Source organism: Diadema antillarum, unplaced genomic scaffold (assembly GCF_040938485.1).
Source record: "Diadema antillarum isolate AM-2024a unplaced genomic scaffold, OU_Dant_1.0 seq00000687_RagTag, whole genome shotgun sequence".
Classification (NCBI taxonomy): Eukaryota; Metazoa; Echinodermata; class Echinoidea; order Diadematoida; family Diadematidae; genus Diadema; species Diadema antillarum.
Genome location: NW_027271592.1, coordinates 62,741 through 201,807, shown reverse-complemented (window position 1 = coordinate 201,807; position 139,067 = coordinate 62,741). Strand labels below are relative to the sequence as shown.

Genomic DNA, 139,067 nt, shown 5'->3' with positions numbered 1-139,067 from the left:
TTCCTCGACATCACCCTCAACTTGAATAACGGCAAGTACTACCCATACCGTAAGCCCAACGACAACCCGATATACATCCATAGGCAATCTAACCATCCGCCATCGATAATCAAGGGCCTTCCAGCTTCTATTGGCAGACGCATTTCAGACATCTCCTGTGACGAGGAGACCTTCAAGAAAGCCACGCCGATGTACGACAACGCCCTGAAAGCCAGTGGGTACACCTCCGAAAGCTTGGCATACACCAAAGATCGACCCAAACCTAAAAAGAGAAACAGAAAGCGCAATATCATCTGGTTCAACCCCCCGTACAGTATGAACGTGAGAACAAACATCGGCCACACATTCCTGATGCTGGTGGATAAGCACTTCCCCAAAACATCGAAGCTTCACCGGATATTCAGCAGAAACACACTAGAAGTAAGTTACAGTTGTATGCCGAATGTCGGCAGCATCATCAAAAATCACAACTCGCAAACCATGAAAGATGTCAAGAAATCTAACAGGAAAACGTGCAACTGCCGGAACAAGGACCTCTGTCCACTCCAAGGGAATTGCCTTGCAACCACTCTCATCTACAACGCGGAGGTCATAACCCCAGACGAAAGAATGACCTACATCGGCGTCACTGAGCCCCCCTTCAAGCTCAGGTACAACAACCACCTCCAATCCTTCCGGCACGAAAGGTACAAGAACAGCACGGAGCTTTCCAAATTCATCTGGAACCTGAACCAGAACAGCACACCGTATACCATCGAATGGTCCATCGCCAGCCATGCCTTCCCGTACACCAGCGAGTCAAAGAGGTGCGACCTATGTCTCACCGAGAAGCTTCTTATCATGAACGCAAGTAAGCAAACGCTACTCAACAAGAGACCAGAACTTGTGTCGAAGTGCCGCCATGAAAATAAATTCTACATCTGTAATTTCAAGTCTTAGATTGAAATCGCCGTGTCCTCCTGTTTACTGAAGGATTCCGCAATAATCCATCTTTCAGTATTCTGCATCTAATTGTGAACTATCTTCATTGCAATTTATTTGTTTAATAACTCTTAACAATTTTGTTTAATAATTCATTGCATATTTGGTTAATTTGATGCATGTATACACCTGGGCTTTCTTTACATCAATGCACATTTCCAGATGCTATTACTCATACGTAATAATGAAAGTGATTCAGTACGCACTGGTCTCTATTGTTACTTTGTTACTTTGTTATTGTGTCACGCGCTATAAAGCGCGTCAAGTCTATCCGATGCATTGAACAATTGTAATTATTATTATTGCGTAATAATGAATGTGATTCAGTATGCGCTGGTAACTACGGTCATAGCGCACAAGCTTATGGTGTCGATGCATTGTCCAACGGTTTAATCATTGCCCGATATACGTAATAATGGATATGATTAAGTGCGCACTGGTCCCTATGGTCCAGGCGCGTATAGTTTGTTTTGTTTTGTTTTTGTTTTGGTATCACGCGCTAAAAATGCGTTAATTCAATCCAAATGCATTTCTGGGATGTATTTAATCATTGCCTGATGATTGCCCCTAAATGAAGGTGGCATGAAACTCCGAGTAGCAATAAAATACGGATGAACCTGATGTCAACCGAGTGAACTTGTTGCAATACTTCTATATATATATATATATATATATATATATATATGTTTATATATATATATATATATATATATATATATATACATATATATACATATATATATATATATACATATATATATATATATTCTGCCTGCAGCTTGTGAACGAATAATATGATCTCATACTCCTACTGGTCGACAAGACTGGTGGAAAACAGGTCACCAGATTATATCGAGGACAGATCTGTTGCGATATTATGATTTCCCTTCAAGGTGCAACCATTGCCCACATTTTACATGATTTTTTTTTTCAGTTGGTCCCTCAATCAATGTCAATTTTTGGTACATTTCAAATTGTTCGATTTGATAATTTAGTATAAAGTTTCGCTATATTATTGTATACCGTTCATCTCACAATCTATCGTCTTCATTTATGTGTAAAGAAGAAAAAGAATGAAGTGTATGTTATGTTTTGTCGAAAGAGGAAAACAAAATTTAAATTAACACCTAAATGGAATTGAACTGAACTGATTTTTAGTGTAATTGATGTACATGTATATAGGGACAGTGACATTTCTGCATTTAGTTTCGCTTTTCGACATGTCTTTTGAGATATTATATATTGGCCTATTGTAAAGAGGTGTAGTGTCATAGCGATACTTTGCAGTGATGGATTTCACTTTTCTGAGCTGATTCCGAGTTATTGCATCGGAAAGTTTCCAGCAGTGTATAAACAACTGATAGGCCCTAAATCATGAGTTTAGAACGACAAAATCAATGAACGAGCCTTTAAGCTGTCCCACCGAACTTATTGATGAGCGAGTTCTGGGAATGTTATTGTAATGTTGTTGTTTTTTCCAAAATGCATATATGTATCGTGTACGAAGATGTAAAAAGATTTTGATTTTTTTTTCCCAATGCTGAAACAGACATCTCTTGGCTTTATCCGTGTACAGGAGATAATTTTTTATGTGTGGTGAGTGTATGTTAGTGCAAATCTACAAGAGAGGCCCACAAGCCACTCCCATGCAAAGTCAACACAAACTGCCACTTTAAGCCCCAGTCACATAATGCTCTGCGTCCGGCGTTACGTCCAAAAAAGTCATTTTTTCCGCGGACCCCCGCGGATCCTTTGCCGTCACCAGAAATTTGTACAAAACATGCGGGCAAAAAATGCGGGCGATACGGACAGATACGACCAGATGCGAATACTTGCGTCCACTTGCGGATATTCTTACGAATTGGCACATAATAGTTCTGAACACTTGCGGAGAGTTGAGGATATTTTCGGATAGTTACGGATAGTTACAGATTGTTACAGATAATAATCATGGACAATTTGGTTTTCTCTTACGATTCCTGCTATTAAGTCAGTGTATTATGACAGCAAGGTTATCACATTTTATTTTATTTATTTATTTATTTTATTTATTCATTCTCCACTCATGGGATGGATTCCCTGGTCAGCTAAAAGCTGGTTTTCACAGGGGTCCAACCAAAATACAAAACATGCCATCAGTACAAACAACAAATCAATCAATCATATACAACTAAAATTACATAACAAGCCAGAATGGCATGAGCTATACAATTTAACTAAGGGGAAAAAACCCCCTACATACTAAGAAATTAGAAACAATATGATATACTCAACATCAAAAATCGGGGAATGGGGGTGGGGATGGGTGAGAAAAATCGTTCTCGTACAATCTCAAATAATCTACTAATTGCGGTGACTCATTATCCTGCAAAAATGGGTATGTCGGGGCTGTGATTTACGTAACGTTTGAATGCTTCAATTGATACAATTGTTGAAGAGGGATAATTAAGCTCATTCCAAAGTTTGGCCCCTCGATAAGATAGGGACCGTTTACCATAATTGGTCTTCGGTTGAATGAGTTTCAATTTGGATGGGCCGGACCTTGTGCTATAAGCAGTCTGTCGAAAACAAAGCATTTGATTTAAATAGGGAGGGTATAATTCATGTAATGAACGGTACATTGTACATGCTAGTTGTTTAGCCCATCTTACATGTAGCCGATCTAATTTCAATGTATCATATAAATTATCAGAAGGATGCATATAATCAACATTCATAACAATACGAAGTGATCTATTTTGCAGTATTTGTAATTGCGAAAGGTAAGATTTGGAGGAATTTGCCCAAACCGGACTACAATAATCATTTCGGACTGTCTTACATTGTATACTGGGGAAAACTGAAATTGTATTACGTACAAGTTGTGAAAAAAAAATCGTAATCCTTTAATTTGCTTTACAATAATAAAAGATTTATGAAATTTTGAACTGAAGTTTGAATTTTTTTGTGCAACTCAAATATGAATAAACGTCATAAATGTAAAGAATATATTGTGACCGTGCATCACAAAACGAACAAAAAGTCGCACACACTGATTTTGTTTGAGGATTGAAAATAGGTGAAATGGGTCAACCGAGCCGATCTTGACCTGGCTACCCTGGGTAAATAAGGCTTTATCATTATTATTATTATTATTATTATTATTATCATTATTATTACTATTACTTTTATTATTATTATTGTTATTGTTATTATTATCATTAGTATTATTATCATTATTATTATCATTATTATCATCATCATTATTATTATTGTTATCTCTAGCTTCACAAGATATCTCTTGGAGATTAATATCACGTCAAGTTCCATCCTGGAACCTTAGACTTTTTGGAGCGTTTGCACTCGATCTGGCACACCAACATCGTCCAAATGCCGTCGCAGCTGCTTTGGCGTTGTTCCGAGTGCTCAACGACTATAGGGATCACCTTCGTTCTCATATTCCACAGGCGGCGAAGCTCTCTGGCAAGGTCTTGGTACTTCTCTATCTTTTCCTTCTCCTTCTCGGCTACTCTGCTGTCTCCCGGTACCGCGACATCGACGATTGTGCACATCTGTCGAGCCCTTTCTACGACGATGATATCCGGACGCCTGTGCTGGATGACATTGTCAGTTTGAACATCGAAATCTCACAGGATTTTAACTTGATCATTTTCAGAAACTTTCTGTGGTTTGTGCATATACCATTTGCTCTCACATGGTATTTCATGTTTTCTGCAAAGCTCCCAGTGAAGGACGTGTGCCAGTTTGTCATGTCGTCTTTTGTACTCCTTTTGCGCCAATTTACTACAGCCACATACGATATGTTGCACTGTCTCGTCTCTTTCTCGGCATATCCTGCATGTGGCATCCACATCTCTCTTCTGTATCTTGGCTTTCAGAGCATTTGTTGACAGTGCTTGCTCTTGGGCAGCGATGATCAGTCCTTCTGTCTCCTTCTTCAGTTCTCCTTTCTTCAGCCATAACCATGTGTCATTACTGCTGATGTTCTCCGTCTCTCTGCAAAACTGCCCGTGCAGCTGCTTTTCTCTCCACTTTGCAGATCTTTCTGTTCGTTTCTGGCTTTTGAAAGTAAGTGGATCAATGGCGTTTACATTATTTCCACTTTCAACCAGAACGGCTCGAAGGAGTTTTTCCTCACTGCTGTTTATGTAATTGTTGAGGCTGATTTGCTCCATTTCAACGCAATCTGACGCACTCACGAGCCCTCGGCCTCCTTCTTTCCTTGGCAGGTACAACCTGTCGACATCAGCACTCATTTGGTGGGTTTTGTAGATCGAGAGCATCTTTCTTGTCTTCCGATCCATACCAGCCAGTTCCGCCTTCGTCCATTCGACCACTCCTCCTGTGTATCTCAAAACTGCTACCGCCCAGGTGTTTAGAGCTGTGATCACGTGTCCGCCATTTAAGTGTGATTTTAGTACACTTTTTACACGTGAGAAGTACTCCTTCGTCACAGACACTTTGATAGCATTGTTCGAGACATCATCAGATTCCAACACTCCGAGGTATTTGTAATTCTCTCCTTCCTCCAAACTCTGTAGTATTCTTCCATCAGGGAGTGGTATTCCTGCACTCTTCACTCGTCTCCCTCTCTTCATAACCAGGGTAGCGCACTTGTTGATGCCGAAGTCCATGCCGATGTCTTTGCTGACCAGACGAACCGTTTGAACTAGCTTGTCGCACTGCTTCTCGTCTTTACAAAAGAGCTTAAGGTCGTCCATGAACAGCAGATGATTGAGGGAGCCATGATTTCCTCCGAGGTCATAACCGGCCGATACATTTCGCAGAACGCTTGTAAGTGGAATGAGTGATATAACGAAGAGGAGAGGTGACAGTGAGTCCCCTTGGAATATTCCTCGTTGTATTCTCACCTGACCAAGATCTTTGCCATTCGATGTGAGGGTTGTGCACCATGCCTTCATAGAATTTGTCAGTAAAGCTCGGATGTTATCTGCAAGTCCGAACATTTGCAAGCATTCATCGATCCACGAATGAGGCACCATATCATAAGCCTTCTTATAATCGATCCATTATTATTATCATTATCATTATTATTATTATTATTATCATTATTATTATTATTAGTATTAGTATTATTATTATTATCATCAATTTCAGTTTAATCTGATAATCCCCTCATTGTTGTTACTCCGGTGGTTTCCATCCTGTTTTTTGTCCCATTCATCGCACAACCAGCACGGCTTGATAAAGATTAAGCGCTTGAATAGACACTGTACTTCAGAGCCTCTTTTCTCAGTTTACACTTTTTCTGAGTGTGTGCATTCTTTCCACTATTTAGATAGGTTAGGAGAGTCCATTTGATTTGAGTAATACATCATTTTAAAGCTTAAAGTCTGCTCTTTCAGAATATGCTCTCAACTAAAATTTCATGTGTGGCGACTTTTTGTGTGTTTTGTGGTGCAGGGTCACATATAACATCACTATACCACAAATAAAATACAATATAGATCGAAAAGTTAAACATTAGAGTGAGAAAATATTACTTGCAGTCATGGAATAGACAAACTGTGGTTACGCTGTCGTTGTTCAGCGATATTCATGACTTACTGGGTTATGTTAAGGAGATATTTATAATAAAGCAATGCTTATCAATTTTACAGAAAAAAAGACATCAAAACTTTCAAACACCCCTCCCACACCCAAATACAATATCAAGTCATCTCTTGAAGTAATGTATTTTCTGTTTGAATTTCTTGTATGCATGTCATTTTGTAATGCGCAGTAAAGTATATTATTATAGTAGCTGCGCAATATAAATGTCCTTTATTATTATTATTATCACCAAAAAAAATGTAATACACATTCGATGGAGCGTAAAGTGCATGGGTAAGACTACAGAGAAATACTAAATTCGTTCTCATTTTATATAGTTGCCCCTGTCCCACACCTTCCCCGGCCAGAAAAGTGAATAAAATGCTATCACCCCATCCCCTACCCAAAATATTGCTTTTTTTCGAAAAATATACATTCGAAGAGTACAAGAAAGAAAGTTCAGCACCAAGAGTCAACCGATGTCATGAGTATACATGGTATATGGGTGCCACTTAAAATGACCAGTATGTGGGAGAAATTTCATAATTTGACCATGTAGTTCTGCCTCTCCACCGCTCCGACTGTGTTGTAGTATTCCTTCAGGTAAAGGCGCTGCAGCTTGGCAACAGGAGTAGTGTGCCTTCCCACGAGTCTCTGTGTTCCCATGCGAGTGGAAAACGGAAAACGTCGAAGGACGTAATTGTCCGCAACATCCGTAGCTGTTCGTAAATATCCGTAAGCGGAGGAAACTGTTGTGATACGTTAACTTGCGGTTAATTTCGGATACTTACGGTGGACGTCAGCGAACGCAAACGGACGGAAGGTAAATTTTTTTGCGGATGGTCGGCGTCCAAGCCACGGGTAGCTACGTTCAGTTACGGATAGTTACGATTGGTTACGGTTACTTGCGTAAGTTTGCGTCCGTGGCGTCCCTCTGCGAAATTTTGAACATTTCAAAATTTCGCAGGTTCGGCGACGTCATTTTGCGTTTCTTTACGGATGAGTTACGGACAGTTACGTCTACATACGTCCCTGCGGATGCCTGCGTCCACGCTGCGTCCCCCTGCGTCCAATCATTCGTATCTATCCGCGGCGGACGTAATCCATCGTAAAGCACTGTGTGACTGGGGCATTACGTGGGCAATTTTCCTACCGATTTGCGTACTATTCGCACGTTGAAGGGTATATGCTTAATCATGTGTAGCTATGAACCATAAATTTGCATATAAGACTTGTGTAGCGCCGTATACGCCGTATTCAGTGATACATTTGATATAAATCATTCTGTCAAAGTTTGTGTTTCCACAAGAGTTTGAAAAAAAAAATTGATATGCTTTGAGTAATGGTACGCAGGCAAGCAAATTCTTTATATGAAACATCCCCGCTTCTCTGGAAGCTACAGCGTACATTTGGGTAATCAGACAGCTTTCGGGTTTAGGCCAACCAGAATGGGATGGACATGTGTATGCGAGAAAACAAAATGTCACAATTTTGTGGACATAAATAATTCTGATGATATTGATAACAGTGTTTTATGATAACTCATCCAGCTACGGACAATTACGGAAATATGGCCAGAGGTTTTAAGTAAATAATGCCATACAGTTGGTATGCAATTGTACTTATACATACATAACAATCTCTTAAAAGATAATACAGTTATTTTAGTGTTAAAAATGGGACATGTTAAGACTTTTCATTCGTTATCACCATGTTTAAATGTCTTTACAATACTTTCCTCCAATCCCTCTAGTTTGCTTATTAGCTGTCCTTAGAGTAGTCATTACTTATGGAACCATTTCGCAAATGGAAAAGAAAGAGAAAGAAATTATGAATGGTTGTGATGTCCTCATACTGCGAAAAAAAAAACCAACAGCTCTTGAGAAAAATTACCGTACAATCAATGTCAGCATAAAGAATAGAGAAACTAACCTTTGAAAACTGCCGTTCCGTGAGTTTTGGCAAGAGCGACGAAAACGCAACTGATGAATCAATATCAACCAGGTAGAAACATGTTGACATCAATATATACGCACCCACAAGGAAGAATATTTTGCCATGTATCCTTTCGGTCATTATTTATACCTTTGTCTGACAGATAGGATCCTTAAAGCAAGAAAGGGAGAAGCTCAAGGAAAGTACATCCAAAGTGATATCGGAGAAGCAAATTGCTGTCAGTATATTGAAAGCCTGCACCAGTCTGGGAATATTGTCACAACGACATCGAACAATCATATACAGACAGCCACATTTATGGTACATGGTGAGTGATCCGCACTGCACCAGCGCCTCTCTCGCGCTCAGAATTTCGTCCACAATGTGCGACAATGCACATTGTATCTAGCAACTATAATTCGACATAATATACCACACAATGAGAGGCTCAGAATAAAATTAATGACTCCGAGGGAACATGAATAGCACTATGTTCTGAGGGAAGCATGAGTCCGGAAGAAAATAATGTTACTCATGTCCGTGCAACATTTCGCAAGAAAATAAGCATGCTTTACCTCATGGGAGATTATAACATCGATCTTTCGTCGCCTATAAGTCAACACATAAGCTCTCTGTTTTCGTTACATCCACATATCAATGAATAAACTAGAATTACCTTCACGTCTGAAACTATGACTGATAGCATTTTTTCAAATGTCACAGATCAAACGGTATATTGTATAGCGACATGTCTGATCACCGTCCTATTTTTACCAGAGAAAAATGTAATTTAACGTACGCGTAAAAATGCCCAATAAGATATAAAATATGCGTAAGAAAGAATCTGATTATGATATTGAATGTTCAAATTTGACTTAACTCAAGAACAATGATTTGATATTTATCAAGCGAATGATGTAAATGAGGCATATGTTCTATTATATTTTTGCTTCATTATGAAAAAAAAAATCCTATAATCCGACAGAAACCCCTAAAAATGATGTAAAAATCTCCGGAGTACCAAGTGAATTATGATTTTTATTGGTATTAGCAATCAACTTTAAGATTTTTTGTGCCATCTAATGAAAATCATGCAAAATATTAAAAAGTATGGAAATGAGTTAACCACATTGATACGTGTATCCCCTAAGACGTATTATTCTTTAAAAAGAAATAGGTTAAAAAAAAGAAAAGGATACTGATTTTCTTTAGCATATTGCTAAAGATCTCATTGGATCCAAAGTTAAAATAATTTTCCGAAATCATTTGGTATAAAGGTAAGGATTTAAGTTACCCTGAGCAAATTTCAAACATTTTCAATTCATATTTTGCTGATATAGGTCATAATTTAGCATAAAAAAATGATGCATTGCGAGGAGATTGTAAAAATTATCTGGATAAACCTTTACAGAAATCATTATATCTACGACTTAATAATCACCAAGAAATTTTGAATACTGTTAATTCTTTAAAACCGAATACATCTACAGGATCTGACGGAATACTAAAGTTTTCGTTTGTTTGTTTGTTTGTTTGTTTGTTTGTTTGTTTTTTGGTTGAGGGAAATACATCAAATAATAACTCTTCATTGGTATTTTTAATCTGTCTAAATACCTCTGGTGTTTGCCTAGATTCTTCAAACATTGCTAGAGTTATACCGATATTCAAAAAAGATCACCCTTCGTTAGCACCAAATTATCGCCCATATCAATTTTGCCTTCTCTATCAAAATTTTAGAAAAGATATCTTACGTAAAACTTTCTGACTTTGTTAAACAATACAACATACTGAATCCTATCCAATTTGGATTTAGAAAGTTTTATTCAACAAACTTTGCCATTATACATTACACGGCAAAGTCATAAATGCGTTATCAAATAAGGAACACTGTGTTAGAGTAGAGTTTTTCAAGACCTTAGCAAGACGTTTGATACGATCGACCAATCCATTTTGATTCATAAACTAGAAAATTATGGAGTGTGTGGCACATCTTTGCCATGGTTCAAAGATTACCTAACAAAATATAGAAAGCAATATTTCTTTTCAATCTATAGACTCACAAACATTTGAAAATGAAATGCGGAATTCCGAAGGGCTCAATGGGCCCTCTTTTGTTTATTTTGTATAGCAACAACATTGTTCGTCTTTTCCACAATTGACTTTGATCTTTTCGCGGATGACACTAATATATTATCTTCACATAAAGATGTCGACGTTGTTATTACAACGATCAATTCCGATTTAGCAAAAGTTCAGTTACCATGATTACGGTTCGAATGTTATAAGTTATCATTAAAGATAACCAAAACTTTTATGTATTTTCAAAATTCTCATGCTTCACCTGTAAATCACAATGCTATGATAAATGGTATCTCTTCTTAGGAAATTTTCAGTCAAATTTCTAGGAGTGACTATAAACGCCAATATGATCATGTTAATGTATCAAATTCAATATCTACAAATATATTATTATTATACAAATTGATGGATCTGATACCCGTAAAGTCTCTTTTTATCTTATACAATGCTTTAATTCTTCCGCATCTGAATTATTGCAACATAGTTTGGGGGAACTGCTGCAAAACCAAGATCGAAGCACTCTCGTTGTTACAACAGAAAGCAATTAGAATATTCAATAATTATGCTCACAGTCCATTTTTTAAAGTCATACCACAAGAAAACACTCGAAGTTACAGACATCCACACATTCCAAACATTCATTTTTATGTTTAATTATGTCACACACTTACTTTTATCTTTATTTGAAACATTCTTCGCTTATAATGGTAATAATTATATACTCTTACCCCACACGACGATCATCTGACTTCCGTCTTTCCAAGATCCTTATTAGAACACAATAATGCACATGGTCCTGACATGTGGGACTCATTACCCGTCACACTTAAATCACGAATAGCCCTTTATTCTTTTAAGGCAACTAAAAAAAAAAAAAAAAAACCCAGATATTGTCTAGATATTGAATTGATAATAATATGTCTGTACGATGACGTAATAATTTTATTTTGAATATTTCATTTGCATTATGGATTCCATGCAATTATTCTTGAATTTCGTTTGATGATTTTTAGTTTTAATGATTTTTGTTAAACCAGATTTGGTAAAAACTTTTTTTTTTATTTAATATATATTTTTTTAAAGTTTTATAATCAAGTATTATTGTGAGGTCCATGCACATCCACGCACAGCACGCTGCACCTTGCTCGATTCCATGCACAATATTTTCCACTCCTTTTTCGTTTAACTTTTTTCACTACCACTTTCTCAGGCCACTGTCATTTCAAGCATACGCTTACGATAAAATGTGGTCTGATGCATTTTCTCTTCCTAAATATTCGTTTTATTTGACGTCAATTAATAATCATCATTAATAAACTAAATTTGCACTGATATTACACTGTATATCTTGTTATCCGTAACGTTGAAAACATCATCTATAATGTCACTTCGTATTGAAATGATAAAAATGTAGAAATAAAACTAACCGAACAAACAAATACTCCACTTGTAGATAGCATTGCTAAAGTAACATGTAGAGTAGACTATTAGAGAACCACAATGTGTGCAATTTTTTATTTTTTTGGGGGTGATATCTTATTACCCTCTCTCTCTGGAAATGTTCACATCAACTATACAGCATTTACAAATATTATTTATAAAACTCATTGTAAGACACACTGATAGTTTGATTAAAATGTAAATTGCAATATCTACATAATTGTTAAGAAAAAAATGAGTACTTTTTCATAACTGGTCAAAGAACATCGTTTCACATACATGATTAATCTCAAAGAAGAGAGAGAGGGGAAAATCGTTCTTCCGCGTCCTCTACCCCCTCCCCTCACCATAAATAGGAACATAACATACACCAACATATCTTCATTTACACACCCTCATTCACTCACGAAAGAGAATGTTCATCGTGTATCGCAGCCTTTCTACATAGTATTATTTTTTCCACCTCACGGTAGATGCACCCAACCACCTCACCATTGTTATGAATACATAGTGGTCTGTTTATAAGGTTGAGATATACTAATAATGTGACATCACTTTGTACACGCTGTTCATAAAACACCGGTGTTCGATATGGCATGCACAAAATACCATGAATGGCGTCACGTTATGCCATACACCTGTATGGTTCCCTATTTTCGCTTTTAACATCATAGTCAGTGATAATGGTCACATGACGCTATGTAGGCCAATCACTAAACATTAATGCGGAATGTATAGGATTATTGTATATTGCCATTATTGTTACGACAAACCAAAACTATCAGTACATTTTCACAAACAGTTAACACACATAAACACACACAAACACACACACGCACACACCTACACACACTTGACGAACGATACTAGTTTACTTGTATTTTCTCTTCTTGTATTTTGCTCTTCTGGCTGTACTATACTCAAGGCCCGTTAGGAAAGCTAAGCGGTACCATATAACTATCAAAGATGATTACCTCACCGAAATATAGTTCCAAAGAAACATGGAACTACCTAAAGTAATGTACATTTTAGCGAATCATTTTAATACCTACATTTCCAAGTATTTCCATACAGTGTTAGATTCAGATTCACTCGGTTACTATGGTTAATTGTCTTTGTACCTGTTACATTACTGTTTAAAAAAAATGTAGAAATTGAATCAAACAATTTTTTTTCACCGTCAATATCTTTAGCAGTTATTAAGACGCTGCAATCATTATATGCGTCAAACTGGACAAATGTAGGAAAAAATCATATCTACAGCATTTGAAATAACTGTTGACTTGGCGTGAATATTTTCCTTATCAAACTGTGTCACTGTCATACTCCACAGATCAACTCGACACACCCTCGGGAAATCCGCAAACATCTCGCTCAAGATTCTGTCCAGTTGGTAAATGTACCACTCGTTGTCGGATAGAATACTTGGAAGTGATTTAAACGACCTCGTGTTGGCGCTTCTGAGAACGAGAAGAAGCCGAGGATTTCTTTCTAAAAGCCTTTTCACAGCAGCCCGCACTTTGCGTAGTCTCTCTCTAAAGAGGTCTAGGGAGATCACGCTAAAATGATGGTGTAAACCTAACACCAACACGTCTGGCACGACTTCTAACTCGTCTAAAACTTCCACCGCATTCCAGTTACTACACTTACTTGGGCCTCCAGAGGTTCCCCGTGTTGGGAGACCGTGAAATTTGAAATACAAATTGAATTTGACGTCCGGCCGCGTTCCATGATAGCGACATCGATGAGAGGAAAGCTCTTGGTGCTTCAAAAAAGCTGCCATATATTTATATATCTGATGTGACGTGGAATCGCCCACTATCAGAATGGTTTTATTCTTAACGCAGTCACTAGCGGTTGTAATATTGAACCTGCGATTTCGGCACTGGTTGGAGAACCAGGAGTTGCGGTAGAAATATCCGGAAGAAACCGACTCGTATTTCTGGATCCCAGCAGGTTCACATGGAGGGAGACTGCTCCAAGGTCGTTGCCATGGAAACCTTCCATGATCCGTATTGAGTGCTGAGGAAGAAAATAAGCAACTGCAATTTGATATGGTAGATCCGACAGCTAGCCTCTGATCTTGATTTTTATAACCTCATTGTAGATAATTGCTCCTTTATTTAAGAGATCACAAAACAAAAATGCCAAGCTTAATTTAATTTAAGTACTAATGTTTCGTTCACAACGCAATTCGAAGAATACAAATAGAATTACAATGCATATTTCTTCACATCTGATTATATACACATCCGTGTAAAAAAAAAGAGAAAAAGAAGTGTTGGCAACAATATGTGAATAAATCTATGGAGGTAGAATATCGTAACCCCGTATGCTTTAATAGTACCACAGGTAAAATGCCAAAGGTGTGAATAGGTAAACCAGAGGTAACAATGTCATTATAGAGTTAACAACTACCAGAGGTAAAAATCACAGAAAATCAAAATATGGTTACATATCACTCGAAGCAAGGAGCTTCAATTGAAGCTCCTTGCTCGAAGTGATGTATTTACTTGTTACTACAATATTAGTACACATTTTCATTACCTCTTTGACACATATGTAGTTGTTAAAGTTTCAAATAGGTTATACTTCCAATCACAATCTGCATAACCATCATGAACAACATTATTGCACCACAACGGCATCCATATGAAGGTCAATATTATCCGCACGTGTCCAAACATAAAAGGGAAACAAGTCCAATTTACGATACCAGAGTCTCATCGCAAAACGTGGTATAAGCGCTATTTCTAACACTTTATAGAAAGTCCATTATCAGGAAATGCACAAATAAACTTGTTCTATACGATAACTCCCTTGTTGCGTAACAAGGAATATTCGGTGATGAGAAAAGTCCCGTATTTTTCTTACTCTTTTCTTTATTTTTCGCAGGTTTAATCACAGGTATCTCAAATGGGATGAAATAATGGACTGAACTTGCTCGGAGATTAAATTCTTCAAAATATTATGGTATACCAGTAATATGTGCGTATTGATTTTATACGGGAGAGAAAATAAGAATTTTCTGTCAACTCAAACTTCAAATGACATAGGGAGCAAGGGCACAAAGATGATTAAATCAACAGAACGTCTTTATTTCATTCATTCAGTTTATTAATTTAAGAATTCATTCCTAAATTCAAGAACCACTATTATCGTATACAATTTTCCTAATTTGAGAAATCAATTCAAAAGCGTACCATTTTTTCAATATTGCTTCTTTTCTCATTCCATTTGAATTTGGATTTGACAAAAAAAAAAGATCTTCATTTTCCTCCATTATTTTTAGCCTTTATTGATATTTGGGCTTCAACTTTATTATACATAGAGATCATAGGTATATTTTGCAACTGACTTCATGTGTTACATTTGTTTTTTGTTCTTATTGTTACGTGGAAGAGCATTTACGCATGAATGAAAACTTGCTAATTTTTGCATTTTCTACTTTTGTGCCTTTGAAGAGCCAAACAAAGTTGTTCCACCAAGCGTGAATTTTCCTTTTTATTGACTTAGTAAGTTTATAGCCAATTAAATCACCTTTCATTTTTTCTTCTTTCTCTCTTAGTTCTTTTTTTTTTTTTTTTTTTTTTGCTGAGTGTACATATTAGATACTAAAGCTTTTGGTGGTCATGTGTTATACAGCTGGTGACATTGCATTATCATTTTATTAACATATCACTGGATGGGGCGATTAACCCTGGTAGAATATTATTATTCGACAAAAAATAGATAAATCTTGAACTCATTTCAACGAACACATAAAGACACCAATCATTTGCTGACTAATGAAATACAGTTTGGGTTTCAAATGAGGCATGTATACTAGCCAGTGTACTTTGTCTGGTAAATTGAAACTGTTTCATATTCTGATCGTTAGGGTATTTATATATGGATTTAATTTGATGCTATAAGTCATTTTCCGCACGCCCACGAACTACATATGCGTTGTTCCTCCTAATTATTGTATATATATATATATATAGTGTTATATAATTTATCTCGTCTATATGAATCTTTTGCAAATGTTTTAACAATGTTTCGATTTTCGTTGAATGGAAATAAATTTGATAGGGTTAAGCATAAGAAGCCTGCTACAGTGCTACTTTTTTTTTTGAAAGGAGAAGTATATATCCATATCATTCATATAAACGTAAATATTTTATTGAATAATTAACTAAAGATCAAAGTTATAATAACTCATGGAAAACTTTATTATCAGTATTACCCAAGAAATGTTCTTCCTCTCAGCCTCCACCCAGTCAGTGTCAAAGCATGACAAACGAATTTAATCACCATTTTGCCAATATTGCAACCAGTTTGATTTCTGAATCAGCTGATACTGTAGTAGAACCTGTAGACAGAATCTGTACAGATGCTGCCACATGCGAGCCATGTGTGCAATAACCATTAACGTTTTCTACTGTAAGTGAAAGTGAAGTTTTAAAGGAAATAGAGCAATTAGAAAATAAGAAGTCAGTCGGATTAGATGGAATATCAGTAAAGATCCTGAAAATGTCAAAGGATGCAATTGTTCGACCAATAACTTTTTTGATTAATAAATCTATAACCCAAGGAAAAGTTCCAAATAAATGGAAGATAGCAAAAATAATTCCTCTACATAAAAAGGGTGATAGATTGATTCCAAATAATTACAGACCAATTTCTATTTTATCGTGTTTATCAAAAATTCTTGAAAAGATTATACAAAAACAATTACTTCAACATTTAAGTAGAAATGATACACTTATAATGGAACAATCCGGATTTCGGCCAAAACATTCAACCTCCAAGGCACTAAAGTAACCGATGAATGGTTGAAGTCTTTGGATAACGGATTACACACTGATGCAGTTTTTGTAGATTTGCAAAAAGCTTTTGATATGATCAACCCTAAATGCCTGCGGCATAAACTTTTCACAATAGGTATTAACGGCCCCACCCTTAAATGGTTTGAAAATTATTTATCTGACCAGAAAAATAGTAACTAGTATAGGAAATTGTACCTCTGAAGAACTGGATATTAAGCTCGGTGTGCCATAGGGATCGATATTGGGTCCATTGTTGTTTATCATATTATTTATCAACGACTTACCTTCCATATTTGATTCATGTAATGTGCATTTATATGCGGATGACACCGTTATTTATTTTTCTCATAAAGACCCACAAACAGTACAAACAATATTGAATAAGGAATTATGTGTATTAGATAGTTGGATGTGTAAGAACAAATTGAAAATTAATTATGACAAAACTGTATGTTAATTGGTAATAGATATATGTTGAAAAGATATAACAGTTTGGATTTGAGCATAAAAGGATATGAAATTAATCAGGTTAAAAGTTTGAAATACCTAGGATTGTACATTGATGACGAACTCAGATGGGACGTTCATGTAAATTATCCGTGTGTGAAAAAGTAGGCCGTATGATTTCTTTTCTTCGTCGTTTGACATATTTCATAAACAGAAATTCTTTGAAATTGATATATCGCGATATTATTCTTCCTTGGATTATGCAAATGCTATTTGGGAGTCCTCTTGTGAAAAACATATGAATCAACTGCAAAAACTGCAAAATAGAGCAGGAAGAATTATTCTGAAGATTAATCCTAAATTACATTTTTCTGTTAGGTCAATACATGATATATTACAGTGGGAAACGTTAAAATCCCGTCAAAAATTTCATGTCGGAGTAATGATATTCAAGATTTGGAATAATTCAACACCTACCTATTTACACGAAAATATATCTTATTCCCCAAAACCCTACCAATTTTGGCACAGTAGCCTCAGCCTTCCAAAACCTCGGACAAACTTTTGCAAACGTCCATTTTTCTACAGGGGAGCCAAACTATATTTCGCCCTGGTCAATGCGCATCGATTTCCCCGACGCAATGCACCCACCCAACCCAACGAGGGCTCTCCCCAAGCCCCAGCCCCTCGCGCCATCATCGCAAAATTTGTCTACATGAAGGACAGAAATAAAGTCCTCGCTGCGTTTGATGAGCGCCAACGCCAGCGCCAGCCACGGTCAGCCAACGCCTCAGCTGCCACTGACCCGCAGGAAACCAGCAGAATAACCGTTCGCACGGATCTCCCACCCGCCCTTAAAGCTACGAGAAGTTCCCTCGCGAAAATCGCGTACAACATGAGGAAGGAAAGAAATGTTTCCACCAAAATATCAGTGGCTGGTACCAGAGTGCTGCTCTACTGGAAGGAAAGAGGCACAGCAGTGTGGAACCAATACAAAGATTAAATCTTCATTCCAATCTTCGGCTAAGTCATCTACTGCGTTCGTTAGTTTTCTGCTTTTTTCCCTCTAAACATCTCCATGTGACCCAAGGATTTATCAGCACAAAACTACAGCGTTTACGGTAAGCGACGAATCCCCTATCGCAAACTCTTAGCGCAACGTATCTGGTTAGTTCACCATTCCACATTATTTTATTTTGAAGAAGTCCACATAAAATGTACGTGCCCTTCTAAACCTCATTTACTACACAACTGAACTTTGATACTGATTTACATTGTTATCACTTTTGCGAGAAGAATGAACTTGATCTGAAAGGTGCTGATGCAACCTGTGACTCTGTATTTAAATGCTGTGTATACCAAACTAGTCGATTTTGTTACGTACGAACACCGTCTACAGTACGTTTTCCAACCAGCTTGATAACCAAATTTAATTTGTAATTCACAACTGGTTTGGACATGAACGGACGTCGTCCATAGTATGCTTCCCAGTAAAATCGTTTCACATTATCAAAGTCCATCTGAAATATGTAATTTTAATTGATTTTGACACGAACGAACGTCGTCCTTAATAGGTCTCGCAGGAAATTCGTATTTCACACCTTAATCATACTCAGTTCGAAATACGTAGCCACACCATTACAATAAGTTTGCAACAATACTTGAGCAGTGTGTTTTATGCTGTAGCCCACTGTTGTCTTATTACCAAGGCAGTCGTTGTAACCGGATAATTGTCATTTATTTTACCCTTATCAAATTATGTTCAACGACTCGCCTAATGCTGTGAAATAATGTAATATTTGTTTTTCTACACAATTTCACGGATTGTGCATTGGTATGTACGTAAATGGCTTGACATGAATCTTGTTGCATTCAACTGCAGGTTATATTAAACCCAATATGAATGATTTTAATACATTACCTCCAACTTTATTGCTGTTGTTGTTGTTGTTTTTTTCTCCAACAGCAACCAAAAAGTAATGACATTGGGTACATTGTACCACTAATATGTAATTCAGAATCTGTATCATAATGATACTTTTTTCCTTGTTTACAATAGAAAAGGGTTGACAAGAGGAAAAAAAGAAAATGTCACCTCTGCTCGTCATTCTGTTCACATGTATAGGAGGGAGGGGTGACCACAAATTGTCTCTATTGGAATCGGTTAAAGAAATGTATAATTCCGTTCTCGTGTTAATGGTATTCCTGCTTCTGTTCTCAGAGGTTGAGACAGTTGCGTTTACCTTGTTTGATATAGTAAGTTTTGGTCTATGCACATTATGTTCAACGTCATTTATTCCTTCTGTTTTTTATAGAAGGTATATCTATGTTGAAATGCCAAACGCAAGCTCCACAAAGATTTTTAATTTCTTTTATATGTGTGCCAAGCGTGCACTTTTAAATGCCTATGATAATAGCACAAAATGTATCGACACAATTCTTATTTGTGACCACATAAACTTGTCCCTTCTTTTTCTGGTATGCAGATACTCCAGTAGCCAGATTCACACCCCCTGTCATTACTCCACACCCAGTGAACACAAGCTGTTAACATGTTTCAAGTGTTTCTTATTTTCTGGTTGTAACCGTACAACCGACATTTTTGCTGTCAATGTCTGTACGTACGTAGCTACTCAAATGTGTCACATTTCTTCAAAGGGGAAAATATTCATTCCAGTGTCTCTCCCTGCTTTTTATACAGTTTTCTTGCTGCTTGTACTGACAAACACAGGTATTTTTCTTTGTAAATCATCCCGTGAAATCCCTACCTCAAGACAAAAATTGTACTCGTACTTCAAGCTTGGTTTACGCATAATGCTTGCTCATGTTTTGTTTACAGACATTCCTTTGCCAGCTACTCAAGCATCTTATATAACTCAGCCAGGTGAATGTCGTCTTCTCTCTAAACAGCAAGCAGCAAACAAGTTCAAAAGCAGAGTTTTGTGTCAACAAGTTTATGTAATACCCACTGTTCTGAAACTTTTTCACAATGGCTGAGTCAAATAGTTTGAATGATATGAATAATGGAATTGTTGTTATGTCTGCTTATGCACAAGACAAAGAGGATGTACCCGTACATGCCACAAATAGCGAAGAGGGTAATAACCCTGATATAATTAGTTTTTTGAACTCACAAGCTCACGAACTGATACTTGATTCTGATGTAAACGACACCAGTCCTCAAATACCACCCACAGAATACCACATTGAAGACGACATAATTTCATTATCTCATTCTAATCCAAACCAATTTTTATTTCGCACTTTAACATAAGGAGTATAAACAAAAACTTTGATCAATTCAATATGTTCGTGAATCAAGTTAAATTTGATAGTCAGGTTATCGGAATCAGTGAAACCTGGTTAAATGAAACATCACCTTCTTCGCTATTTACCATTGATGGCTTCACTCTTTTGACAAAAAACAGGGCAGGTAAAAAAGACGGCGGAGTTGGGCTTTACGTCACTCAGAATTTGAATTATGAACTCTTAGACGAATTCAGTGTAATGTCTGAAGTTATTGAGAGTATTTTCATTGAAATTAGGGTTCCAAATAGAAAAAGTATTGTTGTCGATGAAATATACAGACCTCCAAATACAAGCCCCACTGAATTTATTGAATCTTTATCCGTACTTTTAGCTGATAAATATTTGGAGAATAAAAGTTGTTTTATCATGGGTGACTTCAACTTAAACCTTTTAGACTGTCATACCAACTCCGCATGCCAAGATTTCCTCAATGTGATGTTATCCGAGTCCTTTTAACCTCTTATAAAGAAGCCCACTCGAATTTCAGATGTCACAGCAACTCTAATTGACAACATCTTTGTTAATAGTTCTCTTTCCAATATCACGTTTGGTGTAATAGTGTCTGATGTATCCGATCATTTTCCGATTTTCGCTGTTCTGCCCAATGTTAACATAAGTAATGCCTCTTTTTATTCGCCCAATTCTGGTTTTCGAGAAATGTCAGAAACTAATCTTAATAGACTTAGGGAGAGACTAGGATCCGTTAATTGGTCAATTGTTAATAACCAAAGCGATGCAAATTTAGCTTTTGAACACTTTTCACAAATATTATCATCCGCATTCAATTCCATTATACCCGTTAAGCCATTTACTCGTTCAAACTGTAAAAAGGTTCCAAAGAAACCATGGATTACGAAATCTCCCCTGAGGTCTATTAACCGTAAAAATGCTCTTTTCTACAAATACCGAAGTGATCCTAACAGTCGAACTCGGTCTCGGTATGTGCATTATCGCAACGTTCTAACATCATCCATACGTTTAGCCAAACGAATGTATTTTTCAAAGCAATTTATCAAGCATAAAAATGACATCAAGAGTACGTGGAAGGTGATAAATGAAGCGCTGAACACTAAAAATAACATCGAACCACCTAGGCATATTATTAATAATGATAAGTACATTGAAGATGAAGCTGATGTGGCAGAAGTATTCAATGAATACTTTGTAAGCATAGGACCTAATCTTGCCAGCAGTATTCCGCATTCAAATACTGATTTTTATTACTTTCTAAAAGACCAGAATCAGCAGTCTCTTTTTTTTTTGAACCTGTCATTGAAGAAGAAATCAAAGATATCGTGCAAAACTTGAACACTAAGAAAAGCTCTGGATGTGATGGAATCACCAATTTTCTCCTTAAAAACATCATTAATGAAATAGTTATACCATTAACACACATTTTTAATCTATCGTTATCTACTGGCATAGTTCCACAAAAAATGAAAATAGCTAAAGTAGTACCAATTTTTAAAAAAGGACAAAAAGAATCTGTGACACATTATCGCCCTATATCTTTGTTAACTTCATTTTCAAAACTTCTTGAAAGGTTGGTATATACGCGCACACACAAATTTCTCGAAAAGTGTGAAGTTTTCTGTAACTCCCAGTTTGGTTTTAGGAAAAACCACAGTACGACCCATGCCTTACTCACTTTTATCCATAAAGTTGCTCATGCTATAGATGATGTCTCCCACACTATTGGAGTTTTTCTTGATTTTTCGAAGGCCTTCGACACAATTGACCACGATATTTTGATTTACAAGCTACGACATTATGGTATACGTGGGAAGGCTTTGGACTGGTTTCGAGATTATTTATCAAACAGAAAACAATTTGTGAGTATAAATGGCCGTGATTCTCAGTTAAAGTTAATTTCATGTGGTGTTCCACAGGGCTCCTTACTAGGCCCACTATTGTTCATTTTGTATATTAACGATCTTCCTAGTTCCTCGCCAATTCTTTCCTTTATATGTTTTGCTGACGACTCCAATCTGTTTTTTACACACAGAGATCCTTATACTCTTGTTAACACAGTGAATAAAGAACTTAAATCTGTGCAATCTTGGATATACGCCAACAAATTGTCACTTAATATTGATAAAACTCATTGTATGCTTTTTAGCAATAGTCTTAAAACCCTTCCTTTTCATATTAAGTTTAATGAAACTGAATTAAATCAAGTCAGTAGTATGAAAATTTTAGGGCTTTTTATTGATAGTGATTTATCTTGGAAATCCCACGTTAGTTATTTAAGTAATATTCTTTCTAAAAATACGGGTGTTCTTAATAAACTTAAGAGTGTTTTTCCAAGTCAAATTCTGCTTAATCTTTATTCTACTTTGATTACTCCGTACCTTAATTATGGTATTCTTGTGTGGGGGAATGCAACTAGAAATCTTCTTGATATACTGTTCCGTATTCAAAAACGTGCCATCAGAAATATCAACCATGTCGGATATTTGTCCCACACGAATGATTTATTTTTGAAAAATAAAATACTGAAAATATCAGATCTGTTCAGTTACAACGTCGGCATATTTATGTACAAATTTTCTGCCAACGAGTTACCGGGTGTTTTTACTAGCATGTTCAGAAAAAACTATTTGATTCATAATTATCCTACCCGCCAAAGTGACGCATTTCACCTTCCACGTACTCGAACAATTTTCGCTAAAAAAACGATAATGTATACGGGCCCTAGATACTGGAATGACCTCTCCCCCGAAATAACAAGCTGCTCGTCCTTATATTCCTTTAAACGTAAATTAAAAGAGTTTTTATTGAGTGCATATTTTGCAGACACTGAACAGTCGTAATGTCTTATGTAATACTGTGGTATGTTATTGTCCAATCAAACATTTTGTCAACACGTTGCAGATTCCATTTAGGGTCTTGCCATCGGGCTCTCTGAATTCATCATTAGCAATTCCACATTCTACTTCGTTTTCCTCTCTTCCTCTTTCCCTCTACCCCTCTCTAACCTTCTATGCAGAGCTTGACGGCAGGCACCAAATGGCTTAATAGTTGTACATGTTACTTTTTGTGTCTTACTGATCATATCCTGGTGAAAGTTTTAATGCAACAATAGTTCATAGTATATATACCAAAGTAGGCTGTATAATAATGATGGCTCGGTCACAGTAAGTTCATATTAATGTATAGTTTGTTTGTTTTTCTTCTTTTTCTTTTTCTTCTTCTTTTTTATTACATAAAATTTGGCAACCTTACATCATCATTCTGGTCTTATCTTCTATCCGTTCTCCGTTTCTTTTTCACAAACACTGATTACTCGGGGCTTACAGCCAAACAAGCTAGCTTTCATGTAGGTCCCGTCATACTTCTCTTTGATCAACCCCATTTCGATTTCGATTTTGACCAGTTATCATTACATGTAATTACTGTGTTATCACCATGTATATTGTTTGTTTTCTGCACATTGTTCACAAGGTAAAAGAACTTGTCTGGTTTCTGTTGTCATGTTCATAAATGAGAAGTATGAAAATAAATGAATTGAATTGAATTGAATTGAATTGAATATATAACAGCCTTCCTCATGCTGTCCGTGACTGCAAGTCACTGAAGGATTTTAAACGGTCCCTTTTTGAATTGGTTTAATTTCATCTGTGTAGACTTATCTATATATCTACATATATATATATATATATATATATATATATATATATATATATATTTGTCTGATACACAAGAAATGTATCTACACTTTTCAAGAAAGCGTATTTTGCCTTGACATTTTGTATAATTATTATTGCATTAAGTTTTCATGAGACTATTATAATGTTGTATTTATCATATGTTTATATAGTAATATGTAATCTTCTACTCTTTTTTTTTCTTTTCCATACCTCTTTATAACTGGTCCCCATGGAAGACCAGCGGCACCAGAAAAGTGCAGCTGATTATGGGCTATCCAGCCGTTATCTTTCTATAATCCTACTGTACATTCTATTCTTTTTTTTTTTGTTAATTGTATATCGATGATGTGTCACACTATTCATTTGCTATATGTACAATGTATGTTTCATTCTATGCATGATGCATCATTTTCCCTGTACCGTATATGTTGTCTTTTATATCTGTATGTATGTTTATGACGGAAATAAAACAAACAAACAAACAATCATTTTGTAAACTTTTGAGGAATATTCATAGAAATCAAGTTACGCCTGAATGAAATTGAGTATTTTCTGATTATTTTCAGCAATTATTAATGGGATCATACAGTGTGAAAGTCACAGTAGACACATTTCATTTCTTACACGTTTTCCTCTATTGTGTATGTTATATACATACAGAAACTGGAGTGCATAAAACTCACAGTTTTCCCTATAGACATAGGCACATTGTGTGAGCAATGAGGAATGTAATAAAATCAAATGATAAGCTTCTTCCGTTTATTTAGAGTTTACATCCGGGGTTTGTATTGTTACTATAGTATTAATCACGGTCTCGAGGTGTAGACCTTATCTTTGCCGTGCCGCCCTCTGATCTCTGGTACGCCGTTGGCAGTGGTTGCGGCGGGTTTCGGGAGCAGTGCGACTTTCGGGATACTGCTTGAGTTCTGTGGGGCATTTTAACGACAACAAGCTCTTAAGCTGCGTTTACACCATGTTCCCGGCAACCACGGCAGCCCCGTTTCAGGCCACCGTGAACAAAACGGGATCGACTTGGATTGAAACGAAGTGGTGAGACGGGATAGGCAAACGCGCCAGGCCGTGATTGCCGTGGGTGCCGTGTCTGGTTTTTAGATTGTCAAAAATTTGCAACTGCAGTCCCGGGGCTAACATGACTAATGAGGAATTTTGGATGCGGTGACAAAACGGGGTGGACGCAAAAAAACTGGGCGGCACGTAATAGACCGCCGGGAACATGTGGTAAACACAGCTTATAAAGATGTCACGGTCTGCCGTTGGCTTGATCGTTAGCGGTGTGCTTCTCGCGTCCGGTGGGGCGGTGTGCAAGGGGGGCATCTTGGTGTCTGCGGCGGCCAATGATGGTCTCAATTATCTTGGAGTCTATACGATCCTTGCGAGCGTGTGACTTTCGTAATTCAACATCCAAATATTTATGGTCCTAAATATCATTTTTTAAATACATGTATATTCCTACTTAACATTTTTCTATATGCTATTTTTTTTTAGAGAGAGATTCTTTTTATGAGGTGTATAAAGACGGAATAAAATGAAATAGTGATGAATAGGGTTTGAGGACATGATAGTACAATATGCTTCCCACGTTACTATAACAGTACGTAGGCTTACTTCTACACATTACCATCATCACCCCCTGCACTGCACGGTTGCTGTTCATTCAGTGAGCGGCAATTTTTTTGACGTATAAGTCCCTACATGTTCATAATTATGAAATCTTTGTGTTGTAAATTAACTCGCGGTCATCTTCCGCGTCAAGCTCTGCTTACGAAAATGGTTCAATGCGTTTCCAAATAATTTGTTCCTACCTTCTTCTTTTTTTCGAAATGTTCCCCGTTAATGTGTACCTTCAATATTTGACATTGCTCTATGCCTTAATACATTTTCCAAGTGATTTTCTTTAATCCCAAAGTATGTCAATCCTAAATTGAAATAAGGTTCGTTAATCTTAAAATGAAATAAGATTCGTTGTTCCGAAGATTCGTTAATCCGAAACACACAAGTCCACTATACATAGATGTTCGCTAATCCGAAAAAGAAGTAGGATTCAACAATACGAACATTTGTGGTTTTTCGCCAAAATATTCATTATCTATAAAGTTATTTAGCTCAAAAACGAAATAATGTCTAGAAGGTTTGTTAGTCCAAAAATGGTATAAGGTTCTTATTCCAAAGGTTTGCTACTTCGTAGGTTTGCTTATCCGAAAACGCAGTAGGGTTCGTTATTCCGAAGGTTCGTTAATCCGAAAATGAAAAGAAGATGCGTACTAACGAACCTTCGGAATTGCGAATCTTATTTCGTTTTCGGATTAACGATCTTCGGAATGAATTAAGGAACCCTTTTTTCGGATTAACGAACCTTCAGATTAACGTACCTTTTAATCAACGAACCCTGGGAATAACGAATTGTAATTGTTTGTACGATTTTACGATTGTACTACATAATGAATATGGATACATGTAAACACATAAATTGTCATTCACAGTCATATACCCTATGCTGCCACTTCGTTAAATTTTTTTCTTAATTGTTTCGAAAATCGCATTCAGAAATAAAACTGAACTGAAATGAACTATTCGTTCCGAAACCTAAACCACCACGATGATAAGCTTAATACTTCTTAAAACGAAACAAAAAATTACCTCGAACGGGTGTTGTCTCCACAGACGACTCACCGGAAAGCTGAGAAAAGTTTCTTTCTTTGACGTCAACATAGCAATCCTTACAGATTAAGAAACGTTTATAACTGTGAGAGATAAAGAAAGCGGGTGAAAGCAACGAAGTGAATTGGATCATTTGTATTATTATCATTATCATCAATTCCACTCCTGGTAGTCCACGATCGTTATGTGTACATCTGTCTTAATAAAGACATCTGATATATATATATATATATATGGGTGAAAACGTTGAACGATGTACAATTGGGCAAATCAGGGGTCAAAATTGAAAAACGTCACTCACTGATATAAATATATCTCAGTCAAATGTCATTGATATCAACTTTCTTGGAAACCCGATTATACTGGGATATCTCGAAGGGTGTTGTTTTTATTCAAGATTAGATAGAACTGTGACATATTGGCGAACGTCTCTGACTAAAATAAACATTGTTTTAGTGAAAATTCAAATGAAGGGTAGAAAAACATTCAAATGAATATATTTTCATCTTGTTCATGCTTTTGAAGACTGTGTTAATTTGTTCCTAAAATATTGTTTACCTCCTGTGAAGTTTACAAAAGCTAATACACACGGAAGTTAAAGTAAAAGTGGAGTTTTTGTCATGTAAGCAGAGATTTCTATATTCTTATCTTCACTTTCATCTCATTTGAACAAAACATATAGCAGGGGTCTCATTTGTTTAAATGTTAATACACAAATATTGACTGCTCATGAGGATGATGGTGGAAATTATCATTCCCGAGGTGCTTTTCATACCGACCCTTCTATCACCCCGAGGCGTTAGCCGAGGGGTGATGGAAGGGTCGGTATGAAAAGCACCGAGGGAGTGATAATTTCCTCCACCATCCGAATACAGAGCAGTTAATATTTGTTTTATATACCTCATCCGCGTTTAAGACTTAACCAAGATCTAGGGCTAGACAAATACGAAGTAGTTGTAAATTTGGCCTAAACGTTAGCCCTAAAAATCAGGCCACAGCCTGCGCTTGCTTGCATGGTTTTCGTGCATTTCGTAGACTACCCAGTACGCACGGTACACTCACACGGCCTTCGGCGAGCTCCTGCATAAAATCATGGCAGTAAATTACAGTATACATCCAGTTTCCCGTCGCTCGTGTTTTAATTTGATATTTCCAACATGCTGAGATTTGTCTCTGCTTCGGGATCCTAAGAAATCCTAATTGCAAAGTTAGTCCAGTCAAAATATGAAATGACCCACAACTAATTGCAACAGAAACGATTCCACTTGCATTTGACCCGGAAGAGCTATCAAAATAACATATTAAAAGTTCCCTAAAATTCGAGTGGTGGATCAGTGTCTAATTTGCATAAATTCAAGATGGCCGCCGTACAACCTATTTATGCCTATATCTGGGGATATGTAACCCACAGAAAGTAAATTCCGGTGTCTAATCCTATGTTTTTTAGGTCAAGGAATACAAATATGTTATGTATAGCAACTTTCAAACATCCTTTTATATAGTTTTTGCATATATTTGCATATAATTACATGCAAAATGGTCGCCATATTGCCTGCGCAAGCCCGTATCTTCGTATATCATTAATGTAGTACACTCAGGAATAAGTCGCTATATATCTGGACATAAAACCGCAGAAAATAAATTCTGGTGTCTAAACCTATAGATGTTTTTTAGGTCAGGGAATACAATTATGATATAAGCAGTAACTTTCAAACTTCCCTTTATACATTTTTTTGCATATATTTCCATTCAATTAAATGCAAAATGACCGCCGTAGTGCCACTACAGGCTTATATTTCTATCTGTAAAAGGTACCTAGTGATGGTGTCTGTGGTCTTAATTTTACTACTGAGAATCACTGATGTAGAATACGTTCCACTCAGCAATAGTTACCTATATTTCACTAAAAATTTGCATATATTTATACATAAATCTATTCAAATTACTACCGTGAATATGATTTCAGATATACGAATACAAGCTGCAGAAGGTTGATTGTACTGTAATGTCTCATCCAAGATATCAAGGGAAAATTGTTATACCATTTAAAACCTTGATGATTATCCTACACCTAGTGTGTATATTCTTGCATTTATTAAAAGTATTGTATTACATTGTACTCACATTTTCTTGAGATACAGCCTCAAAACAGAGAACAACTGTAAGTAGCATCGAATAGAACATATCTTTATTAACTGTAGATTCAACTTATCTTCCAAAGTGTGCTCAATAGGTACACAAATATTAAAGTCTAAAATTATGTAGTAGGAATCGTTAAAATATTTCATGATTGCATGATATCTAATGTATTATGTTTTGTAATTTGCCCTCATGTTTACTGCTTATTACTTGTGTCTATGTTGCAATTCTTTATTTCTTCTCTCTTTTTTTTTTGCCAAGGGGGGGGGGGGAGCATGTCATCAAGTTCATGATTATCCATAAGCTACTCTACAAAAGTTTAATGAGTTTGGACATATCTCATATAGCTTTCAAAGTGTGCTTACGGTACACAAAAATTGGTCTTAAATCATTCAGCAGGTTTTTTTTTTTCAAACATCTTTTTTCTTACCTACGATGATTTACATCCATGTTTAGTTGATACTTGTGTCCTTTGTTGCAAAACTTTTGGTAAAGGCATGTTTATCAATGAGCAACATATGACCGTGATAATTTGTATGGAAGTGGATTTTGTCATATTTTTGCACGGTTTCACCCAGTGACTCACTGAAAATGTAAAACATTGTGATTTACAGCCAGATACAAAGAAAAAGAAAAAAAAAGGAAATGCCTTAACATTTCTATTACTAGTACTCTGGATTCATCAGTCGATCAATACAAACAGCATCCTTCTCATTGGCTTCAAGCTCATACAACACATATAAATTCTTATACGTCTTGCTTTCACCATTTTTCATGTTGTATCTGCAGCTTTATTAAAAGAAATGTTTCCTATTGCATTGAGGCTTCGCACTAATAACATTTTCACCAACACACAGTTGTTGTTTTTTAGAAATGCGAGCAGCATGAAGGCTGAATTCAATTTTGCTGGCGAAAAAGCAGTCTTAAGTCAGATAAAAAACAAAATACATAACATCATTTTCTGTTCCTAACCCTTCCAAAAGGTCCCTTCCCTCCAGCTTTTCTTCAAGTTAAACAGTGGAAGGGAAATGACATACAATCATTGGAATTGGGACGATTTTAGGAAGATGTTTAATCAAAAATATGTTCTGATCACTACAGACACAGTGCAGCTATTAAGAACTCCTGAAGAAAGTCTGATGCAACTGCAAGACAGGATGTTAGCAACTGGCAGTGTATAGTTGCAGGGCAAGCAGATTTGACTGCACACAACCCATACCAGTGTCAGATGCGGGCCATTATATATCAGACACTTGTAATGTTGTATTTCTAAAATATGTGAGGAGTGAGATTATGCTGTTCTAATTGGTGACTAGGAATAAGAAGCATTCTCGAAAGACATCGACACAGTTTACAACAAACGTGAGACTTACCACGCTTCAGTATGAAATAGAGCCGAGATCCTGTTTGCTTTAAATCAATCAACTGCAATTTCACACCATCCTAGTCCAGAATTTGTGGTAAACACATAAAACACTGTGAGTGTAAGCTATAGTTTTGTATACTCGTGTTTCTATTTTGAGAGATCACATTACATACCTTAGTATCTGTATTATCACAAGCTAGAAAATGAAAATGATGTACAGGAAACGAAAGTTTTCTTGAAATCAAGTGACTCATCTTAGCCAAAGGTTCAAGACAGCAAAAAAGATTCAAGCTAATATTGCAAATAGCCATCATTTATATTCTACTGTCCGGTCGTCGGTCATGCATACATTTTCAAAAACCATTTCCAGCTAGGTTCTCTTTAAAAAAAACCCATGTAATGACAGATTTTCAACAAACTAGGCAAGTAGCATCCCAAGGATGATAGGCTTTCAAGGTGTTCAAATAGACACCATATTCCGAAAGGTCCCAGAACCCCGAAATTAAGGAATCTATTATAAAAAAAAAACTCCCGTCACACACACACACCCTCACACACACACACACACAAAAGTAGAACCAAGTGTAACAGAGCTAGGTATAATGTACAAAGTTGAATATCTTGGAGATTGCATATAGATTTAAGTTTACTTTCACAGTTTAACTTATTTTCGAAATATTACACATTATATATATATATATATATATATATATATATATATATATATATATATATATTGACAGCAAATCTTGCACATATAGACGTGGCTGGTGTTGGGTAGCACCCCTTTAATCATCGAGTGTGGTCTTGTAGTGTTGTCTGTGTACAGACAACACTACAAGACCACACTCAGCACCAACACAATCCTGAAGAAGGGCTTTTCGCCTGAAAGCTCGATGATTAAAGGGGTGCTACCCAACACCAGCCACGTCTATATATGCAAGACTTGCTGTCAATAGATTTACTGTCCTTGCACCGCCCCGCCATGTTGTGGTTAAGTCCTTTGATGTCAGTATATATATGTATATATATATATATATATATATATATATATATATATATATAATGATACTTGTAATCAATGTGTTGGTACCAGTACAGAAAGATGACGAATCAGGGTGGTAATGCATTTCAGTCCAACAGTGCTATTTAGTCAGACCAAATTTTCGACGCAAACATTCGTCTTTCTTCACAATTGTCATTGTCGATCCTGAGGAAGATGAATGTATCCGTCGAAAATTTGGTCTGAATAAATAGCACTGTTGAACTGAAATGCATTGCCACCATACTTCGTATGCATATATATATATATATATATATATATATATATACATATATCACGGGTACCATCTACCCCAACCCCCCCCCCCTCCACCCCAGGCCACAGGATGCCCAAAGGCACCTTAAATATTACCTATAGGTGCGGATGCCTTGGGGCTGGGACCAGTTATTGGGGGCCACTTTTGATTTTTGATCCTCTTTTTGAAAACATATGGTCAAATTTTCAACAAACTTAGTACTGTAGGTGCATTTATCGCTAGTGTCATGAATATATGAACATCATGCCTCCCTGGGCCATGGAGGTCCCTAAAGGCTTGTAGAAATGGCCCTTCCCAAAGTCTTCCAATTTCCTCTCTCCCAAGTAATAGTCTGTAAGAATGCATGGAAGGTGAACTTGAGATACTCGAGTGAGGGCTGGACCCCTGGGTCTTTTATTCAGAAAGTGAGTGAGTGACATGGTATCCTGATATGACAAGAACATTCTCTAAACAAATGTCCAAACTCACGAAGCTTTTGTAGAGTAGCTTATGGATATAAGCTACTCTTAATTTGAATAGATTTATGTATAAATATATGCAAATTTTTAGTGAAATATAGGTAATTATTCCTGATTGGAACGTTTTCTACAACAGTGACTTTCAGCAGTAAATTAAGACCATAGACACCACCACTGGGTACCTTTTACAGATAGAGATATAAGCCTGTAGAGGAATTATGGCGGCCATTTTGCATTTAGTGAATGCAAATATATTCCAAAAAATGTATAAAGGGAAGCTTGAAAGTTACTGCTAATATCATAATTGTATTCCATGACCTAAAAAACATAGGTTTAGACACCAGAATATATTTTTTGTGGGTTTTATGTCCAGATATATAGCGACTTATTCCTGAGTGTACTACATTAATGGTATACGAAGATACGGGCTTGCACAGGCAATATGGCGGCCATTTTGCATGTAATTATATGCAAATATATGCAAAAACTATATAAAGGGATGCTTGAAAGTTGCTACAGATAACATAATTGTATTCCTTGACCTAAAAAACATAGGTTTAGACACCGGAATTTACTTTCTATTGGTTACGTATCCCGAGATATAGGCATAAACAGGTTGTATGGCGGCCATTTTGAATTTATGCAAATTAGACACTGATCCACCACTCGAATTTTAGGGAACTTTTAATATGTTATTTTGATAGCTCTTCCGGGTCAAATGCAAGTGGAATCGTTTCTGTTGCAATTAGTTGTGGGTTAACCCACTTTTTGTCGTATTTTGACTGGACTAAGTGTACGATCTTTGATCCAGCTCACTTCAAATCACGGAGGAGCGCTCGATCACCATGCCAAGTTGAAACATGCCTGCTGTGCGATGATTTTGCATGCGTTTATACGATGCGTGTAGTGAACGTCTTTGGGTGGAGGGGTTGCGGACACCGCGAGCGAAGTCTAGTGTACTTGTTGTGTGTACAAAAGTCGCGGAGGGTTTACGAATTCTATCACGAGGGTTTTGCCTTTCTATCACGAGGGTTTTGCCTTTCTATCACGAGGGTTTTGCCTTTCTATCACTTACATGAAAACCCTAAGGCAAGATAGACGGGACTACACCTTGTCACGTGATATACTTTTGACCAATCAGTGATACGAATCTCACTTATGAGGTATATAATGTTCACTAGATACTAATAATGAATTTAGTGCATTTCGCTTGGTCAAATCCCCATAAAAGCCCTTTACAGATGCTAAAAGTAAGCCATGTTTTGATCAGAGACGTTCAGGTTTCACTCATAGACGTTCCTCAGACATAGACAATAAAAACGATGTCCTTTGATCCATAATTACGAGGTTTGTGAACAAACAACATTATTCTTTCATTAAACACATGTTTATCTTTTGTGAACAATTCAGAATGATAATTTCAACTTGAATTATTTTTCATAATAACCGATTGTAACTACAAACCTCCAAATTGTAAGAGGAATTTCGATTTCTACACCAAAAATCAACAACAAACCTGTCCTTGTTATATTATTCATATCTTACAACACTTTTGAATGACAGACAAATAAAGATCACATGAAATACTTGCAATTTTGACTACCTTACCTAGATTATTTGTTTATATCAGAGACATCTGCTTTTCCATCAGGGACGTTTCGGCTGTAAGTTATCACTAGAATTAAACACCAAACTCCCTATTTTAAAAGATGCTAGTAACTCAACATTCCACATTCATTGAGAAATCATTTACCGAGGCATATGTCAAGAAATGTTTTTGTTTATGATAACCACTACTTTGTATTTCACCTTCCGGTGTATGCGAAGGTGTGCCCACATGCTATCAATATTGTATATGTTTTCTTTAAAATGTAGTCCAAATCTATAACAAAGGTATACACGAATTTACTAATACTATTTCAATTTGACCACTATACCTCAAATATGATTGTATGTTTTTGTCAGGCCAGTTCGAATTTTTATTAGGGACCGTACCTGGGCCACTGTTATGAAGTCGTCTCAGAAAGCTGTAATTAACCTATACTCATCCTAGAAGCATCAAATTCCGCTGTGCTTTTTTTTTTTGTATACTATGGCAGATATAAATTGTAAACGCCAAACTCAAAAGAATATCAACGGTGTGGTGCAGCAAACGTTTGACCAAAAATGAACTGAAAACCTCTTTCAAGAGGTTGACAATGATAACATTACAATACCACATTTTACCTGTCACATCGGTAGGGGATTATCGATCCTTCTTTCTACTCGAAGGCGATACATAAGTATATAGTGTTGTAGAGGAAACTAAGTAAAGGGACATTCTTAATAGACATTTTCTTGTTTCATCATAGATGTTAGTATTTTTCCTTTTCTCATGTATTTGGCTTACAAACCTCAAAAATAATACCACTAGAACATCTCACCTTACTTCTAAGAGAAAAGGAGTCATTACAGGGGAAATTCAGCCCAAATATGAGCTAGCCGCTGACAAGAAAGAATAAAATCTTAAGGGGTCAAGAAAAAAATAATGAAGTTATGACGTTTTGAAGTTTCGCTAATTTTTCAGGAAACAGTTTTTGAACGGTCATTATGAATATGCTAATGGCAAATTGAGCTTGTCATTCCCTCACAACTTGCCATAATGTTTGCACATAAACTTTTGAAATTTTCAGTTTTTCATTCAAACATAATTATGCCCGAGGCTTTAATCCGGGTATATCTAACTGATTACTATTCTGAAGGTAATCAACCAGGAATAGCATCATGTTTCAGATTTCAAAGACAGAAAAATTGAATTTTCTTTATTTTTTGTACACGATCAATGGAAAATTGTGAGGTTATGACATGGTTAGCTCACTCATTTGCATATTCTTATCAACTGTACGAGAACTTGTTTGCAGAAATTAGCAAAACTTCAAAAAGGCAGTTAATTAAGGGTGCAATTCAGCACAATTAAGGGTGCAAGTATGCACCGCAGGTGTGCTGCTGTTGTTACAAATTAGGTGCAAATTTGAACATTTATCTCTTAGCGTGTAAGCCTCAGATTTTACAGCCTCGAAAGCAAACGTAGTGATGTGCATTAAAAACAGAGTCCGCATTATAACATTGAATTGTATTTCCCCTCCACTTGGTATTCCATGTCCTCAATCAGTGCATGGTACCCACTGCGTCGCTTGCTACCGGAAACAAGGGTTGGGATAGTCATTATTTTATAAACAGATGGCACCTCCAAGATGTCCATCCGGTCTTGACAGTACCACGGCCGTTGTCCGGAACTTGTAGGCTCCATGAACGTGACTGAGTCTAAAGATCCTGAGCAGGACGAAATTCTAATATTCGGAGCATTTAAAATCCTTCCGGTCTTCCCATCTTGCTGTAAGAAAAAAAAAGATAGAGTTAAAATGATATTAAAATGAATCTATCATGCACTGGAAGAACAATGTACGCACAAATGAACGTCTCTGATCAAAATTATAAAATCAACATTGTTTTTAGATTGCGTAAATTACCTAGAACGATGTATGTATACGAGGGCCATATACTGTGGAATAATGAAAGATCTACTCCTTATTGTAGTAGTTGAAAATGTGTAAAACGTTCAATGTAACGTCTCTGACGTAAACATCTTTGCTTATCAGTACTTAATGGGTTTGATTTTTACAAGATATTGGCATTATATTTGGATTGAGGAACCAATGTGCTACAAACGTAGGCACCAATTCGCCATGGTGGGTCATTGATATTGGTTTGAGAGCAGATCCTATTTGTTCAGAGAACGTCTCTGACCTAAACCTATTTTTCTTACATTTTTGCCTCTCTCACAAAAAATACGTAAACTAAAGTGACTACTACATAATAATCATAGACTATTGACCTATAACTAGTCATAAAACATATTTTCTGTCCTGGCAATGTGTTTACACTTGCTCAATTAACAGAAAATATTAAATTTGAAACTCTTTTACATATTTTCAACATCTTTCAGGAAGCTTCATTTATCTTAATATTACAACATGCCCGTGTTAACTTGGTTCTACTTGTTCCTTTTGTACTAACTGAGCCCATCCAGACATAAATTTACTTTAATGTTCTCATAATTTGTATAGTGGATGTCTTTATTTCATGAAACATTAATTTTCAGAGACGTTTTTCATTTTGCTCAGAGACGTGCGGTCTTTGATTTTCGTGCAGATTCTTACATATTTACTGTCTATCCTTTTTTAATTTACCTCTAATCCAAAGATTAAAATACATAATTTCACAAATGATACTGATTGGCAAATCTACGGAATAATAATTGTAATAAATCGGCACAAACACCAGGAAAGTTTTTCTTATTACTCACATTTTCAAGATTTGTGGGCATATCTGTCGTTGAACTGTGCTGACTCGATTCCAGGATGGCTCGTCAGTGCGTAGAATAAGCACGCAAAGAAAGTATCATGCAGTGCGAAAGTGTCAGATGAGGGAATATCCCTTCAGAGAATTTCAATCAGGGACATTCATTTTGATCAGAGACATTCGCCAATTCGGGTTTTCAACCAGAACTCGTTTTTGTGGACAGTATGCTACTAAAGTTGCCAATCATCATAGTCGCCTGGCTCACACTGACATACTGATAACCACTTTTTATCTCAAGCATAATCCACTTTCATTAATGACACCATTAAACAACTGAACATCTCTGATGGTTATTCAGTATAATTTTCTTTAATGAGCCACCACACGATTATTTCACACAGCTCACTCACAAATTTTGATAGGATGGTAGTATGGATAAGACGCTAAATAAATATGGGCTTACATGTTTTCATAGTCATTCTGAATTTTTGGCGTCAAGGAAAAGATAATTCATTCAGAGACGTTCTTTTTCAGACATAAGTGAATACAACGTTTCCTGAGAAGATAAATAATACACACGTTCATGGCAGAAGTACTTGATTAAATAGTTGAAGTGTGTGGGCTTACTCACAAGGAAAAACAAAGCTGTAGAATTGCATTAGAACAAAAATTAAGACGTGTGAATCTGGGATTTTTTCCCAAAATACGCATTTTTGTCAATTTTTTCAGCTTCAAGGCATTATTTTTTAAAGAAAATGCAGTAAGAACACTACAAAGTATATATTTTCTGAAAGGTACAACCATCCCCTACCAAATGATACCTAAAACCATGAAAAGCACCCCAAGGTGACAATTTTACAAGGGTTTGAATATCGAAAAGCCCGAAAATAGCCAATTGTACATCATTCGACGTTTTCACCCATATATATATATGTTCATCTTGGAACTTTCCACGTGTTGGACTTCGAATGTTGTAATTACATACAAGAAACAGTGTAAAGAAGGTCTGACGAAGGTCTGAGGCAGACAGAAAATTTTGTAATAAGAAAACTTCTCGTTGGATCCATGGCGTATTTGAGACTCTTTCTTCTTATACACTGTATGTTGAGATTTCACGTATTGGCTCCACGAAGAAATGACGAACAAACTGATAATGCATTTTTGGCCAATACAAAGTATGAGTTATTCGACTCAAAATTGTTTTGTTTATTTAACATGATTCCTTCTGTTCAGCTGTATTTTTTTTTTCATTTCATTTGAGAAATTACTCCTTGGGGAGTGGGCGGGCATTTTTGGTTTATACATGGTTCTTACTGTTCAGCTGTACATATATATATATGTATATATATATATATATATATATATATTTGAAATGCTATTTGTTTATAATTATTATCAAGTTCTTCAAGATTTCTTCTTCTCTGAAAAAAAATGCAGACAGGAAGGATATAATTCTTTTTTATTTGTGTCCAAGTTAGCTTACTTTGTTGCAGCAGCGCCAATTTATGATGATTATTGTCTTTGTTTTATTGGAATGGAAATAAATAGACAACCACTGGGAGAAAATAAGGATATATATATATATATATATATATATGTCCCAAAAAATACAACGGTACCCTCCGCAACGATAACTTTAAAGATAGTGAATAAATCCAAATACAATTACATGTTATGAAACTATAACTCATTGCCCACATCATACTAAAAGCCCCATTTGATTTGCTTCAGTGGTCAAAGAGAAATTAGGAATTTTGTAGAGCATGTCAGGAATCTCTTCCCTCCAAGTTCTGTCTATTGTGTTTACACATTAATATGCAGTTCCAAGAGCATCCAATCAATTGCTAAACTTGGAAGAATCAGACTCATGACGTGCTTTACAATAATCAAAATTTCTTTGTGACTCCTTAACCAACTTGAGTGGGGTTTTCTGCAAAATAGAGCTAAGATCTTATGTTTTAAGATTCTTAAGTCGCATTTAGACGGTTTAATCATTTAGTGTGTTATCAATGCGAAAATCAGATTGTATTTTCGGGGGGACCTACTGTATATATATATATACGCGTGTGTGTGTGTGTGTGTGTGTGTGTGTGTGTTTTATGTATGTATATGAATGTTATGCTTGCATGTGTGTATAATCCACGTGAGTGCTGTATGAACGAAGACTTTTTCAAGTCACTTGAACTTTGATTTCCTAGGTCAATTAATGTACACCAAACTGTACACGTTATAGAATATGAAACTCTGCCAGCTAGTTTTCCCGACATGTTCCAGAAAAACAAATCGATAATTCTTTATTATACAACCCGTCACTCAAACGAATTCACTCAATCAAATATACTGTGTAAAGGTTTTTTTGCATTTATTTATTAGGCCCTTCATGCTCCCACTGCACGATGCACCTGCCTCTTATTTGTATTAAGTTTTAAAGTAAATATAACTTATAGATGTGCTTTCAGGGTTGTCACGCTTTTAAGTTCTTTTTTTTTGTCAACGACTGCCGTCGCATCCAACAAATTTATATTGCTCATTGTTTTTGTCAAGTCTGTGTCATGTTATATCTCGATGATATATATATTTAAAAAAAACCCCTTATACTTTGATATCTTGAATGTGTTTTCTCTGTAAAAATTTCTGTTTATGAAAAAGTTGCAAAACCAATAGATGAATAAATGAATGAAACGAACATTTTACCTGACGTTAACGAGAATCATCCTCGTTTATTCTTATTTTACATTTACTGGTCCTAAATCTTGGAGTTCCCTTGCAGATAACAGCACTAAATCTGCGCCAAGTAATGCGTCATTTCAATCTAGACTAAACATGCTGAAACTGTTTCTGTGAAGTTCCTTTCATCAGGAACGGTTTATCAGAAGATCACCATCAACTTTCAAAATTTCAGTCATCAAACCTTTGTACATTTTCTTACTGTGATTTATACAATTCGTTCAAATCAATTCTGATGCTATGACAGTGCGCGTATTCCTCTCCCTCCAAAATTTAAGTTTTGTCGAGGTTTTGCCTCTTTCCATCGACAATTTTCTTTACGAGTCCAAAATGATCCGTTTCAAACTCTAACTCCTTACCACCCCCATTCCTTACTCCATTTGGTTTTGTTAGGGTTCTGTTTTTTGTTGTCGATGTCCCATATTTTGTCGTATCCAAATGTACGTTTCTTTGCAGCCAACCTTTTACGGTACCTTCTCATATTTGCCAATTGCTAGCTGTGATTAAAGGAGACCTCCGGATAATTTTCAGCCTTTTACATTTGAACAACTATAAATCAGTTATACCGCGTACAGAATTTCAGAATTGATAGTGATTGGGTTGAGGAATACGAATGTTTTCAAACTTTACAACAAATTACAATGAACAAGGATGATGACATGGCAGCCTCACCATAAGTATGCATGAGTTGGTTATCAAGGAAGCAGAACAAAAGAAGATACCATGCATACATGCTACACATTAGGTGAACTTGTTGAGCAAGTAGTATTGTAATGGCTTTACACTGCTACATTTCTGAAATATGTGCGGCTCCTATGTCATCAACACTGTTCAGTGCAATTTGTTTAAGATTTTTCAGAGTATTGTTTCTCTGCTCAAGGACCACAATAAATTCCACAAATCTATACATGTAGCTGTCAAATTATGTACGACATGATTTGAAATTATAAAAATCGTCTGAAATGCCCCTCTAAGGGAGATGAATGATACTAGCCCTGCTTTAACTTCCCCTCCATTCTTAACATTTTTTTTAGTATACTAGTATATCATGCCCATTTGCATGACAACCTATAGTTTGATTGTGCTGTGGCTATTTTCATATAGGCCTATCTGAAATATGCATGTTGTCGTTGTTTGGGGGAGGGTTATTAGAATCATATGTTTTGGATATTTATTCCTTTTTTTTTGTTGAACATGTATGAAAATTAATGAATGAATTGAACCCCACTTCAAAGCTCTTAGTCAACATTCACTTAACATATCAACTAATCCAGTTATCACAGGCATACAAACGACATAGTCATAATCGGCTTTCTCTCGAGAGTAAAAACAAAAATCTTACTCTTGGAAAAACACTTGTTCCTCCGGGCGCAAGTATGTGAGTTGCAATTTCGAGATGAGCTTGTTATCCGAGTTGTGCCAATACCAGTCCTCACACGTTAGGTTCGGGTGTCTCGGCTTTTCACAGAACCACGGCACCACGGATCCCTTATCCGTGAAATCGCATTCATTGCTCTAAACAATAAGAGAAAAAGAACAGCAACTTCAACAATAATCATGATGATACTGATAGCAGTTTATTGCCAAACTGACAATGAAAATGATAATTGAATAATGACGATAATGACAATGACAAGAATGTCATCAAAAGCGAGGGATTATTAGACAGATTGGTGAAGATATGAGGTATGAGTTTCATCGAACTTTCATTTCAGATGCCTTGTCTGCCTTGGTATAACTAACACAACAATGTCGGAATTTCGGAGCTTGGGTATTATTTGTGCAAAGTTCATCGAATCACTGCTGTCAACCAGGGATAGCCTGGTGGTAGTGTCGCTGCCTAAAAAGCAGTAGATGACAGGTTTGACTCCCGGCGTCTTGTTTTTGTTTTTGTTGTGTTTTTTTTTTTTTAACAAATCTCATTTGTACAGAGGGCAGACAAATTGAAGAAAACTCATACCTCAAGAATATCATTGATTGTAAAAGATATGATGAGGATGAAGATAGATGATAGATACAATGATAATGATGATAAAACAATCATCGTCATCGTATCTTCATCATCATCGTCGTCATCATCATCAAAGAGCTGATAGTTAAGAACCTATAGAGGGAAGACTTGTGTTTATTTTGAAAGAGGGAGTATGGGTATAGTCTCATATTATGTATTAGACTACCTCAATAAAACAACTAGTATTTCGATTGAGCACAATATTATATTACTGGACAATGCTGTTTCAGCGGAATACTGTGTCTGCGAAGAAAAAGAATAATTCAATGAAGACGAGACATGCGCGAGTTGCCTCCTAGGGATGAGAAATTACGATTAAAGAAATGTCATGGTGTGTAATGTTGACGGAGGCCTACATCACTGTTCCGGGCGATATCAATGGTTGATAGGGATCCTTTGATTTGGTACCATTAGACGAATATACATGTAATGTGACATGTACTGTGTAAACATAATGCTTTGAAAATGTTTGATATAACACTCCCGAGTTTGAAGTCCACTTTTCATCAGAGACAAAGGGATATAAAAGCAGAGTGACAGAACATACTGAAACTGTAAATACCTCTTTGGCGGTAACCTCCCCTCCCCCATTAATTTTGTGAATGATTACCTTATTTGCCACGTGGTCAATATCGCAACCGGTGACCTCGAGGACTTCCCCTTTCTTGAATTTAGCCAGATATCGAGCTCGTGAGGGAAATTCAGCCTGCATTCTGTCCATTATGAACGCGGCATGTCCACCTAGAACCAGCATTACGTAGACCTGTACCCTCCCCGGCCAGCGTAGCGTGAAGTCGGCATGGTATGTCCCGTTGCCGAGATCCACGATCTCGCCGTCCGTTCGCGAAGATGCCTTGACTTCATTGGAGACGATCTTGGCGCGAAAGAAGTCGCCTCCTATCTGCCGCGATCGACCCTTTTCATCCCTGGCCGTGATAACGACTCGAATTTTGTCGCCAACCACGAAGGATTTATTCCTCGGTATAATCTCATACGAGGACAAAGTGGCATTTGTTACACGAGCAACGCCTTTGTTGACCTGCAATATGAATAACACATCATAATTATCATATCATCTCACTTGGGTGTTCTTTCCTCGAAAACGCACTATAACATTGACACACACACACAGACAAAAGAAAATCACATGCTCTATTTATTGCTTACAACAGATTGATTTTGTCGGTGCGTCCCTAAGATTGAAATTGTCCTTCTTTGCCAATTTCATGCTTTGATGAATCAATATTAATCTGCTTCTGTCTCAGACTGTTGCTATATACTTTTTCATAATAAGATATGGTATAGTGGGGCAGATATGTGAAAAATTTGCTCACATCCGGCGGAAATTGTGAAATTTTGCACAGAGGGGTATTTTGGGGCGCTGATTTCAAAAATTGCCGGATCCAAGAGATCTGACTACTGGGTCGGCCGCCATTTTGAATTCCAATATGGCCGCCATGACGAAACGACGAAATCCCTATATCTTTGGTTCCACGTGACCTGTACACTGATAATTTGCTACAGAAGGGTATTTCTACATTCTCAATTCAATAATGGATTGATATTAGAAGTCTATCAAACCTCATGGCCGCCATTTTGAAATCCAAGATGGCCGCCAAGACGAAACGTTGAAAAAGCCCTATTTTGAGTTCTAAATGACAAACGGAGCTCAAATTTGGTGCTCCAAGGTATGTGAACATATAAAAGTAAATAAAAGATAAATTTGTCATGCCAGACAAGCTGCATGGCCGCCATTTTGAATTCCAATATGGCCGCCCAGACAAAGTACAGTTGATAATCCCTATCTTGAGTTGTAAATGACGAGGCGTTGGTATTAGGACACAAAAGTGTATTAACATGTTGGATTCAATAATGGATGAATTCAAAATGTTCGGCAAGCTGCATGGCCGCCATCTTGAATATCAATATGGCCGCCCAGACGAAAATGTTGAAGTTCCCTATCTTGAATTCTTAATGGCAAATAGAGGTAAATTTTGTTGCCCAGATTTCTTTAGAACGTGCCGATTTGAATAATTGGTCAATCGAAATGTGTCTGACCACCTGCATGGCCGGCATTTGAATTCCATTATGGCCGCCCAAGCAAACATCGGGACTTAATTAGATCCCGCATGCACGTGGTGCAAAAAAAAAGTGCAGCAAAAAGCCGTAATTCACGTTCACTGACGTCATAATGTAGGCCTACATACTCCAGCAGTGCGCACCCAATGAAATTACAAATGCGCGCTCAATCACTTATTCATTGTAAACAATGTCCAAGTCTTGTGTACCGTATTTGGAATACATTCCTACGGACATCGTGGGAACTCGCCTACGTCATGTAGTTGACTGATATTACCAAATAAAGGTAAATGAGATTTGTTCATTAAACCGTATTATATAAAGAAAATAATACTTAGGTTTAAGGTCGTGACGTTTTCGGTCAGATGCAGCTTGTTCTTATAGGGGTAAAAATGTCCTGGAACATGCAGTCGTTTGTGCCTTGTGCATGTTGCACCATATAAAATACCCCTGTACGTGATGCATCTCTACTGACACATTTGCATTTCTGCATTATTTGTTTGATATCAGAATGAATTGAGAATGATCATGATAAAGACAAACTTTGTCTCTAAAAGGTTGACACAAGGTCAGTTACTGGCAGTTTGCACGCTGTAAAATTTCGAAGTTTTTGATAGAATATGTTAGCTTTATTTGTATTTTGTATTTTTATTTGTTAGCTGCTTCATGAAGTTTGTAAATGTATAACTATGAAATGCTTTGATTTTCTTATCAAAATAGTCTTGCGACATTCATTCCTCTTGACGCTGTTACATATTCTACATGTATGTTCTTGTCCATCTATACTTATATAAACACATGATTTTCAGTACGTCTACTAGACGTAGGGTATATTTGATGTACCAGTAAGCACGTTGAAATATTCCGCAAGACTTGTTATTCTATAAAAGGCACTGAGAAGATAAAGACCGTAACAGAAACAGAATCTAGCATTACTGTTGTCATTCCAATAATTTCTTTATTTCACATTCTTTCTCTTCATTATCAATTACTGGACTCGAAGAAGACATCGTCAACAATGGCAAGTCCTATAGACTGGAACATTTGCGCTCTTCGTCAGGAACGTTCCGAGACTGAACCACTAAGAGATGCAAGTAGAGCGAGCAATCAGTCAAGTAGAGATGTTTATGAGACTCTAGCTCGAAACCTCAAGACATTGAATCATTTAGATGCCTTGCCTGGCGGGATAAACATCTGCAGACTAAATGACGGTTGTGGTATTGCAGAAACCCTAGCTGCGCATGCTGCCAAATTAGTAGAGCAGATAAGCCGAAAAATTGTGCAAAATTTGACTAAAGCATGAAACTTTCACCAGTGTTAGTACATGTTATAAGATTCATTTTAAGATCGGGAGGTAAGTCTGAATTGACCTCTGATGACCCCCAAAGGTCAATGACCTCAAAATTTGATAAACATTGATATTTTGCGTCATTAATTAATGTTAAATATGGTAATGATGTACTAAAGACTCATTTTTCTTACAGTGGAATTGTCTTCATGTTCCATAGAACCCTGACAGGTTTACTTTTGACCTCTGATGACCTGCAGAGGTCAATGACCTCAAAATATCAGAATATTGATATTTTGTCATTGATTAATGATAAACACGGCAATGATGTACTAAAACCTTTTTTTTAAACAGTGGAATTGCCTCAATGTTCCGCAGATCCTGGACAGGTTTTTAGCTTTGACCTCTAATGATCTCCAGAGGTCAATGACCTCAAATTATCAGAATTTTGATATTTGGTGCAATTAGTTGATGATAAACATGATAACGATGTCCTAAACATTCATTTGTGTTACAACTGAATCGTTTTCCTATTCCTCAGATCAAGGGAAATTATTTACACGTCTCTGCCTTTGACCGCTGAGGACTGTGACAGGTCAATGACCTCAAAATATCAAAATATTGATATTTGATGTATATTCAATGGTTAACTGTATACCTGGTGTGCTATTATGCATTATGCTATTAGCATTTATGCTACAAGAAGTGTCTTCTCATCCCACAGAACATTGGCCATCACGGTACCCTATGTATATCCAACTTTGACCTCCAAGGACAATGTGAGGTCAGACTTTTAGAATATCAAAATTTGTGTAGGACTGCAAATATTGATGTTTGGCTTCATTGGTTTAATCCTGAATGTTTAATCATGTACAAATCACGCCTTGACGTTATAATCAAAGTATATGTATGCATATTCCACAAAGCACTGGTTCATAGTAACAGGTCTCAGGAATGTGAGCGGTCAATTACTTCAGAAATGAAGCTTACATGTCTTCATCAGTGATGGCAGTGACCTCAAATATAATATTTATGTTTGGGTTAGTTATGCAGACTAGCTTGCATGAAATTATGCGCAACATTATCCAATTTGCACTGGACAAAATTTGTACGCTTAAACATGGAAGGTGGGGAGAGGAGTACCATATTTTGGGTTGATGCTTAATGGTTTGTGAACAGGCATATGGCAAACTAAGTCCCTTGAACTGGATGAAAGGATGACAGATGCTAACTAGAAAACAACAGGCCCACCTCATCAGGTGTACGTCACAAGCCAAACAACCCAAGTCGTACAGCACATGAGTTACGCAGCCCACGAGTCATACATCCCGTGACCTAAACACTAGATGAACAAGGTCAATGAGCTCGGCATCAAATATAATAGGCCCAAAAGCTGAGCGGTCCGTGAACTCGACACTCGACGAAAACAAGGCCCACGAGATTAACATATGTATTACATCAGAAAGCTTAATCTATTCAGTGTAGGTCTTGTGGACCTCCCCCTCCCCCCCATGTGTCGGACCCTTATGGGCCTGGTTTGCCTATACTATAAGTATAAGTGTCAAGCTCATGGGCAATGCTACCTAGTTTCGAGCTGGCGGGCCTGTGTCGGTCAGTGTCAAGCTCGTGGGCTGCATGGTTCCGATGAATAACTCATGGTCCTGGAGCATATAAGTGACGTCATGGACCATTTGGAAAGCGACATACTGTGAGGCATAACATGCATTCCACATGAAGCAACCCTGTGTCTTGCAACTTGCTATTGTCATCCAATTAAGTTTGGGTCATTACGTCAGGCAATTTTGGGCATTTTTTAATGACCTCTTTAGGTACCCTCAATTCAAAATAGGAGTGGAACTAGTATTTACTCTAATTGTCTTCTTTATGCTCGATACTCCTTAACACTTGGGCCTGGCCAAGAGTTGTGCCCCCATGCCCAAATATTGGTTGTTTCCAATATGCCGCCATCCGGTTTGCATCCAATGTGTGAATCAGGGTACGCTGACAGCGGGTAATATCACCTGCATGATCCGGTTAAGACTCTCTGCCAGCAAGTTAGTGATGATTCAGTGTAACCTGCTGAAATTGGTCTAGATCCATACCCTTGATCTCTTTCAAGACAGGGCAGCATCTGCGTCTTCAGTGAAGCACGCGATCGGCACACCAGGATCTCCTCCACGACTTAACTGGATAGACATCCTGAGGTCAGCCCAGCGTTCTTATAGGTGCACAGCCACTGTATGCGATCAGTCATCAGAGTCTTCCAGTGGCAATATCTAAACAGTTTGGGTGAAGGCAACCTTGTCTCTATGATGAGTGCATTGCACATAGAGTACAGGATGCACGAGATGATATAAGAAAGCTTCTTTTTGATTCGCGGGATAGGCTACAATCCTTTCTCAGGTAGAGGTTCTGAATTATCGGGTCGTGCTCAGTCTGCACACAGTGAGCTGAACACCATATCAAGTATGCGTGTATAATGATTGTGTGTAATGATATGGGAAAAATGCATGGAAAAATCAAAATACATGTTTATGTATTTTACGTGGAATCAGTTCCTGTCTGTTGTCTTGGCAGAAATGCACCAATCTTGCGATGTTGTTGTTTATTATTTTCCCTCTCCATCACGGGTACATATGGAACGTGTTGATCAAAGTTTTTGTGATGTCGGAAAATGCGAGGCTGTATTGTAGGTGGCCTTCAATTTGTTTTTCACATTATACTGGCATGTGTAACAGACTGTAACTCACCAAGATGCCTCTTGAAATGTTTTGAAAAAAAGTTCTGCTTGATTTCACATGAGCGGATGATTATCAGTTGTCTTTCTACTATCATCTTGTGTGAAACAAAGTATTGTTTCTATTCAAAAGATAGCGTGCCAATTAGTCTGCACTTATTGTTGGTGCTCTATAGGCCCTATAAGACAATCAAACCCACCTTCAGCCTAGACATTCATAGGCGTTGTGGTGTAGAGGGGGATCTGAACATCTCTCATGAAGCGAGACTTCTCTTTTCTTTTCTTTTCCCCACTAACAATGTGAAACAAAGATATCCGTAGGCGTTGTGGTATGTAGACGTGGTGGAGCGAGACTTCTCTTTTCTTTTGTTTTCTTTTCCCCACTAACAAATAAGTTTAGCAGGAAACATAGAAGCATTCGCACATACTGTTTACATTTCCCATCACATGCTTTTAAATCGGAATTTTCATGTAATTTACACATTTTGCCAGGAAAAGAATTACCAAGAACTTTCTAACACAACACATGTTCAAAAGAAACCATTTGGTTCATATATAATTTACTCTACGGAGTGATTCATAGGGGCCTACTTATCACCGTCCACGTACTCGAACAGTTTTCGCTAAAGATACAAGTATGTTTACAAGACTGCAAACATTAGAATGATTTGCCCCTTAACAAATCAGACTACATCTCTTGAAATGTCTTCAAACGTAAATTAAAGTAATTCCTCTTAAATGATTACTCTCTTATCTATCTATCTATCTATATATATATATATATATATATACATACATATATACACATACTGTCCTACTTTAGTGGGGGGGGGGGGGAGGGTTCCACAAATTGCTCAAATCCGATTTAGTGATATTTTCCTGAAAAAAAAATATGGCTTAGAAATCAATCCTGTGAGATATGTCATTGGAATCGCCAGCGCAATATTATTTTGTTCATTTATAAGAAATAAATCGCATTTGTCACTTGCTGCCTTTTGTCAGGGTGGGGCGGTACAGGTTTGACAGATCTGCGAGAGCATTATACAGTGCAATTAATATTTCTTCACCGGGGACATGGTGATGTGCACTTTACAATTTCATGTTCAATTTTCCTAAAGAGTACACCTTAAGTGGGGCGGCGGAATTGTGTGTGTGTGTGTGTGTGTGTGTGTGTGTGTGTGTGTTTTAAGTGTGGGGGTGGGGTAGGGCTCCGGGGCAGCGTTTTTGGCAAGGGTCAATGGTCGATTTTTTAATTATGCTTTTTCCGTTTTCAGTATGCACCAGACCAGATTAATAAATAGGACCATCCAATGCTCTCTATAGAACATCATCATGTTTACCATTAATCATGATGTCAAACATCAATATTCTGATAATTTGAGGTCATTTAACTGTCGAGGTCATCAGAGGTCAAAGGTGGAACTGCCTGTGCTCTTTGGAATATATGAAGACAACGTCATTATTGTGTAAGTTCCCTAAAACTCCTTACTACATTCTCCAAGCCGGCGACCAATTATTGTACAGAGGCGGATAGATATTGGATTGGTCTGTCACCTTCTCTCTGTACTGGTCGGGGGTTAAATACTCACATAGACACCAATCATCACCAAAATTCCAAAAGTAGAAGAAACTAAATATTGTTCCACAACACCAAATGCAAAATGCGTTAGAATGATAAAATTTACATGGATAACACCAATGCTACTAACGGCATATTTATTCCAACGACCTGCCTTCCTGTAGGTCTGAAACAAAAAACTTCTTCACAAACAAGTTTCTTTCCTCACAACTTAGTTCAGCATTCCACTCATCACTTAGGAACGTCTTTACGGCTTTTGAGACCATTTCATATACCGTCTTATTCTATGGGAAATGGAGGGATTTAGTTAGTAGGGAGAAATGATGCTAGTAGGTGTGGTCACTTATCTCGACATCGGTACGGTCGACGAATGAGGTCCTCGTCTGCATGTCATTGTCGATCTCGTCAGTGTGGCTGGGCCGTCCGTTGAGTGGTATGCTGTCGCGCTCTCATTAGACTCTTCGTCACCATCACTGTCCACTTTGTATCAGTCTGACAGGGCGCTTTAACATCTCCGATGACACCAGTTGACTATTTGGAGTTTGTGATTGCACTCCAAATTGGCGTAAACCAAAGTTTTGTCTTATCGTGACGCACAGTTTCTCCTCATGTGCTGCTGCTCGCGGATTCAGTTACGGCAGTCAGATCCTCATCACATTCACAGCGTCGATAAAGATTAGTTGATTGACTTGGAGAGGGCATGATGTACCAAGGAAGGGGAACTCCTGTCTTTATCTCTGTGGTCTCCAACTATTCTCAAAGTTCCTCAAAGTTCCAAAATGCTCTGCAGCCTTTGCTTCACTATATAGTGTGAAGCCGCTCCCATTGTGCTTGCCACTATAACTGATTTCTCGGCTCAGACATGTTTTTTTATAACTAATTTACTAACAAACTTCCTTTCTCTAAAGCATGTCATTGGCTCAATCTTATATTGGGGCGTGGTGTTCACTAGAAATTAATTCCTTATTGGTCAAAATGTTCAATTTGCTCCTCCTATTCGTTTCTGTGAGAATTCAATTTTGTAATGATTCATCTCAATTTCTGATTAATTCGCCCACTGTCTGTTAGTTTCTTCATTCACTTCTTCTCTGTAACCACTGGTAAAGACTTTATTGTTTCTTGTATATCAAAATGACAAACCAAATGAATATTAGTGTCCTTATGACAACCAACGTCATCGTTGTTCTGGGTCGTTGTCCCTGAATTTGTCTTTGGAGTTCCTGTTTGACCCACTCCACTAAACAATAAATGCTAGAATAGAGGAATACATTCTGGTAGGAGGGCCACCTTCCAGCTCAGAGGGTCATTTATGTTTGGGGATCAGAGGGCAAAAACACGTCATCACGTTATTTCCCGTAATTTGGCGCGGGGCTTTGGGGATGGAGAGTGCTGACCACTAACGGGGAAAGTAGCCAATGTCAAACTCATAAATTCCTTTCACCATAGAATTTTCTTGGAAGAGGGGGGTTTGAAAAAAAGGGAACAGCTGGAAGGAAGATACTAGTAAACGGTTTTAAAAACTCCTAGAAGAGGAAAATACTTAGCATATTGGTGTCACAGGGTGTCTAGGAAAACGACTGCAGTGATCTGTTTTCTTTTACTCTATTCTATTCTATTCTATTCTATTCTATTTTATTCTATTTTGTCCTTTATTATAAACATGTGCTAGTAGCCATCTGGGCTACAATTGTGTTTGTTTTGTACATCCTCTAAAGATCACCAGAGGTCAAAGGTAGAGCCCTGTCTGTGCTCTTTGGAATATGAAGACAATTTCTTGTAAAACAGATATGCTTGTTTTGTACATCTTAACCATGTTTATCATTAATTAATGCCACCACAGATCAATATTATGATATTTTGAGGTCATTGACCTCTAAAGGTCTCCAGAGGTCAGAGGTAGAAACCTGTCTTTGCTCTTTGGAATATGAAGACAGTTTCATTGTAAAACAGATAGCTTGTTTTACACATCTTAATCATGTTTATCATTACCTAATAACATCATAGATCACTATAATGGTATTTTGAGGTCATTGACCTCTAACGGTCATCAGAGGTCAAAGGTAGAAACCTGTCAATGCCCTGTGGAATCAGAAGAATTGTAGTACAAATGCATATTTAGTGCAGCGTAACCAACGTCTAGGCCTATCTTTCACAAATGCCTTCAAACATAAATATTCTGATATTTGAAGTTCATTGACCTCTGGAGGTCATCAGAGGTCAAATCAGACTTACCTCCCGATCTTAAAATGAATCTCATGGTATGTACTAACACTGGTGAAAGTTTCATGCTTTAGTCAAATTTTGCACAATTCTCATGATTTTGAGGGCTTAACCGCTCTACTAAATGGCACAAAACCTGTTATGTGCGGTGTAGCAGTTCACGTGTGGGCAGGGCGAAATCAAGGGCAAAGAAGCGAAGTGCACACCTCAAACTTGATGAAACTTACTCGCCTGTCAAGAAAAGACTTAGAACAAGTTTCGCATCTCCATCCATTGAACAGAGTAACGCTAGCACATGTTTCTTTTGTGATAGAATTATCAGTCATGACCAAACAGTTTGCAATGCAGCAACATTCAATCTAGATTCCAATGTTCGAATGATGGCGACAGAACTGAGAGATGCAAAACTTCTGGCTAAATTGTCAGTACGTGATATGACGGCATCAGGTGCTGATGTATATCACAAGAAGTGCCTGACTGCTCTCCACACCAGATACAGATCGTTTGTAAGAAAAAAAGAGGGAACCAGTTCAAGTGAAACCATGCAACCAGAATCAGTAGCATTGACCGAACTGATATCCAACTTGGAAGAAATGAAGTGTAAAGATGATAGTTACACTCTGTTCAAGTTATCCGATCTTACCAAGCTTTACAACGAACGTCTGATACAACTAGGAGGCAATATTTCAAAGAAGATCAATTCAACTCACCTTATGAACAAGCTTCTCAGACAGCTGCCACAACTTGAGGCACATAAAAGCAATCTTGAAGTGGTGCTGACATTCAAAGAGGATATTGGTGAGGCTCTACTGAATGCTTGTAGACAACGCTCAGATGACGACGCAGTCATTCTCATGAGAGCTGCGCAGATTGTGCGCAAAGATATTTTGCAAAGGCAATATCATTTCAATGGATCCCTAGTTGAGGAATCATACAACAACGCCCCACCATCATTGACAGCGTTGATGCAAATGATCCTTGCTGGAACAAGTATACAGAAACAGACGGCGATGAACAGAAGCTTGAGCGTCCCTGTACAATCCTTGACCCAACTTGTAACGTTCAACACCGTAAAAAGAGGGAGGGCGGAGACTGCCGCAGGAGGCTTACGTCACAACGTGGAGCGTGAAACATCACTGCCCCTTTACCTGGGTCTCCTCATTCATAGCAAAACAAGAAAACGGGATCTCGTTGACGTTCTTTTTCAACGTGGTTTGTCTGTTTCCTACGATCGCATACTGCAAGTATCCACAGATGAGGCCAACAGAGTTATCGAGATATACCGACAGGACGGGGTGGTGTGTCCGACTGCATTGCGAACTGGGTTGTTCACAACAGGAAACCTAGACAACATAGATCACAACCCATCATCAGTATCAGCACGAAGTTCATTTCATGGAACCGCGATATCACTGACGCAACATGTGTCACAGGACAATCGAGGTACCATTCGAAATCATGAGAATGTTGCTGAGAGTGAGAAGAAAACGCGTCCCAAAGCCATAACCGCCTTGCCTGAATCTTATTGTGATGCCCCTCCTGCAGCATTTCCATCTCATCTTCCTATTCCAAGGAAACCCAAGACTCCGCCCACTCCAAGTGTGTCCATTGGAATACAGGACAAAGAAAAAGAGTGGCTTTCGTTTGTACAAAGTCTGCTGGAGATGAAGGCTCATGAGAGTGAAGAGAATATCTCCTGGTCAGCGTACATGGCACATCTACAGGATGAAGCTCCTCGGCCACCTGCAATTACTGGGTTGTTACCTCTTTTTCGAGAGAGTGCTGACACACTAATAATGGTGAAACATGGCATGAACCTAATCAAGCAGGCAACCGAATTAGTTAACCCAAGACAAGTTCCGGTTCTGACAGTTGATCAACCCATCTATGCTAGAAGATCCAGTGGACATGGCCAAGCATGTATGGTGAAGACAAATTTGTGGTGATGCTTGGAGGACATCATGTGGAGATGGCTTTGCTAAAGGTGATCGGCGACTTCCTCGATGGGAGTGGTTGGACTAGTGTAATGACCAGTGCAGGTGTATCAACAGAAGGAAGAGCTGAGAGTCTTCAGAAAGGTTCGCAAACATCGCGGTCACAATGGGCACACCAAGTCACCGCGGCATCACTGTACGCTTTGCAGCGAAAAGCATATAATGACTACCAAACGACATGTGCAACTGAGAATTTGCGAACATTTGATCTTTGGAGCCAGAAGATGGCTAGAGAGTATCCCCAGTTTTGTTACTGGAACAAAGTCCTGCAGTTGGAGTGTCTTCTTTTGGCATTCATTAGATCACAACGGGAAGCAAACTACTTGCTGTATGTGGAGACCCTCACGGCAATTATCCCATGGATGTTTGCCATGGATCACTTCCATTACGCCAGATGGTTAAGAGTTCATGTAACGGACCTTCAGGAACTTCCCAACAATGCCGAGGACGTCTACCATGCATTCGTCGAGGGGAATTTCGTAACTCAGAAGTCATCACACAAATTCTCCTGTCTGGCACACGATCAGATACACGAACAACAGAACTCCATAGTGAAAGGTGATGGTGGAATCATTGGGATCACCGAAAATGAAGCAGCTCTTCGCCGGTGGATGGTGGCTGGCTCAGAAATAGCAAGAATAGTCAGTGAATTTGAGGACCAGCTTCAGACTCAGAAGGAAACTGATGTCCGCCACCACGAACAATTGCCTAGTTTCCAGAAAGCGTTTGCATTACCTCAGCAATGCAATCGATTCGTTCGAGAAACTAGGAAAACCTTCCAAAGAAGAGAGTAAGGACCTGTATGTGCTTGACAACAAGGTCATCATGCCTGATGAGGTGATTGCCGCAATGCGATCCGTTGAGGAAACTGACAAAGCACAATTTGCGGAATTTGTTGAGAAGAGAATCCAAGACCCATCTGTCGATTTCTATGAGAACATCAGAAAGAACAATCTTGCACTGTTTAAATCAAAGACAAAGAAATCACCTAGAAAGTCTCAGACAAACATCGCAAACGTGAAAAGTAATGTTGAGCTGTTCTCTCGCATGTACATTTCATGCCAAGCTAGGGATGGTGATCTTGACGCTTTCTTTGAACAGGAGTGTCATGGTTGGCAGCTAGGGATGGTGATCTTGACGCTTTCTTTGAACACGAGTGTCATGGTTGGCCCCCGGCACTGGCTGAAAATATCAGCACAATGCGCCCGGCAACCAGAAAAGCTGATCTTGTACCATGTCTGGAAGCCTTAGCACCACGACCTCATGATACACCCAAGACAGAAGTTTTCATTGTCATTGTTCAGTTTCCTTGCAGCTGCTCTGCAAATGATGATGGTTCCAGACGGAAAGACACTACTTACAACACATGAAGACGAGGTTAAATCAAAGCCCGCTTCTGATGTTTGTCAAATTCAACCATGTACACACGAAGAAGCTGATTCGAGAATGCTGCTCCATGCTTGGCATGCATATCTGAAGGGCTACCGAAGTATCACCATTCAAGCAACTGACACGGATGTGGTTGTGTTGGCTATCGCAATGGCGAGCAAAACGGAAGGTTGTGCAATGTGGTTGGCATTTGGTCATGGTAAGAACTTTAGGCACATTACTGCTCACACTATTTCGACTCACATTGGTCCTGAACGCTCATGGGGGCTTCTCTTCCTGCACGCTGTTTCCGGATGCGATACTGTTTCTGCTCTCTCTGGCATTGGCAAAAAGAAAGTGTGGGACACATGGAATTCCGTGCCAAACTTGACGGAGGTCTCCAGTCGTCTCTTAAATGCACCAGCAGAAGTGACAAACAATGACATGGACAACATAGAGAGGTTGTTCGTTGTCCTGTACAGTAGAACCTCCCCTCTTAAGAAAGTGAACGAGGCTCGCAAACAACTGTTTACTCAGGGAAGCCGACAACTGGAGAATATTCCACCTACAAGGGAGGCTCTTCGTCAACATGTGAAAAGGGCAGTTTTCCAGGCTGGTCACGTATGGGGACAGTCCCAAGTTGCAAACCCAGAGCTGCCTTCGCCTGCAGATTGGGGATGGGCGAAAAATGACGATGATGTCTGGCATCCATTCTGGACAGTAATGCCAGAAGCGTCAAAAGGGTGCCGAGAGCTGGTCAAGTGCAAGTGTAAAAAACGGTGTGCTGGAAATTGCAGATGTTCCGCAGCCAATCTACCATGCACAGAACTATGTGTCTGCTCAGGACAATGCTTTCGTGATGAGCTGTAGAAGATGAGATCGAGAAGGAGTTCCTTGTTCTCATTTGAAAATGTGACTGAAGAAGACATTGTGACAGCTGTTAAAAGTATGCCAATGAAAAACTCATATGGAATGGACACTATACCAATAACATTGGTAAAACCTGATATGCGTATAATTCCAAAACCACTTCGGAATATATGTAATCTTTCATGCATTTGTGATTGCATTCGAGAACAATGAGAGGTCTCAAAAGTTATGCCAGTGTATAAAAGTGGCAGTCAAAGTGAGATGGGTAATTAAGAACCCATATCTATTTAATCTGTTATTACAAAGGTAATTGAAAAACTCAACTTTAAGCAGTTGTGTGATTATTTGAATAGAAATTATATCATAAACCCAAATCAATCAGGCTTCAGACATGTCCATTCCACTATGACTACTTTCCTTATTGTGTCAAAGAAGAAATGCTCCATAACTTATATAAGGATGAAATGGTTGGAATGGTGTCCATTGACCTCATAAAGGCATACGAAATTTTGTGAAGAATTCATATTATGTAAGACAAGAACAGAAGTTGGGAAAAGAACTCTTTCTATTCGAGGAGGCCAGAGTTGGAATCGGTTAGCTTATGATTTGAAATGTAGGCTCTCTCTGTCCAGTTTCAAACGAGCTCTTGAAATATCTCTTCTGCAGCCTAAGCAACTGCTCAGAATGTTTTTTTTTCTCTCTTTTAGGACAATGCTTTCGAGATGAGCAGTAGAAGATGAGATTGAAAAGGAGTTCCTTGTTCTCATTTGAAAATGTGACTGAAGAAGATATTGTGACAGCTGTTAAAAGTATGCCAATGAAAAACTCATATGGAATGGACACTATACCAATAACATTGGTAAAACCTGATATGCGTATAATTCCAAAACCACTTCGGAATATATGTAATCTTTCATGCATTTGTGGTTGCATTCGAGAACAATGAGAGGTCTCAAAAGTTATGCCAGTGTATAAAAGTGGCAGTCAAATTGAGATGGGTAATTAAGAACCCATATCTATTTAATCTGTTATTACAAAGGTAATTGAAAAACTCAACTTTAAGCAGTTGTATGATTATTTGAATAGAAATTATATCATAAACCCAAATCAATCAGGCTTCAGACATGTCCATTCCACTATGACTACTTTCCTTATTGTGTCAAAGAAGAAATGCTCCATATAACTTAGATAAGGATGAAATGGTTGGAATGGTCTCCATTGACCTCATAAAGGCATACGAAATTTTGTGAAGAATTCATATTATGTAAGACAAGAACAGAAGTTGGGAAAAGAACTCTTTCTATTCGAGGAGGCCAGAGTTGGAATCGGTTAGCTTATGATTTGAAATGTAGGCTCTCTCTGTCCAGTTTCAAACGAGCTCTTGAAATATCTCTTCTGCAGCCTAAGCAACTGCTCAGGATTTTTTTCTCTCTTTTAGGACAATGCTTTCGAGATGAGCAGTAGAAGATGAGATTGAAAGGGAGTTCCTTGTTCTCATTTGAAAATGTGACTGAAGAAGATATTGTGACAGCTGTTAAAAGTATGCCAATGAAAAACTCATATGGAATGGACACTATGCCAATAACATTGGTAAAACCTGATGTGCGTATAATTCCAAAACCACTTCGGAATATATGTAATCTTTCATGCATTTGTGATTGCATTCGAGAACAATGAGAGGTCTCAAAAGTTATGCCAGTGTATAAAAGTGGCAGTCAAAGTGAGATGGGTAATTAAGAACCCATATCTATTTAATCTGTTATTACAAAGGTAATTGAACTTTAACCAGTTGTATATGATTATTTGAATAGCAATTATATCATAAACCCAAATCAATCAGGCTTCAGACATGTCCATTCCACTATGGCAACTTTCCTTATTGTGTCAAAGAATAAATGCTCCATAACTTAGATAAGAGTGAAATGGTTGGAATGGTCTCCATTGACCTCATAAAGGCATTCGAAACTTTGTGAAGAATTTATATGATATAAGGCAAGAACAAAGGTTGGGAAAAGAACTCTGTCTATTCGAGGAGGCCAGTGTTGGAATCGGTTAACTTATGATTTGAAATGTAGGCTCTCTCTGTCCAGCTTCAAACAAGCTCTTGACATATCCCTTCTGTAGTCAAAGCAACTGCTTTGGATTTTTTTCTCTCTTTTTTTCTCTTTCTGTCTCTATTTGATATTGTCGAAATATTATGTCACTGTAGCTTTTTGTTCTGTTTTCGTTTTTTTCTTTTGCTCTACTTTTTTAAAATGTTTCGTTGTTTTTGTTGTTACCTGACACTTGTCACTTTCTCTATTACTATTTATGTAGTTTGTATCTATTTCTGCTATTTTTATGTTGCTCAGATATACTCGGATTTGCAGAAGAACAGCTTTGCTGAAGCAAATTGCCGTAATTAAAATAAAATAAACTGAAACTGATGCCGAAACTGAAACGTATGGCTGCACAACTGTTGATTATTGCTGTAAGATATATGGCCTACACAATGCATAAGAAACGTGTGCAGCAATGCTGCAACAAAATTTCCCTCTATATGCCATTTGGCACTCAAGATAGGGGATTTCATGATTTTCGTCTGGGCGGCCATATTGAAATTCAAGATGGCGGCCATGCAGCTTGCCGGACATTTTCAATTTATCCATTATTCAATCCAACATGTTAACATACTTTTGTGTGCTAAATGCCAGTGGCTCTTCATTTACAACTCGATCAAGATAGGGATTTTCAACACTTTGTCTGGGCGGCCATATTGGAATTCAAAATGGCGGCCATGCAGCTTGTCTGGCATGACAAATTTGTCTTTTATTTACTTTTTTATGTTCACATACCTTGGTGCACCAAATTTCAGCTCCGTTTGTCATTTAGAACTCAAACTAGGGCTTTTCAACGTTTCTTCTTGGCGGCCATCTTGGAATTCAAAATGGCGGCCGTGTGGTTTGTTAGACATCAAATATCAATCCATTATTGAACTGAGAATGTCGAAATACCCCTGTGTAGCAAATACCAGTGCTACAGGTCACGTGGAACCAAAGATATAGGGATTTCGTCGTTTCGTCATGGCGGCCATATTGGAATTCAAAATGGCGGCCGACCCAGTGGTCAGATCTCTTGGATCCGGCAATTTTTGAAATCAGCGCCCCAAAATACCCCTATATGCAAAATTTCATACTTTCCGCCGGATGTGAGCATTTCGACCAATTTTTGTTAGATATCTGCCCCACTAGTAGGTAAGTGTAGAAGAAAGTGTTTATCGTAATAGGTGTAAAAAAGGTCATTAAGATTCATTGATAAAAGAGATAATAATTATTTATTATCATTTATCACAGAAATGTGTTGATATTCATCATGTTCCACCTTCAGAACGTTCCCAGCAGTTCAATCATGGAGAGGTCATTGGAGAGATAACATGAACGAATACTTTCTAAGCTGTAGCTCTAAAATGTTTTATTAATTTGTTTTTGCAATACATTTAAAGTATAGACTTTTGATAGATGGCTGAGATTCGTAAAACTTTTTTCTAATGCTTGCACAGCTGCTTTTCTTTTCATTTCTGATGTTGGTTTTGTGTGTGCATGAGATCATTGTTTGTGAGTGAGAAGTGTGTGTCAATATAAAAACGTGTTTTGTAGGAGGGGCATGTTCCCATATACACTCCTCCATTAGTCATCTCACAACTGCCAATTTACGTGGGTAACTTTTTCCACAGACTTATCAACTATTAATGTATATTTGCATGTTAAGGGTATGTGTTTGATTACGTAGCTGTGAACTATTCCATTTCGGGTTAATTTCATATATTTCATTTCATTTCATTTCATTTCATTTGCAAAAACGCAAAACATTTACATACACAAAGTAACACAATTATATCAATACAATGTAGTAACAAAGAAAAATAGATTAAATTAGTAATACTACGCAACACGTAGAAGCAGATGAAATTGCACTGAAATTAGAATTGCAGGAAATGGAGGAGACGTGCTGAAAGGTCAAGCTTGTATTTTGCAGTCTCCTCGTGGACAAAATAACTAAATAACATCAAGGAATCAAGTTGCTTAGATATGTATATAATACACACACCTTATACGCCCTAATTTAATGATATACTGTTAACAAAATTCATACTGTTCAATTGTTTCTTTCTACAAATCATTGATGCTGAGAGTAGTAATAGGCGAGCAAGTAATAAAACATGGTGGCTTCCCTGGAATCTACTTACATGTATACTGTTCGGTAATATACAATTTCGGAGTTTAATGGGCTTACCACGCAGGATATGGCAGCCAAATTTTCAGAGGGAAAATGAATTTTGATGGATTTTGATCATCAAATAAGTTATCAAAATGTGTTTGATAACCGAGTGTTTGAAAAAGAGTTTGATAGATGAGTTATCAAAAGTGCTTGATAACTCAATGATCGAGCTACAGCTATACTGTGGCTACAGTTCAAATCAATTCAAATCATATTTTTATTCCAATACCATAGATTTTGCGATACAGTTACAAAAAAAAAAGTAATACGAAAATCAAAAAAGGTATCATGCGTAACATTTTGTTCAAAGCCATTAACTCCTCGAAACTCTAACACGCTTATACATATGTTAAACAATGAACTGAAACTTGTTCAGTCCTGGATCCACGCAAACAAGTTGTCACTAAATATTGATAAGACGCATTATATGCTGTTCAGCAGTTCTCTGCACTCTGTTTGTGATTATGTTAAGATCAATGGTATCAATTAAAACAGGTAGATAGTATTAAGTTTCTAGGACTTTACATTGATAGTGATCTATCCTGGAAAACCCATATTAACTATAAAAGTAAAATTTTGTCCACAAATATTGGAATTTTAAAGAAGCTGAAATATTATTTCCTCATACATATATTACAAATTATATACCCAACAATGATTTCCCCTTATAGTCCATGGGCCAAGACCCGAAAAATGGGTTGTTGGTACCATCTGAGGTGGCACAACCTTTTTAGTGTCAGTTTGTTTGTCGGGCATAGATATGCTTATCAAGCTATGATAGCATTTCCAAATGAGTAGCTTAGTCATAATAAATGAATTTTTTACCAATTTGGTCTCGTTTTTATATCCCTATACTTCTGAATCGAAACTAAACCGCTATACAAAGAAGAGCACTGCCTTCTGTATGTCCACAGGTGTTCTGTTGTAAACGCGGAGCGCTTAGTCTTTATTTAAGGCAGCGAAGGGAATATCCAAAGGGTTATGATGTCCACAGCTGTCACGCGGTACGCTTAGTCTTTATCTAGACCAATGTACCATTATCATATCTTAAGTTCCTCATAAAAGGGATTATCTACACTGTTTTTATACTACCCTATCAACAAATACATCAGTTTTAAACAAACATCACTCTGTTCATTTACAATATCATTCATTATAATGTATCGTAGTGTACCGGTACATTGTTTTTGCATTATCCTATATTGTTGGAGGGAAATAAAGCGACATTGGCGTGGTATCAGCGTTTTCACCGTAGCGTTTTCGCCGGAAAATGATAAATAATTGAAAGATACGGTAAAATTCACGAGGAATTGCTTTTGTTGTTGTTGTTGTTTTTAGATAAAAGGATATACACTGTTAAGTATCATACGCTTTGGATATTTCCTTCGCCGTCTAGAATAAAGACTAAGCGCTGTGGACATCATAACCTTTGGATATTCCCCTCGCTGCCTTGAATAAAGACTAAGCGCACCGCGTTTACAACAGAACACCTGTGAACATACCATAGAGCTGCATTTTACAGCTCTATGGAACATACAGAAGACAGTGCTCTTCTTTGTATAGCGGTTAGTTTCGATTCAGAAGTATAGGGATATAACAACGAGACCAAATTGGTTAAAAATTCATTTACTATGACTAAGCTACTCATTTGGAAATGCTATCATTGCTTGATAAGCACATCTATGCCCGACAAACAAAATGACACCAAAAAGGTTTTGCCACCTCAGATGGTACCAATATCTGGCCTGGCCCATGGACTATTACCTCAACTATGGAATTCTAGTATGGGGTAATTCGTCCAGATTTTTGCTTGATTTGCTTTTCCTTCTTCAAAAACGCGCCATCAGAATTATCAATAACCTATTTATCTCATACAAATGAATTTTTTCACAAGAATAAAATTTTGAAATTGATTGACTTGTTTGATTACAACCTAGGTATTTTCATGTAAAAATACTCCATGAATGATAATCCTGATGTTTTTCTTCACACGTTCAAGAGAAACTACTCAATTCACAATTATCCCACCCGCCAACGGGACGCTTGTCACCTTCCACGTACTCTTTTAGCGATGAAAACAATTATGTATGCGGGACCGAAATACTGGAACGAGTCCCCCCTGAACCCACAGGTTGTTTATCACTATCATCCTTCAAATGCAAATTAAGACAGTATTTATTAAATAATTACATTAATTCAGCTCATTGAAATTCTGTTTTGTGCTGTCCAGGACTATTCCGCTATCATGGCTATACTGTACCAGGCCCGTAGCCAGGGGGGGTGCGTCGGGTGCGTACGCACCCCCCCCCCCCCCAAATTCTGAAAGGTCCACTTTTTCATAATAACGGTTTTTAGCAATTCTCAAGATAACAATCCAAATAAGTATAAAGACACATTATATGCTACGTAAATGTGGAAGAGTACGTTTAACAATGTTAAAATTAATTGTACGAAACCCTTTTGTTGTATGAACCATCGGATCGTCCCCATGCACACAAACACAAATGTTATGTATCAATTTGTGCGAGCTTTTATTATATTGGCACTGCATGCCATGGCCCTTGGCGCGTGTGACCGGTGTTTATTTTTCCACTGGCCGCCCGAGTACGTGCGATTCGTGGATGACATTGAGGTTGACACTTGCATTTTTTCACAGGAACAGAGGTAAGTGGATGAAAATCTAATAGCCTCAAGTTTACATATATGATAAAAATTAAAGAAATTTCCTCGAAATTACTATAATCGAAAACCTGAGACATTTTATATCTACGTCTCACAAAGATATAGTACATGTATATATAAGTACATGTTGGCATGATAATGCCTGGGGATAGATTATTATGTCAACTATTTTCCATTATGAATGCATGCTCCAATCAAATTGTGAAAAGGTGGTCATGAATTAGCATTTCTTACGAACGATCAGGAGAGACAAAACAAAATGAAAGGCCTGTCTTACTCCAGTTCTCTATTAGTTATACATTTTCTCATGTTGTGACAGTTCGATTGGTTCTCATTTTGAAGTGAGCCAAAACCTAAGAACATTCTCACTTATAATTTCCAAAGAGTATTATGCAGGCACGCAAACTCATTTTAGTTGTATTTCATTTAAATGTAATGGGTAAGAGGGTATGAGAGAGAATTGAAAGTGCTGAGCTATGAAGTAAAATGGTAAAGTAAAAAGTTTGTCAGATAGTATTACAAAAGAAACTCATTCTTTTTTGTTTGTTTATTTTATCATTATTTACTTATCTCTCTTCTAACTTAAAGGTAGTGGATCTCTTTGCAGCCCAAATTCGAAAATGCCTAGAGACAGCTAGTAACCAAATATACTACTATAATTTAATAAATAAGAAATAACCATTCCAGTATGTATCTTAGTGTGCCCAGTAAGACAGATCAAATCAAATAGGAAAACATCTGAGCACTAAGCCTGAGGTCTGAATTTGCACTCAACTTCTTCCAGTGGCTAACGGATGATTTTTGAATTTCACTGACCTCCAAATTTCACAAAGAAAACCTTCTTAGCATGATGGTTAATATGACATTTGACTGATATTGGAGATGTTTGCGAATCGGATCTACTACCTTTAATATTATTAAATCTAAAATGATTATTTGAAAGTTCGGAAATGCTGGAAATATCCTACCACAAGGAGGCAAAATATAAATGGTTCACATTTACAATTCATTTTGTTTTAAAAAATTTCTTATTTATTTTCGTTTTTGACAAACTCGCATACCAACGGCTGATATACTGTATAATAAAGTGAATGTTTCATCTTCCAAACAGCATCCAATGGGATGGAAAACTCCAACTGAAAGGTGGACACCGTGACCATACTCGCTAAAGAAAACGCGTAATAGGGGTCGTTTTTTCTCACGGATTAGATGCCGCCCCCCCCCCCCCAATCCATAAAGTGGGGGGGGGGGGGGCAAAACGCATTTTTGCCCCCCCCCCCAAAAAAAAAAAAATCCCCCCCCCCCGCAAAAAAAAATGATAATAATAATGATAATAAAAATAAATGAATAAACAAAGAAAATAAAATAAATATGTATATATATGAATAAAAGGGAAAAAATATGGCTAAAAACGGCAGCTTTTGGACTGTAAAATGTCAAAATTTTCAAGCTCGCTCTCTTCGCTCGCTCGTATCCAGCAGTTGAGCCCGGTGCGCCTCCCCCTTAATTTCTAAAGCGAAAAACATAGCTACGACGGCAGTTGTTGGACTCTAGAATGTCAAAATTTTCAAGCTCGCTCGCTTCGCTCGCTCGCATTGAATCGTTATGCCATTCTCCTAATGTTGCTGACAGTAATTGCCAGTAATTGCGCCGATGTCCCCATCCTTTGATTTCCAAAGCGAAAGATAAATATAGCTACAAACGGGAGTTTGGGGACTGTAAAATGTCAAAAATTTCAAGCTCGCTTGCTTCGCTCGCTCGCATTGAATCGTTATGCCACTCTTCTCATGTTGCTGCCAGTAATTGCCAGCAGTTGCGTCCGATGCCCCCCACCTTAATTTCCAAAGCGAAGATATAGCTACAAACGGGAGTTTTGGGACTGTAAAATGTCAAAATTCTCAAGCTCGCTCGCTTTGCTCGTTCGCATTGAATCGTTATGGCATTCTCCTAATGTTGCTGCCAGTAATTGCCAGCAGTTGCGCCCGATGCGCCGCCCCATTAATTTCCAAAGTGAAAGATAAAGCTACAAACCCCAGTTTTGGGACTGTAGAATGTCAAAATTTTCAAGCTTGCTCGCTTCGCTCGCTCGCATTGAATCGTTATGCCATTCTCCTTATGTTGCTGCCAATAATTGCCAGCAGTTGCGCCCGATGCGCCCCCATTTATTTCAAAGCGAAATATGTAGCTACAATTAAAACTCCAGTTTTGGAACTGTAGAATATCAAAATTTTCAAGCTCGCTCGCTTCGCTCGCTCGCATTTTATTGTTATGCCATTCACCTTATGTTGCTGACAGTATATAATTTGTCGATCGTTTCACACCGTCATTCCATAATCCATGTAAGGAAAACTTACAATGTTCCTCAATGACTGCGTTGTTGAATGTATCACATTCCGCAATGTATTGTAATCCCATTATTGCTCACGCACACACGCACAAGCATACAGACCGTCAAAATTACTTTATGGTTCCCCCCATGCATTGCCATGTTTCGACCCACCGTACGCCACTTTACACACACACACACACACACACACACACATATATATATATATATATATATATATATTTATATATATATGTATATATATATATATATACATATATATATATATATATATATATATATATATATAATAGATGTGTGTGCGTGTGTGTGTGTGTGTGTGTATGTGTATATTGTGTAACATATGCATGGTCTAATCTTGAGCCCCCTCCAATGTTTGCCCCCCCCCCCCAATCCAAAGCTGCTTCCGGCGCGCCTGACGAGCGTATATTATAATCAAAGGGTATCAAAAAGGCCGAAATTTGGGAAAATGGTATATTGTTCAATCATGATGAAGTACTTCTTTAGGGTGCAGGAAACATTTAAGGAATACTTGTTTTTAAGGCCCGAAAAAAATCATATGATCATTACTCGTTTAGGGGCCATTTTGAAAGTCCATGTATGAGCATGGTGTCCACCTTTTAATTGTCGCTACCCCTCCCGGGACAGTATCAAAGGACCGTTTTGTTAATTAACGCAATCCCCCCTTCCTTTAAAAATCCTGGCTTCAGGCCTGCTAACGCGGGTATACAATATAAAAAATAAAAGTTAAAACAACACCGGGAAAATCACTATTCTCAATTTTGCGGCGCGCTACGCGCGCAGAGTCTCGAACACAATTAAACTTTGCAACTTCCTGGCAAAATGAGTTTTTACTATTTCCTAGATGAAATACCGTAACGCGATTGCATGCAACAGACAAAAATACAAATTTCCTCGAGACTTTAAAACGTCATTAAAACAGTCAAAATTCACAATTTGCGGCGCGCTTCGCGCGCAAATTCTTATACAACTTTTGTAGTTCGGTCGTCCAAAGAATGTATATATATATATATATATATATATATATATATGTAATTGTGTGTGTGTGTGTGTGTGTGTCATCATTGGTATTGGTACCGAAGGTCCGTTTTTTTAGTGACCGCACCCCCCCTTGAAAAATGCTGGCTACGGGCCTGTGTACTCCATTGTTGTTGTCATGTTAAACCAGACTTTAAGAGCCCAGCTGTTTGCGCCCTTAAACTATGTCACTGTGTTCATGTATATTTTTCCTTCTTTAAAGATAGCTGGGACGAGGTAACAGCTGTTATTTCAATTCTCACTGCACTGTAATTGGTTGTTGAATGTCCTTTTTTCCGGATTTGCAATGCATGTGTTCCCTTCTTAATACACGGAATGTATACATTTCTAATAACGTCTCAACGGTATCATTGTTATTATGATTATATTGAGTCATATTGTTATTATTGCTAGAACGGCAATGGTTCATCCGCCTACAGCATGTGGCTTTTCCGACCCCTAATCTGCATTAGAGAAGAATTTGCTATATAACTGTGTAATTGTACTTTTTTTATTTTGTTTTTCTCTTATGTTTCGGTCATTGTTGTACCCGTGGTCCCCATCTCAATCTCAAACTCGATTTTAACTGGAACCTACGCTCAACAAGCTCGCTTTTAAGTAGGTTCCTTCATATTTTTTAGCATTCATTCACAGATTCCAAACTTAACAGATCGACGACTATCATGTTTTATATGTTTGCAATATTCTATGTATATGTCTCCAGCTGGATATCATGTATTTCATTTAATTTTGTTATATTTGATGTATTTTTTCATCGAGAAATATGAAAATAAACTGAAATTGAAAAATTGAATTGAATTAAACTATTGGAAAAGAGAGGCCGACGTAGAACACAAGTATGTATATAAGAGATGTGAGACACTCAATGAATTATTGAGCTTACAAAATAAAAATGGAAAGTAACGAAAGGATACAGAATGTTATATGATAAGCCTTTCCATTTACCCTCCGTAAGTGTAGTTAAATAATCTCTTCCTGTCCTCGTGGGTCGCGTAAAACGGACTCAGGTGTATGATGGGCAAAACGGATCACTGTGATCCGTCAACTGCCACTTATCGTATATAAGATTTTAATAATAATAACAAAGATAATAATAATAATAATAATAATAATAATAATAATAATAATAATAACAACAACAACAATAATGATAATGATATGACACATTAATGCAGCGCTTAATACAACATGTTTCGAAGCGATTTTCCACTGATTCTGTGATAGAGGGATTTACATTTTTTTTTCCTGTCTCGTTCAAGGCCCCGGTATTTATAGTGAAACATCATGGACCAATAAAAGAAAATTTGGTTTAAAAAAAAGATATGATAGTGAATGCAGATATTAATCTTTTTATTCTACCAAAAAAAAAAAGGAAATGCAGACATGCAGATTGGAAAAAAAAAGTACCGATGATGTCCTTTCCATCTTAATAAATAGCTATGAAACAACAAAAAATAAACCACCTTCATCATGTTTCTCTACACATATGCATATGAACGCAATGTATGATAGTTGATACATAAATTTAATGCTGAAAGATGCGTACAGTTAAAAGCATTGATACGTTCATAGGGCAAACACAAAACGGACCCACGGGTTCGTTTTGCCCCCGAGACAAAGTCCGTTTTGGTCGACAATAATCGTCTGGGAAAATACCACGCCCAACATGTCCACGCACATAGCTACTCTACACTATACTGAAACAAATGCGAATTCATACATCACTCACAGAATCCATGCTGGATGATAAAGTCACTCAAAATCACAGTGAGAAAGATAAAATCATTCCCCAAAATAACCTCTAAGGAATACCATAAAACAGCATCAGCTATACCTCTCATTTTGTTCAGTTCAGTTAAATTCAATTCATTTTTTACATATTCCACTTTCTCAAAGACATTTCAAAATAATTGGTAGTAATACAAGAATTCAAAATGCATGCAATCATGATTGTCTTTTGATTGAAGAGAGAGAGAGGAAAAAACAGAACATAGTGAACGCAAATATTAATGGTCATATCATGATATAAAGGTGTCACAACGAAATAATAGAAATATGATGGGGCCTACGTTAAATCTATGATTGTAAAACTGTATATCCCAAAGTTCGTAGACGTGATATTATTACGGAGAATTGATATGTTTATATTGACCAACTGAAATATGTCCAGTACAAAAATCAATATAAAGAATGAACTAATAGACCACATATTGTACAAACTGTACAGATTTCGTCATGTTTGAAAAAGGAATAGGCCTACTATGCCATACTATGTGCGAAAAAATACTTTGTTTGCTACTGTAGAAATGACATATTGATTTCAACTGGCTGTTTGCTTATACATTTTCTTCAAAGAAGAATTCACGATAATGCTATCTAGATAGGCCTATATAGAACTATTAGCTGTATCTACAGAGACAACGGGGTGGGTACGTTTTACCCAAGGGATTCGTTTTATCCCGCTTTCCCTTCCACTGAGTTGAATAAAAATCATACTATGGATATCAGCTTAAAGAAAAGAGTAACAAACCTTTGTGAATTGCCGTTCCGTGCGCTGTGGTCGAAACGACGAAAGCACGGTTAATGAATCAATATCAACCAGGAAGAAACAGGTTGATATCAATAAAAAAGCACCGACAATGTAGATTATGAATTTGACAGGTATCCTTTCAGCCATTTTTCACCGTTCCCCTATGTACAGCTCCTTTGATACACAAACAAGGGACTAGAATTCACAAGAAAAGTAAGCTCAAAGTGACAATGGAGAATCAAATTGTCGTCAAAACGCTGGAAGCGTACACAAGTTTGGAATCATAATTACAAGTGACGTCAAGTCATAGACATCCAAGTAATGGGACCAGATATGTATAGCCTTCAGACAAGGCGATCCGACAAGGTTAATCCGAACACTGCCGAATACGAAGTTAATTAGCAAATCTCTTCTTTTTTTTTTCGTTTTCGGATTAATTGACCCTATTTCATTTGGGGTTTGTAGAACCTTCGGATAACGAACTGATAACGAACAGGTGAATCGTGGTTTTTTTCTTCTTCTTCTTCTTCTTCTTCTTCTTTTTTAAGGCTAGGGACCACGGGACTCTGCTAGCGCGCGACATTTTTGTTTCTGTTTTTGTTTTGCTTTGTGCTGTTTTTCGACATTTGGTTCCTTGGTTGCCAGTCAATAGATGGCGCTATTCTGAAGGATCTGCTGGAGTCACTTTATACATAAAGGACCGCTGGGATTTGCTGGACGTTATGGTCAACGCGGCTAAAAGTACGTCTCGTTGGAAACCTCTCAGTCAAAGCGTGGAAAGATATTTGTTGACAAATTTCATTTCATTTTATTCCATTTCAAAATCTCGAAGTTTCATTGATTGAGCACCGATGTTAATCAAAACTCAAGACAGATACTCCAGGAACCGTAATCAATAATCTTAGACTCAACATAATAATTATTTTCTTTTGACGAAAATCGAATGCACCCTTTCTGTTTCACATAATCAAAGTTTTTCACATTTTTACCTCGATATATTTAGGCATATGGGTGAACTTTGCGCTAATTTACATCAAATTAGAAAAATTGATAAAGTCAACACAACTAATCTAGGATTTGAACTTATACGAGTTTGCCAATATTAACTCATACTTTTATTTTCAACGAAATGCAGAAGTGAACAACAGCTCATGAGAAATGAGAATAAACAAACAAAGAAAGGTAGCATTGGTAGCAATACACTGTGACAGATAACCACATGGAGTAATCAGTGTTTACAGCGAAAAGAAAGAAAGAAAGAAATCAAGAATGACTGCATGGAGAACAGGACCGCAGCCTCAGACATATTGACAATAGGTGACTATAAAATGCACTCTGAACCCAAAGGGCCCAACACCTTACATGTAACTGGGCCTCAAAAAAAAAAAAAAAAACCTTTGTTGGAGCCAAAGTGAGCCACGGGTTAAAGAAAACAACAACAACAACAACAACAACAACAACAGCAACAACAACAACAACAACAACAACAACAACAACAACAACAGCAACAACAACGGTGAGAAGAGTGGGTCTACAACATTGTGTGGCAAACTATTCCAGATACATGGCCATAGGTTCGTCAGTAGATCCGATAGCACAAAACACGGTCGAGTCGTCTGCGTACAGGTAAAGTACACTGTTTTTTTTTTTCAGGGGTCATCTCACAAGACCGACACCCATGAGTCATACAGCCCACGAATCCTACAGCCCACGAGTTCTACACTAGGCAAATAAAGCCCATGAGGCCGACACTTATAGGTAAAAACAGCCCACTAGTTCGACAGATACAACACGGGTTTTAATGTGTCGGTCTCTTGCATGGGCCTTGTTTGCTTAGTGTCGAATTCATGAGCTGTTGTGTGACTCGTGGGTGTCGGTCTCGTGGCGTGCACCCGGGTACGCGCTCGTCACTCGAGATCACTAATGAAGACAGGGAAGAGGAACGAGCCTAGGGTTGATCCCTGAGGGACCGATGCATTGATTTAGGATAATACTAGATGACCGACTAGAATAGACACGTTTGATGGATCGATCTGTCTAATGTATGATAGCTCCTTATCCGAGTAGTGAAAGTAACCTTCCACGCACTCATTTTGCGATGAGTTTTGAGCAGAGACCATAACGCCAGACCATGGATGTCGAAGCACTTTTTGATGTCCATGGTAATTAGTCAGATTTCATTCCCGCCAGAGTATTTCGGTTTCTTGCGATGGAGAGGTATCTGAACAAAAGAAAAATTTTCATACTTTTTTTTTCAGTGAAACATAATTAAGTTTTAATTAAAGTGGCATCAGTCTCATTTATTCCATATTATTGTGAGATATTCAAGTTCATAAGTCCAATTACATCTCTTGCTTTCTTAAAGATATCACAAATTCGCCACTTACGAACTCTAAACTAAAAAAAGAGGAAAAATGCAATGGCTCTAATACACACAGTGATGTTCTTCATGAACATTCAAACTTTTGCAAATTATTCAGTTCTTGCAAGTCCTTGCCATGGATATTTCAAAATAAATTGGCGACACATGCCTAGTCATAGGATATGATATAGGCCCTACATTCCAGTGCGATGAAGTCACTTTAACTAATCTCTTCCCGTAGAGTTAATGTAGGACACTTTGACATAGTAGTAGTCGGTAATAACACTTCTGACTCTAGCGGAGGTCCGCGATCTCGTCAAGCGACTAGATGCGTCCTTCGGGTGTTTTACCTGCCCTGTCGCTTTCAAACTGGGTAAATGGGTGCCGATAACGCTGTATAGGGTAATAACATTGGCAGCGGCCTCTGGGAGAACAGCGGCAACACTAAAGAGACTACCCTGGGATAAGATTACCATTGTTGTTTTTTTTTTTCATTAGCAATAGGCCCTATCAAACAACTGAGCAATGTAATGTTCACGTATTAGTGACTGATGACAAGCAAACAAATAGCGAGCAGAAAATCGTTAATTGCCAAAACAACACAATTAAGTTTATATTTCTGTTTTGTTCATTAGCTGTATATTTCCGGAATCTCTACGTGTGTGGGTATATACAATATACACGCACAGAGTTTGATTATGATTGTGATTGCATGGGTGTATGCAAGGGGGGGGGGGGGGTCGGGAGGGTCGTACGACCCCCCCCCCCCCCCAAATTTTCAAAAGGTCCACTTTTTGTAAAAGACATTTTTGTTTTTTGAGGGCTTTTTGCCCTATATACAACAGGAAAAAAAGTGACCTGGTGGTGTTCCAGCAAATTGTCAAAATCTCGTAAATTTCGTAACTTAGTTTGATATGCCATACCTTATTTCTAAGCCGCACTGCCATGCAGAAAAAGTCACTTTTGTATGCACAAAATGGCCCCATTTTAAGATATAAAATTCAAAAACTCCCTACCGTGGGAGGGGGGACACCCCCCTCCCACACCCTCCCCCCGCTCGGTCGCTCCGCTCCCTCGCAAAGGTAAAGGTCCAAAAATTTTGATTACGACCCCCCCAGAAAAAATCCTGGATACACCCCAGGATTGCATCTTTCAGCCTGTTGTCCTTTTCAGTGCCTATTGCGTAACACCGAGAGCCATTTAAATCACATGATTGTCCCATCACATGACTGGGCAGCGAGATCGCATATTGAATGAGGGAGCAGGGCACGCATGCGTAATCAGTCATCAACATGGCGAAGTTGGTAGGTGGATTTCCACGTCAAGCGTTCGGGATTTTGTCTAAAATTCTATTATCTCTGTTTGTCTTGGTGTGTCTATGCACTGAAAAACATGTTTCAGCATGTAGCGCTGGTGATGTAGACCTCACACCTCTCCAGAAATGGTAAGTTACAACAAAATATCCTTGCCTAGTGTACAAGTTCATCCGTGTTTTCAGCGGCAGCGAGCAGTGTTCAGTCCCACATACCAGTAAATATGTGCACTTGTAGTCAGCGCGAGAATACGAACGCAATGTAAAATCCGTAGAACTAGGCCTAAATTTACATGTTGTAGAGTAACGTTATGTCTAGACCGTAGGCCCTTAACCTTAAGATTTAGAAATAACTTATTAAATCATGGGTGTATGCAAGGGGGGGTCGGGAGGGTCGTACGACCCCCCCCCCCCCCAAATTTTCAAAAGGTCCACTTTTTGTAAAAGACATTTTTGTTTTTTGAGGGCTTTTTGCCCTATATACAACAGGAAAAAAAGTGACCTGGTGGTGTTCCAGCAAATTGTCAAAATCTCGTAAATTTCGTAACTTAGTTTGATATGCCATACCTTATTTCTAAGCCGCACTGCCATGCAGAAAAAGTCACTTTTGTATGCACAAAATGGCCCCATTTTAAGATATAAAATTCAAAAACTCCCTACCGTGGGAGGGGGGACACCCCCCTCCCACACCCTCCCCCCGCTCGGTCGCTCCGCTCCCTCGCAAAGGTAAAGGTCCAAAAATTTTGATTACGACCCCCCCAGAAAAAATCCTGGATACACCCCTGTTAAATTTAGAAGCACACTGCAAGTCGGTCAGCCTACATTGACATTGTCCAAAAGCCACGCACATGACAATTCCATCTGAATTTATTTTTGCATTTGCCAATGTCAATGACTCTGTCTTTGTTGAGAGAAAATCTTTTGTAAATTTAATAATTTTTCTTTTGTATTCATGATAGAACCTCTAATCCTCTATGATTAAAGTTAAAATGTGATGATAAATTTATATTGTCAAGAACACCTCAATTCACATGTTAATTTAATATTTAGATCTACCCCTAGTGTAATAGGCCGAGTTTAACGTATAATTAATGCAAATGCAATTTAAATTTAATCTTTCTTTCTCCTTCAACCCTGAATAACTGAAGATGTAAAGGTCTGATGTTTTGTTGCAAGAATGCACTGATGCTACTTGCTTTCTTGGTGACAGCTTTATGTGGGGAGTTTAGTTAATGTTGTTCTTGAGATGGATCCCAAGGCAAGATATTTGGCTGTTTCTGCTTTTGCCAGGATGCTGCCAGGCCATGGATGCTGTAGGACCTCTCAACAGGTACAGGTTTCCTCGATTGTTTGTGATGGTGAGGACTTGACACTTGAGGGGGTTGAAATCCTTAAGCCAGTCTCTCTCCCTTTCCCAGGGTGTCCAGATCCTCTTGCAGGTGTTTTGAGTCAGCCTCTGAGTTGATTCTTCAATAAAGCATGCAGTCATTTAATAGCGAAAAGCCTGATGGTGCAGCCAAACAGGAGAAAGAGGAGCGGGGCCTAACACGCTACCTTGGGGTATGCCAGAGGTGACCTGACAGACCCTTCACGATTACGTACTTGTTAACTCCAGTTGTGAAGGAAGTTGGTGATCCATTTGATGCAACTTGTGAAGGAGTCTGGCATGGGGTACCTTATCAAAGGCTTTTGAGAAGTCAAGTAGAATGACATCATGCTGTTCTTTATCATCAATGCCTTTGGCGAAGTCCTGCATGGCAAGAATGAGCTGAGACTCATTTGAGCGATGTTTGCGAAAACCATGCTGGGCATCAGAGAGAATGTTGTTGTCTTCCAAATTGTCCATGGTAAAAAGTAGCACTGTGTATAATGTGCTCGAGAATTTTACATGAGACTGAAGTTAGTGAGATAGGATGGTAGTTCTGTGCTTTGTTTCTGTCACCCTTTTTGTAGATTGGCGGGATGTCTGCTTCTTTCCAGTCATCTGGGATTTTTCCTTGATCTAGGGATGTTTGGTACAGAAGTGTAAAGACTGGAGTGAGCTCTAGAGCCAACACTTTCAGGAGTCTGGTTAGTATCTTATCAGAACCTGACGCTTTGTGTGTTTCTAGTCAGACAAAAGCTTGTAGACACCGGCAGGGTTGATGGTGATCTCACACATTGATCAACATGGCTTCCCAAGGTGTTTGATGTTGTTTATGGGCTCGTCACTGGTAAAGACAGAGCAAACTGGTGATTGAATATGTCTGCCTTCTTTGGACTATCAGAGTAGGTGGTGCCATCTCCTGATTTCAAGGGAGATACTCCTGATTGGTCACATTGTCTGCATTTGATGAAACTCCAAAATCGCTTGGGGTTACCTGTAGAGTCTGGGCAAACTATATTGGTCAGATAGTCGTCATGAGCAAGCTGCCCATAATGCATAGTAATTCGACAACAACGCTGTTTAAAATTCAGCTGCCTGCTACATGTAGAAATTTTGTACATGTGTAAACTTCGTGAGTGCTCTTGTTCACGGTTGACCATTGGCACAGGAGGTCGAACCTTGGTGCTGGTGCCATAGTTTGATATACACATTGTTGTAAATTATGTTGTGCACATACAACGAACTGTACTACTTGTGTGAAGCAGGGCCAGCCAGCAATTGAAGTTGTCGTACAATGTAACTGCGACCAGCCCGAGCGCAAATAACTGTGTACAAGGAGCACCCCAGGGTTAGAGTTGTTGGGGCACATTGTACAAGACACAATGACATAGTTTGAATCAGGTAGGATTTAATCAGCTTCTTCCTTCAAACATCAACCCAAGGCCTTCTCAGTTTGAACAGCTTCCAGTGCAGTGGAAGGCTGTACCGTTGCATATAATACCACTAGTGCTAGTTGCACAACAGTGGAAGGAAAAGAGTATTTGTGCTGTTTGTTGGTCTGGTGCTTAAAGGACAAGTTCACCTTCATAAACATAAGGATTGAGATAATGTAGCAATATTAGTAGAACACATCATTGAAAGTTTGAGGAAAATCAGACAATCCATTTAAAAGTTATGAATTTTTGAAGTTTTTGTGCAGTACCCGCTGGATCAGAAGACTACTGCAGTGTATGAATAACTTAGATGTCACATGCGTACAACAATATAAGGAAAATATAAAGAGAATTTCACAAAATTCCATCTTTTGAAAAAAAGTACACATTCCCCTGACTCGTTACCGACAAATGTTATGGGCAATATTATTCCCCCTGCCTTTAGAAAGAGGCAAGTCAAGTGCTCTTTTATTATGCGAAAAAAGTGAAAATATGTTGAATTTTCTTTTACATTTTCTTTATACTGTTGTACGCATATGACTCACAAGCTTTAGTAGTCTCCTCATCCAGCGGTTCCAATACAAAAATTTTAAAAATTCATAACTTTTGCATCGATTGTCCAATTTTCCTCAAACTTTCACTGATGTGTTCTACTAATATTGTTGCATTTTCTCAATCCGTATGTTTATGAAGGTGAACTTGTCCTTTAAGGCCGTGTCACACCGTTCCGCGCAAGCTACGTGGGCTTGTGGCGAGGAGGTAGTTTCCAGCACGTAGAAGATTTTCAGCGGGCGAACAAGAATGTTTGCAATTTTCATTCATGCCTTGTCATACCGTACGGGGGGAGTTTTGCGGTTTGACTTGTGGGGAAACAAATTTACTCCCAGGAGCTCTCCGCAGTTGGTCCGCACCTGACAGTATCTAGCGCGTAGTTGCCCGGAGGTGCTCATGCAAGTCCGATTTAACCGCACCAAAGTTTTGAGCATGACCAAAACTTTTTCCGGGTAAGTCGCAGGAATGCCCGTAGAGGTCCACGCAGAAGGCCAGTAGGAGGCCCTTAGCGGCAGCACTTCCCAGGCAACTCCCACGCAGGTACTTCACTGTCCCGTATGCAGCCAAGATAATGAAATTCTGTGGGATTTCAGCCATTCCATCAGAGGAATTCCTTCACTGAGTTGTCAGCCCCCACGCGACAGGTGCAAAGGTCACACAGTATACTTACAAGTATAATTTAACTAGAACGCGTCCAGCAAGTAAGACACATGCGCTGACTTGCTCAAATCCTTTTCCGCCCTCAGGAATGTCCAGTATGCTAGAAAATCCCTACACGTAACAAGCCCGAGTAGCTTGCCCGGAAAGGTGTGACAGGGCATAAACGCGGTTGCTGGTAAAGAAATATGCGTGCGCACCTCCGGGCGACTACGGTTGAGATACATGCTAGAGGTACTGTCATGTGCAGATCATCTACGTGGACCTCCGGGTAGTCAAAATTGTTCTTTGCAAGTCGCACGCAAGGCTTGCCCGGAAAGGTGTGACACGGCCTTAATGTACGATTGTACTTTCGGTCCTACATGTACACTGTATGTCGTAAACAAGTGGAAATCTCAAATTCTGCACACCAAATTGCACCAAAATCACAGGAAACACCTTATTTCAGATCAAGTAAATTTGATCATATTCTGTTACCGAGAAGTGTCGATATTGTAGATTTACATAATTATTGTAGGCAGACACATAAAGATGTATCCTCCTGGCAGATGTGCTGGCTGATATAATGTATGTGCTGACTTCATTTAAGATGAGTTGTAATCATACTGCCCAGGAATGTAGCGCATGGGACTGTGTCAAAACTAGAGCTGTGTGCTTCAGGGTGTACTGATGATAAAATCTGTTCTTCTCCTTGATATACCTCGGGTTCAAGCTCGATATTTTTGTGTGATGCTCTTTTTGGTCATTATGCAAATGCACAGAGAGACAGGAAGAAGATACACTAACAGACAGACACATCTAGTCATAACAAGGAGGTTTTATACATGGAGTTCCAACTGGCTGTAATTATTCAAACAGTTGTCAGATTTCTATTGATGTACAAAAGAATTCCACAGGTGCACTTGTGCCTTTGATAATCGATGTTCCAAGCCGCCATCTTGCTGAGCAATCTGAAGATTCATTTTGAACGTTATCATAATGTTGGCCATATTTTGCTTATTTATTTATTAAATGAAATGAAATTTCACTTAATAATAAAGCATGTAAAACAGAAGTCAATTCCGTTCAGAAATTTGCGCAAAAGTGTAAATCAGAGCTGTATTATGTGAAATGTTTTAAACTGTACCATCCTGGAAAGCTGGTTTTATCACTTTTCGACTTAATTTCCCCAAATGAAACTAACATGTAATAATCTTCAAGTATAATTCTTTATTGATAGATATATCAGATTAGTGCCCGCGTATGCCCAGTCGAGTAATTTTCATTTTCATTTCAGCATTTTTTCCTCAATTTCTGTTCGCGCATCCTCGTGTCTGTACCACCTAGCTTTTATAAGGAGGGATAGCGAAAAGTAATTACCATCACAAAGACATATCTTCCTTTGAAAGTAGCTGGTGATTATGCAATGAGACACGAGTCAATAGTCTTCGTATCGGCGCGGCAGATCCTGTTTGGCACATGCTTCAAATATTTTTGAGCGGCGGCTTCGAACATACTGTAGACCAAAGGGAATAACTCTGTTGTTACTCCATCTCTTCAACCTCCTTGGTCAGATCCTACAAACACAGACATGCATGCGTATGTACAGCTGTATACAGGGTTGCAGATGTGCTCTCTACATTTCCAACTGTTTAAAACGTACAAGACAACTTCTGTATAAAACTGAATCTGAAGTACAAACTGTACAGAGATTTGCAGAAGTAGGTGAACAACCTGTAGTGAATGGAAATTTTTGCTTTCTTGTTTGTCAGGGGTACGTGGACGGTGCAGGCAGCCGTCGATGGGGCGCAAAGCACTTTCTACTTAAACCTGTGTGACGGTGTGCAGTCATACGAGGGTGCAGACTCATGCGATGCAGCCTCTTCATCCTGCGTGAAGCAAGGCAATGAATTCATCAACATCGGCAACCGAAATGACACCCTACAGCCAGTTTCAAACTTGGACACAGGTGGGTTTCGCTTGGACTACCTCGGCGGCTCGTGCGGGACCAGCAGCAAGACATGGCGAACGACCATCGACTTCAAGTGTGGGACTACTCTGGTAGGTTGCGTACTCTTGAGCGGTGTGAGCGTTCTGTTGTGGGCATGTGTTTGCAACAGAGGATTCATAGTTGACATTGTCACATTTAGGGTTTAACACAATTACACCAAAATGTTTGTAAAACGTGATACAAGTGCAATATTATGGTGTAGTGGTAATCTTATAAAGTCTTTTGGATATTGAGACACATACTAGCTCCAATAGGGTCAAAGATCACAGTCTAGGGTTAAGATTTTTCCATATACATGTATATTATGCTGTAGCAAGTTCTGAAGAAATGTCCGCATATCATTTCATCAGACTTACATGTAGCACATGGCTTTTGTATAACAGGACAATACACTTGATGTAGTTTCAAAGTGAACAAGTTTGTTTGTTTGTTTTTGTTTGTTTGTTTGTAGGTGAGCCTCAGGTATGTTCAATTTCAAAAGTTTTTTACATTTTTTTTCATTTTTTGCCAAATTGTGGACAGTCTCCAGATACACCTGGATGATGTTACCAATATTGTCATGAATTAAATGGTATGGATGCAATGTTACAAATATACTAAGATTGAAAAATATATATATATATTTTTTTTTTCATGTAGCTCTTTTAAAAATCTTAAAGGGCTCAATATTTGCATGTTTGTTATTGTGTGTGGGTGTAGTTATGTATGGACACCATGCCTTAATGTGTAACAACCTTGTTTTGAATGTCGTAGGGATCACCAACCTTCCTGGAGAAAACGGACTGCGCGTATCTCTTTGAGTGGTACACCACAGTGGCTTGCAAGATGGTCCGCAGCGCAGCCGTTAGCGAAGTTCCCTGCTCTGTCTACGACCTCAAGGGCAAAAAGCGTGACCTCTCACCGCTGATCAAGCTCCAGGGGGGATACTTAGTTGAATCGGCCGGGTCTGATGACCTTTACATCAACGTCTGCAGAGATATCACACCAGGTTAGTGCTTTTACTCACGACTGATAATGCAAACCATCAAATCATGTTTGTTATCCCCTCTGTTGATATGCCCTTCTCTCTTCTTCCAACCATGGTCTGAAGGATTTGAAGATTTTCCATGAATATAAAGGTGACTGTAGCATCCCTATAGTTTTATAGTTTCAATTCATACATGATGCAATTATTACAGTCCAGAGAAGCCCTGAAATGTTGATTTTACAACACTGAAGCAGTAGGAAGTTTGAAAGAAGACAAATTTGGTAAAGAATTTTGAGACAAATGAAATTGTTCTTGCTGACAGCTGGTAGGGATTAATGAGGTGGCTCTTCAGAGAAGGTTATTATCTTGATGGTACACATGATGTGGTTTCCAAAGTATGTAGAAAATGTGCTCAGAAGCTATTGATAACCCGTTGAAGTATGATCTGACTTGGTTATGATATGATAATAATAATACAATCTAATAATAAGTTTATTCAGGCTGGTCTCTAGTGAGTTAATGTTCACAAAATAACAGGTCAGTAGGCCAGCTGCAACTTTCGATTCATCGATGACATGATGTGTGAAGTATGATTGCCTTTCTACAAGAAATAAGGTTAACAGAAAAGAGAACTGAGAAAGATTATTCACATGACATTTATATTTCTGATATCTTTGATACTGTGACAGATAAGAGAGAGAGAGACATATAGCGGAGTTTGACAAAAGTTGAAGACAGAGGAATGAAAGCTGTCTTTAAAAAGGATGCCTTTCTTGATATTCATGTTGTGTGTTCCCACTAACTAGAGAGAAGAACATGACAAGATGTTGAAGTGTGTGTGCACCTTTTGTGCCTCATTTCAAGTTGTCACCATTTGTGTTGAGGAGCTTTATCTCAGGCTGCTTGTGAGCGCTCAAAAGCAAACTAAAACGAACCGATCTGATGCGTACTGCACCATACTACGCCAGATTTGGAGCATTAAAGTGCTTTGTAGAGAAAGTTTGTCTCAGGAGTTTTTTTAGAGGGGATTACACGTCTTGTAGCAACAGGGTCATGCACCTGTAAGAGGCTTATACCTCTTACAGGTATCCTTAACAAAGAGACTCAAATCTTTGCATTAAGATGTACATTTGTATGTGTGTGTTCTGGGTATTCTCCTCATGCCATCTTCTGGCATGGTTATGGTACCATGGACCTACCACACATGGACATACATGCTTCACTTTAATTCAAACACCTGTTTCTGTGAAAAGTGTTACAAAAACATTTTAAAGATGCTTTCCTGCTTTGATCTCATCGTGCATTACTGACAGCCAGCCTGAAATAAAAACAAAACGGCACTTTGAGATATCTAAAAACTACATGCACAGAAGACGATAACTCTCTTGAATCAAGAAAAATGCATGTGCTGTTATAGTTTACATTGGGAAATCATCGCTCAGTTAATTTCATTTGTGAAATGCACTTACTTTACGAGAGAAAGCAAGCATTTCCACAGGTTGGTTGTAATTTGTAATCTGATTTTTTCCATTTTTCGCACATTGTTTCAGAGTAATGGTAGATGACATGTCTGTCTTGCCATTAAGCAACGTTACATATGTGTCCACTCAGTAATCATTAATTTTGTGACACAAAATTTGTCATGAATTGAGGTTTGCTGCTCCCCATCATCGTTGATTTTCCAAAGGCAGTTAAGTCTAGAAAGGCACCTCAGTGAAATGAAACTGAAATGAGGGAAACATTTTTTTTTTTTTTTTGTCAGTGACGATGAACGACTACACAGTTGTCATTGTCCAAACATCTGCATGTACTCATCAAGATGCACATGATCAGGTGGCGGCGATGCAAGTCGGAGCGATGCAAGTCGGATCAAAGAAAGACCTCCATTCATAGCCCATGTGTGTTGTAGGTCCGTGATGGTACGCTTTTGGAGCACATTGGAAAATCATCCACTTGTGGGTCAGTATAGTACAGTTTAGTACGATACGCTTAGGAGCGTTCAAGCACTCCTCTTGCATGGGTATGGTACGGTACGCTCTAGGAGAGCACTCCAAACCCTCCCCTCAGTCTTCATCTTGCCCTCCTCCTCCCCTCAAGATTCCGGCCCCACTTTGGGGTGTTCGTCAGGCTCGGCCGCCTGCCTCACCAAGCAAGGTACTTTTGTGGACAAGGGCCAGGCTCTCCAGCCGCTCCAGCTCCTGTCGGACGACGAGCTGCAGCTGCAGTACCAGGGCAGGGAGGTGCAAGACGAGTGTGGGGGCTTCAACTCCACGGTGACGATCGTCTTTGTATGCCCCCGGGAGCAAGGCAGATACACTGGGGTGAGTTTTACAGATCTAACTTATCTTTTAATACAAACAAGATGCTGGGTTAGAGTGATGATTCAAGAAGGAAAAAAAAAATTGTCATCTGTTTGATTTTGCTGTTTGATATCAGTAATCTACTTTGATTTCACATTTTATATCATTTCAGTGGTTGTAATTCTATGATGTTAGCCTGGACATGCTTGCTGCACCACGAAGTGTCGCCGGATGCATACATGTAGTTATGTTTTTAGTTTGTCCGTCCGTTCGTCAGTCCTTCTTTCCATCCATTTGTAATAAATTTTTGTTTACAGCCTAGCATAAACACCGTTTGAGGTATCCAAATGCAACTTGGCATATGTACATGATTTGTATTTATGAGTAGACGAAGCTGTACCTATCAACCTGAGGATGCTAATGCTCAAGGTTAAAAAAACATAGGTTTCAATAAAAAGGAGTCGACACAAGAATCATTGACATGTGAAGATGACAATTTTACAACATATTCTCTCAGGACTCGATGGTTTAAACTATGTATCAAATAAATATAGGCATTTTTATGTCATAAGCATTTTTATGCCTCCGCCACGAAGTGGTGCCGGAGGCATTATGTTTTCAGGTTGTCTGTACGTCCGTCTGCATTCGTTTATGCGATAACTTGAGTAATATTGACTGGAATTTTACCAAACTTGGTCCAAGTATAAAGTATGATGGGGCAATTACTTGATTAGATTTTGGGTGAAATCGGCCAAAGGTCAAAGGTCAAGGTCAAATCATGAAATTGTATCTGTTTACGCGATAACTCAAGACTGGATCAAGCAAATTTCACCAAACTTTGTCCGAGGATGATGTATGGTGGGACAATTACTTGATTAATTTTTGAGTGAAATCGGACAGAGGTCAAAGGTCAAGGTCAAATCATGAAATTGTATCTGTTTACGCGTTAACTCAAGACTGGATCAAGCAAATTTCACCAAACTTTGTCCGAGGATGATGTACAAGTATGGTGGGACAATTACTTGATTAATTTTAGAGTGAAATCGGACAGAGGTCAAAGGTCAAAGATCAAGGTCAAAACCTGAAATTTATCTGTTTACATGATAACTCAAAACTGGACGAAGCAGCTTTCACCAAACTTGGTCCAAGGATGATGTATGATGGGGCAATTAGTTGAGTAGATTTTAGTGACAATGGCAAGAGGTCAAGGTCAAAAGGTCAAGGTCAAATGCTAAAAATGTTGCTATTTCCCCCATATCCATGCAATGCCCAAAGGTGCTTTCTTTAAACTTAGTGTGGACATGTACTACTGCATAAAGATTCTCCAGAGAGAGTTTCATGTCATAAGGTCAAAGGTCAAAAGGTAAAAGATTGGGAGAAAATGTTACAATTTCACTTTTCTCGCAAATGGTTCAATGTATCTTCATGGAACTTGGTACATACGCATGTACTGACTGGCAGGGATTATCTAGGGAATTTAGGGGTCATGGGTCAATATTCAGGGGTCAAAGGTCAAGGTCAACTCTTCAAAATTTTACTATTTCCCTCATTTACTAGTATATGCAATGCTTGCATAATTATTTTTAAAACTTTATATACATGTATTACCTAATGGAGATTCTCTTGGAAATTTTCTGCCAGAAGGTCAAAGGTCAAAGGTTAAGGGTCAAGGCCAGGTTTAAATGCAAAAAAAGAATCTATTTTATACTGCAATTACACTTTCTTCATACCTTGAAAATTACTCAATGCATAAACTTATAGAAGGGTCAGTCAGAAGTCAAGTAAAAATCCTCAATTCCCCAAATACATATACCTGCACTCTTTAATAGACAATTATAGCAAACCTAGTTCAAGGAAAGGGAACATTCAAGATATTTCTGACAAACCTGTCATTTCATTGTTTTGCCAGTTATGTGAAACTGTCATCACACATTGTGAAGACATTGCACTATACACCTATTGGGAGAATTATGCATTATGGCGGAGGCATCAGTGGCCATAGTGACATTTCTAGTTTATGTAATGGATTAAACTTGTCATGCTTCCAGACAATAGAAGCTGCACTCATTGACATTTTATTTCATAGAATGGGTCGAGAGAATACTGCAATCTCATTGGTCCAGAGCCATGGATCAGTTTTTACTGGCAGCATGTTCAACAGACACAGTAGACTTGTTATCACTCATACTTGAACAATTGTAACAAGGAGTATGTGCACTTACATGTAGCAGGCATACACGCGCTTGGCGAGTGATGGCTAGCTAGCCATACATCGGTTAACAATTTCCAGTCATCAGTTATTACTGTTACACAATTTGATCTGTGACGTGCCAAAAGGAAGTGCATCCAGTGCATTTACCATCAGGTAGCATGATAAAAAAAAAAAACCACTGTATATTTCTGGCAAAATAATTTGTCCCCCATTCTATAAAACTGATAATGCACACATCTTCTTGTGCATCAGTGGGAGTAGCGTGGAAGCAGTAACTATGGAATTTAGCCTACACCCACTCAGCTTGGCCTCATGGTTAAGGCATTCCATAGTTTACCTCATGCACACAATTCATACTGATGCACTCAGGCCCATGCATCGTTCGTCAGAATTCAAAATAGTACAGGCCTATGTAATTTGCACAAACAAAATGACTGCCAATTCGTACCTTTTCACATCCCTGGCTCCACCGCAGAACCGAGGTCCCATCCTCCTGTCCAAGACGAACTGCCAGTACCAGGTTCAGTGGCAGACAGAGTACGCGTGTGAGGCGGAGTTCCTCAGCACCGACACATGTGCCTTCAACAAGCCTACCCACGGACTGGAGCTTGACCTCTCACCCCTCAACAAGACAAGTCAGTCATCATGTTGTTTACTGTCTCTTTGCTTTTATTTTGAATGAAAATGATACAATGATATTGCGAATTCAGCTAAGCCCCTCAGCCTTTGAGCATTTGGCTTGAAATGTGGCACATGTGACAGCTGTGATACATAGTTGTGCAAACTTAATTTTTTCTTAATGTCCAACATTGTGTTGCCATGGTAGCACCATTTTTAATGAAAATCATAGAAATCGTCATTTTATTAATCTTGCTCACTCAGTTTTTGAGCGCTTGACTTGAGATGTGCACATGTGACTAACAGTGAGCAATACATTTATTTACTGTTGAACCAGTGCATTGCCATGGTAACATTTTTTTTTCCATGAAAAAGTACAAAAATAAATGCTGGTTGACCTACACTGTAATTCCCTCAGTTGTAGGTAGGGGTATTAATCACAATGAGTGATTAATAGTTGAAACTATTAGGTACTTGGTGCTTCAGTAACCCATTAGCAACTGAACCACCCGAAACTTATTACTCATTCTCTTACACACATAATATATTAACAGGAATGAGTGACATGTCACTCACATGCTAATGTACCCAATCCCCCTTTTTTCCTCCTCTTTTGAATACTGATGAAACCTCCAGCCACAGGGGAGATAAGCTATTATGTGGGGAACGATCCTCACTACATCTTCTACTTGAATGTGTGCGCCAACTTGACATTCCCCATTGCTTGTCAGTCGGCAGCTGTGTGCCAAGTCGACAAAGACGGGTCTTCTTCGAAATCAGCCGGCGTAGAATATAAACATGAATTGAGGTATATATGTCATTGCCCATATGCCCTTCTTTGCTTTGTGTGTTTTTTGTTTTTTCATATCATCGTACAGCAGAGACTCCAACTCTCCCGTTTTTGAAGGGAGATCTCCCATTGAAAACCCATTTTCACAAATCTCCCGTTCTCTCGCTTGAGATTAAATTTCTCCCACCCTGGCTCTGTGTCTCCCGCTTGTACGGTTTTGCAGATGCCAATCAATTTCACATGCATGCATGAATAGCGTATGCATGTGATATCCTATGAAATGAAGTTTTATTAAGCCAAAATGTATGATTTGAATAATTGAATTAGTACTGACTTTGTGCCATCATATGTTGCAAAATAAGCCTGAGATAGCACGAGAGAACACCTAGAACCCTAATGACCAAAGGGACTTCACGCTTCACGCACATCAAGTTGGAGCCTCCCGTTTGCTAGGGGTTCAGGTGGAAGAATCTCCAGATCAGAAGGTGCTTGGGGTTGGAGTCTCTAAAACTGTGTACAGTTCATGCTTCATTTGAGTTTATTTGTCACTTGTATTTTTTTATATTAGAACAAGTGATGTGTTAACTTTGACCGATATATTGTGATATCACTTTGTAGTAACATTGTGAAGAAAGGAGAACACCCTAAATCAAAGTCAAAACAAAAACAAAAACCCTCTACAGTTGCCAATATTTCTCTTTTAGTACCAATGAATTGCATGAATCTTTTATTTATCTTTTTATATGTTGCTGTAAGTCTGGCACCCACTACACCAAGAGGTTACTGATGTGACACGTCTAAATTCTTAGATGTTTCTCTTCCAAGTACAGAAACGGCTAATTATTGCCTCTTGTGTCTTCTACTTTGGCCAGTGTAGTGTATCATTATTTTTCATTCCTTTTTTTTTAGCACTATTCATCAGAAGACAGATTTTGTGACTCCCTTTATTATGTATGAATTTAGCTAATTATATGTGAAAATGTTCATTGAATGAATAATGGGAATATACCAGCATGTCTCTTGCATTTTTCATTTTTACTTCATCTTCAATCTCAACTGTTGCAGATACTCAGACGGAGAGTTGACCCTTATTTATAAACACGGCCAGACGTGCAACCACAACGGTTTTCAGCGCACATCAATCATCTCCTTCCACTGCAACGAAACACAGGGTGAGGAGAAAAAGAATAAGATTAATAAACATGAAAATATATTGAAAAAGAGAAATGTGTCTGCTAAACATGTGCACTAGCCTCAACACGTGAGCTGCAGACATATAATGCTCCCAAAGGTGACACATCTCTAGAGATCTTCTCGACAGCCTGAGACGAGGTGACACACAGTGGTTTGAAGACTTCATGGACAGGCAACTTGTCTAGTCTGAGAACCAGAGAGAATGTAACTCCATAGTACCCTAAAACACCATTTCACTGACAAAGTGAATGGATGGGAAGGAGGGGTTTGATTGAAATTGAATAATTTTTGTCATAACTTTAGCCCGATTGAGGGAAGAAAAAAAAAATCACACTTGAATTAAGAAAATGATGATTGACCACTGCTGTCCTACACTTGGATAATTCACCGTCACTGGAAAAGGGGAGAGGTACTAGACTTTTCACTATTCCCACCTGCAAACTTTGTAGCTTTACTGCATCAAGAGAGGAAGTGTTGATATTGGTGTATGTGGATATTGTTCCATAGATCCTGGCAACCCGGTTTATGTGACAGAGACAGAGTGCACATACTTCTTCGACTGGCACACCAAAGTGGCCTGCGTGCCCGATCTGGTCAGGGCGTCCTGCCGTTTGGACCAGGGCAAGCGGCGCTATGACCTCTCGCCGCTGATTCGGGAAACAGGTTCCAACTGGCTGGTCCTAGACGGTCGCCATGACCACGGCGAACTGCAGAGCACAGAGTATTACATCAATGTCTGTGCCGACATCATGAAGGAGAACCTGGCTAACCTGGACTCTTGTCCATCTCCGTCCTCCTCGTGTGCCCTCGGTGAGTGTCAAGGAGTGGAGAGGGGGTGCAGTGGGGGCGAAGTTGGGTGGATATTGGGTGGAGATTGGATGGAGAGGGGTGAAGATTTGGTGGAGATTGGGTGGAGAGGGGTGGAGATTTGGTGGAGATTTGGTGGAGATTGGGTGGAATGGGGTGGAGATTGGGTGGAGATTGGGTGGAGATTGAGTGGAGAGGGGTGGAGATTGGGTGGTGAGGGGTGGAGAGGGGTGAAGATTGGATGGAAAGGGGTAGATATTTGATGGAGACTAGTTGGAGAGGGGGTGGAGAAGGGGCAGAGATTACATGTAGTAAAGATGGGGCAGAGAAGGGGTGTGGCGGGGTGCAGAAGAAATGGAAAAAGGATGAAGAGAGAATGGAGAAAAGGCAGAAAGGAGTGAAGAGGGGCAGAGAAGAGGTAGAGGGGGATGGAGAGGGGGTGGAGAAGGGGCAGAGAGAGGGTAGAGAGAGGGAATGGAGAGTGGCAGAGAGAGGGCAATGAAGAGGTGGAGAATGGGCAGTTAGGAGATGAGAGGGATGGAGAGGAATGTGGAGGGATCAGAATAGACATGGAGAAGGGTGGATAGGTGTATAGAGAGAGCCAAAAAGAGATGGGGAAGGGTGGAGATGGAATGGAGGATTCAGTGAGTGCAGAACACATCAGTGAGGTTTTGAGGAAATTCTGACAATCCTTTGAAAAGTTTTGAATTTTTGGAAGTTTAGGCTAAATCCACATGCTATCATTGTTGGATAACGAGACTACAACAATTTGCAATAGAACAGGAGGGCAATAATCTTAAGATAATATAAAGAGAATTCAACATCTATAATTGTATTTTTCCAGCAAAGTGAATACTTTTAACCTCTCTCCGAAGCAGAGGAGAAATATTATCCTTAACATATGTCAGGAGCAAGTCTAAGGAATGTGAACTTACCTTCTTTAAAAAAAAAAGAAGTTTTGTGGAGTAGTCACAATCATTTGACAGCACGATCTCAACCTCCCCACCATCCCCCCACTCCCTCCCCCCCTTGATCAACCCTCAACATTTTGCTCACAATTAGGCCAAAAAAAAAAATTGTTGCATTGGCGTAACATGAGATTTTCAAATAGGGTCGGTCGGGCGGATTTTTTTTTTTTTTTTTTTTGGGTTTTTTTTTTGCTACCTGCATTTTACGTGTAAAACTCTCGCTCAGCTCAGTAAACAGTTACAACTGCTGCACCGAATGTGCTGTGTTCATCTATTCTACAAATCATTTATGAGGCCGATATTACTGGAATTATACCCCTTCACAGAATTTAAAGATGTTGAAATCCCTATCCTGAATGTTTTCACTTCATATTTTACTATTTTGACTTAGATAAGATAGATGCAAATTGACCCATATGTACGATCTTTTCATCGCACACGGCGATCTCTATTACAGTCCCACATATACAGATTCGTGTAAGTTCTCCACACAAGAAACCTATGGCAAAACTGTGCACAGTACATCGCAGTCTGAATGCTACGTATACACTGAATAAATCTTGTTAGAGTACGTGTCCGTGTTGGAAACAGATGACGTACTGATCAAGGAAGGCTTATGCGAGGCGCTAGATCTCTCCCTCGTACATCCGATATCCCCAGAGCCGTTTCCACTTCCGGGTTTGTGCGATCGCGATCGCAATCAACAAGATATTTGATATCGATAGCAAAAAAAAATAATAATAAAAAAACATGGGGTCGGCGGAATTTTTAGGGTCGGGCGGGTTACGCCAATGCAACAATTTTTTTTTTTTTGCCTTAGAGTTGCAGCCCATATCTTTTCAATACTCCCAATGTTTCCTGCCTTTCAGAAACTGACCAAAGTGGGCAGCAGACGGGCAAGAGCCTGGGGAGATTTCTTGCGTCGCCCACATTCACCAATGGTTACATCACCATGACTTACACCGACGGTTCAGTCTGTAGCGGCAGTAGGAAAACAACGACCGACATCACATTCATATGCAGCCCAGGTGAGCTCAAAACCCTTGTGGGTTATGTAATGTTAAAAGCTATGAAAATGATCAATAGAAACATCGACATCTGGATATTAGGGGCATCTCTTGTTACCATACATTTGTGTCTTTGTCTTTGTCTTTGTATGTGTACGTGTATGTGTATGTGTATGTGTATGTGTATGTGTATGTGTATGTGTATGTGTATGTGTATGTGTATGTGTACGTGTATGTGTGTGTGTGTATGTGTATGTGATATGTTTGTGTGTATGTGATGTGTATGTATGTGTTTGTGTATGTATGTGTATGTGTTTGTGTATGTGTTTGTATATGTGTATGTGTATGAGTGTGCTTGTTTGTGTAACTTTCATATGTGAAAATGCCTTTGTAGAGTTTGCCTTTGTCATTCAAAGAATGCAACATGGCTATAATTTCGATAAATATGTATGAGTATTGGTGCTAGTGCATAGCTAGGAGTGTATTTAAATGTGGATGGATGATGCAGCATTGGTAAATGAGAGATTGTCTTTAAAGGGGAAATATTTGGAAATATCCTCATTCCCAGGGGACTTGGAGAGCGCCCCTATCTTGGTCCGCAAGTCCAGTGACTCCTGCCAGTACGACCTGGAGTGGCACACGGCGGCTGCTTGCCCGCTGGCGCAGAAGTGGGGTACGGACTGCAAGGTCTTCGACGATGACGCCGGTGAGTTCATGGTGGTCAGTTTGACCCCTCAGTTCTCTCTCTCTGCCGACTAACTCTTTATGCGCCACAGGATAACACCCACCCCCCGTGTGCCACATTATTCTGAGGCTGCAACGGAAACATGCTTTGGATTTTCAGATCCATGTAACTTTTTATAAATATTTGTTTTGCTGGACATACAGTGGACAAAGTTGTAGAGAAAATGTCAATCTTTTCTATGATGTAAATTTTATGACAAACCTACACTGTATGATTATTTTTCTTCCAAATGACCAGTAGCTACTACATTGTTCAGGTGTGACTTTTGCACATGGAACAGTGGCAGATACTTAGAATTTACTCTCAAATCCAGTTGGAAAAGCCACGTGATACTCAATCACTACATAATGCAAGCTTCATGTGACAGGAATTAAATCGTGAGTGTAGCTTTCATTGGACTGCCGCATTTGGCGATTATTGAACAGTTTGGGTGCGGCTGTGCATTTGAGCAAAATGTATGAAGTTGGCACGCCCTTGACTGAGTCAGACATGCAAACGTGGCACATAAAGAGTTAAGCACAATCATCCCCAAACTGGCTGGGAATGAGTAGTGATTTTCATACCCGGTAGTCCCATTAATAGTATTTTCTGCTGTCTCACACTGACCTATGTAGATATGAGCGTATTATTTTGTTTCACGAGTTGGTTCTCCTAGCAACTTTACATCCAAGTACACTCTGAAGATGACCAAATGACAATAAAAATATAACCGTTCACCTCATGTAACTCGACATATTGTTATAGCAGAAGTGGTCAAGATTTGCGCTTAGGTCGACAAAGTTCCGACTTACATACATCACATGGTTTGATACTTACACGCGTGCTTGCAAGTGCACTTGTAACCACTGAGTGTGCACGGCAAAGGTTTGTTTAGTTTGACATCAGAGCTGTCCATATGGAAGTCAGTGGCAATTGGAAATCAGCCGTGCAATATCCATTGTTGCTCAAGCAAAATTGCATGGCTTACAGCCACAGCGTGCGATGAAACTTTTTACTGCCTGTCACATGATGGGCAATCAACCAATCAGAAAGCTGCATTCTTTTTAGGTGATGTATAAAATCCATGGTATGAGCCCCGAAATTTGGCTTTCCCTGTCCCTTGTAGGTGTGTCCTTTGACCTTAGTCCCCTGACCAAGGAGGGAGGATATTACAACATCACCGCAGGAGGTTACGATTACTACATCAACGTATGCGGCGACGTGAAAGGGACGCCCTGCAACACAGTGGGACATCTGCCAAACCCTGGGTCCTGCCAGAGCAGACGCGACGGGTAAGTGTGTAGCTCGCCCTCGTAGTTACGAGATTGCAAGCTTTGGATTTTCAAGCGTAACCCTCTTTCAGAAGATGCGGGGAATAAAATAACCCTTAGCATATGTCCGTATCAAGTCAAAGTAACGTGTACTTATCGTTAAAAGTGAAATTATGTAGAGCTCTCTTCATTGTTTTCTGTATATTGCTGCCCTATTGTGACATCACAAATTGTTGTATTCTACTTTATGCAGCAGTGATGGCACACAGATTTAACCAAAACTTCAAAAAATGTGTAACCCTTTAACAATTTGTCCAAATTTCCTCGAACCTCCCAACTGTGTACTCCTGATATTTTTGCATTGATTGAATCTGCATGATATCCATGTGTATATGAGGTATATTTCCCTTTAACATTCACAAATAGGTGACAGGTGCTCATAGAATTTATATGTAGGATTAAATTCTGTAAATACCATCAATAATTTCTTGATTATCTCTTCACAGAAGTCGGCTATGCTGTAGATATTTCGTTGGCATAGATTTTTAGAATAAAAAAGAAGAAAAAACAACAACAAATAAGCCAAATTCTTCCTTGGCCTGTCCATCACCTTTAAGACTTTGTTGATGTTGTAAAGTGATACTTGACAATAAGAAAAAATAGACCATGTAAGGGGAGGAGCTGTTGTGGCTCAGAGCAAAGACCATGAAATACCAATCATCAGGTCCTTAGTTCAAGTCCCCTGGCTGCAACAGTTGTGCCTCTAGGTGAGAGGCTTTATCCTCACTGGTGACACAACATTTGCTCTTGCGGCAATAGCTGCCATCTTATTTATCTCCAGGGACTTAGGGTTAGGGTTAGGTTTGTGATGGGGTTTCAGGTTTAGTTTGATGTATGGATTATGCATAGGGTTAGGGTTATGTTTGTGGGTAGAATATATGTTTGGCTTTAATAGCGTACAGATATTTCATGGGAGCAATTGTCACAGGAGCAAATGTCATGGAACTGTCCTCACTACCTAGTCCTCTAGAGGGAACCAAAGGCTGTTGATCTCATTGTTGTTTGCTTTCAGGCTTCTGTTGCTTCCTAAGCTGCTACATTAAACAAATCACATCAAAAAATATCAAAGAAAACATGGGCAATATTTTTGCTTTCACCAAAATGGCAGATGATAAGTCAAGTAAAATAATAGTGGAAATTTTCGCAGCGTTAAAGTTTTCGCGCATTCTGTTTTGTTTGTTTTGCTTGTTTGTTTTTTATCTCGCTCACTTTTAATTTCATCTGCTGCCCTCTACAGGTCTGGAGAGTCCTATGTTCTAGGCATAACAAACCGGTCCCTCGGATACTTTGATGGCATCATCAAACTGACCTATCTTGGGGGAACCCCCTACCACTCTGAGAAAGTCACTCACAGAATGGTGAGCTGCTTGTTCTTCAGGTTTTGACACAATTTGCGTTGTTGGTGTTTTTATGCCTACACCATGAAGGGGTCACTGGAGGCAATATGTTTTTGGGTTGTTCGTCCATCTGATTGTCCGTCCGTCGTTCCGTCCGCCATCAGTTTTGTGGACATCGTAACTTAAGAACCGTTTGACGTATCCACATAAAACTTAGCATATGTATGTATGTAAAAATATGTCTCAGTAAAAAGTTGTACCTATTAACTTTCGGGTGCAAATGCTCAAGGTCAAAGGTCAAAGTTGAAATCTTAAAATTTCACTATTTCCCCCATGTCTACATTGTATGCAATGCCTAAAGGTATTTTCTTGAAACTTAATATATACTTGTATTACCAGGTAGAGATTCTCTATGGACAATTTTGGGCCTTGGGGTCAAAGGTCAGAGGTCAAAGGTCAAGTGAAAATGCTAACATTCACTTTTTTCTCCATATCTTGGAAATGGCTCAAGGTATCTTCATAAAACTTAGTACATATGCTTGCACTGCCTGTCAATGTTTGTCTTGGAGAATTTTTGGTCATGGGTCAAAGGTCAAGGGTCAAGGGTCAAAGGCCAGGTTGAAATGCTGAAATTCTACTGAATTCCTCTTTTTTCTCCATACCAAGGAGATTGCCCAGTGCATAGGCCCTAAAAATAATCTAACTAGGTACACAGTAATAACATGCATTGCTGCACAATGATTCTATAGGGAATGATTTCGACCATGGGGTCAAAGGTCAAGTGAAAATCTTAATGTGTCTCAATTTTACTTTGCATATTTTGAAAATAGCTCATATTGTAATGAAAATTGATGTTACCAGTTAGTGAATACATGAAGGATTGTGGGACATGGATCAAAGGGCAAGGATGAAACGTCAAATGAAAATGCTGAAATTCCTCAATGCATGTACTTGTTCTTTTAAACAACTTGGCCATCCATCCAAATGAAACCTGGTTCATGGGAAGTAATGTAAGACACACTTGTGACAAACATGTCATTTTTTTCTGCCACTTATGTTACGCTGTTGTTTCACATTGTGAAGACTTGATACCTATTGGAGAACCATGCGATTTGGCGGAGTCACACCAGTCACCACTGACTGCTTCAAAGGACATGGTGTAAACTACATTTGTATTAGCCCACAGGTGATTTCTCAACAGTGCTACACCCCTAAACTTCATCTAAAATTGGGGGGGGGGGGGGGGGGGGGGGTTGCGACTTCCACTTTTTTGCCCAAGACCCACATTCCCTCCACGTAAAAACAAAACAAAACAAAAAAAAAACCAACTGATTTTGAGTTTTCATTAGTGCGAGTCTTGAGATAGCACATAGACCACTGCGAACACTTGAAATCTCCCAATTTGCATTCTATTTTGCTTATTTTGTGTGTTTATTTTTGTATATTTCTACTCGCTGCCAGACGGAGATAGCTTTTCTCTGTGATCCCAAGGAGGACGTAGGTTCGCCACAGTTCTTCCAGGAGAATGAGGCCACGTATTTCTTCCGGTGGTACACCAAGCACGCCTGCCCGCAGCAGCCCATCGAGTGCGTCGTCACGGATGAGGCAAAGCATGAGCAATACGACCTGTCCAGGTGTGTTAATGAGTGAACCAGTTTGTGTTTTGTGTTTCTATGTGTTTTTCTCTTTGTGTGATAGTAATAATCATAACAATGGTAATGATGATGATGATGATAATAATAATAATAAGAAGAAGAATTATTATTATCATTATTATTATTATTATCATTATCATTATTATTTTTTTATTACTATTAACATCATCATCATGATAATGACGATAATTACTACAGTAAAACCTGTCTATAGTAATTGATTGATGGATTGATTCATTGATTGATTGATTGATTCATTCATTGATCGATCGATCTACCGACCGACCGACCGACCAGATGATAGCTGACCAAGGTCTGAGGCAACATGTTCCAATGCAATTTCTGTGGAAGAAGTTAGTATATAAGCTGTTATTTTCGCCAGGGTTTAATTTTTTGCGAATTTCGCAAATATCACTTGGATCACGAATTTAGCAACACAGGAAAATGTCTCCATACGCTAGGGTGATAGCGCATTTGCGTTCACGTCGGCGTCAGATCGCGAAAATAACATCTCGCGAAAATGTCTATGACCTCCTCATTCGCAAAAATATATGTACGCAAAAGTAAAAGCGTATACAGTAGTGAGTTTGGGTTATTGTATCTTACTCAACGGAGACACTCTTATTTTCCTTCCCTCAGTCTCTCAAAAGCACTAGAGGAGGAGAACTGGTCGTTTGTGGATGATAAGGACCCAGCTAATCGCAAGAAGTACTACATCAATGTCTGCCGCCCCATCAACCCCTACATGCAGTGTGGCTCCTTTGCAGGCGTCTGCCAGACGAGCTTTGAAAACAACCAGGTGAACCACTAATTTGTCACATTTGCTTCTTTTGCAGTTGAAGAGAGTGCATGTATTCTCTTCTTACAAGACTCATGAATGGCGCCACGCAGAGAAAGGCTTCTGTTCATTAGAATACCAGTCAAGAGTATCTTTGGACAGTTTGCTGATGTGTTGCTTGTAGTATATTTCTTCTGGCAACAAATGAACATACAAACAAGAATCCCCCCCACCAAATCCACAGGAAGGTAATTTATCTCCTTTTTTTTTTTCCACATACCATGCCCTTTCAAAGCAAGACGGGTGGCATTGTAACATATAATAATAATACATAATAGTATCTGTATGTGTGTGTGTATCCAAATCAACCGATGGCTTGAACAATCCTATGGTTAACTGCCAAATGGGCTCTGCACAATAGAGTGCGTGGGCAATTCTTGGTAGATCAAGGTGTGATGGTCACATCTTAGCCTGGGACTGACGCGAACGAACAATGCTTTATGTCCACAGGAGAGTGTGTCCGTGGCCAACCTGGGCGTGCCCAGCTCCCCACCGACGATCGAGAGCAGCGGCCATCTTCTGCTGACGTATGAGAACGGCAGTGACTGTGGCAACGGGCAGCGAGTGACGAGCCGGATTCATTTCGCCTGCAACAAGGGCATTCTAGTTAGTATCTTTCTCATGCAGCGACATCATAACTGGGTCAAAGGTCATTTGACCCATAAAATGAAGAAATCTATTCCCATTTCAAATGTGGCTGTCGTGCAAATATAGGACATCTTTTTGTTTGCATGTAATTGTTATGAGAATTTGATTTTTGGATCATTTTCCTTTTATCAGAGAGCTTTAGATCACTGTCAATGTATATGTGGGATTGAGTCATTTTACATGTATGTACAACCTGTGGTAAATGATGGACAAGATTTTATTCATACCTCACAGGCGATGACATCCTTTCTGACCATGACTTATTTCACTACTTAACCCATTCTGTGCGATGGACTTTTGACAATGTGTTCAAGGCTATGGAGTTTTCTGTGCCAAATAGCGCTCAAAGCATGCAAAGGGTTACTGTAGTCAACAGCGCGTTGTAATACCTGTAGCCATTGGACCTAGGAATTTGGAATGACCTACCATTAGAAGTCAGGAAATCCCCAACTGTAGCAGTCTTTAAATCATGACTCAAAACACATCTTTTCATTTAACTGTCTATTATCATCAAATACATCAGAAGCTTTTGCAGCACAGAAGAATATGTCTATAGGTTTTGCGCTTTATAAATTGATATATTAAAATTGATATATTATTATTATCTTCAATGTGCACCTGGTGCTGAGTGGCAATGTCTGTTCTTTTGTTACTTGATGTGCATCAAATACAGGCCAGCACCCCTCGGCTGCTGGAAGTGGTAGATTCCTGCACATACAGCTTCCTGTGGGAGACTGAGGCGGCCTGCGCCATTGGCGTGTCAGAGGGGGAGAACTGCACAGTGAGGGACGTGAATTCCGACTATACGTACAACCTGCAGCCCCTGCAGAAGGAAGGTGGATATGAAGTGACAGGAACCGACGGAGCCAGTTATCAGGTAAAGAGAGAGTTCGGTTTCTTGCCATCATCTATTTAAAGGATAAGTCCACCTTCATATACATAAGAATTGAGAGAATGCAGCAATATTAGTAGAACACATCCGTGAAAGTTTGAGGGAAATTGGACAATCCGTTCAAAAGTTGCAAATATTTGAAGTATCTGCGCAGTCACTGCTGGAAGAGAAGACTACTAGAGTGTATGATGTCACATGCGTACAATTATGTAAGGAAAATAAAAAGAGAATTTCACAAAACTTTACTTTTTGAATAAAATGCACAGTTCTTCGACTTGCTACTGACGTACGTATGTTAAGGGTAATATTATTCCTCCTGCCTTCTGAAAGAGAGAAGTCGAGTGTACTTGTGTTATGCTAGAAAAATGAAAATGTGTTTAATTTTCTTTATTCTTTCTTGATATCGTTGTACTCATGTGACATCACAACCTATAATAGTCTTTTCATCCAGCAGTGACTAAGCAGAAACTTCAAAAATTCATAACTTTTTAACAGATTGTCCGATTTTGCTCAAACTCTCACTGATGTGTTCTACTAATATTGCTGCATTCACTCAACCCACATGTCTATGAAGGTGAACTTGTCCTTTAAGTGTATTTTTCTAGTGAACACCTTGCATTACTTTATATCACTGCGAAGTTTTGTCACCGTCGTCACCTCGTATTTTACTACGACCCAAACTGTTTCCCCTGAGCAATAAGATATGGCATGATGCGGGCAATGTGAGGGAACTTGCAAAATGCGATACACCAGAAGTTGAGTATTATAGGGCGTACAGATGAAGTTGCACTTTTATATGCTCAATTGAAAATTGCATGGAATCTCCTTATGAGAAATTTGAGTTTTCCGGCACACTACGAAATTCAATACTGACTCTTTCTTCTGAAAATTGTCCCTCGCATTATTTTTTTTGTAAAGCGCTATCCATCGATTGCATCATCAGTATGACGTTTGCAGTTACCGTGGCTGTAGATTAACACAAACCAATCAGCTTTCAGCATTATAATCAGTGTAGCAAATTCCGTTATTTTTCATTGGTAGTATAGCATGCACTCAGATTGGAGATGATTGTATATGTGAAGATACAAATGGTAGTAAAGCCATGTTCAAGTGCTCAAAAGTGAAGCGAACCATGCCATACTGTACCATACTGTGCCACGCCATGCCATATTGGCAGCGTTCCAGAGCTCTGTGGATGTATTTTTTAACTAGAGTCAGAGGGGTCACACGTTTTATAGCAAAGGGGTTATAATGCCTAAGCTACATTGTACATGCAGGCATCCCTAATAAAGAGAACCAAATATTTGTATTGTGATGTAGTGTGTGTTACACGCCTTTCTCTCACGTCAAATACTTCTGGTACTGTACACTTTCGGGCCAGTTTATTTAAGTGTGGTAAGGTACGGTATGCCTGTGGAGTATCTAAGAGCTCCTACGGCATGTGTACGATATGGTACAGTACGCTTGCTGTTGGAGTGTTGGAAGTGCCATACGGCATGTGTATGATATGGTACAGTACGCTTTGGGAGAGTGCTCGAACACACCAGTGCACTTACCCGCTTGCTATTTTGCCCCATACCTGGTGCAGATTAACATCTGTGGGGCAGCTCCATCCTGCCCCCAAAACTCAGGGGCCTGTCTCCTCTCTGGGACGACCCCGCACGACTCCCTCGGCACAGCCTCCTCAAGTCTTGCCTTCTCGGATGAGGGTCTCCTCACTCTGGAGTACAACAATGGGCACTTTTACCCTATGAAAGGTAGGCCAATACCATACTCTGGATGTACATTTGTGACCCTCCATCTCAAAATCACCAAAAAATGCCAGACATGGATTTTTAGCATAGGGAATATTCTGAAAGAGCAGGCTCTAAGCTTTAAAACGATGTATAACTTGTTACAATTAGACCTTTGTAACCTAAATAATGGAAAGAAAGCACACACACTCTCGGAAAAGTGTTTACTGAGAAAAGGGGCTGTGAAGTTTAGGGTCTTCTCAAGTCCTTGATCTCACACAGCTGTGTTTTGTGCAATGAATGGGACAAAAAAAAAACAACAGGATTTAAAACTCAATATCAACCATAATGAAGAGATCATTAGATTATGCTGAAATTTTGCACACTCTAGTTGCACATTCTATTCATGACTCATGCTAACTTTCAAAGCAGTAGCATTAATCTTTCAAAATTTATTAGCGTTGAAATTGAAGAGTGTGTACAAGGTCTCGAGAAATTAAATGGGGTCTCTAAAGCATACCTTATTCCACTATTCTCCAAAAACGTTTTCTAGAAAAGCTGTAGAAATAACAATTTTCCACTTGTATTATCCCAAACTGTAGAGTTATGAAGGAGAATCGCTCTTTCAGTAAATAGACAAAACCAAAGATGGACTACTGTAGCTCGATGTACTTCACCTCATTTGAGTCCTTGATCTTGACCTTGATTTTTGACCTGTATTGTACATTTTGCTACCAAATGCTACTCCTTCGCCATTTCTAACCCGATTTTGATTCCGTTTGCTTTATGTGATGGCACTAGGTGAGGGCTTCAAAACTTCTACACAGAATTTTGACCTTTGACTTCTTTGACCTTTGACCTTGATTTTTGACCTATATTGTACATTGGCTACAAAATGCTACTCCTTCGCCATTTCCAACCCGATTTCGATTCCGTTTGCTTTATGTGATGGCACTAGGTGAGGGCTTCAAAACTTCTACACAGAATTTTGACCTTTGACTTCTTTGACCTTTGACCTTGATCTTTTTACCTATATTGTACATTTTGCTACTAAATGCTACTTGCGGCGGGGACATATATTACGCACCGCCTAATTTCTACTTTTCCTTGTTTCTCTTACCAATTCTATGATCAGTCCATGGACAAAAAGTATGTCTCTACACATAAATCAAATACCAGCACCTTTACAGGCCAGCCTAATTAAAGAATTTACAATTTTTTGTATGTTTCTTTGTGTGGTTGGTTTTTTTTGTGTGAATGAGGCATACATCTGTACTAATGCTAGTGATATTTACTCATATTGCACAGCTTCAGTATGGATATACTCTGCTGAAAGAAGTAATGTTTGTAAAATACATACACAAATAATTACTATAAGGAGACTGGGTGTTTGTTACATCAACACTCATCAGACAGCTCTGGATTTCATCAATCTCACACAGCACTGAACGCCACAACAGTCATATCATTCTTGTGCCGGCGCAATGCCTCCCAGACCGAGCCACGACCCGCATTCGTGCGTCAGGAGGGCGAGCACTTCATCTTCCAAGTGGAGACGCCGCTGGCCTGCCTGCCCGAATCCGTGGACTGCCTGGTGTCGGATGCCCACGGCAACCAGTATGACCTCTCACCCCTGGCCAAGGACACAGGCAACTGGGAGGCAGTGGACACCAGGCCAGGGTTCGACACGCTCAGCTATCACATCAACATCTGTCGGCCGGTCAACAAGGGAGATACTACAGCCAGCAGCTGCCCAGGTATGTTGTGGCTGCCTTGCAGCTGTGGTGTACCTTAGAATCGCAGTTTATCACTGTGAAAAACAACTAAAACAAAAGGAGAAAAAAAAACAAAGAAGCAAAACACTATATGCTTAATATGTGTCAAGGAAAGCATCGAATTGCATGTGTATATTGATTCAAACTTATGCTACACAACATTGTACAATACTCATTTTACGCAGCACTGCAATATTGCTTTACACAACATTTCATGGCTATGGGTAATACATTCCACTGCACTGCACTACACACAACACTACACTACTCTACACTATACTCCACTACACTTCACTGCACTACACTACATAACACGACACTACACTTTACTATACTATACTACATGTATACTACTATACTACATGTATACTACTATACTATACTATAAACTACACCATAGTACAGTGTACTAAATTGTACTACAACTTGTATACTATGCTACACTACACTACATTACACTGAACTACACTACACTGAACTGTATCACACTACACAAGCATGAGGTACAGATGTATCACTCCAACACAGCATTTCCACAGTAATTGATGGCCTACTGTATATGTCATAGATCTATTGAGTCTAATCAGGACGTCCCAGATTTGCAATCATGGAATAGAGCAGTGAACAGAGAAATCTGTATCATTCACTTATTTTCAGTGAGCAGAAGTAGAGATCCAGCATAGAAAACGAAAATGCAAGAAATTTACAAATACTGTAAAAGTGGAAATTTTCGCGGTGTTGAAATTTTCGTGCATTCCGCGCAACTAGAAACTACCGCGAAAATTTTTGCGAGCCATATGTTCCTGTGCGTGATGTTTTAATTCCGCGGAATTAAAAACACGCGAAACTCTTCTTACCCGACCAAGCGTGAAAAATTAGTCGCACGAAAATATCCACTTTTACAGTAGTGTTGTTAATTCTCGTGCTGAGACATATTTCTAAAATGGTGTGCCAAGATCTATGTCTGCTGAACTGTTTTGCCAGGCTCATGCACTTTGTTCATGTGCTATGTGCTGCATGCCAATAATGTATGTGGCCATGTCACATTCATGTTGGGATCAGATTAATGATACAATGTATTTGTGTGTCCTTAATTTCGCTAAAAGCACCTGACTTGCAAAATTCATGAAAAAAAAAAAACGCCCTAAAAAAAAGATAATTTTGCACCACACAGTATATTGCTTTGTAAAGAAATATCTGTGCTGTTTTTCTGCAGGTGGACCCATTGGTGCTTGTCAGACCAGCCCCAACAGCGGCGATACCTTCAATCTGGGCTACGTGCAGGCCATGCCCGAAGCGGCCGTCGACGGCTCGCTCAGCATACGATACGTGAATGGCGACATCTGCCACGGAAAGTACCACCGCAGCACGCGCATCAACTTTGAGTGCTCAGACACGCCGGTAAGATTATTCCTGTGTGATTTTTTTTTCCTATCTGGTGATCGCCTTCCTGGAGATTGCTGCTCATTATGTTTCTCCTGTAATTTCCGGTGCTAATGAGACGTCTTTATCCATACCTTGTCCTCTTTACATTGCATGAAAGTCATGCCCCGACATGCTTTTTGTGCTGCCAGTGTGTTGTCTGATTCTCCTGGTACTTCATAATACCATGTTGAAGAATCTGCTACTATATCTGTTTCTAAAATATTCTTAAGTCTCTGGCTTTCTGCAGATATTCCAGATTTATTTATTTCATTTTTTACCAATATGAAATATCCAGCAACTCAGTTGTGCAACTTGGAAATGGATCATAAAAACCAGACTGGAATGTGCATCTCTGTTGATGATTTGACCTTTTTCAGCGACAAAGAAAAAATGTGCATCACATGGTTTGTAAGAGCTGTGCGTATAGGAACTGCTTTCCAAATTGGCAACTTCAGACATCACCACTTTGTCTTATCTCCCGTCATGTTTCGTTGTAGGGATCTCCGGTGTTCCAAACTGAGACACCGGAATGTGAGTACATCTTCTCCTGGGAGACACCAGCAGCATGTCCACTTCAGGTGAGAGGAGTCTGGGAGTTCTCGTAAAACTACGGGCATAACGACTGTTGACATATTTGGTGTCTCTTTACAGTTTCATGTCAGTATTATATAGCATAATAATTTCATAAGGGCACTGTGATGGTATGTTACTCTGATCGATTTTATAAGGACACTGTGATGGTATTTTACTCTGATGGATTTTTTTTTTTTTTGTAGTACGCATCAAAGGAAATGTCTCATTCAAGGTTTGCCATGCTTATAATACGATGAAGATACGCAAGTTTGATCTGTCGGCTTCACAAATGAGGAATGTGGATGAAAGGACTGTGTTTGTAGTTCTCTTTTGCATACTAATCAGCAGCAAAAGCACAATGTTAAATTCTAAGGCCTGAATTCAAGAAGGTGGTACAAATGAAACCATGGTTTAAACCATGGACAAAAACCATGGAGCACCAAGTGTCGCATGGAATATTTCTTCGTGAATTTACAAAACTCTGCCAACACGAGAGACAGACAGGAACCTCAGTCTTCTAAAATTTGTTGCCAATTTGAGAATCCATTTGGCAATCATGATGCGTCTTAGAATTTTGCAATGGAAACAAATTTCATTGCCAACAAAGAGCTGAAATGAAAGAGAATTCTGCTCAACCTTTTTGAAACAATAAATATTGCAAATGTTGTAGAAATATCTGGCAATGAATCACAGAAATATGTTTTATGCCACTTGATGGTTAGAGGTACCTAGTGTATTTAAAGTTATGCGTGGAGGCAGACTGTTGGGACTTCTATGCACTTGTGACTTAAAGCCCATCAAGACAGAAATCTGCAAATTTGATTCGGTACTAGCTCTAGCCTGAGGTGGGATTGGCATTGGTCATTAATTGTTTTTTTGTTGACTGTTTGCCCCTCATTGAGTCAGAAAACTTTGTTGTTGAAAGAAGTGACCTATCCCTTTATGAATTACATGTCAAAAAACGCGCATTATTTGAAGTACAACACAAACTCGCATCACAGCACCAAATGTTAAGACCAAATAGGTACTTGTACATCACAACCTAACAACACAGGGAATGCCAAATCTGGACCCTGTGTGTGAAACTGTGGTAACTTTACAATTAATGGTAACTGTGCAATTGATGCCACTGCCATAGCAACACTTCTCCACAGCCAATCAAAGCCAAGAAATCACGGATGGTCCCCATTGACTGCACAGTTCCCATAGTTTGATGCAATGCCACCCCCCGCCCCCACCCCGTGTCTTCGTCCTCACTTTCTTTCTCTGCATTTTTGTTTCACAATGCTGTTACTCTTGATTTGTGGACATCATTCAATCTTTCAAATTCATGAAATTCTTCCGTCGAGATATTTCATTGCCACTGATTGACAAATTGCCCTACATCAACGTGAATAAGCACTGAATTGATCTGTGTTTTAGTAGTAGCCATGATAAAAACATGGGCATACATACTCGAGCAGGATTCGAACTTACGACCTCCTGATCTCTGGACAGGCGTCATCTCCACCAGACCACCGAGCTTCCACCTGACAGCAAGTGTTGGTTCTAATCCTTATAGCATGCAGAGGGTACTGCGTAATTATTCAAATGAAATTCTTCCGTCGAGATGTTTTCATTGCAACTGATTGACAAATTGTCCTACATCGACGTAAATATTTACTTATTTATTTACGTCAATGATTTGTCAATCAGTTGCAATTCAATCTTTTTATGCCTCCGCAACGAAGTGGCCGGAGGCATTATGTTTTCGGGTCGTCCGTCCGTCCGTCCATCCGTCCGTACGTCCGTACGTCTGTACGTACGTCCGTACGTCTGTACGTACGTCCGTACGTCCGTCCGTCCCGTTTTGTTTTTGTCGATATCTCAAGAACCGTGTGGTGGTTTTACATCAAACTTGGTATGAGGGTATATCCTTGGGGGATAATACTTTGTTTGGATTTTAGGGTCACAGGGTCAAGGGTCAAAGGTCACAGGTTATTTTGTGAAAAAAAATTGAAATTTCATGTTTTTCTCCATATCTCGCAAATGGTTCAAGGTATCTTCATGTGTGACTTAGTATATATGCTTGTACCGATGGGCAGTGATTATCTAGGAAAGTTGGGGGTCATGGGTCAAAGGTCAGGGGGTCAAAGGTCAAGGTCAACTCCTCAAAATATCTCTACTTTCCTTAAAATGCAATATGCCTGAAGGTTTTTTTTTTAAAAACTTGATGTATGGCATGTATTACCCAATATATATTTTGGGGGAAGTTTCTTGCCGAAAGGTCAAAGGTCAAAAGGTAAAAGGTCAAGTGAAAGTGCTAAATTGCGCTTTTTCCTCCATATCTCGAAAGTAACTCAAGGTATCATCATGAAACTTACATATTTATGCATTTTCAACCTAACAGTGATTCTCTTTGGAACTGTGGGGTCAAAGGTCAAAGGCCAGGTTTAGATAATGCTATTTTCCCATTTGATACTGAAATTATACTTTTTCTCAATACCTTGAAAATTACTCAATGCATAAACTTATAAAAGGGTCAAAAGTCAAGTAAAAATCATCAGTTCCCCAAATACCTGCACTCTGACATTTTAATCATTCATCCAATTGAACCTAGTTCTAGGAAAGTGAACATTCAGCACATTTGTGTCAAACCTGTCATTTTAATATTTTGCCACTTGTGTGAAACTGTCATCACACATTGTCAAGACATTGTACTATAGACCTATTAGGAGAACCATGCATTATGGCGGAGGCATATCAGTAGCCGTAGCGATATATCTAGTTTCTTTCTTTCTTTCTTTTGACACCAGAGAGTGGTGGGAGGCAACTGTTCCGTCCAGGTCCCAGAGTTTGGGTATGAGTTCAACCTGTCGACCCTGTACAGCAAGACCCAGGACTACACCGTCACCACCAGCGAGTACACCTATAACATCAACGTCTGCGGCCCGCTGGTCTCGGGCCAGGGTGACTGCGCCGGCGGCACCGTGGGCGGCTGCCAGAAGATGGCGGATGGGACGTTCAAGAACGCAGGTGAGATCTCCGCCCGGGCAGTGCGACAGAAGGTTTCACATAAGGAGAGTAATTGCTCCAGAATTTGTTAGGGGTTTCAGATTTACCAAAGTCTTCCTCGTGCATTATAATGGTTCTAAAACATTCTGCTAAGCGTGAGTAGAGTTACGGGAGCATTCAGACACTGTAGAAAGTCTCTTTTGCTGAACACTTACGTCATGTTTATGGAATTTATTTCTCATATTTCTTAACAACAACCAAATACAATATATATCACTGGATAAAGCGATATCAAAATCATCAAAATGCAATTTAAAACATAGACAATAGCTTTGAAAGTAAATGCAGTAATATATGAACAAATGCAGTGATCGTTATGAGCAAATACATTAAACTCAAAGCCATGTTCCCAAATAAATGATGGAACCAAAACTTGGGTTCATAACAAATAAGAGTTTGAAATATGACTGGACCAACTGAAGGCAATGCTTGTAAGCTTCTAATGTAAACAGCACACAACACTCCATACAACTGATGTAACACACACTGCATGGCTTTTCAACAATGTATGCAACTTTTGATATGCTTAACTATAAGGGTATGTGCATTTATGCATGCACAACTTTTGATATGCTCAACTATAAGGGTATGTGCATTTATGCATGCACAACTTTTGATATGCTCAACTATAAGGGTATGTGCATTTATGCATGCACCATGGTTAAGGTGAAAGGTCAAACTGAGTTTGATCTCCTCAATGATGCTGTACAGTATGTCCCCCAAAAATTACAATCTTATTTTTACATTGATAGTTTCCAATATGATTAAATTGTCTGAATGCTATTTCAGGGTCTAAAAATATAACATCTTACCTACATTTTACAGAAACCCCCATTCATTTTGGTTAAATGGTCACAGAGAAATGTGGATTGTTGTAAAGCATGTCATGGGTCTGATTCTTCCAAGTTTATTGCACTGGGATGCTCTTGGATCTGCATATCAATGTGTGAACACAATGGGCAGAACCTGGAGGGAAGGGATTCCTGACATGCTCTACAAAAATCCTTATTTCTCTATGACCACTGAAGCAAATTGGATGGGGTTTTCAGTAAGATGTGGGTAATAAGTTATAGTTTCATACCCTGAAATTATGTTTGGATTGACACACAATTTTTTAAGTTATGATTGCGGAGGGTGCTGTTGAAATTTTTTTTAGGACATACGGTATGAGCCAAGCCATTCTGACTTCACAGTGAGCTCAGAATCACAACAAAACGTAAGAGAAATTCACCTCTAGAATGCAGTTGGCCAAGTGTGATCTTAAAATCATGTTTATGAAGAACTTGACTCAAGTTGTGCCATCAAACTTTGCAGAATGACTCACATGGGAGGAAAGTTGTTGTTGGTTTTTTTATAAGACTATTATAGAGGAGTTCTTTCATTTCAAGTGTGAAACCCATCCATGTTTTACACTTTGAATCTCGTGGATTTTATGCATTGTAGGAACTGCAAATTAAAAAAACTGAATCTCTTTAATACTCCCGTGATTATCTAGAATGTGCTTGTAATGCAATACTTCTGCTGCACAGAAACCTTAGCAAGTGTATTCCGGTCTTGTGAAGATCTTGGTTGTTGAAGTGTGCCGGGTAGATTTCCTTAAATTACTGTTATCCCTTCCTTACCCAGGATTGTTCAACAAAAACCTGACTTACTCTAACGGTGTTCTGAAGCTGAACTACACCCAGGGTTCCACCTGCCACACTGTCTACCAGAGATCCACAGCCATCAACTTCTACTGCGATGAAAATGTGGAGGGTGAGTAACACCACGCGGCCGTGATCTGGCAAAACTACGTATCTTGTTTGAAGTGATTTCGAGATATTCACGTTTAAAGTTTAAACGCCTGCCGTTTAACATAGAGTGATTTACATAACTTAGAATTGTGTTCTACAAAAAGGAATTGTGTTCCTGAAAAAGGAAACTTTTATATTTTATCTAACTCAAAATAAATGCTCATTGCCACACATTTAAGTTTATTAAAAGATACATAGTTCTGCCTGATCATGAGAATCCCATACATTGTGTACAAATACGACACGCGCGTACTGATCGGAACTTGAGATATGTAGTTCTGCCAGCCGCTCAAGCTGCCTCAATGAGGGAGTACGATCAGGCAAAACTACGTAACTATAGCAGTTACATAGTTCTGCCAGCTCAATGACGTCATTTTTACCCCAAAACCTTGATATTTGAGAATTTTATGTTAAAAATGACAAAGTTATAAAATCATATTTTAACATATTAAGCATGATGTTGTGAAAAACTCAATGAGCAAAAAAACAAAAAATGTCAAAAAATCGAGATAGGTACTTCTGCCAAATCACGGCCGCACGGCTGCGTTTATCATCTTCCCCATGTTTGAAACACGTTTTAATACCCACCATCAAAACGTCTTTGCCAAGGCACTTCAGATTGCATTTCTTGAATTGTTTATCACCTCTATGACCCGAGGAGCAGTAGCAGGAGATGTGTAGTTGGCAGTGGTTGGCGTCTCCAGGTCCAATCTACTTGTATAAATGCTTTTCAGAATGACTTAGCATATATTATCTCCAAATAAATGCATTTCTGGCTCAAACGTTTGTGTGATCACACTTTTTTTTTTTTTAAACATTTCAGAAAGGCATTTCTAACTCCATGATCAAAACAGTTTGCATTCTAATATCAACTGCCCAGATCTCCCTGAAAGTTGTATGTAAACCTTAATTCTTCGCCAGAAGTGAGTTGATAGATACACTCAAAGATGGAGGGGGGTGGCAGAAACAACCAGATCAAAGAAGATGCTCGCTTAGCAGGAAAAACAGCAACAAAAAAACCTCACAAAATCTATTGAACATGATTATCTTGATACTTCCTAATATTTCTTTGTTGTTGTCGGATATCATGTATGTCTGGTACACTGTATGTTGTGCACGTATGTGATGAGTGCAAAATGTGTGTATAGTATTTTGTTGTGTTTGTGTGCAATAAGGCAAACAGCCAAGTTTGTGACAGGCAAGAAAACATTTTGAAAAAGCTGAAACACTTTTGGACTAGATATGCTGCCGACTTTATGTTTGAACGGGAAGTATTAGAATATGTATGTGTGAGCCCCCCCCCCCCTTTGGGAAAAACAATGAACGAAGTCTTTTGCTTTCTTATGTTTTCAGCTACCATAGACTCTGTAGGTTTGTGAGGTATTTTATGCCTCCGCAACGAAGTGGCCGGAGGCATTATGTTTTCGGGTCGTCCGTCCGTCCGTCCGTCCGTCCGTCCGTCCGTACGTCCGTACGTCCGTCCGTACGTCCGTCCGTCCCGTTTTGTTTTTGTCGATATCTCACGAACCGTGTGGTGGTTTTACATCAAACTTGGTATGAGGGTATATCCTTGGGGGATAATACTTTGTGTGGATTTTAGGGTCACAGGGTCAAAGGTCAAAGGTCACAGGTTATTTTGTGAAAAAAAAGTTGAAATTTCATGTTTTTCTCCATATCTCGCAAATGGTTCAAGGTATCTTCATGGAACTTAGCATATATGCTTGTACCGATGGGCAGTGATTATCTAGGGAAGTTGGGGGTCATGGGTCAAAGGTCGGGGGGGGGGTCAAAGGTCAAGGTCAACTCCTCAAAATATCACTACTTTCCTTAAAATGCAATATGCCTGAAGGGTTTTTTTTTTAAAACTTGATGTATGGCATGTATTACCCAATATATATTTTTGGGGACGTTTCTTGCCAAAAGGTCAAAGGTCAAAAGGTAAAAGGTCAAGTGAAAGTGCTAAATTGCACTTTTTCCTCCATATCTCGAAAGTAACTCAAGGTATCATCATGAAACTTACATATTTATGCATGTTCTACCTAACAGTGATTCTCTGTGGAACTGTGAGGTCAAAGGTCAAACGAAAGGTTTAGATAATGCTATTTTCCCATTTGATACTGAAATTATACTTTTTCTCAATACCTTGAAAATTACTCAATGCATAAACTTATAAAAGGGTCAAAAGTCAAGTAAAAATTATCAGTTCCCCAAATACAAGTGTACCTGCACTCTGACATTTTAATCATTCATCCAATTGAACCTAGTTCTAGGAAAGTGAACATTCAGCACATTTGTGTCAAACCTGTCATTTTAATATTTTGCCAATTGTGTGAAACTGTCATCACACATTGTCAAGACATTGTACTATACACCTATTAGGAGAACCATGCATTATGGCGGAGGCATATCAGTCGCCGTAGCGATATATCTAGTTTTTGTTATGTGAGTATTTAGTAAATGTTTTTCTTTTGGTATGTGTAAATTGATTTATAACATATGTACATTACAAACAGGTGAATGGCATTTGCTTCATCTTCCGCATGTGGAACCTTTAATGTCATCACTTGCATGTACAGTGTAGTACATGTATGTATTGCATATGAACCATTTAGTGTATTGTATGCTTTTGATGTTTTGTTCATATTCTCTATTCACATTGTGTATTAAGCAGATGAAAGCAAATAATAAGAAATGAAAAAAAGTTACATCGAGGAAATATTGGGTTTTGTGAGGAAATTGTGAAATGAATTGAGTCAAATTTTATCTTGTGTAGGGATTGGGTCACCCCATTACATCCAGGAGAGTGCGGATTGCACCTACATCTTTGAGTGGGCCACCCCGCTGGCCTGCCCACCATTCAAGGTGGTGGAGTGCAGCTACCGGGAGGGGGGACAGCAGTACGACCTCGCCCCTCTCTCCAAGCTGACCGACAACTACAGGGTGCAGGGCGTGGCCACGACGGGCGATGCCTATTACATCAATGTCTGCCGGTCTCTATGGCACAGACACGGAGCACAAGGTGAGGGACTGTATGAGACCCACGGCAACCATTACTATTCCATTTTCATTTTTTTTTTCTTACGTAATTGCATCAGGGAAAGATGATATTTGATTCTCAGTAAACATTTCTTGCAACACTCAGTTGATAAATAAATGCTCATGCATTGTGTATTATGTTTGTTGGTTGGCTTTTTTGGGGGGGGGGCAGCATATGAAATAGCAAGAAAAAGCAGTATGTAATACAGTATGGAGAAGTGGTGAGTTATCATATATGAGTGATTACAGGTATGTTTTATGTGTGAGTACGTTGCTTCAGGGTGCTGTGCAGTATATGCTGCTGTAGGCCTACAGAGGAGCAGCCAAACAGCAGTGATAATGGTATAACTACAGTACTGTGCATGGCACATATTCTGCAACTGTGACTTGTAGACAATTTGACGAGTGGTGAAAAATGTCAAGAAGTACAGCAGTGATATGAGATATATGGAAGTTAGGGATTTCCCCCAGTGAGGGCAATGATGCCTTGCATTTGTTTTGCAGGCAGCAATGGTCTTAATAGCAAGCTGTTGATATGATGAATATCAACTTACTCCCAAAGTTCACAAGGCTATAAGATTGTTGCAAAATATATTGCATCAACATTGCACTGTTTTCCTGTCTAAATTATTCTGTCCATTGTTACTCTCCTTCTAATTCCCGGAGATGTGTAGTATCTGTCTGTAGTGATCTTTGTTTGTGGTTTCATCTATTTTCCCTCACTCGCTTCCGAAATTCCAGGAGAATTTTGCCCCCACAACGCTGCAGCGTGTCTTGAGACGACAGACTCCACTGGCAAAAAGAGGTGAGGAAGATATATTTCTCTTTGTTTGTGTGCGAGGAGAAAAAGTGCTTAAAAGAAAAGTTGCGGAGTAAAACTAATTTATCGATGATGATCTCACCAAATTCAGACAAAAGTTTCCATTTACGTTTTGGATGATTTGGATATCAGTGAGGCACGTGGCGCATTACACTTTTGTATGTGTTGGTTCAACAAAAGAATTGTCTGGTCCAGTGAGTATCATGTGTAATAGAGATGTCGGGGTTGTGTTAGAGAACGGCTACTTTCAGGTACTTAATGGATGCTGTGTTGAATTATGTAATATCCTTAAAGTAGTTGGGACAACCTCAAGTTAGTGATACTTCATTCTGCCAACAAAATACTTTCCTTTAATTTCTTACGATATTGTAAATAAGCTGACTCGCAAATGTTGAAAAACAAACATAATGTGTGCCTGGAAAAAGGACGGGAATGCACACGAGGCGCATAAGTAATACATGCACCTTGCGTGCCTACGTGACCTCCTTCCGGGCACGCAACGATAACATAAGATCATCACTTTTCATCTCAGCTTTCAATGATCTTAAACTGAATCACCTCAGGAAGAATCGCTCTTGGCAAATCTGTGCCTTTGCTGATGCATTCAGTACCCGCAGTCCATCAGAGAGGATTTTCACAAGACAAAAGTCCATTCCTGAAATTCTGACCAATATAAACACGTAAAGAGAAATTTGCATTGTTGGCAAGTGCCTGTATGTAGGTAAAGATAACTTTATGGCAGCGACAGTCTGAGATGAATTGTATACAACCTGTGTGTGTTCTGTGTATGGCTCGTGTATAGGCACCATAACTGCTGGATATCTGATGTAAAATTTGTAGGAAACTAATGTAAGATGGTTAACACCATGAGCATCTGAGCATGCATGCAACTATCTCTTTTTGTTTTGTCTTCGGCTTCTTGTAGCTACATCAGCCTCGGGGAGGTGGACCAGGGACCCACCGTGGAGAACGGTCATCTGGTCCTTAGGTACACCTCGGGCCAGGCTTGTCCCGATGGCTCGGGGAGGAAACGCAGTACGGTGATCAACATCCAGTGTGACAAAAACTCTATGGTGAGTCCCTTTAAAGGCAAAACATAGTTCTGGCCCGCCTGCAAAATTGTCAAATTTCGCTCCAATGTGTACACGTATGCCTAAGAAATGTGTGGAATAAGGCTGCAATGACAAGATATTCGTTGGGTAACGTCGAAAATGTGAAATATTAACCAAAAAGGTTTGCATCTCGGAACTTACCCGATCGGTAAGTTTCTTGGTAGCCTCTTTCGATATATTGCAAGCAAATATGAAATGGTGCAAGACAGGTTCTCAAACCCTTACCAGAAAGAACTATGTTTTCACTTTAAGTTGCATTCTGCTGTTTGTCCTACCCTGCTGTATAATTAGAAACCCAGGGTTATTGACGTGTAATAAGGTTATCGATTCTGAACAGCTCGATTATCATTATCTCTTTTTGACATCTCTTAATGAAGTCAGTTTGATTTCCATTGCAAGGCATTTTACCAAAATGAAATATGCTGTGACGATTACTGTCTTTATTGTCTGCAAAGTTATCATCGTCGTCATCATTGTCATCATCACAATTTTCAGTTATCTGTATATACATACATTAAGTATGATTTGTTACTAATTTTACATTTATTGTCCAGCTTCACTATGTAATCATCATTTAATATCGATGTATGATTAGATGAATACATATTCTAGTGCGTCAGCGACATGATATGATGTCAATGATATGTCAATGATGTATGTCATAGGTCAGTGAGCCCAGCTTTGACCACGTGGACGGCAATTGCGAGTACCACTTCCTGTGGCTGACCAGCTATGCCTGTGACATCACAGACAGTACCAAGCCTACTGGAGACTGCACCACCACAAACCCCATCTCAGGTAGGAATAGAAAACTGCAAAGCTCATATGTAGCACTGTTTGTTGTGTTGTTATAAGCCCTATGTGAGGGGCAAAAAGAAACGTCAATGCCCATTCAGCAAAATTGTTGTTTTGTCCATACAGGTGGAAGAATTCTACCGAAATTGTGAATGAAACTTGTGCTATATTCTGCAACCTTCCCCCCTCCAACCTGTAGAAAAGTATATGTTCTGTTCTAGGCCATTACAGATTACTCATTCCCATAGCCTTTATGACACTCCAATGTCATTTTATGGAGAAATGGTACTGTAGGTTTGAATGTGAGAGACATAGATATTAGCCTGTTAGGTATGATGCTAGTCTAATTCATATCTCCCAGACAGGGATAAAACCTTATCTTTATTGATATTGCTTCAAAGTTTGTCAAGCTTAGAATACAAGATAGATTAAGGTATCTATTAAAAGAAAACCCCACATTTTTCAGCCTTTCTTGTCATGTGATTTTGAGTTCATAGGACTCTGTTAATGTACCAGAGTTCTGTATGAACTATGATGTGTGAATAATGTAACCTTAGTTCGTAATGTCTCATGTTTTATGTAACATCAACCATTGGTAAATAATTCATTATTTCTAATGCCACCTCTTCTTATCTGTAAGTTTTTTTTTGTTTTTTTTTGTTAATTTATAAGCTTTATGACAATGTTTGAAGTTAGAATGATAATCCAAATGGTTCCATAGGGAGGAAACATAATATCTCATAGCTATCATTGTCGTCACCATGGCTATCATCATCGTTGTACAGTTATCACTGTCATTATTGTCTGTATTGTAATATCCCCACTAGGGTCATCATCATAATCATTGCCATCATCATTGTCACACTTTGAACCATTAACCCTAACTAGGCCGGGCTATCTAGGTACAGGTCAGCCAGCGATCAAGTTCCCACCTTATCGCGAGCAAATGATCGTGTTTACTTGCACGCACGGGATCGCAATAAGTCGCGATCGGGCTTGCGGTAGGCAAAATGTGTTTGCTGCCATGTCCGGCAAAAAGTAGTAAATGGTTGGAACATGTAACAAGTACAACGTTCTGTCGTCCTCTACAACATCATTCTACTGCATGCATGATTTAATTTCGCGGCGCCGACTTGATCATTTCGTTTGTCGGTGCTGATTTTCTTTAGTTTCATTTTCATTTTTATGGCATGCTTTGTCCTCATGTTGATGTTTGTTTCATTTTTGGGGGGTTGTTGATTTTTTAGTCCGTTTGATGAGGCGTGTTTTGTTTTAGTTTCCATCGTTCCGGACGCAACAGAGCGTCCGGAACACATTGGAACTCCGGGACATGCGACGTAGCGGAATTTCCGATGGGCGTACCAGATTTTGGATACGGCGCATCGCCATACATGTGCGTTCTTCTACACCGCAGCCAGTTTCAGATACGCATCTTAACACGTAAGGCTGTTTCAAAGTTCTTTCTTTTTCTCATCTATTCACAGTTTTGTTCGAATCTTGATAACCTTTTTGATGCTGAAGTTTATATGCCGAACTAACACTTTTGCCGTCAACCTTCAATTTTCTGAAAAACATTTTTGTCTTGCAAATTTACTTTGTAAGGTAACAGTTACTGTGTTCGTTTTTTTAAACAGGTACTGCGTTGTTTGCCTGTTGTTGTTTTAATTACAGTTACCTCGTTTTCCGTTAATTTCTTTACCGTTATATGATAATAGTATGTTTATTCTTAGGAGATTAAAGGAATACTTGACAGTAACCACTGACTTGTGTTCTCTATCTTTCTTGCAGATGTACTGCTGAAGTCAAGACACGCGCACTCTGGGACATGAAACTTCACAAGCGTCTTCTACATGTATAAATTATGTACAGTCCATATATCCGTTTATATTAGCTGGAAGAAAACAATTCGTGTTTTCTATGTTATTGCCGCAAAGGACCATGTTCTTTTTACAGAAATAAATCGAAGTGAAAACACCTTAGTACAGGAAATTTGTTCAGTTGCGGGAAATAAAATTTACATTCTGAGATGGCATTATCGAAGGATTTTATCGTGAAAAGCTTTTAATTCACTTTCGACAAATCTAGGAGATTAAAGCTGTAATCGTTGTTTTATGAACTTAATAAGTGGCATACAACGGTTGTGCAACAGTGAAACAGAAAATGTTATAAAGTCATGAAAGTACCATTTGAAATGATCTTTTTCTAATTCTTTCATCCCAATTAATACAATTGATCTCAAAATGTAATCAATCTGAAGAACACCTGACAAAGGGTATACAGTGTCCGAAAATTTGTGAAAACAAATAAACTATTGGTGTACAGCATGAAAAGTTTCCGAAATCATTATTTCCTTGTTCTCCTGCTATTACTCTGTCTCCCTCTTTATAATTATATATATATATATATATATATATACATGTATATATATATATATATATATATATATATATATGTCTGTGTGTGTGTGTGTGTGTGTGTGTGTACACATATATATGCACGTACATTAATAATGCTCAGATGAGATCGCATAAATAAGCCAAATGGGCTCACAGTATGTACATGCCTACAATCTACACCTGGCGCAGTATTTGTTATATGCAATGTTTCAATGATCTTTGTGATCGCATAGTTATCACAATTGATCGATTGAATATTTACCAACTATCAGTGATTATTTACAAAAGTACGGTAAGATTTTAACCTTCAAAACGGTACCGGATATATATGAAATGGATTGTCATTTTGAAAATCGTACAGGGCGCTCCCATTAATAATAAACACGCTTAATATACGGAATTTCGTTGAAATGATTTGAATATTAAGGTCCCAAAGTTATCGAAGTGTGTGGTGCGAAATATCATTACAAAGAACATGGTGAACAATTAGCAAATTTGTCGTGACAACGAAGTCATTTCCAAACACCGTTGATACTACGCTGATAGAATTCCCGCGATTCGCTCCCCGTGCCACACACCGTTTCCAAGAACTCGTCTTGAGTCACGCAATGAGAGTAAACTGTGCCATAGATGTAGTGTGTGCAACGCATGCAGTGAGTGCAGTGTAGGCCCTGTAATCTGAACCTGAAGTATTTTATTGTTTTTTTAATATCTTATGTATTTTTTTTGTTTTTTCGACTTTATGTTTTTCATTGTTTTTTCAATGAAATTTGTCCGTGACATTGTTCTGAACAAGAAAGTATGTTATTAATTGATTTTAATCAATAGAACCCCAAAATAATCATGCTTTTATGAAATTTGCCTGTAAACACAGTTTTGCATTGAAATTGTACACGAATTCACGTTTTTGAGCAATTTTTGGTCTGACATGCACGTACATATTAATGCGCAACTGTGGAACCGCGTGCCTGGGCATCGCAAATTTGGTGTCAAAAGATGCGGGAGACTCGAAAGAAAAAAGTAATGAAATGTCGCGGCGATAGCTTTTCGCGATAGCGATACATCATACGAAACGTCGAGGGGGGGGGCCTCGGAGGCCCACCCCCCCCTAACATTTGCCTCCACTAATGCAACTAGTATCGGCAGTGTCATCTTAGTCATTTCCTCATGATAATCTTCATCATCATTATCATCACCAGCTCAATATTATCATCATCATCATCATCATCGTAATCATGGTCACCATCATTATCATCATCGTCACCATTATCCTCACCATTATCATCACAATCATCATCACCATCATCACCATCATTATCATCATTATCATCACTCTCATCATCACCAGCTTAATATCATCATCACCATCACCACCATTATCATCACCATTAATTATTATCACAATCATAATCATGATCAGCATCATCATCACTAGCATCATCATCATAAGCATCATCATCATTACCATGATCATCATCACCACCACCATCATCATCATTGTAGTACATTGTATTTTGCATAGACTGCTTTCACGTCGTCTTCCTCCGGCAGGTTTCAGGTTTGACTTCACCTCCCTGAAGAAGGAGGATGGTTACACCGTCATGGGCAGCGATGGTCACAAGTACGTCCTGAACATCTGCAACCCTCTCGGACAGACCAACTGTGAGGGGCAAGACATCGGTCAGTACTCGTCCTGAGATGTCGGGTGCTTTGACCTTTTGTAGACTGGTATTCCATTACATTGCAAAGTTCGGGTCTATAGTATTAGAAATACAAATAATGATAACAATAATTACAGTGCTTATTTAGCACATAAAAAAATAATGAATATGTCCCAAGAAAAGGAACAATTGTACAAGAATGTACAATTGCCTTTACAAATGATTTCTTATGTCTTCACAAAAAATTTGCAAACATGTTGTCACTGTAAAAATTCACTAACATCTGCTCAAATGCTGAAGAAGTTTCCAGTAGGACAGATGTAATGTTCGCTATTGAAAATGGAATGGTCATAGCTGTAGTTTATCTCATGTGCTGAATGTGATAGTGGAGAAATGTCTACTACAATGTTATATTACAATGTTATTTTTTAAACAAATGTCTTGGCTTTGTTTGTTTTTTGTCTCAATTGAGGTTTTCTTGTTTTATAAAGACTTTGTTGGGAATAAAACAAATACTTCATTTTTTTCTTCCCCAGGTTCCTGTCAAGAAGAACTCTCAACCACGGGGCGCAACTTCAACGCTGGCATCTTCAACCGCAACCTCTACTTCGACGACAGCATTCTCTTCCTGCGCTACGACAATGGGAAGGAGTGCCACAACAACCAGTACCAGCGGAGCAGCGTCATCAATTTCGTCTGCCCGCATCGCAGCGACGCCCTCGGCGAGCCCGTCTTCATCGCGGAGTCCGATGACTGCACGTACTACTTCTCATGGCACACGTCGTTGGCCTGCGAGAAGTTTGTAAGTATCGTGTGTAGTTGTGATAAAGTGTTGTTTAATGTAATGGTTGGTTAGCGTCCTTCTTTCAGGTAGGACTTTATTTCTGCACTCTCAGTAAATTTACTGAGAGCGCAGTTGGTTAGCTTCCTTCTTTCAGGTAGGACTTTATTTCTGCGCTCTCAGTAAATTTACTGAGAGCGCAGAAATAAATCATAATTGATATCCTTCAACATTTTACAATATACAGTTCATTAATTGCAAATGGAGACAAATGTAATGTACAGAAATAACAAACAATAACTCAAAACCAAAATATGTATACAAATACAACTGTAGACTTGAATTGATCTTGCATTATGAGGGAACATACATAGATATTAGAAATAACAACCACAGAAAGTGCAGATGGCCATCATATTAAGCAAAGCTTGAAGGAACGGCCAGCCTTATTTGATATACAACAACGTACAAGAGGGCTGTATGTTTCATAAATGGTGCTTGAGGTTTTAAATTGTAGTAATGTGCATGTGCTGCAAGTGCGAATATGTGCTAGTGAGCATGCATTCATGGTGTAGTATCGTCAGTATTTGTCAACAAATAGAGAGATATACACCTTCATACTACACAGTACACACAAACAGACATGCAGATACTACTGCACGCAAGATTTGTTTAATATTCATCCTGATGAACGACATGGTACAAAATGGCAGTATGTCTATTTACTTGAAGTTCGTGGGAGTAAGAGTAGAGTAGTGATTGAAGAATATGTTGAATTCTCATTGCATAGTGCCATCAAGCAGCAAAAAAATTTTTAAAATTCTAGACACACAAAGTATAGAAAAGATGCAGAGACATCATTTTGTTTCATGGCCTCTTTGAAAAACAGCCTCTTGGCTGATTGAGTGCTTTTAGCCCCGTGATTAAATAAAACAAACAAACAAAACAAACAAAATCAAGAAGTATTGAGCCTTTCAGACTAAATTAAGTCAAGTCACTTGAGTGTAGCAAAGGTTACTTCTCATTTCTGTGCTGACCCTTGACCTTGACCTTGACCTCACCGTGGTTTGACCTCTCCTCTCCCAGATCCAGTGCAGCGTCATGAACGGCTCTGAGGCCATCAACCTGGCCCCCCTCATCAACGACCAGGGCTACCACCTGGCGACCAACCTCAACGGCGATGGCAGTGTGACCTACATCAACCTGTGCCGACCTTTGAACCCCATCCCCGGCCTGACCTGCCACCCCAACTCAGCTGCCTGCCAGGTCAAAGGTGGAAATGCAGTGGTCAGTAAAGAGAAAGGAAACAACAAATTATGCACAGACATATTTTTTCTCACTTCATCTATGAGAGGCTCTGTGAAAAAAAAAAAGTAGCCATTCTGTCATGTCCTGATAAAACAATGTAAAAAACCTTCCTGATTCTAAATAATCATATGTTGAGAGGCATATACATGTAGCACACAAGTATCCCACACAAGGATCTTATAAATGCATTTATATTGACTTTGCAATCGATTGTTTGCATCTTGTTTTTGTTCCACATTCAAAGCCATAAGTCCTTGAAGTGTTTAGGTTTATTTTCTTGTTCAAATATTTGTCATGAATTTCTGGGTATGCATACAATTGAAGCGAAACCTTCTGACTGTAGGTGTTAGAGTTCATGTGTTTATGATGGGCAAGATCCGGGATGCAGTTCCTACATGGGTTGGGTTGATACATTAGTAATTGTAGTAGATACATTCAGTTTCTTTTGGTTTGAAATGGAATTTCACAATGACAGCAAGACTTATATACAATTTTTATTAAAGAAAAAAGTTGTAGCTATCTGGATTCACAGGATGATGTATGTATCTTTACAGTTTAGATACCAGGTGTGCTGCTTATGTGATAATTCCATAGGACTGAGAAGTGTAGTTAACTAATATGTAATTTGCTCAGCTAAAACAAGCACACAGACTTCATGTGGTGAGTATGTGTGCAAATGTACTTCTTCGCAGAAGAACCAATCTGAAATTGCACATTGTCCGTGCTTGTAACGGCACGATGCTTGTCTCTGTTTCTCTTCCATTAGGGCTTGGGATTAGATAATTAATGATAATTATCATGAATTCTCTATGTGCTTGACATAACATATACAATCAGTCAGGACATAACATATAAAATCATCAATACTTGAACAGGTAAGTTTCCAGTGCTATTAGTGACAAGTGATTTAAGTCTGGACATTAAAACACATCAAATACATCTTTTCATTTAATTGTTCATTATCATCAAGTACATCAGAAGCTTTTGCAGTGCAGAAAAATATATGTCTATAGGTTTTGCACTTTATAAATTGATATATTATATTATTATTATTCAAGTTTAGGCACTACAGATTACTCTGTATCTGTGCTCGTTACTGCAAGGTTGTTTTGGCATTGGTTCTCTGTGGGTTAATTTGAGGACTGGGCGAGAATGTTCAGTGTCTCGAGGTCAGAGGTCAGAGTTCAGAGGTCAGATTTCATTGTAAGTCACTCTCTATTGTTTCCCTGACTTGCCCAGAGCCTGGGGCGAGTGTCCGAGGAGCCGAAGATAGGGTCCGATGGCAGACTGACCATCACGTACACACAGGGTGACCGTTGCCCCCAGGACAGCTCCAGAAATATCTCATCCATCATCACCTTCTTCTGTAGACAGGGGATCACTCAGGTATGTGTATGAGGTCAAAGTTCAAAGTTCAACACATCAATTGCACAATATGCCAGTTTACTGATGTATTCAAATTTAGGTTTATATTTTACCATTCCATGACATTTAGCTCCTGCGACAATTGCTCCCATAAAATATATGCACACTTAGCCAAACATAAATTCTACCCACAAGCATAACCTTCACCCTAATCCTAATCCTGACATCGAAGTAAACCTAAAACTCTATCACAAACCTAACCCTAACCCTAAGTCCTTGGAGAAAATAAGATTGGAGCAATTGGCACAGGAGCAAATGTGGTGTCACCATATTTTACATTGCCAATGGAGGTAGTGACAAGCTACCTGGTATTCAATTCTTCTGTAGCGATTGGATGCCTTTTACATTTTGACTCCAGTTTTTATGTGTTAGTTAATGTTTGGCAAGACTTTTAGTTGTCAAGGACCTTTGTTGAGTTGGTTCTGCTAAAATTTTAATGTATACAGTGTATTTCTGGGGTGGTCCATCAAAAACAGTTCGTTATCTTCTTGCTTTCTAAGCAATAATATTGATTGCTCGTGTGTTGTAGTTTGTATTTTCTGAATTGCTGTTCAAGATAATTCCTGTGTCCAGAATGCAGCACATGCAAAATTGTATCACTATCATTTTTTTTTTCTTTCTGTCTTTCTGATAATTTCTGCCCTTCAGGGCTCGCCAACTCTAGAGGGAGACATTTCTGATTGCACCTACCATTTTACGTGGGGAACCAATGTGGTCTGCCCAGCCGCTGCACCAGAAACGGACATGGACTGCACATTCTTCAACAGCGCCCTCCAGTATACCTTTGACTTCACATCCTTGTCAGCACAGGAACAGACAGTAAGAAGAAAACAAGTCGCAACAATTCATCACCATCAGTTTTTTCATGCAACAATAAAGTCTTTCCATATTTGTCCTCTTATCTTGAATATGTGATTTTATTTGAATGTACTGAATATTGCAATGTCTTTTGGCATTGCTTTTATTATCATGTCCTTGTCCTGTTGTGGCTTACTTATAAGCATCCATTTCACTCTCTTAGCAGTCATATCAAACAGATCAGTTCAAATCAAGTCAAATCAAATCAAATCAAAGTTGTATTCACATCTGTTCTTCATATTGATGAAATGGAATCCACCCGACTTATTCTTCCTGCACAAATTCAACCCGTTGAGGACGGACTGATTTTGCTACAACACGCATTTCCATTGACACCTGCCCGAGTATACTTGGGACTCATCCTCAGCGGGTTAACAGAAGTGTCGATATGCATCATAGAAAGCAATGCAGATGTGGGTAAAGGGGGGGGGGGGAACTCTGAAATTTGGTGTAGAGGAAAACCAAAAACACAAGAAAAAAGAGGAAAGGGTGCAAAGCAGACAGTAATGATATGATACCCATTGCATCGCAGAACTCTGGGAAGAGAAAGGGAGAAAGTGGAGACTTATTTTGTCCTCCCGTTCTTACAGGTGGTAGCCTCCTCTGCCAAGACGATGAAGCTGAAGCTGTGCGGACTGTCCTCGGACCAGTCCGGGGAGTGCAGCGGGTCGGCGATCTGCCTCCACGCCGGGCAGGACAGATTCTCCCTGGGAGAGCAATCCACACAGCGCATCAGTCAGGAGGGGGAGTTGATCAGGGTGGAGTACTCTGGGGGCTCGCCCTGCCCGCACAGTAAGCCTTGCCAGCAAGATACCAAGTCTCCTTATTTTTTGCAAGAAGATCTTTGGAAAAACAAAAGAAAAAATAGCCAAACATTTCTTTGTATCCAGATGGGTGTGGGTCCAAAGCAACATCCCACTATACCACAGGGCTTTCTGTTTGATAAAAAATGGCCTTATGTTCCCGTTCAATTAATTGGAGCAGTCACTGTTTGTGCTTTTGTAAGAAGGCTAGTGGCCGAATTTTGTATTAGCAAATTAGGTATTATTCAGGGTCATTATTAATCCATTGAAGACTAGTCCTGAGTTCACTTGGGCAAGTGTCTATGGGAAATGCATATTGTTGCAAAATCAGCTGGTCATCAACGGGTAATGCCAGTTCAAGATAGCTGTGGTCAGTGATGTGGCTCAGTCGGTAACACATCTGCATCACAGTCAAATAGCTCGGATTTGAATGAAATTAAATGAAATGAAATAAAAATGAAAATCCCATTGAGTCTAGCTATTAAAAGCATGATATGTGTCACCATGCAGATCCCTCTAGTAAGAGGCAGAAACATCCTGTCCCTTGAATATGACACTAAATATAAGACCTTTATGTTGGGCAGTCACAACTCATGCATGTGAAAGAACCCACGTCATACATTCATCCTGCAAAGAGCAGGGTGCTATTAAACCCGGTGAAGTGGCCACCCTTCGTGATTTGCTCCAGGTGAATAGTAATAGTCAGGAAACATTTTCAACAAGGCAAATTGTGGCATTCAAAGAAGAAGAAGAAGTGGAAGAGAAAAATCTTTGTCCAGTGAAAAATTAATGTAACATTTCTTTGAACATTGATGAAATGAATTGAAATCTAAAAAAAAAAACAAAAACAAAACAAATCAAGCATTGTGGTATGCCAAACCTTTTCATGACAAAAAACGAAAACGAAACAAGACCATCTGAATCAGCTCATTGCCTTGATTTGATTTCTAATGCTGTCCATTTTGTTTCCAGCTACTGGTGAGAAGAGGCAAAGCACAGTTCTGATGGTCTGCGACAGGAACGCCGTCAACACATCCCCGACTTTGTTCACGGTGAGTCCAGCAATTAGAAACACTTCATTTGGAGGAAAATCATATGAATAGAGGGTGCTTCTTCACTGTAAAGGGATCTTCAACGCCTCGCATTTGAAGCTAGATTTTATGACTGGTCAAATCTGGTGCTAGAAATGATCATATGTCTTTAGGTCTAGTCCATCAATACACAACAGCATTGGGAAATATAATTTCTTATCACTATGTATGGGTAGCAGACTTTGATCTTTGATTTTTTTTTTTCCGTCTGAAAATTGGTTGGGAATTTTAGATTATGGTAATTATGATGATATATCTTTCTTGTTGTGATATTGTTGTTATCCTTTGTTCAAGTTGGTGTTTGGATGTTGAAAATGATGTAGAAAGTGCTATTTCTTTGGGCAGATGCCAATGTTCTTCAAACATTTTGTGAAAAGCTATAGAGAAAGTGGACTAGTGGAGGACAGTAGCTGAGATGTATGTATTTTAGCAGACAGTTAAAAGTCACAGAAAAGCATTAAACCTTCCTTTTCTGTGCAGTCTGACCTCGACTGTCACTACTCGTTCCGCTGGATAACCCGTGCAGCCTGCGCTCCCGAGACGAGACCATGTGACATCGCCTTCGAAGACCACGTCTACGACCTCAAGCCGCTGTCCCGCATCACCGGTAGCTTCCAGTTTCATGACAGCAACAAAAATGAGTGAGAAGTTTCAAATCTTATATCTTACAATTTTCTTCCATTTTTTTTTTTTTGTCAGCTTCGTTACAGCCCAAGTGCTGCCATGGTTTTAGTTAGTATATTTTTCATTATTACTATTACCGGCAGTAATCTAGCTATATGACCCAGTTTAGATATTTCAAAACTTTTTCAATGTTTTTGGTCTATATTTATGTGCATTTTTTTCTCTGCACTCTGCCTTTCTTTTGCCTCTCTTCATGATATTTCACATGATGCATGAACAACAGTCCCTTTGAGGGCCTGACAAAGCACTTCTTAGTAATGGCATGGCTGTGTGAACCCATGTCCTTATGATTTATAAGGTCATTCACCTTAGCCAATATTCTGCCATGCCAGACATGATGCACTGCCATGATAATCAAAGGCAGTCTTTAAACTTTTCTGCCCTATTTTAAGCTTTTTCTTTGCCAGCTAGCACTGAAAACGCCATAACATTTTACACACTCTCCAAAGCCCCTGGTACAGACAAGAGTTAGGGAAACATTAATTCAAAGTTATCATCAAGTGCATGTCAGTCATTTTACATCACTTGATAATGACAAGCATAATTTCCATAATGTCAGTATATGCATGAGTTACTCTCAGTGGTGATGCAAATGTTAAAGGACAAGTCCACCTTCATATACATATGGATTGAGTGAATGCAGCAATATTAGTAGAACACATCAGTGAAAGTTTGGGGAAAATCCGACAATCCGTTCAAAAGTTATGAATTTTTAAAGTATCAGGGCAGTCACTGCTGGATGAGAAGACTACTACAGTGTATGATGTCATATGCGTACAACGATATAAAGAAGATATAAAGAGAATTTCACAAAACTTCACTTATTTGAATAAAGTGCACATTTCTTCGACTTGTTACTGACATATATTAAGGGTAATATTATTCCCCCTGCCTTCTGAAAGAGAGAAGTCAAGTGTTCATTTGTTATGCGAGAAAAGTGAAAATATGTTGAATTTTCTTTATTCTTTCTTTATATCGTTGTACACATGTGACATCACAAGCTATAGTAGTCTTCTCATCCAGTCTTGACTGAGCAGAAACTTCAAATATTCCTAACTTTTGAACGGTTTGTCCGATTTTCCTCAAACTCTCACTGATGTGTTCTACTAATATTGCTGCATTCACTCAACCCACATGTCTATGAAAGTGAACTTGTCCTTTAAGATGCATTTCTCTCTCCTTTATTGTCTATTCATCATCATCTCTTCTGCAAATAATATCTTCTGCCAGGTACTACATGAACCTGTGCCAGCCGGCCTACGACACTCCAGAGGGATGTTCGGCCCAGGCAGGCATGTGTCGACAGAGCCCCGATGGTCAGGTGAACGTCCTGGGCATGGAATACACGCAGCAGCTGACCACTAGTGGTGAGAGATTGACCATCTTCATGCACAGTGTCTCATTTCTTGCAATGTTGTGCATGCCATATTTTTCTCACCTGGTTTCATTTAAATTGTTGTGCAGGCGTCTCATGGGGCAATCCTGCCACCTAATTGTGCTAGTGACAGCGCCCTCGGTGTTGAGGAATATTGCAGATGTTCCCTCTCTCTCTCTCTCTCTGACCTAAGTTTATTCATGAAGAGAATTCCCGTTGGTACCAAAGCCTCTAAAAGTTCCCTCATTCTTTTTGAGCTCATCATTGAAACGTTTTTACTGTGTAAGGGCATTGATCAGTGTCACATTGGACATTTTATTGTTGCTGTTTTTCAACTCCCATCTTCACCTGACCGAAGGCAATACGCCTGATTTAGTGGTGACCTTTGGTGAAGGGGAGGAAGTGTCAGACTGTGACGGCAGCGGAACCGCCACCACCGGAAGCACCGTCAAGATCACCTTCAAGTGCGCCAACAAAATTGGCAACCCTGTGTTCGTTGAGTAAGTGCGACAGTCCCTTTTTTTTTAATGTTTTAGCGTAAAATAAAATCCCTGGGGTGACAAGATCTTTTATCTCAATAATTTGAATTTTCAGGAGAGCAAAAAGATATTTTCATTATCATGACATTTTCACAAAATAACTTCGGTGTGGACATCAAATAGTGTAGAAACAATATTTTCTGTTGAGCTGTTTAAAGTGCTTGCTCAATTATCTCGACCATTCATGAAATTCAAAATATGCAAAAGCTATCTTGCTCTGCTAGTGTGAAAAATAATCATGCAAAAATGTATGATTTTACAGTATTAGTTTGTAGAATAGCCTCATCAGTAGTCACTACAAAAGATAAAATGTCATGGCTAACGTGTCTTGCTGCTGTATTCATAGTGAATTTGATGCAAGAGAAAAGTTCTACAAACTTTGACTGTAACATGCAGGAAAACAATAATTTTTGTAGCTCTGTATTCTGTGTTAAGTGCCATTTTCTAATCGCTCTCTTTGATATTTCTCCCAGGTCAAAAGTGGTGGGAGGAAAATGTGAATTCAGCTTCGAATGGAAGTCTACAGTGGCATGTAAAGAGGAAAGGTGAGCATAGTTTATTGGAAAAGCAAGAGAAGTCCTTCTCATGTCTTCAGTAATTTCTTCTTCTTTTTTTACAAAGAATATGGTGACACTGTAATTAAAAGAAAAAACTGACATAGAATGTGTTTATGAGCTCCATTCTCAAATTTCAAAGAGGAACATACAGGGTTCTTAATTCAGTTGCAACTTTGCATATTTTATGTCACATTTATCAATGAGTCACTTTGTAAAATCATGGCTATTTATTTGAGATTTGGTTGATTAATCAATTCATTCAGTTGGCTGGTAGAGTGATAGATAAGTTGACAGTGATATTCATTTCATCCACTCTCTATGTGAGTGGAGAGTGAGCACTGTCAGTGCTGATTGGAAATACTGTAAACGTCAATATTTTCGCGCGATTAATTTTTCGCGCTAAGCGGCTCGTAAACGTATTCGCGGGTTCTTAAATTCGCGCTCCGCAGCATGTTACTTTACTGTAGTACACATTCACTGCTTTCATCCAAAGCCTCTGCTACATAGCTTGCTATGCCAGCGTACGACAAGCGACGTAGCGAAGGGCTCGACTGCGAGTACAAGCACTCAAATACGTAGTACAGCTGTGACTGTAGTACCGTAGTCACGGGGGAATGTAGCATCAGTGCGTGCGGTGCACACGTACATGCATGCTATAGTACACAGCAATCTATCGTCTCTTCGCACAGTACTAGTAGCGTAAACATGCCTGTACATTGTACTACGTAGCAGTATCATCGATGAAGCGCACACAATTCATCCCGTTCAAAATGTGCATAGAAAATTGTGAAGATATATTCGCGCGTTTTTGAATTCGCGCTAGCCGAACATAGCGCGAAATCCGCGAAAATTAATGTACCGCGAAAATTTCCACGTTTACAGTAATGTATCCAGTGACCGGGGTGATTATAGTCTGTAAAGTTCATTGAGATACTTAACAAGTGTGAAATGTGCTATGTAAAAACTAGCTGCTGCTGTTGTTGTTGTTGTTGTTGTTGTTGTTGTTGTTGTTGTTGTTGTTGTTGTTGTTGTTGTTGTTGTTGTTGTTGTTGTTGTTGTTGTTGTTGTTGTTGTTGTTGTTGTTGTTGTTGCTGTTGCTGTTGTTGTTGTTGTTGTTATTGTTATATTTATTATGATTGTAATTATTATTATTATTATTATTATTATTATTATTATTATTATAATCATTATTATTAATGTTGTTATTATTATTATTATCATTATGTGTCTCTGCATCATTGTATCTGTATATTACTGCATGAACAGAGCAAAGCATTACCCGTACAAAGTAGATAGACAGTGAAGTCTGCACAATTCAGGCCAGTTGATTAAAACAGTACACTGGATTCTTGTATCAAAATGATCATGCTCATGTACTATTTATTTCCTTGCATGTTTGAATTGAGTTTGCATTTCCTTGTTTCTTAACCCCCCCCCCCCCCCCCCCCCCCCTTTCTCTCTCTCCCTTTTCCCAGAGTGCCGGTGAAAATGAAAGATATGAAGATCACCGATCCAGAAACAAATGTTGTCATGGATTTCAGCCCAATAATGAAACAAGCGTAAGTACATTTGTATTTATGCCTTTATAGCAATAGGTGGATTTTTTGGCCAGAATTCACAAAACTAGCTAGCCCATTGATTATGAATATAAACTGATAATGCATGCTAATAGTCACATGTGCAAGCTACTCTTATGTTGTGCCCTGGACTGAATATAAACCCTGGATTTGATATATTTGTTAATTTGGTGTTCAGTTTTGGATATTTCATGTGGGGTTTTTTTTCTTCTTATTGAATACTGTTTACAGTTTATATTTTGTGTTGTTTTTTTTTTCATTTTTGTGAATTTCATTTGTCAACAAATATTTGCGAAATTAACAACTCTGGAAATATACTGCCTCCCCTAACACAAATGGGCTGTATATAATCATGGAGGTGGGAAATCAATGTAAACAGAAATACATATTTCCCATTTCGTCACCATGGTTCTCCATCACGAAATCCAACCGCTTGCATAATCGTCTGACTAGTCTCAATTCACAAAATAGTATGCTCCCAAAATATTGCCATGGTATATACTGTATATTATATTGTACATTGACACTGACACAGTGTGTGGTACATTCCGTGTTGTTGTGTGTTCATGTTGTCATGGCAACACTGTTACCGCTCACAGGACGTGGCAGGCAGAGGGCGATAGCCGTCTGGAGGCGTCGGGCACCCAGTCCTCCTATGTCTACTTCATCACCATGGACAAAGCCCTGCCGAGCAACCTGACTCAAACGTGCGCAGATGCAGCCATCTGCCAGACCAAGAAATCGGACAAGAACTTCTTCCGAGACGTTGGGATGAGGTCGACGAGAAAATATTATGCAGAAGGTATGCTGATGGAATCATTGCAAGACATCATTGTCAGTGTGTAACATGTCCTGATATTGGTGCTGAATTTTGGGTCATAAAGTCTGTTGAGTGCACTGATGTAGGGTTTCATTTGCTGCGGTAGCATGGAAATCAAATATATTGTATAGATCAGTATTAGGAAAGGTATATTCTCAATTGAACAGGGGTAGGTTTTATGGGACGATTTAATTCATAACAGTGATATATTCGGAGTTGCATATCCTGTTTCCTAAATAATTGTTAAATGGGCTGTTGTCGTTCAGATTTAAAGACCTCAAGGCACACAACTTAACTTGTGGTTCATCGATCATACAATACATATGAAGTCATACATTGATATCCTGTATTAGTATTGTGTGTACTGCTCTTCATAGATTGTTGTTAGAGGATTAGTTCTCCAGACAGCATAAAATTAGCCTGATTGTAACACTGTTCTCTGAAGCAGCATGCTTGGTTCTTTTCAGAATTCAACCAAGAAGGATGGAGAGTTCTCTTCAGGAATACAGCATGTGGTATGCTGCAAACCATCCAAAATTTACTAGATTTTATCTCTTTTTTTTTTCTCATTCAATTTTCTCTTACCTTTTCCTTTTCAACCCAGATGAGCTGATAGAAATGGTCGTGACGAAACCCAACAGCTGTGGAAAGGACAACGCAGACACCGTGATATCCACGGTCATATTTCAGTGTGAGACCGACAGGGGAACGGTGAGCATATCCAACATGTCTGTCGTCTGTTTTACTTTTTTAGCGTACACCACCCTTACAACATTCAGAGAGGCTGCTCTCCCCTCTATTACAACCTTTGCTGCCTTCTTCTGGATCCCTCATCCTTTAAAGGATGCATTCAGATTTCACTCGCACTGTGCACCCTCTTTTTTTTTGTAAATAGAGATCATCACTGTGGCACCTCCCAATGACACACTTGTGTAGTTCATCCCAGTATAGCTTGTTGGAGCTGCAAGAGGGATTACAGTATCAAGTATCAAGTAAAATGTGTTTATCACTGTGCAATGACGTCCCAACAGGATGAGAAAATCATAGGGAAGCTGTGTGGCCCAGTGGTTGGGACCATAAACTCTCAATCTTGAGGTCCTTGGTTCAAAAAGTCCCGTGGCAGCAGGGGTCGTGCCCCTTGGCAAGACCCTTTATCCTCATTGCCTAGACCTTTGGAGGGGATATAAAGCCTGCTGGCACACAAACATTGATAATTTCTATGGTTCCAGGGCATTTGCTCCTGTGAAAATTGCTCCTATGAAATATCTGCACACTAAGCCAAACATAAATTCTTACCTACAAACATAGCCCTAACCCTAATCCTAATCCTAACATCAAACCAAGCCTAAAACCCTATCACAACCCTAACTTCTAACCCTAAGTCCTAGGAGAAATTAAGACCAGAGCAATTGTCGCAGAAGCAAATGTCATGTCACCCTTTGCTATAGTGGCCATATGTATAAAACATATCATCATTCAAGTTGCACTTTGAATTCAAGTGTGGTAGGTCTTCAACTATCCCATTGTTAAATTGTCAATATGAAAGAAGTGTGTTGAAGTCATAGTTACAACTGTAAATATGATGCTCAATTTCAAACAGGAAACTGCTTGCATGCATGAATGTGTTTATGTGATTGTGTGTGTTGTCGAGAACATTGACATGTACACATGAGCAGAGCAAGAAATGTGAACAACACCTGTTCTAGAATATCTGTCAAGTTTTAGAAAGCCAGGGTGACTGATTTAACACTGTTCATCAATCCATCAGGGGGGTGTTTCATCAATGTTTGTCGGCGCTGACAACTTGAGTCACCATAGTAACAGTCAGTGACCAGAGCATCTCGGCCAATCAAAACCAAGGATTTTGCTGAAATTGGTCAGCGCCGACAGTTGTCGGCGCTGACAAGCGTTGATGAAACACCCCCCAGAAATCGTGCCAAAAGACAAGACAATAAGAAGTTTGCAAACATGCTCTTATGATGAACACTACATTTTCTCAATGACGTCTGCTGTTGGTAGGTCTGCCATGGCGTATGGAAGGCAAACTGTGCCAGAATTAATTATGGTATCATTGACCTCTTTTCCGTCCCTTTGCAGGGGGCACCAGAGTTCTACTACGAGTCGAGTAATTGTCAGTACACTTTCCTGTGGCTAACGTCTGTAGTTTGCATCGAAGGAAAAGTGTGAGTATCTGTAGCCACGTTTATATTATCATCAGTGATAGGCAAATTAACTTGTAAGTATATGTTACATTCACACGGTTGTTAGCATCGATGATATGACTCTAGTTACCTAACAGTGATGATAAAATCCAGGAGCGCAGTGTGCCGCATGCAGTGACTCCTATTTCATTCATAGGGAGCATCTGCCTGCAGGCATTCACTTACGGGAAGAAATTCAGCCCTCAAAGGGGTCATAGATTAACTGCGAGCTTGATGTAAACGACATTTACATACATGTAGACCTGCTAGGTTAAAAACAAGCGGAGTTCATTTTGCCCGGTCGATCATGAGAAATTACTCATTAAATGTCCACTTTTACTATTCTAGACTCGTAATGAGTATTGTTTCTTGTTTTCTTTTTAATTCCCTCCATTCCTTCCTCCTCACCCAGGGTGATACCAGGTGATGATGGCGGTAGCCATGATGTCGTCGATGCCAAGCACCGGAAGGCGTCCATCATCTTCGCGGTGCTCCTCGTCATCATCTTCCTCTGCGTCCTGGCGATCGTTTTCCACAAGAGGGAGCGGAGGTAAGTTAATTTCTCTCTCCTGGCCTCATCTTCTTCTTGTAATGACTGCACCACGAAAGCTTGTCTTGGCCGTTTGGTTGTGCCGCAAGTTTTATGACATGTGCTATCACGTACGTCAGATCCTTACAGTTAAGTTCTTCGATGTTAAAGTCATTGAGTTAAAAACTTTGTTAAGTTTGGAAGTGGCTCAACGTTAGCAAGTGCTGAATTATGCTGGTTTAGCTGTTTGATTATGCTCAAAGGAATGAAAAAACAACAACAACACTCTAACATACAAAATTTTGAGAAATGTGCCGTCACCTTCAAGAGATCTGCTAAGAAATACAGATTGTATCACCATGCTTATAAAGAGTCAACTCTCAAACTATTGACTGTAGGAAATGAAGAGTTTTATGGCAAAATAAGTCGACTGTGCAATTCTTGTTGATTTGAGATTTTTGTGATTAAAGCTGCTTAAAAAAAAAACAAAGAACAAAGCTTTTTAACCATAACTTCAAGAAAGTTTCTTGTTATGTAAAAAAAAATAAGGTATCACTGGAAAGGTTTTATTTTGCTCTATCTGATCATGGACTGTAAAATGTTTAGAAGTGGTACTTTACTTGTTTTGCTATCAAATTCATCAAACATTGAGCTTGGTAAATCAGATCTATCACTTTATTTCTTTCTTTCTTTAGCATTTAGCACTTATATTCAGCTCTAACTTCTTCATAGCTTAATATTAAAGTAATGTTTGAGACTTTGGTTTCATGCAAGAATGTGCACATCAGATTTTTCAAACTAGAAACATTGCCACAAATTACTGGATCAAGTGAGTATGGATATGTGTATGTGGTATATGTGTGTATATATCCTCCATTGAGCCTGTGTTACTGTCGGGCATTTGTCTTGCTGTGTGTTTCAGGTCAGCCCTCTACTGGAGATTAAGGTGCTGCTGTCCTGGGGCGTACTCCAAAGTCCCAACCTACTCCTACTCACAGGTGAGTGTGAAAAGCCACACCCCACCCTCTTTTCCTTTTCTTCTTTTTCTCACTCCATTCCTCCCCCTTTCAGTCCCACCCCCCCCCCCCCCCCCCCCCCCCCCCCCCCCCCCCCCCCCCCTCCACCATTGCACAAACACCCACGTTCAGAAAACGGAAGAACCTGTATCTTAACGACGGGATATTAGATTTTATCACTGCCCAAGAGCTAATAAAATGTCTGGTAGCAAATCCACCCTGACAAGATACGTGACAAAAGAGTAGATTGATCACCAGTATCTGAAATTTTCATGATAAAGTCCTTTTTGTTCAGAACTTACCGCGAGTCGTAAGAGGGACATTTATCAAGCTCTTAGCAGGCTGATAGCTTCATTAATGTCATAAAGAGTTTTGCAAAATACATTGATGGCCATTAGAGAGTAGCTTGCTGCCGCGTGCTGCTTACACTGAGATACGGTTAAGTCGTAATAGTCGTTCTATCCTTCATCATCATCATCAGCGTCATAATCGGTGATATCATTATCATAATCCTGCCTGTCCATCTCTCGTTTATCCGTCTATCAACCTATCTGCTTGATCATCCAACCATCTGTCTTTCTATTTATCCATCCTACCACCCACGTACCTATCTATCTGCCCACTTATTTTACCTGCCCACTTGTCTGCCCACCCATTTATCCATCTGTCATCAATCCCTACATCTGAACAACTATGCGTCTTCCCATCCATTTATCCATCCATCCATTCTTCCTTTCATCTTTGAACATCTATCCGTCTACCCGTACACACTCATTTATTATCCATCCATCCTTCCATCTTCTGTAAAGCAAGATATTTTCGTGGCATGAAATATGCCCAAATTGGAGCCGACAGCGTTTTTGGCGGCATGAAAATTTCGCAAATTGCCGCTGGCATTCAATGCACATAGTGTAAACAGGAACTTTTGCGTACATTTTAATTTCCTGAATCTTGGCTCTCGCAAAATCCATCTACCCAACTGCTAATTTATCCGTCCATGTACCAATCTATCCACCAATGTACTTTTCTATCCATTTACCCACTCATCCATCTGTGAATCCATCTATCCATTCATCTTAACAACTTTCAATTGACACACTCATTTATTTATCCATCCATCAATCTGCATATATATCCATCCCTTTATTCATCCTTTCGTCTGAACAAATATCCATTGACCCTAGGCTACCACTGTTCTGCCAATCTATCTATCCATTCACTGATGTTACTACTTAAAGGGGCATTTCAGACAATTTTTATAATTTCACATAATGTAGTACATAAGTCAGCAGCTCCATGTATAGACTTGTGGAATTCATTTTGGCCCTCGAGCAGAGAAACCAATAATCTGAAAATCTTAAACAAATTACACTAAACGGTGTTGATGACATATGAGCCTCACATATTTCAGAAATGTAGCAGTGTAATTCCATTACAATACCGCTTGCTTAACAAGTTCACCTGTGTATGATCTATGCATGCCTTCTTCTTTTGTTCTGCTTCCTTGAGCCCTAACTCATGCATTCTTATGGTGAGGCTGCCATGTCATGATCCTTGTTCATTGCAATTTGTTACAAATTTTGAAAACATTATTATTCCTCATCCCGATCACTATAACTTCTGTAACTCTGTACTCAGTATAATTAATTCATAGTTGTTCAAATATAGAAGTCTGAATCCGGAGGTCCCCTTTCACACCGCCCCCCTCTTCTCCTTCTGCCCTTAGCTATCCAATGGAGATGCTGAGGAACTGGTGGAGGGCGGGGCGCAATCAAGATCTCTGCTCGGCTTTGGCGGGGAGGAGGATGAGGAACTCTTGAAGGACACGAGGAGAAACCCGTTCGAATTCCACGACGACAGCGACGACGAAATCTTGCCCCATGTATGAGGAAAGGAAACGTCCAGAGTCTTTTTCTCTTTCTGTATGTAGTGACAAAAAAAACCAACACAAAACGAACAGACAAGCAATGTTATTTATGATGTTCCTGTGTAATCATGTTCAATCGAGGGTAGTATCGGAATGAAAATCTATCCTTACCATCATGGTAGAATTATGCAGAAAGCAATGTGTTGTGTGATATATCACCAAGCAGCTGCAGGACCCTGAGATATTTTTTGAGTTGAATTCCTCTTAACCCCTTACGTGCCAGGCACTTAAAACAGAGAGTGCAATGCTGTGGGGTTTTCAGTGCCAAGCAGCACTCAAAGCACACACAGGATTAAGCATGTAAGGTGTCAAATGTGAACAGGCCCCTGAGAGTGGTTTTTAGTATCCGGGCATTACAAAATAGATGGGACTGGACTTCACATGTTGCAAGAATAACCTTTCCCTCTCCCAAGTTCTTGCCAAGATAGCCGATGAGTGTCCACCATCACCTTCAGCACATCACCTTGGCTCCGCTTGTGTGATTTCATGAATAATTCTAAACTACAGTGATAATCAGAGCTACCATAGCAACAAGTAACGACCTTTTACGAATGATTAGCTGTTTGTCTGTAGCTGTTGCCATGGTAGCTGCAATTCCTGTACAGTGGATTCTCATTATGAGGAGGTCAGATATAACAAAACCTTCTTACTTACAACAAGGCGATTTTACCGGTCCCATCTCTGCACCTCTGTTTTTTTTGTACCCTAATGCAGTCACAATCCTGATATAAATAAGGTCATTGTGATTTTTAGATCTTCATTAAAATGGGGTTTCCTCAGTACCTTGCAATTCTTGTGAAGGCGGTGTGAAATAGGCCTCGGATGTTGAATTCAACCTCAAACCTTTTGCAGTGCCTTTTTCTTTTTCTGTATTTCAATCCTGTGTCTACATACTTGTGACCCACCTTAGCTGAAAGTTGGCAAAATAAAAGAATAAAAGTTTAGTGCCAGAGAAGTTTGACATATGCCCTTCTGCTTGTGAATTTGACTTGCCATCCAACTGCTGTTACCTTCAGAAGCAGAAAGGTACTAGCTAATAGGCAGATTACTCTGCTCTGAGTCTACCTAGAGTAATTAGAATCCCGCTTTATATCTGAAACTCAGAATGTTTGCAGTTACCATGGCACCAGCAGGGCAGTAGCCAGTTAACAATGAGCAAATCTGTTGCTGCTGTAGTAGCTGCAATACCCAGTTACGTGCAAGAGTTGTGAATGCCTGTAATGAAACATGGCCGTGGACTGGTTCAGCTTGCTATAAACCTACCCATATCTGGTTTTAAAAGGCAGTAACTTATGTCTGCCATAACTTGGGGATTCCAAAATAAGAAAAGATAATTCAAACAGTTACTAGTGTGAAATGAGTCAGATGCATTGCTGTGTCAGTCCATAAATCAGGACTATTGTTAGGTATGATTGAAGCCCCCTGGTTATGGTTAAAATAGACATTAACATAAAAAACAGCGCCCAAACCGAAAAGTGATGAAACTATTACAGAATGGTCATTCTTCTTTTTAATGAAAACATTGTAAAGTTATCCTTATTTTTCTCTTCTTTTAAAGATGTATTCAATATATCTGAAATCACCCCTTTGTTAATGATATTTGTGATTGTCACAACACTTCATCAACTTCTGATTCACCTACCCACCAAGTACTATTATGCTCTAATGATCTTGGTGTATGAAAATGATAAGTTTGGACCAGTGGTCAGGCCTCTGCGCAGCAGTCAGCAGGTGATGGGTTCAAGTCTCGCCTGAGTACTTTCCCCGACACCTCAGTAGGAACAACCTAAATCAAAACGTGTGTGCACTCTTGGTGTAGTTTGTTGATTGCTTTGTGGTGTTCAGAATATCCAATTAATGTAGGAAGTAAGTAGTAGATTTATCAATGTGTGTGTGGTGATGGGACTGACAAGTTAGTGATACAAGGTACGGTTATATGGGTTGATAACCTTATTGCTATAAGTCGTAAATGCTATATTTGTGCATGAAATGCACCCAGATATTTGTGTCCCAACAAATTTGGTTGATGATTAGGATGAAATAGATTCATTGATTCTGCGACTGCTTTGCACAGTCATGATCAGGAACACATCTGGGAACGTGGCGGTAGTTTTATGCAATTTTTGAAAACCGACCACATTCGGAGTCCAGCATGTGAAATGTATGCGAGTCATGAGGTCTTGTGGTTACTGTCACGTGATTTTGTCGTAGCACGGAGGAATATGGTATGGTGGCTTGGCAGAGGGATGCATTTTGCAATGAAATAGTATACAGCGTGCTTTGAAATAATTATCTAGATTCATATTTCATATCTTTGCATAGCATATGGGTGGAATTGTGTGCTTTCTTCTTGTTCTTTCAACAATTGCAAATTTAGATATTATATGGAAAGGAAATGTAAGTGAATTCTCAAGTAGTTGCAGAAATTTGCAGAAAAATTTAATGAAAACAAAGAAATCAATCCTAAACTTTTTTTTATTCAATTGTTTTTTCTTTTTCTTTTCTTTTTTTTTTTTTGGTAGTATTCACCTCATCCTATTGTTAGAGTTCATGATGAGGGGAGATTTACCAATGTCGTCGGATGTTAATCCCAAGTTGCTGCAGAACTAATGGGCTTGTGTTTATGAGATTTAGGAGATAGATTAGCATATATATTTGCCTTTGTACCTTTCGTGCCATTTTAATCGTGCCGGCCACCGGAAATGACCTGTGAGTAGAGAGATGTGTAGAAATGATTGGTGGCGCTTCAGAGATTTCTACGTTGCTGATTTATAATTGCACGTCAAGCTGTTCTATTTGTATATTTCGTGGTGCACCAATTTGTCGAAGAATGTGTGTGCGTATGTGAGTGTAGGTGTTAAGATGTGTGTGTGTGTGTGTGTGTGGGTGCATGTGTGGGAGGGGGCAGCGGGGAACTAAAGACTGATCGTTTCCAGCAATTTTGCGAATAATATGTGACGTATTGTTGGAGTGAGGTGTCATTAAATGCGTGTTCAATCAGTGCAATTCTGTCATTTAATGCAAAATGACATGGCATAGTGTGTCATCATATTTCTCGTACCTCGGGCCACTAGCGGCAGTCCAGTGTCTGGATATAGCTGTTAGTTTCATTCCGTGTACCTTTATACCAAGTTCTGTGAGCAAAAGAAATGGTCCAAAACTCCATACATTTGCACCCCGGACCTACTTGTAATTTTGGCATGCTGCATGCAAAATGGTCGACAGAGAGCTAAGCAGTAACACCACCTGCAAAAGAGAACTTTGCACGTAGAAGATTTTTTTTTTCTTCTTCTCTTCTTTTTGATCAAAAGTGTGATCATTGGAGCAATAGGTCATTGAATTTTATGGATGAATGAAGAAAGAATCTTGACACAGATTTGAATGTGGCCCAAAGGGTGCACTTGCCTGGTCAGTTATGGAGCTACTGTGGTTCTATGGATAAAGCCACAAACCCTCTATCATCAATTACAAAATTGTGGGTTCGAGTCCACGAGGAGCAGTGGTAGAACCTCTTACTCCCAGCACTGGCTGGCCTGCAAAGACTTATATCAGTCCAGGAATATCTAGAGATTTGCGCCTTCGAAGGGGACAAAAAGCCGTCAGCCCTTTGAATGCTTGCGTGTTAGCCTTGGTGGCCAAAAATGACAAAGATCAAAATGAAATCCAATCTCCTCGAAAATTATTCTTTTCTGGAGCTCCATCGTGATCATTGCCCCTTGCCCTCTGACAATTCTGCAGCCCCTAACAATGGTACAAGATAGAAACAACTCGTAAAAGCACAATGGAAACATTTTATTTTCTACTCTTTTTTATTATTTTGTTTTTCAGTCGATTTTCATTGCATTGTTTGTTTGCAGAGATCAGATGCCTCCAGATTCAAAATCTCGCTGGGTCACAAAATACAATTGTAGCTTGGATTTCTTGATACGTAATACTTCACTCTTTCGATATATTTATCTTTGCATCACATACAATAATATAAGAAGAATGTGTAATAATTGAGTATTCAGATGTTTTCGTGTTTTGCGTAAACACTGCAGCATGATTTTTGTCATGTGTGATTTTTCAGTCCGCAAATGTGTACTGCAACGTTATTGCTGTTATTGTCACTGATATGTACTGAGGTGTATGCATGAATTTTAGTGTCTAGATCTTATTTATTGAGGAGTGATTACAATTAAGCAAGCCCTCGATCGTAATCTAATCATGTTCTCTTTGAAATAGTTTTTTATCTGTAAAAGATCAATGACCTTGATAGGAAGTGATTTCTAGTGCTTTGTAAATGATGTGTACGTATGTCTTACTCAGATTTAAATGATTCAGGAGCTTTTGAGCCAAGAAAGTGCAATTTTTTATTTTGTTCTCAGCTCTGTATGATGTTTGACTTTGTAGGCGTGTTCTGTTTGGAATAAAAGAGTGGACACATTCCTGACCTCATGGTAACTAGTTTGAGTCGTTACAGCCAGGGCCCTGTGTCATAAAGCTGTTCGTAAAGTTATGCATGACTTTAACCCGTTGAGGATGGACTGATTTTGCTACAGCATGCATTTCCCGTAGACACCTGCCCGAGTATACACGGGACTCGTCCTCAACAGGTTAAGAATGACTTATATATGGCAAGCCAAGTGGATTTCCTAATCATTGTTAATTTTAATAACTGAAGTTGAAATTTTGCAGATGATAATGAACACACGTTTTTAGTTGAAAATGTATTTTTGCCCCAATATAGATGAAATATTGACATACAGTCGTACGTTGTTAAAATGTGAGGGGGGGGGGGGGAATGGCACACATATTGGCCTTCCATATTCTAGTCATTCGTAAGGTCGTGCGTAACTTTACAAACAGCTTTATGAAACAGGACCCAGATATGATAGTTTGTGCGGTAATACTGAGTATCCATTCCATACTATATTGCGTTCAGATGATGAGTTTTTATTGTTCTGATTCAGTGAAACAACTCTTCTCACAAAAGCGGTTTTGTAATGTCTGTAGATAATCCGCCGTCACCATCGATTCTTTAATCGAGAAGTTTTACCCTAACTATGTGTTGCCATGGACTTTGTTGGTTTATGAACACGTACATGAAAAAGCCCCTTCTAATACCAACCATGTCTCATATTTTTAATCCAGGAATCCAATCCACGAATCTAATGTTGTTATATCTTATCTTCACTGGTCACTCACC

At 38.9% G+C, this 139,067-nt stretch overlaps 2 protein-coding genes across 2 annotated transcripts; one reads left to right on the top strand and one right to left on the bottom strand.

Moving 5' to 3' along the window:
- Positions 1–40,470: 40,470 nt before the first annotated feature.
- Positions 40,471–68,402, bottom strand: LOC139737229 (NXPE family member 3-like). The gene is made up of 3 exons (XM_071647905.1): positions 68,256–68,402; positions 41,856–42,284; positions 40,471–40,749 (listed from the first exon to the last, which is right to left on the bottom strand). Exons 1-3 carry the CDS (start codon positions 68,400–68,402, stop codon positions 40,573–40,575), a joined length of 753 nt encoding a protein of 250 aa, XP_071504006.1. The 3' UTR covers positions 40,471–40,572.
- Positions 68,403–71,909: 3,507 nt separating this feature from the next.
- On the top strand, positions 71,910–135,339 carry LOC139737228 (cation-independent mannose-6-phosphate receptor-like). The gene is made up of 44 exons (XM_071647904.1): positions 71,910–72,061; positions 77,689–77,977; positions 78,681–78,915; positions 80,992–81,215; positions 83,882–84,041; positions 84,661–84,832; positions 85,880–85,986; positions 86,516–86,818; positions 88,653–88,811; positions 89,359–89,496; positions 90,641–90,806; positions 92,083–92,203; positions 93,644–93,816; positions 94,477–94,636; positions 95,126–95,281; positions 95,997–96,200; positions 97,804–97,972; positions 99,391–99,705; positions 100,940–101,124; positions 101,646–101,726; positions 104,517–104,736; positions 106,402–106,530; positions 109,342–109,587; positions 110,346–110,409; positions 111,350–111,497; positions 112,202–112,334; positions 116,279–116,407; positions 116,925–117,190; positions 118,256–118,456; positions 119,717–119,863; positions 120,551–120,721; positions 121,351–121,552; positions 122,536–122,615; positions 123,135–123,295; positions 124,569–124,705; positions 125,072–125,213; positions 125,726–125,797; positions 127,285–127,368; positions 127,986–128,188; positions 128,811–128,917; positions 130,304–130,389; positions 130,820–130,957; positions 131,859–131,934; positions 133,679–135,339. The coding sequence occupies exons 1-44, from the start codon at positions 71,910–71,912 to the stop codon at positions 133,838–133,840; spliced, it is 7,173 nt and encodes a 2,390-aa protein (XP_071504005.1). The 3' UTR covers positions 133,841–135,339.
- Positions 135,340–139,067: the final 3,728 nt, after the last annotated feature.

What these genes read in the sequence shown, in the direction of transcription:
- LOC139737229 (XM_071647905.1), bottom strand. Translation starts at nt 68,402, where the DNA reads ATGGCTGAAAGGATACCTGTCAAATTCATAATCTACATTGTCGGTGCT. An exon ending in CGGAACGGCAATTCACAAAG is followed by an intron (nt 42,285 to 68,255) that starts GTTTGTTACTCT and finishes TTCATATTGCAG; the next exon opens with GTCAACAAAGGCGTTGCTCG. An exon ending in TTGACCACGTGGCAAATAAG is followed by an intron (nt 40,750 to 41,855) that starts GTAATCATTCAC and finishes CTTATTGTTTAG; the next exon opens with AGCAATGAATGCGATTTCAC.
- LOC139737228 (XM_071647904.1), top strand. Translation starts at nt 71,910, where the DNA reads ATGGCGAAGTTGGTAGGTGGATTTCCACGTCAAGCGTTCGGGATTTTG. An exon ending in CTGCAGAGATATCACACCAG is followed by an intron (nt 78,916 to 80,991) that starts GTTAGTGCTTTT and finishes CCTCCCCTCAAG; the next exon opens with ATTCCGGCCCCACTTTGGGG. An exon ending in CGTTGGCCTGCGAGAAGTTT is followed by an intron (nt 117,191 to 118,255) that starts GTAAGTATCGTG and finishes CTCCTCTCCCAG; the next exon opens with ATCCAGTGCAGCGTCATGAA.